The 129,189-nt window shown below is 49.3% G+C and overlaps 10 protein-coding genes, 3 long non-coding RNA genes and 2 other non-coding genes across 21 annotated transcripts; 10 read left to right on the top strand and 5 right to left on the bottom strand.

The window, feature by feature from the left end:
• Positions 1–57,085: 57,085 nt before the first annotated feature.
• On the top strand, positions 57,086–58,635 carry LOC120656758 (dehydrin COR410-like). 2 transcript variants are annotated; one of them, XM_039934942.1, is made up of 3 exons: positions 57,086–57,483; positions 57,615–57,794; positions 57,852–58,635. In XM_039934942.1, the coding sequence occupies exons 1-3, from the start codon at positions 57,208–57,210 to the stop codon at positions 58,233–58,235; spliced, it is 840 nt and encodes a 279-aa protein (XP_039790876.1). In that variant the 5' UTR covers positions 57,086–57,207; the 3' UTR covers positions 58,236–58,635. The 2 variants fall into 2 exon arrangements, with proteins under 2 accessions (XP_039790876.1, XP_039790875.1); XM_039934941.1 differs by having other exon boundaries at positions 57,615–58,635.
• A 3,097-nt stretch (positions 58,636–61,732) lies between these two features.
• Positions 61,733–65,742, top strand: LOC120656757 (GDSL esterase/lipase At5g55050-like). 2 transcript variants are annotated; one of them, XM_039934940.1, is made up of 5 exons: positions 61,733–62,327; positions 63,527–63,657; positions 63,763–63,999; positions 64,093–64,342; positions 65,323–65,742. In XM_039934940.1, the coding sequence occupies exons 1-5, from the start codon at positions 62,057–62,059 to the stop codon at positions 65,406–65,408; spliced, it is 975 nt and encodes a 324-aa protein (XP_039790874.1). In that variant the 5' UTR covers positions 61,733–62,056; the 3' UTR covers positions 65,409–65,742. The 2 variants fall into 2 exon arrangements, with proteins under 2 accessions (XP_039790874.1, XP_039790873.1); XM_039934939.1 differs by lacking the exon at positions 65,323–65,742 and adding an exon at positions 64,736–65,189 and having other exon boundaries at positions 61,752–62,327.
• Positions 65,743–66,240: 498 nt separating this feature from the next.
• LOC120654201 (GDSL esterase/lipase At4g16230-like) lies at positions 66,241–68,046 on the top strand. The gene is made up of 5 exons (XM_039931737.1): positions 66,241–66,529; positions 66,662–66,798; positions 66,912–67,133; positions 67,232–67,499; positions 67,576–68,046. Exons 1-5 carry the CDS (start codon positions 66,274–66,276, stop codon positions 67,794–67,796), a joined length of 1,104 nt encoding a protein of 367 aa, XP_039787671.1. The 5' UTR covers positions 66,241–66,273; the 3' UTR covers positions 67,797–68,046.
• Positions 68,047–69,939: 1,893 nt separating this feature from the next.
• LOC120654200 lies at positions 69,940–71,429 on the bottom strand. The gene is made up of 2 exons (XR_005667018.1): positions 71,250–71,429; positions 69,940–70,025 (listed from the first exon to the last, which is right to left on the bottom strand). It is a non-coding gene; the product is annotated as an uncharacterized LOC120654200 (long non-coding RNA).
• Positions 71,430–71,755: 326 nt separating this feature from the next.
• Positions 71,756–73,134, top strand: LOC120654199. Of its 2 annotated transcripts, XR_005667016.1 has the most exons (3): positions 71,756–71,820; positions 72,917–72,978; positions 73,049–73,134. It is a non-coding gene; the product is annotated as an uncharacterized LOC120654199 (long non-coding RNA). The 2 variants fall into 2 exon arrangements; XR_005667017.1 differs by lacking the exon at positions 72,917–72,978.
• A 3,266-nt stretch (positions 73,135–76,400) lies between these two features.
• LOC120656756 lies at positions 76,401–80,297 on the bottom strand. The gene is made up of 3 exons (XR_005667989.1): positions 79,209–80,297; positions 76,610–77,088; positions 76,401–76,517 (listed from the first exon to the last, which is right to left on the bottom strand). It is a non-coding gene; the product is annotated as an uncharacterized LOC120656756 (long non-coding RNA).
• Positions 80,298–90,699: 10,402 nt separating this feature from the next.
• Positions 90,700–91,959, top strand: LOC120656755 (ganglioside-induced differentiation-associated protein 2-like). The gene is made up of 3 exons (XM_039934938.1): positions 90,700–90,992; positions 91,115–91,388; positions 91,509–91,959. Exons 1-3 carry the CDS (start codon positions 90,854–90,856, stop codon positions 91,735–91,737), a joined length of 642 nt encoding a protein of 213 aa, XP_039790872.1. The 5' UTR covers positions 90,700–90,853; the 3' UTR covers positions 91,738–91,959.
• A 1,257-nt stretch (positions 91,960–93,216) lies between these two features.
• On the bottom strand, positions 93,217–95,660 carry LOC120656754 (tRNA pseudouridine synthase 1-like). Of its 3 annotated transcripts, none has more exons than XM_039934935.1 (3): positions 94,624–95,660; positions 94,119–94,545; positions 93,217–94,028 (listed from the first exon to the last, which is right to left on the bottom strand). In XM_039934935.1, exons 1-3 carry the CDS (start codon positions 95,531–95,533, stop codon positions 93,653–93,655), a joined length of 1,713 nt encoding a protein of 570 aa, XP_039790869.1. In that variant the 5' UTR covers positions 95,534–95,660; the 3' UTR covers positions 93,217–93,652. The 3 variants fall into 3 exon arrangements, with proteins under 3 accessions (XP_039790869.1, XP_039790870.1, XP_039790871.1); XM_039934936.1 differs by having other exon boundaries at positions 94,119–94,539; XM_039934937.1 differs by having other exon boundaries at positions 93,523–94,028; positions 94,119–94,530; positions 94,624–95,640.
• A 3,163-nt stretch (positions 95,661–98,823) lies between these two features.
• On the top strand, positions 98,824–98,970 carry LOC120657821. The gene has a single exon (XR_005668356.1). It is a non-coding gene; the product is annotated as a U4 spliceosomal RNA (small nuclear RNA).
• A 785-nt stretch (positions 98,971–99,755) lies between these two features.
• Positions 99,756–101,630, top strand: LOC120653688 (subtilisin-like protease). Its single transcript, XM_039931376.1, has one exon. It carries the CDS (start codon positions 99,756–99,758, stop codon positions 101,628–101,630), a length of 1,875 nt encoding a protein of 624 aa, XP_039787310.1.
• A 1,528-nt stretch (positions 101,631–103,158) lies between these two features.
• On the top strand, positions 103,159–104,612 carry LOC120656753 (heterodimeric geranylgeranyl pyrophosphate synthase small subunit, chloroplastic-like). The gene has a single exon (XM_039934933.1). It carries the CDS (start codon positions 103,260–103,262, stop codon positions 104,283–104,285), a length of 1,026 nt encoding a protein of 341 aa, XP_039790867.1. The 5' UTR covers positions 103,159–103,259; the 3' UTR covers positions 104,286–104,612.
• Positions 104,613–105,642: 1,030 nt separating this feature from the next.
• LOC120656752 (mechanosensitive ion channel protein 6-like) lies at positions 105,643–109,813 on the bottom strand. Of its 2 annotated transcripts, XR_005667988.1 has the most exons (6): positions 107,634–109,609; positions 107,178–107,301; positions 106,793–107,086; positions 106,508–106,710; positions 105,834–106,242; positions 105,643–105,799 (listed from the first exon to the last, which is right to left on the bottom strand). XR_005667988.1 is itself a non-coding variant. In XM_039934932.1 (5 exons), exons 1-5 carry the CDS (start codon positions 109,607–109,609, stop codon positions 105,960–105,962), a joined length of 2,880 nt encoding a protein of 959 aa, XP_039790866.1. In that variant the 5' UTR covers positions 109,610–109,813; the 3' UTR covers positions 105,690–105,959. The 2 variants fall into 2 exon arrangements, 1 of the variants encoding a protein (XP_039790866.1); XM_039934932.1 differs by having other exon boundaries at positions 105,690–106,242; positions 107,634–109,813.
• Positions 109,814–117,939: 8,126 nt separating this feature from the next.
• Positions 117,940–124,033, top strand: LOC120656750. Its single transcript, XM_039934931.1, has 3 exons — positions 117,940–118,577; positions 119,130–119,315; positions 123,527–124,033. Exons 1-3 carry the CDS (start codon positions 118,029–118,031, stop codon positions 123,830–123,832), a joined length of 1,041 nt encoding a protein of 346 aa, XP_039790865.1. The 5' UTR covers positions 117,940–118,028; the 3' UTR covers positions 123,833–124,033.
• Positions 124,034–124,527: 494 nt separating this feature from the next.
• Positions 124,528–124,663, top strand: LOC120657809. Its single transcript, XR_005668345.1, has one exon. It is a non-coding gene; the product is annotated as a U4 spliceosomal RNA (small nuclear RNA).
• A 321-nt stretch (positions 124,664–124,984) lies between these two features.
• LOC120656749 (hippocampus abundant transcript 1 protein-like) lies at positions 124,985–128,567 on the bottom strand. The gene is made up of 13 exons (XM_039934930.1): positions 128,328–128,567; positions 128,099–128,210; positions 127,865–127,977; positions 127,254–127,615; positions 127,013–127,088; positions 126,670–126,756; positions 126,419–126,499; positions 126,291–126,323; positions 126,039–126,092; positions 125,910–125,951; positions 125,739–125,817; positions 125,574–125,644; positions 124,985–125,492 (listed from the first exon to the last, which is right to left on the bottom strand). The coding sequence occupies exons 1-13, from the start codon at positions 128,490–128,492 to the stop codon at positions 125,406–125,408; spliced, it is 1,362 nt and encodes a 453-aa protein (XP_039790864.1). The 5' UTR covers positions 128,493–128,567; the 3' UTR covers positions 124,985–125,405.
• Positions 128,568–129,189: the final 622 nt, after the last annotated feature.

The following is a 129,189-nucleotide window of genomic DNA, read 5'->3' as shown; positions in this document are numbered from 1 at the left end:
TTTAATTACAGGTCAGACAACACATGCCGTGATTCATGCGCCTAAAGGATTATCGTTAGGCTAATTTTAGTGCACAGTTTCATGACACAGTTATCGGAAACTAGATAACTATGCCAGATGAATTTAATAGTGATGAAACTTTTCTCACCTCCTATGAAACTTTATCCTCTCTCTTTTGACATATCAGTAAAATTAATAATATTTAATGTTATAAAATCCTCCACAAAATCTCCGTTGAGACCGGACTTATCCATATCCAAAATTACGACATGCATATAAATGAATATGGAAGACATGGATAAACATCGATCGAGAGGGAGAGAGACATCCATCCAAAAGATTAAAAGAATATGACAATAATTTCGGGATGATTTTATTCCTACGAATCATGGAGGTCGGAGAGGCGGGGAGCTGTGACGTGAACACAGAAGAAAACCGGAGAGTCCGAATTTAACGTCGAACCATCGCTTTCCTTGCTGTCTACGGGTCGTCGTTCATGTGATCTTGGCAACAAAGAAACCTTTATTTCCGGTGTAAAAGAAGCTTCTTCCAATTTGAAACTGAGGGATTAGATAAATCCTCTTGTTTTACAAGCCCACTGGTCAAATTTGATTATTTTCCCGTCAGCGTGCGTGTCGCGCGCTGCTGCAGCTAGCACGAGATGGTAACTACTATACTCTTATTTAAATCGAAGTCCTCCGGTTGAGGTTTAGGCATGCGAGGGGTGTGCGATGCGTTTTTTTAGACACTTGTACGATGCGATTTTTTTTTGAGACACTTGTGCGATGCGATGCGATCTAACCACCCATCCAGATGCAGATGCAGAATCTTTTTTGATCGCATCAGGGCCCAGTTGTTTTTATCCGACGAGTGGGCCACATGACCAAGCCAAAATGGGCCAGATCATCGTCTGCGCACAGAGTGGCCAAACCAGCCCGATGGAGTGAGCGAGAGAGGAGTTTTTTTATTTTTATATTATTTTTTCGATTTATCAAAAATATATACTCAAATAATTTTTGCAAAATTGTCATCCTGTAGCCAGTTCGTTCGGCGGAAGAGGGCTACCGCCAGATGAATTGGCGGTATGTGGGCTGGGCCACGGCTCATTCAACATATCGCCGGATGAAACGGCGGTAAGTCCTTACCGCCAGATGAAGTGGCGGTAGGAGGTACCGCCGTGCCACACCCGGCTATAGCCGTCCTGTAGAGGGCCCAATATTATTTCGCCAATTGAAACGGCGATAGGAGGTGTCGCCAATTGAATTGGCGATAGCCAGCCTCACCCAGGTCTAACATTTTTTGTAGCGGTTCGGACGTCCGAAAATATTGAAAGAAGGTTTTGATGTCCGAACATCATAATAGGCAGACAATCCGCATTTGGGGAGAGGGCAGTCCGCCAGGTAATGTTCGGTCCGTACTATCTAGCGTAGTGTCGGATCCTATGGTCCGACACTCCGCTGGTGTAACAAATATTTATTCAGAAACTTTATTGATTGTGGTGACCGATTGTGCAAGTAGTTGACCGAAGTTTTTGTATTTTTTCAGAGTACTAGTATGATATTTTTTCAATGCCGGATGATGCACGATTTTATTAGAAAAGAGAACAACCTCACTAACACCACGAGTACACATGAAAAGCACGGAAGAAAAAACAATACATAGAAAGTGAAAAGAGGCTTCCGAAACAAACACGCAACATATTGGTCGGGAACAAACATAACTTATTCTGATAACAGGATTGATCCGAATGAAATGGACCAATATAACATCCATCATTTACGGCCAGTACCCTTATCACGTCCCGCCCATTCTGCTTTCTCGCGCTCGCACTTGCATACATCATCATCCACCTTCTTCAACCACGCCATATATTGCTGATCACGACGAGTGATCCACGTGTCAATCCACTCATGGAAATGACACCAATGAGTGTGCGTCTCATCACCAACGTGCTTTCATAAACAAAAAACGAAACAAAATTATTAGAAAAAACAAAAAAAACACTAGACAAATATAATTAAAAAATATATCTATACCTGTGATATTGCCCCTGCTTTTTGCACTTCCTCTGAAGCGTCCCCTCATAAGAGAAGACTTAAATGTGATACAAGTATCAGTCCCAGGAGGCTGATACACATTTATTACATCAGATGGTACATCACCGTACAATCCTCCGAGGAGGTGGACACTCGAGACAGACAATAACAAGAAGTAAAAAGGCTACGGTGATACACCAAAGCACGACCCACATAGGATCCAGCTCGGGCTCAGAGTATCGCGCCAGCGAAAGCATCCTAAACAGGGCCAACACCACAGGCAGAGTTGGATGTAGAACGGAACCCCTACTCAACGTCCTCGGGAACAAAGTCTGGATCTTCCTCTGTAAAAATTAAGTAAGGGGTGAGTACAAACGTACTCAGCAAGTCCAACCAAACCCACGGAGGGGGTATAAACAGAATATAATGCACAGTGTAAATCAAGGATAAGGCTAGGGTTTAATTTGCGGAAAGCTAATTTTTATACATGAGTTTATTTGAAAGAAAGGGGTTTTCAAAAGCCATTATCTTGCACTGAGTAACACGTAGGGTTGATCCACACAGGATCCCAGTTTTAAGTTGCTACCGGACTCCTCATTCGCCGTAGCACACGGCACAGCTGCCGGACACTTTTCCAAAACAACTCACGCCAACTCATCCATTCCCAGAAGAAACACTAGTTGTGTGACCAAACCGTAACTCGCCCAGTACCGTGGGCACGGCTATTCGAATAGATTTTAACTCTGCAGAGGTGTGCAACTTTACCCACAAGCGGAGTACCACAGCACGATCACCTTAGTGTCGGTGCAAATCCCAACAAAGCCATTATCCACCTTAGCTAGACCTGACTAGCCAACACGGGATCCACCAAGGGATCATTGACCTATCATAGAGGTTTTAACCGGGGCATAAGTCACACAGAGCTTATTCCTTCTCTTTGATCACCCGTTGCTCTCAGCTCTTCTGATGGCTATCAGACTAATTAGTGGGATCTATGCTATGCCGTTGTCACATACAACGGTCGAGTGGTTTGAACGATAGTGGAGTTAGGCAAGATGACACATCAACTTGATCCTTAATTGTGACAAGATGGATATCTCCCAATCTTGCTCAACCACACAGGTATGAGCACACCTTTTGACAATTCACACAGAAGTGCCATCCATCTCGTCTTTCTTTTGGTTTCCAAAAATTCCATATTTTCCCTTCCCACACACTCACACATTTTCCTTTTATAAAACAAGTTGTACTGTGTTTAAAGTCCTAAGCGTTCTAGCAGCGATTAACGTCCAAATAGAACAGATCACATTCAGACATTAATCAAGGTGGTCAAGGAATGGTTATAACAAATCAAGGGGTGGCTATCCAACCATGTTTTCAGCAGGCAAAACATATGCAGTCAGGGACGAAACATGCATCAAAGGGCGAGATTGAACTTGCCGTTCTCAAAGCTTTCCGGGAAGTACTGATCGAGGTACTATCGTTCGGGTTCAGGGTCGCAGTTGTCGGTGTCCTGACCTGGCGGTCCGGGCCCAACTAGTGAAGATGCTGCGTGTTCCTCGTCCCAGATGTTGATGCAAGAGGCAACACAGCCACACATGGGTTTATTCTGGTTCTGGCCGTGGGGCCGTACGTCCAGCAAAGGGGTGTGCGAGAGCACTGTACTTTTGTTGTCGCTCCTTAAGTATCCATTTTATCCCCTGTTTAACTTTGATAATGGCATGAATTTAATATCAGAATCACTAACCATCCTAACCTCGGCCCAATTATTGGTCGTTTTCGCGTTTGCACATATATTTTGGAGGTAATTCGTTTTTGCAGGTTTTTGACCAATTTTGGAGCATGAAATGGCGAGGCCCACGATCACGTGATGACACGAAGAATGACGAAGGCCAAAGCCCGAACAAAGGATCGAAGGCCATGATGATTAGAGGCCCATTCATGCACATCCACCCTCCAATGAAGCCCAAAAGGCAAAGCCCACAAGATAAGATCGAGATACTTCGGGGTTAAGCAAAGCAAAGAGATATTTAAGGAAGGATTTTCCATCCTATCCTTCTCCTCGAAGAAATCTCGAAGATAACGACGTCTAAAGGGGTGCAATCGTGAAAGACATAAACTCTAGAAGATTCCAGGAGACTTGGGGAGAAAGTTGAGCACAAGCCGGCGAAGGAAAGACCCAGGCCGGCCGGCCCAGCCTGTTTTTAGGTCGGTTCGACCTCTCCTTTGACCGAGGGTTCCCTAAGGCTATTTAAAGACCCCTCCCCAAGGTTCACGCAGAGATCAATTCGGGAGACGACGCCAAGGAACAGAGAAGATAGAAGGACACCTCTCGGAGAGCCGAGGGTCGTGCTAGTTGTCTAGGGTTTGCCCTAGCCGACGTGGGAACCTTGCAAGGAAGACCACGTCGGAGTTCTGGAGCTAGGATCATCAAGATCAAGGTAGGGCCCCGGTTGTGATCTTGTGATGTACAATCATTCATGGTGAAGTTATTTGTGCTTCCGAATGTTTAGCGACCATGTTCTCCTCTTTCGATTTCGTTCTTTTCTTTGGGTTCGCTTCATCCTAGATCTATTATCGAGATAGATCACATAGCATGATCTTGTAGTCATGGTGGCTAGAGGTTCATGGCGGAACTACCAAAGGGGGTTCGACTTGCTTCAGGGTATCCCGTTGAAAGGGGTGGCGTCGTGACAGGCCGTTACCACTTAGTAGGTTGGGTATCGAGGGATCGGATTGGAGATTTTGGGGGTTAAAGAGGCTTTTCATTGAGATTCACATCTATCTTACTTCACTTTATCTAGCTGGAACTACAACATATGCATGATCTAGGTGATCTAGATTGGTTATCTCTAACTTTCTCTTGCTACCTTCGGTGTTTGTCGTGTTTTTAGTAGATTAGATTCGTTTTCACCATCTCACACAAAGGAATCTCTATGCTAGTAGATTGTTTCTTGTTTCTTTGGTTCCGTGGATTGATAAACCTTGGGGGAATACTCTAAGGGAAAAGCTACACGAAACCGTGCGCTTGCGGTATATAAATCGGGGGCGCTAAGGAGCGTCAACAAGCTTTTCTGGCGCCGTTGCCAGGGAACCATCGATTTAAGATCCAATCTTACTTGCATTCATAAATATTTCTTGATTTTTCTTTTTGACCTTTTTTTAGATCTCTTATTTTTCTGAGCTAACTAAAAAACGGATCTATTCCACGAAAATCAATCTAATCTAGAGTTTTCTTTATTTTGCTTTATTTTTCTTTTTAGATCTTGTATATTCATCTTTTAGATCTCGTATATATTTTTCTTTTTCACTAACCCCTAACAGGAGATGGACGGGAGCCTCTCCAACAAACCCGAAAATTTTGTGGATGATCCAGAAAAAATTTACGGGCAAAGGAGACGAGAAGCACGATCAAGGAAGCCGGAACTAGTAGATCCAAAAGTTGAAGCCGACGGTTCATCGTCTTCACCTCAAGCAACTCCACCAACAAGTCCAAAGGAGGCGTCACTTCACCAAGGGATGGCGCTACCGGAGCCAGAGCGTACGATCGGAGAGCTATGCACTCCGGACGTTCGGGACTTGCCGATCCAAAATCTCGACAACATCGGAGTTCCGTTCGAGATCAAGACTTCAATCATAAGGATGGTGCAAAGCTCGCCCTTCACTGGAAAAGAAGACGCTAATCTACATCTTCAAGCGTTTCTCCAACTATGCCGCACCTTCGACATGCAAGGGATGACTCAAGATCAAATAAGAGCGAGGCTCTTTCCGTTCTCTCTACTTGGGAGAGCGCTGCAATGGCTTCATTCTCTACCACCGCGCACGGTGCAAAATTGGGAGTCATTGATGAAAGAATTCATGACGGAGTTCTACTCGCCGGGCAAGACCCAGATTCTGCGTAACAAGATTGCAACATTCGCGCAAGCCCCGACGGAGACTATTGCGGAAGCCTATGAGCGCTTCAATGACTACATCCGCGCCGTACCTCATCACAAGTTCTCAAGGGAGGATGTGGTCCAGAAGTTCTATCAAGGCCTCACTACTGCATCAAGGGGGATCATTGACGCATCGGCCGGAGGTTCTATCATTGAGCTCACGCCTACTCAAGTTTTCAAGCTATTCAAGAAGGTGGCGGACAATGACGCATGGGCATCATCGGGGCGCCTACAACCACTCCAAGCCGTGGGCACCGCGAAGAGTGTATTACAAGTGGAATGCGAAGAAGTGCTAGAAGGGAAGATCGACTCGCTCATGAGAAGGTTGGAGAAGATGGAAGTGGAAAAGAGAGAAGCCCAAGCTATTGATTTTAAGGCAGCCGAAGCAAGGTCTACATGTGAAGAATGTGGAGAGTACGGCCATGTACAAAAGAATTGCCCGGAGGAAGCCAAGATGCTCGACTACATGAAGAAGGGAGAATGGATTCCGCCGACCAATTTCCGCTACGGGCAAGGTAGACACCAATTTAATGCAAGCTCTTCCATTCAAAACTTGGTGCCTCTTCGTATACAATTGAAGGAGTTCATGGAGGAGCAAGGCAAGATCAACAAGGACACCGTCACCAAGTTCAAGGCTATGGACAAGATTTTGGAGAACATTGATGGCAAAGTGACGGAGGTCGGGAGCTCTAACCTTCAAGTACTCAACATGATGAAGATGCTAGAAACACAAGTAGCCCAGCTCACCGGACGCTTATCTAGCAATGAAGGAAAATTGCTCGGGCAACCTCAAAGTCCGGATACGGTAAAGGCAATTTAAACTTGCTCGGGAAAGGAGGCCGAAGAACCCGAACATGCAGCGGGAGCAAGGAAGCCTAAGCCAAGAGTTGAAGTGGAGACCATCATCAAGGAGAAGGCACCTACTCCGATGCCAGAGATAGTCATCGAAAAGCTGGAGTTTGAGCTAGATGATATAGACACCAAGATTCTACCGCCAAGGCCACGATACCGCAAAGGTAAACATGAAGATGAGCAATTCAACAAATTTATTGACATGGTACGCAGGTTGAGCATCAATATGCCGCTCTTGGACACTCTACAAGTTCCGACGTATTCTCGCTACTTCAAAGACATCATGGGAAACAAGCGCGAGATACCGCCAAGCACTGTCAAGCTAACCGAGGAATGTAGCGCGGCAATCGCTAATGAAGTTCCTGAAAAGAAGAGGGACCCCGGATGTCCTACCATCCCGTGTTCCATTGGATCTCTTATGTTCGAAAAATGTGAGCATCATGCCAAAAAATGTGTTCGAGAAGTTACGCTTACCGGAGCCGGAGCCCACCGCCATGTGCCTAGAGTTAGTGGACAATTCCATTCGTTATCCTTTGGGAATCGCAGAAGACGTGCCCGTGAAGATTGGAGAACACTTAGTCCCCGTTGACTTTGTGATTCTCGATATGGGAGAAGGGAGCAAGGCGCCTCTCATACTTGGGAGGCCTTTCCTCAAGACCGCAAGGGCGAACATCGACGTTGGCAAGGGGGAGATAAAGTTCGACATCAATGGCACCACAAGCGAATTCAAGTTTCGTCCACGCCTCGAGGTATGCAACATGATCAATGTCAAATATGTTCCGCCTCACCGCCGTGTCACAGAGGAGAAGCCAAAGAAAGAAGAGGAGCCGAATAAGAAGGAAGCGAAGAAGGAGATAGAAATCGTCGCGTCCATCGCGACAAAGAAGATCGTTGCACCTGTTAAGAAGAAAGCTAAAAGCCCGCCTGTGAAGACCAAAAAGAAGACTAACGTAGAAGACAAATCCGCACTAAGAATTGTGCGGAAGCGGGTACCCAAGACTGCAGTGCCATCACCGAGCGTTGGTCCGAAGTGAAGAAGAAGAAAGTCTAGCTATAGACTATAAACGAAGCGCTTTGCGGGAGGCAACCCGTTCGTCAAGTCAAGAATAAAGCTGCCGGGAGTTCAACCCGTTCGTCGAGTCAAGAATAAGCTACCGGGTGGACAACCCCGCGAAAAGTTTTAGGTAAGTGAGTCGAGAATTTTGCTACGCAAGAACATGATATACTTTTGAACAATTGGTCGTTCGGTCAAACAATTCGATTTGGATTTTATTCGCTCGGTCATTCCGATGTTATTTCTTATTTTAAACCAATGACATGAGCCATCCTATGATTTGTTTGCCTCTTCTTGAGAAAGCCACATACAAAATTCCATACCTATTTTTGGCAACCGTCCTGTCCATGACGGCCGGACCAAGTTGACAAAACACACGAGTAGAGCCGTGCTATGTTTATATTACTTAAATTCTTGATGCGTAGGTTCGCACAAACATAGAGAGAATTTTCAGTTTCATTACCATAGGACTAGAATTTTTCTAACCTTAATTATTCTCTTTTTCAAAATTTTCTCTCTCATTTTGGCAAAAATTAGAACCTAAACCCAAGACCCGCGGTTGAATTCGAGATTGTTCGCTATCAATTCATGAAAGTGAACGGTTCCGGTGCAATCAAAATTATTGTAGTCGGCAAATATTTTTCGACTTACAAATGTAAAGATGTTTCAATTCCCCTCTAATTATTCATTTAAACTCATTGCATGCTTTGAGTCAATTCTGAAATTTCGAAGTTAGAGGAGGATTAAACATCTAAGCATGATTTGGAAAGGGTTTATGTGCTTGATTAACACCCATTGATCAAAGTAAGTTCACGGGAAAGAGTTGTGCTCTCTACCTACCACCACATGCAAATAATTCAAAGGAGGGAGCAGCCATGCATGGGAAGGACAAGTCATTTTCAGCAAAGATGGCACCATGTGATGAATGATTAAGCATGGGACAAGGTGAATGACACAAAGTGGAGAAATAATGTTGCAAGTGGACATCAAAGGCAAAGAAGGAGTGGTTCACATGATTTGGGCGGTGCAAAGCATACAAGATGTACTGGACAGAAGCAAATAATTGCACCACGAAGCCGCCAGAGAAAATTGAAGTGGAGAAAAGGGAAAAACACCCTAGGCCGGCCGGCCCCAAGGCCCTAGGCCGACCGGCCTGGCCCCTATTTAAGCCCTCTGGTGCTCCCCTTTGGCAGGTATACTCCTCACTCATTTCCTTGCTTATGTTCTTCAAGTTCTTTGCCTAGAAACATCAGTTAGAGCCCTGAAAAATTCGTCCACCAAAATCTATTCCAAAAATCTCAGAAAATTCACCACAATTCCTAGTTTGTTCCACTCTTCGATATATTGTTCTTTCCGCCGGCAAGAAACCCCCGGTGTGTTTGTTTTTGAGTGTGTGCAGTAAGGAGTCACCATGAGTGGCCTCATGAAATTCATCGCCGGGAGGAGAAGGACGCGTTCATCAACATCCGACGCATCGGCAAGTTCTTCGCGGAGGCACTCGGTCTCCGAGTCTCCGCGGAGCATGGTGGAAGACAACCCCGCACCGAGGAGCGACATGTTGCTCCTTGGTGGGATGAGAGACCCGAGAAGCTCCTCCATGAGATTCACCGAAGGGATGCCACCTCCTCCACGGCGTTCGACAAGGTCATCCGCACCACCACCATACAAGCCCAAGAATTCAGAATATGGGTTTATTATCTTGTCGAAGGAAGAAGAAGAAAGGCTCAAGTTCATGAAGGGAAGACTACTAGCAAATTATGATTTTGATGATGAAGCATTGGTGAAGCTGGAATTTCATCATGACATTTATGAGCTATTGGAGAACATCGGTTGGAAGTTATTTTCCGATGGTGTCACGGTTGATATGCAAGAAGAAGTGGCTCTTGAGATGTTCATGACATTAGAAAAATCAACGGAAGTGGTGGATGATGAAGAAGTTTCATGTCTGAAATTTAGGCTCAAGAATGAAGAGAAAGTAATCACCTATGGAGAAATAGGAAGCTTGCTCGGATTCAAAAATAATGCATATGAAATGGTGCAAGTTGAAGATGGAGAGCTTGATGAATTTTGGACAAAAATAGCAAAAGATGTCAACCACCAAAGAAAGAATATAAGTAATGTTACCCTCCAAATATTCCACTCTTAGTTGAGCAAGAGAATTCTCGGGAGGATGAGAGAATCGAAGGTCACCGACCAAGAATTAAATTGGATTTATGCTGCATTTGTGAAGAAATAAGTAATTGATCCCACCAACATCATGGTTGAAAGGTGGCTTTGTGAAGCATCATCCGGCACAGGAGAAGTTGGTTCGGGATGTTATCTCACAATGATAGCCCGAGCAATGAATACGAGGTTACGAGTGATCCAAAAATTTTATGTCGGAGGTTACGAGAGATATTGGGATTGATCATTTGAGGCAAGGCCATTATATCGGAGGGGATGAAAAGAAGGGATTTACTATTTCTAAGATGGATATTTCCCTCCCCGATCAAAGGCTGAAATTATTTGCAAGAGGGAGGACTGATTGGCGAGTTGAAAATATTGGAAAAAAGATGAAGAAATCAAAAAGAGGAAGGTTAATTGAAGGGACATCGGCATCGGCACAACAAGAAGACTTGGAAGTAAACCTTCCACCGCCAAGTTCTACTTATTGGAGGAATGAATTTCAAGGTGCATCAAGTGGACAGGGATACCCGCAAGGATGGACGAGTCAATGGGAAGGAAGCCAAGAACAAGCATGGGGGCACGCTGCGGCGGCACCCCCACCGTTTAGCAACTACAGCTACCCACCCTCGTCATATCAAGGAGAGATGCCCGACCTGTCATTTGGAGCACAATATTTTGACCTCCCTCAACCAGAACAAGGAATGAGAATTATGGGTGCTTATGCGAGAAGAAACATGGAAGATATAGATGCCATCCGGAGGCATACAACCCAACTAGAAGATGGAACTGCAGGAATTGCATGTCAAATGGGACTTCTAGGCCTGGTGCCACCGGAACAATTTAATGGAGGAGCATTTCAGCAGTATTATGATCAAGGATACAACGCAAGAGCCAATCAAGGAGATTGATCGACGGCAAGACCATGAATAAAATGCTCGCACGTGTGGTTTGGATTTTCTATTTCTTTTCATTTATTTTCAGCATGTGTGCAATTTGTTTTATTTTGTCTTCATCACCATGATAAATAAATACATCACCTATGCTTTAATGTTATGGGTAGTAATGATGATAGAAAGTTTGTTCCATGTTAAAATATGATGATCGTTGCCGCTTTGTCTACTTACTTGTGCTTGGTTTATGCATGATTAAACTAATGCTCTCTCTAACATGATCTGAAAATTAATTAAATGCCGGCTAATTCAATTGTGGAGGTTATGATAAATTAAGACCCATATCTTTACTCTTGCTCTCTTACTTAAGCTTGTCAAGGAAAATTTAATTTGGATTTAATTTTGAGCTAACCTTGTCAATGATACCTTTTGCAATTGCTCTACCTTCTACAAGCCTAAATGATAAAACATAACAAACCATAGAGCAAGAATTATTTTCAAGTGAATTAATTCAGGATTTATCTTCTTTGGTACGAGACTAAGAAACTGACCATTCCGTATTTTTGCGTACCTCTCTTTTGCTAGCCATTCTATCCATGCATTGTGAGTTTCTATACCGGGAACATCGCAAACCTCGCTGGATATCCACCTCTAACCAAAAACATCTTTTTTGTGAAATATCTCCTTGACCACAACCTATATATTGAGTATATATATTTCGACGGCAAAACAGTGGAATCAAGAGCAAAATTCAGTAAAACATAAGCTTGGGAAGCATCAAAGAGTTCGCAGAAGAAAAATCCGAAAAAGTGGAGGCCTACAGGCAGTAGGCCGGCCAGCTCAACACCCCTAGGCCGGCCGGCCTGCCCCTTTTCCTCTTCTGTTGGCTTCAATCTTTCATGAGGAGATGCTCCCTTGAATTCCAAAGTTATGTCCAGAGAATTGATAGAAGTTTTGTGCACTCACTCCAACAAGTTATCATCACTTCATTGCTTGAGGACAAGCAAACGTTCAAGCATGGGGGGAAGGTGGAGTAAGTGCATTGTGTTGCCAGTGGTTCTGAGGAGCAAAAAGAAAGAAAGAAAAAAAGAGGAAGAGAGAAAAGAAAAAAAAATAAATGATGATGAAAAGCTCCTCGGTTCCTTTAGCTTCATTAAACTCCAAGTACTTTGAAGATTATTCTATACTCAATTATTCCAACCATGTGCAATCCGTTAACAAGGACTTCAGTCGTGCCTTGGGATCAACCGTTGCCATTTGCACATGTCCACCATCTAAAGTGTGTGTTCCATTCTCTCCCTCTCCACAAAGAAATTATTTTCCAATGGTCTTTTTGACGAGTCTTGGTAAATCCATAAGAAGTATTTCTTGTTTTGATAATATCTTGATTATAATATCTTTTGTTAGGACTAACCTTTCCAGAGCTCCATATAAAGCCTCACACATACATATGAAAGAAAGAAAGGAGAGAGTTCTAGCAAGATTGAGAGACAAGATGAGCTGAGAGTTTCCATGAGCAAATTGCAATGAGGTTTGAATTATTGATCTTGGTTTAGCATTACTTATGGAACTTACTCTCTTAATTCTGAGACTTGTTTAATTTTGAGAGCATGTGCTTAATAATTGTGGGGAAGCATTTAACTTGTATCTACCTTCCACATTGAAAAAGCTGGTTACAACTTGAACTATTAACTGCAAAATATTTTTGGGAGCATTGTGTTTTCTCGTGTATGATCAAGTGCAGGGATTGGACACTGAAAGGCAGCGCTGATTTTTATCAAAGACTTACTCGAGGACGAGCAAGGTTTAAGCATGGGGGGAATGTTGGCGCTCCTTAAGTATCCATTTTATCCCCTGTTTAACTTTGATAATGGCATGAATTTAATATCAAAATCACTAACCATCCTAACCTCGGCCCAATTATTGGTCGTTTTCGCGTTTGCACATATATTTTGGAGGTACATCGTTTTTGCAGGTTTTTGACCAATTTTGGAGCATGAAATGGCGAGGCCCACGATCACGCGATGACACGAAGAATGACGAAGGCCAAAGCCCTGAACAAAGGATCGAAGGCCATGATGATTAGAGGCCCATTCATGCACATCCACCCTCCAATGAAGCCCAAAAGATAAAGCCCACAAGATAAGATCGAGATACTTCGGGGCTAAGCTAAGCAAAGAGATATTTAAGGAAGGATTTTCCATCCTATCCTTCTCCTCGAAGAAATCTCGAAGATAACGACGTCTAAAGGGGTGCAATCGTGAAAGACATAAACTCTAGAAGATTCCAGGAGACTTAGGAGAAAGTTGAGCACAAGCCGGCGAAGGAAAGACCCAGGCCGGCTGGCCTAGGCTCATTGGGCCGGCCGGCCCAGCCTGTTTTTAGGTCGGTTCGACCTCCCCTTTGACCGAGGGTTCCCTAAGGCTATTTAAAGACCCCTCCCCAAGGTTTACGCAGAGATCAATTCGGGAGACGACGCCAAGGAGCAGAGAAGATAGAAGGGCACCTCTCGGAGAGCCGAGGGTCGTGCTAGTTGTCTAGGGTCTTGCCCTAGCCGATGTGGGAACCTTGCAAGGAAGACCACGTCGGAGTTCTGGAGCTAGGATCATCAAGATCAAGGTAGGGCCCTCGGTTGTGATCTTGTGATGTACAATCATTCATGGTGAAGTTATTTGTGTTTCCGAATGTTTAGCGACCATGTTCTCCTCTTTTGATTTCGTTCTTTTCTTTGGGTTCGCTTCATCCTAGATCTATTATCGAGATAGATCACTTAGCATGATCTTGTAGTCATGGTGGCTAGAGGTTTATGGCGGAACTACCAAAAGGGGTTCGACTTGCTTCAGGGTATCCCGTTGAAAGGGGTGGCGTCGTGACAGGCCGTTGCCACTTAGTAGGTTGGGTATCGAGGGATCGGATTGGAGATTTTTGGGGTTAAAGAGGCTTTTCATTGAGATTCACATCTATCTTACTTCACTTTATCTAGCTGGAACTACAATATATGTATGATCTAGGTGATCTAGATTGGTTATCTCTAACTTTCTCTTGCTACCTTCGGTGTTTGTTCGTGTTTTTAGTAGATTAGATTCGTTTTCACCATCTCACACAATGGAATCTCTATGCTAGTAGATTGTTTCTTGTTTCTTTGGTTCTGTGGATTGATAAACCTTGGGGGAATACTCTAAGGGAAAAGCTACACGAAACTGTGCGCTTGCGGTATATAAATCGGGGGCGCTAAGGAGCGTCAACAACTGTCTTGCACCAGGGGTGCCTGTAGTACGGGGTACAAGCGAGGTGAGAGAGGGAGGGAAGCTCCCAGCTCTCTGCTAGAGGAGGAGTTGATTGAGGCGAGTGCCAATATCGGGGCTCAGAAGAGCGTTTGGGCTTTGTAAGCAGTGCTGAGTATTGTGTTCTACCGGATGGGCCGACCCTCCTAAAGGAAAGCCCGCCTCCTCCTTTTATAGACACAAGGAGGGGCGGTGTACATGCATAGGAAATCGTGGAAGTCGTCGTCTTCTAACCGAATCGCGGGGGTGCAGTGGTCGAGCACCGTGGAAAGTACACTGTGGGGTATGGCGCTTGGCATGGACGTCGTCCTCGGCCTTGCGGAGATCACGCCGGTGTCCCTGTAGCTCTAGCAGGCGGCATGGTCGTCGCTGTAGGGTGTACCGTCCTCCAGGTGTGGCGTGGCGACGTCCCGAGGGTCCTGCGGGCCAAGGTCTCGTCCTGGTCAAGGCCGGAGCCGCTTCCGAGGTTCGTTCCCATGCCGTTCGAGGGATCCGCAGAGGGGAAAGTATGAAGGAGATATGGGGAGTTGGCAGCACAGTAGCTGGAGCAGTGCCGAGCACTTCTTGCACTGTGTCGCAGGTTCCCACAGTGCTGCCATAGCGTCTGGAATGGCGGAGCAGTGACTGGAGTTGGCGGACGGGACTCCGGTCACTGCCACTGTGAGGAATGGCGGCCTGACGCCGTCTGACCCGGGCGCTGTGGAGGAGTGGTTGACATTTAATGCCTCTGTATGGCGGGCGGGTGAGCGGAAGGGCCGTTCGTCCTTTCCGTCGAGGGGTGGCCTCGAGCGAGGCGGAGATGATCCGCTTCCCCGAGGGTAGGCTCGCTACCCTCGAGCGAGGCGGGGCGCGGTCGAGGGTCTCAGCGGGGAGCCCTCGAGCGAGGCGGAGATCGCCCCGCGGGTTCGAGGGGGGTGTGGATGGGCCGCACTTTGTACGTGGGCCACGTATTGGCCTTCTTTGAGTCCTTTCCTTTCTTCCAGATTGGAAGGAGGCTGTAGGCCTTCATGGGCCCGGTTGCCTAACACGTGTTTGTGTTTTTAGGGCGATTTTAGTCCCCTGATTAGGGTGCCCCAAATCGTGGTACCCGACAGTAGCCCCCGAGCGTTTGGTCGAGTCAGGGGATTCGGCCAAAGGATATTTTGGCCATTTCACCCCTTGATGTGATTTATCGGCGTTGCGTTCCCGCAGGGCACGTCCGGGCGCTTGCTTGGTGGACATGACAACTCGTTGGTCGGGGTAGTGCGCCTGCGGAAAAAGTACTCCGAGGCGCGCACCCCTTCTTGTTTTGTTTTGGGTGACGAGACGTGTCAGCGTGCTGAGCAGGCTAGGGTCATGATGGCACCTGCTGCTATGCAGCCGGTGCTATTGCTGCATTGTCCCGCGTTCAGGGTCTCGGCCCTGCTTTCCCTCGTTGCCATGTGACGCGCCATTCGAGGGCAGTCGGCCAGCACCGATGCTGCACTGCTTAGCATCCAGGGGCTCAGCATTGCCCTGTTTGGTCGCATCTCGGCATGGTAACCGAGGGCATCTTTTTGCTCGTGGCGTGCCGCACCGTCACGGGTGGTCCAAGCCTTTCCCCTGCGACAGGCTTAATTCTTGGCGCCCGACGCAGCTATAAATAGGGGGTCGTGAGACTCCTTTTCCTCTCCAACTTCTCTGCTCTTACTTCTAGCTTCGCCTAAGTCTCGTAATGTGTTCATTTGCCTTTCACGGCCATCCCCCGGATGGGGTGGCCTGGCTTCTTTAGGCTTTGATGCTAGAAGAATGCTTGCGAGTGGCGGGGGAAAGCTGGAGAGGGCGTGCTCACCGTCCCTCGGCTTCAGTGGGATTAGCAGAAGAACATTGGGCCTGTGGGCCCCTGCCTCTGCAATGTCCCTCAGCCTGAAGGGGCATTGAGACGCCTGACCATGGCGTCGGCGCCAGGTTTGGTGGTCATTCTTCGCATCGTCCCTCTTGGCGACAATGTCGCCCTCGGGGAGATGGTGTAGAGGGTGCTGTCCGCCAGCTTGCCCCCCCCGCAAGGTCTTCGGTGGAGGAACCGCTAGAAGAAAGCTTGCGAGGAGGGCATCCCGCCGGACCCATGCGGTTTGGGGGCTGCTCCTCGTAATCCCGAGCAGTCTAGCCGTAATGTCAGCCAAGGACTCGGTGCTCTTCATCGGCGCTCGCTCCTCCCCAAGATAGGGAAAATTGCCACGCAGGTGGCAATGCATTTGTACTTTTCAATGGCTTCGAGCCGGTAACCCTTTGTCATCTTTGTTTGCAAAGAGCAATGAAGTCTCCTTCTTCCTCGCGGAGAGGATGACCGAGGGTGTAAGGGTGAGCATCAACCCTGTAGAGGCTTAACCCTTCGAGGGTGTGACTCGGGTACTGACCGCGGTGGCCTTGGTTTGCTCGGCGGGGGCGCAACGGTGCTCCGGGGAGCATTGTTGGAGGAGTCCGATCTAGAGTCGGGGTTTGTCGCTGGAGAAGCATTGATGTGGCCACTCCGAGTTGCTTATCCAGATCATAGTCGCCTCGAGCACCATGGTGCCGCCACTGGGCACGTCGACGTCGTGCTGCTGAGGGCGTTCGAGCAGACCTGCAGAGGATTTTGATCCTCGAATATGTGAAGTATCCTCCGTGGGGGCGCGTCAGCGCACCCACGGGTGTGGCCCCCGAGGCCTTGGAGGAGTGTTTGCACTCATCCAAGGGCTATAAACGTCGCCCTGCTTGGTTGCTTTACTGGGGTGGCCATCCAGCGTCTTTTTCAGCCGGCATCGGCATTCCTTTCAGCCGGCCTTGGTGTTTTTCGTGCTGGCGCAGCGACTCAGGGTCCTGTTGAACCATCTAGCGGGCGTGCGCTAAGAGTGAGGGTTTTGGCTAAACACGTGAAGCTTCACAATCGACGGTTGTCGATTCATTCGAGGGTGCGGCCTGAGCCGCGGTGTGCGATGAGCCCCCGATCCCCGGCCTACATGAAGGCATTCAGGGGACTCTCAACTTTTATTACAACCCTCGTCGCCCTTCCGGAGGGAGGAGGGGTGAAGCGCACCATGCTACCCATGCCCGGGCCGCGAACTATGGCTACTTCAGTGAGCTGTTATCGGGTGGTTCAAGTGGACGTCCGTGCCCCATTTGATAAGGGTCGGCTCATGGTTCGTGGACACGTCACATAAAGCGCTTGCAAAGGTTCGCTAGGCGGGGCTCGGACTCGATGCTCTCCCTCGATGGGATCCCCCTGCTAGGCACCCTCGACCGGCCTTAAACACTACGTAGGATGTCTCGAACTCCGCGTTTGAGGGTAGCTTGTACGGCACATCCCTACAGTCCCTGACTCTGGTGATCTGGGGTGCCTGTCGAACCCTCGACGGGCCAGGCTTCGAACCCCTAATCAGTAAGGCCTCAAGATTGATTTCCTTCGACGGTAAGGAATCCCCGGGGGGAATATTCCGTAACGGTTCGCTAAAATGGTGCGGAGTCGCCGGTTGTGCACGCGAGTCTCCCGCTAGTCGTAGGCAACATGGCCCAGTACGTGCGGTGCAGTTCGGGCGCGCCTTTTCAGGCGGCTGCCTCGGGTAGGCGGAGCGGCATGGGCGGTGGCTGATGGATGGAACAATGCTACATTTGCGCCGTGCCCGACGGTTACCGTGCCGTAATTATTGCCAAGTGCGCCCGTGGGAGACTCTGCGGTCATGGAGCCCAGCCATCAGCGACAGCAAAACCTACCGCATTCAATGTGGTGGATCCGGGCCATAGCGACGAATCCGCCCGTCTTGATGGATAAAAGCGGGGAAGTGGGATTGTTTGGGCTCACCTGGCCACTTTGCCTTCGTCTCCCTTGCCTTCTCCAGCTCCCCTGCATCCTGAGCCCAGAGCCGAGAGCGAGAGGAGGAAGAAGGAGAGAGCGAGAGCGAACCTTAGCCACCGTAGAGCTTGCTTCCCCGCATTCCGCGGCAGTTCGAAGTGACGTCGGACGTCCAGGAGCCATTGTCGTGGGGGAGGTCCACCGCCACCGCGGCGGTTTTGGAGCAGCTGGTCGCCGACAGGCTGCTACCGGTGAACATCAACTCAGAGCGGCCGGCGTGGATTCCCCCGCGGCTGGAGGAGACCGAGTTGAATCCCCCCGAGGGCTACGTCGTGAGCCTCGTGCGGCTCCACGAGAGGGGATTCGACGTCCCCGTCGGCAGATTCATGCGGGCGCTGCGCAAATACTACGGAGTGGAGCTGCACAACTTCGGCGCCAACTCAATCTCCCAGGTGGCGGTCTTCGTCGCTATCTGCGATGGGTATCTGGGGATCGAGGCTCACTGGGATCTATGGATCCATTTGTTCCGCGGCGAGCTCTAAATCGAGAATGAGCGGGGCCTGCCGAAGAGGATCGCCCGCGCCGGTGGTCTGATGCTCCACTTGCGCCCGACCCAGAAGAATTTGTACATCCCCAGCAAGATGACGACGAACAACACCAGGTGGACCCGATGGTGGTTTTACCTACGCAACTTCGGCAACCGGCTCCCGGCGTTCACCAACAAGGTGCTCCGGGAGAGGGCGGAGAAGTGGGACTGGGGGGTATCGCCCCCACCGCATCAGGCCAGGCTCAAGGTGCTCACCAACGCGTTGCGGCATCTGGCGAGGAAGGGGTTGACGGCGGCGGCCATCATCGCGAACTTTCACCGGCAGAGGGTGATTCCTCTCACGGAGAGGAATCTGCCCATTTTCGACCTCACTCCTGAGGCCCCGAGCGCGGGCTCGAGGACATCGTATGTGCTGCTCCCCCACGACGTCGCTGCCCGGAGGGCGAAGAACGCGGTGGCGGGGTTCCCCGACAACTCAAACGATCTCTGGGAGATCAAGATGCGCCTCGAGGTGGGGTACCTTTCTGTGGTAAGTTCCAGTTTCAATTCATTGCCGATTTGTGCTACTCCTCTTCCCACTCCCTAATTCTGACTTGGTTGCGTTTTGCAGGGGGTGAGCCGCAGGGGCTATACCTCAAAGCCCCCGGTCCCGGAGGAACGCGAAGTCAACCGCCTGCACGCAGAGGTGGTGAAGAAGTAGACGGACGCGGCGGATGCGGCCGCCGCCAGGAAGAGGAAGAGGAAGGAAAAGCACGAAAAGGCATGCAAAATCGCACACACGGAGGGAAAGCCGTGGCCCGCCACACCCGAGTCCACCGAGGAGGAAGAGGACTGCTCGGACGCGGCGACAGGCGTGGGTTCCCCGCCGGTCTATCAAGGGGCTGGCGACGAGGATGTGCCAGTGATGCTGGGTGAGGCGAGGCTCACATCGGGGTCGTTGGTGGATCCACCCCACGCAGGGGCCGGGCGGAGGTCGCCCATGCCAGCGGTGGGACAAAGATCACCCACAGTGGCAACGGGCAGGAGATCGTCTACGCCCGTGACAGGGCAGAGGTCGTCCCCATCGGCGATGGGTCCACGACGAGCATGGAGACGTCCGCGCAGGCAGCCTCGAGGCTCCAGGCTGCTCCGAGGACGGCGCCCTCGGGTCAGTCGTCGAGAGGCGTCTGTATGCCGCGGGCCCGAAGGAGTGGTACGGGCAAGCGTAGCATGAGTGCCCGGTCAGGGTAAGTGATCTTGATTTCATCCTTCGCATTCGTTTAATCGACCCCCCCCCAATCCTGCTGACTTCAGCGTTTCTTCCCCGATTACCAGCTCCGGGGCCATCGCCAGGGATGCAGCCTAGCTTGCGCTGACCAAGGCCTTCAAGACCAGGGCGCGCGCAATGCCGCACACGGCGCCGCAGCCCCTGCTCGTAGTGGACATAGTGGTGGAGGCCGCGAAGCTCCAAGAGGCGATGGCTCGAGGGGCCTAGAAGGCCCAACAGGCCCGGGCGCCGGAGAGTGGGGGCGACGCCGGTCAGAGCAGCATTATAACAGCCGCTCAGGCTGACGCCGAGGGGGAAGTTGGCCGGGGCGGCGCGAATGACGCCACCCAGCCGGACGTCAAAATCGAAGCCGGTCGGGACGACGCGGATAGCGCCGCCCAACCGGTCGCAGGAGAAGGAGCTGGTGGGGACGCACCGGAGTGCCCTGCCAGCCAAATAGAGGAGGCGACCCTCGCCCCTAAGCCCCCGAGGGCTGGGGTCGAGGGTATCACGGAGGAGTCGGCGCCAAGGGCGCCGGCAGTGGAGGAAACCTGCTGTGACACCCCGGCCCAGAGCTTAATAGGATTAATAGGATACTCATACCAACAAGTTGCAACTTCTTTTCCGGAAGCCGGTCTCCAAAGAACTCCGAGGTTAAGCGTGCTTGGCCCGGAGAAATTTGGGGATGGGTGACCGACCGGGAAGTTCTTCCCGGGTGCGCACGAGTGAGGACAAAATGTGCAGAAAAGACTGGTGTTGGGACTTTCTATGTCCTAGAAAGCAGCCAGATGTAAGCGGGCCCGGCCTCGGGGAGGCGGGACGTTACACCTGCGTCCCGAAGCCTGCAGGGGCCTGGGACGACGGTGTTGTTGCAGCGGTGACGGCGCAAACGGCGCTGGTGAACGTGGTGCCGGTAGTGCAACTGCCGGAGAGCAGCGACGAGTTTGGGGACTCGAGGGGCATCAACCCTGCTGCTGCTGCCAGCGCCGCCGGCCGGTTCGCCGAGTTCGTGTCCGCCTCCGCGGAGGTACGTTGCGCGGGGATGTCCAAGGGGCCCCGTCATGGGGTGATTATCCAGTCCGAGTTCCCCTGGGAGTTTCTCCACAACGAGCAGGAGGAGGAAGCCATCTGGAAGGCGCAGTTTGAGGCTGACGCTCAGATTCTGGACCACCTCGACCGTGCCTTGGAGCAACATAGAATGACGGATTTCCAGATCAATTAGGTAGGTGGCTCCCTCCCGGGAATCGTTCGTATTTGGCCTTGATTTTGTGCGTTTTACTCACGCTCTTCCACTTGCAGCGGCTGAGGGACATTTCGCGCAAAAAGAGCTCCGAGCTGACCCCGCTGTACTCCCAAATGCGCTGGCTTGGGTAGCACAACGCCGACTTGGTGCTCCGAAACATCAACGCCAACACCAAGATGATATATCTGGGGGCGCGTCAGCAAGCGCTAGAGGCGGAGCTGGTGCGGACCTCCGGCGAGCGCGATGTCCAGAGGGCCGCGACAGAGCAGAAGGCTCAGGAGGCCGAGGCGCAGACTGCCGAGCTGCAACGTGTTAGGACGGCGCTCGAGCAGAAGGAGGCCGAGCTCTAGCGCAAGGAGGCTGAGTTCCAAGGCAAGGAGGCCGAGCTCCAACGCGAGAAGGCGACCGTAGCCACGCTGACCGAGACCCTCAAGGTGAAGAGCAAAGCCCTCGAGGAGAAGGAGGTGGTCGTGTGGAACACGGAGGCCACCCTCAAGGAGAAGGAGGACTCCTTGTCCTCGCTCGAGGAGGCCGCCCGAGTCCAGCAGGAGGAGGCACATAAGAATATCGCGGTTGAGTGCTCGAGATTTCACTGTTGTTTGATTCTAATTTATCGCAGATTATCTTGGTTCCTTTAATCAGAGTTGAGGCAGAGAGTGGCGGACGAGACTGCGGCGAAGGAGGCGGTCAACACCGCGCTCATGGCGGCGCAGGCTGAATACGCTGAACTGGAGCAGGCCGCTGTGTGTGTGTGCCAGGAGCTCGAGGGGGACGGCGCCGTGTCTAGTAGTTCGGTGATCAGCCACCTGCGAGCGCTAGGCGGCCGGATCGCCGAGCACGCCAAGAGCACCTTCCGCCTCGGTGTCCTGCGAGCCCTTGTCGTGGCCTCGACGCACTACATCATGGACCTCCAGAGAGTGTCGTCGGGGTACGTGGTCCCAAATGACGCCAGCCCAGACACCGCGTCGGCCATCATGAACGACGCCGACGCCACCGTCGAGGGGTTCGCCACCGTCCTGGCCGGGAAGCTTGAAGCTGACGTCCCGCCCATAGTCGAATTCGATGCTGTTGAAGACCCGCAAGGGGGGGATGATAACCTGTAGGTAGTCTGGGCCTCGGAGCCCATGTAATAAGTTAGTACTTGCCGTAATAGTACTTGTCGATGTAAGAAATTGGTTATTTGTAAATCGACAGTGTGGCCTATCGAGGCCTTGTGCGTTCGAGCCCTCGTTTTCTTTACTCTATTTCCGTGTTCTCGTATGCGACTTAGGTAAACTTCTGCGAGGAATTTTGCGTTCATAGGCGACTTAGGCATGAGGTGGTGAGGGGGGTGCCGTATCACGGAGGCGTAGGCGGCCCCATGACTCGGCCGGCCCCGTACCGTAGTTGCTTATGCCTCGCGTCCGTTTTTCCAAGTATACGACAGACATAGAAACGGGAATTTTTTGAAAAAACGTTGGCGATTTTTGGGGACGTAAGGGGGTTCCCCCCGTAGTAGCCCCCGAGGGAGGCTCGGCTTTGCCGAGGGTAAAGCCGAGAGTACCTCAGTGTTCGTGCGCATCCGAGCCCCCGAGGGTCCGGAAAGTTCCCAAAAAATAAACAAGTAAAGCATACTCCTTTATTGTTTCGGGAAATCGTTAATACGAGTACACACGATGTACAAATAGCTTGGAACTCTAAGGATAGAAGTGACATAGCTGCTGTATGTTCCAAGCATTAGTGAAGACTTCGCCGTTTTCGTTCGCCAGCTTGTACGTGCGGGCTTGAGCACCTCGGCAATAATGTATGGGCCTTCCCACGGTGGTGAGAGCTTGTGGCGGCCCCTATTGTCCTGTCGAAGCCTCAGCACCAAGTCCCCTTTGTTGAGGTCTCGGCGTCGAACTCTCTGCGCTTGGTATCTTCGCAGAGACTGCTGATAACGCGCAAAGTGTAGGAGCACCACATCTCGAGCCTCATCCACTTGATCCAGCGAGTCCTCGCGGGCTTGCTGGTTCTGCTGTTCTTGATAGGCCTTGAGCCTCGATGACCCGTACTCCAAGTCCGTGGGGAGCATGGCCTCGGCGCCATAGACGAGGAAGAACGGGGTAAAGCCCGTGGCTCTGCTTGGGGTCGTCCTCAGACTCCAGATAACCGATGGTAGCTCTGTGAGCCATCTCCGGCCAAACTTGTTCAGCTTGTTGAAGATCCTTGGCTTCAGTCCTTGAAGGATCATGCCATTGGCAAGCTCCACTTGCCCATTCGTCTGTGGGTGTGCCACAGCCGACCAGTCCATGTGTATGTGGTAGCTGTCGCAGAATGCCAAGAATTTCTTGCCTGTGAACTGGGTGCCGTTGTCCGTGATGATTGAATTCGGGACCCTGAACCTGAAGACAATGTCAGTAAAGATCAAAACAACTTGCTCGGATCTAATCTTGCCGATGGGTCGAGCCTCGATCCACTTGGAGAATTTGTCGATTGCCGCCAACAAGTGGGTGAAGCCCCCGGGCGCCTTCTGCAGCGGGTCAATGAGGTCCAATCCCCACACTGCAAACAGCCACATGATAAGGATGGTCTGCAGAGCGTGGGCTGGGAGGTGCGTCTTTCGAGCGTAGAACTGGCAACCCTCGAAGGTTCGCACGACGTCGGTGGCATCGGCGACCGCGGTGGGCCAGTAAAAGCCTTGTAGAAACGCGTTACCCACGAGGGTGCGCGGCGCGGCGTGGTGACCGCAGATGCCAGCATGGATGTCACGGATCAGCTCCTTTCCCTCGGGGATCGTTATGCAGCATTGCAAGACACCCGAGGGACTGCGTTTGTACAGCTCTCTGTCGATTACGATGAAAGACTTGGCCCGCCTAGCGACGCGTCGCGCCTGTGCGCGGTCCGAGGGTAGCACCCCTCGGTTGATCTAGTCGAGGTACTGGTCACACCAGTCTTGTGAAAGGGGAGCCTCGTCGGTCTCCATTGCTTCGGCCTTGTCCATGGAGGAGGTCTCGAAGTCAGTGCCCATGGGCTCAGCCTCGTCCGCCGAGGGGTTCCCGCCGGGGGGCTCAGCGTTCGAGGGGCCCGGTTCCGTCGGATCCTTGAAATCGATGGAGGGCTTGGCGATGTCGCGAGTAAAGATGTTCGGGGGGACGGTGGTCCGCCCGGATGCGATCTTGGCTAATTCATCGGCATCCTCGTTGTACTTGCGCGGGACGTGGTTGAGCTCTAGGCCGTCGAACTTGTCTTCGAGGCGGCGCACAGCGTTGCAGTACGCCTGCTTCTTCGGGTCATGACAGGTAGACTCCTTCATCACTTGGTCGATGACGAGCTGAGAGTCACTACGTACATCGAGGCGCTTGACGCCAAGCTCGATGGCGATGTTGTTATCGCCGTAAATTAACAGGATTAATTTATGGGCCGAAAGCAAGATGGGCTTGAAGCAGAAGATTAAGAAGGCTTATAAATCGGCTCCTACGTGAGCATCTGGGCCACATGGGCCATGTATCTTAGATTTAGTTTAAGATTAGAGTTAGAGTCCGATCGGGACAAGATTAGTTTAGATTGGTTCCCAAATCTCCGGACTATAAATATGTACCCTATGTTATTCATGAAAGGGGAACGTCATCACGTCTCGCAATCAACAATCTCGGCGCATCGCCACCCCTAATCTTAGGGTTTCATCCAAGTAAGTGCCATGCTGCCCTGATCACCTCTCGCGATCAGTGTAGCGTTGTTCTTGCTTTTACCTTGGTATTACTCGTACTGAAGCGTTTTTTATGGCGAGTAGTACTAGTTATCCTGATGTTCGTAGCATGGCTTTTAGTATATCTGTCGTGCTTTGTTGCTTATTGTCTACGAATATCATGTTATTTTTACGCGATCATGTTATCATCTTATTCTAGCTCTTGTTGCATAGAGTTAGCTGCGTAAAGGCAACACCCTGCTTCTTTTATGTCTGGTAGATCTAATATGTTATGGTTTGCTCTTATTCTTAAGAGTTGGCGTAATATCTACTAGGTTAGGCCTTGCAAACGGGTTGGATGATCCGGTGGCGTGTTAGATGCTCTGCTCTAGTCTTAACAGGGAATTGATCCGGGAATCGGCTCTTGCTAGTTCTTAGGCCTCTGTTTTGGTTATAGTTTAGTTATATTGTTACGTTCATTAGGCCCAGTCATGTGTAGGATGTTCCGATTTAGCAGTGAAGCCTTTACCGTCGTGGATTAAATCAATTAGATTTAATTGAAGCAGCCTTACAGTTATTCGCTTTAATCATCAATATCCGGATGCAACAGATCCCATCTGACACCGGGACTCGATCGGCTCTTTAAAGCCGATGCAAGAGTCGTCTCGGGGAGCCGACCATGGCTCGGACTTATGTTTCCACGTGTTTGTGTATGCAGGCAAACCATTGCAAGCACGTCCGCACCTTCCTGATCGGGTATAGGTCAGGTGGCATGCCCTGCGTCTTCACAAGCCGCGGCGTGTGCTGGAATTGCGGGCCGTCGATGAGGGAGCAGTGCCTGCCAGCGCCCCGGCAACCTCCCGGCTCTTCGTGTTGCCTGTCGCTGCTCGCCGGTGGGTTTCGACCGACAACACATTCTGGCACGCCCGGTGGGACCTTCATTAACAACAACGCCTACCGCAGAGATGGCAGGAGCTCAAGATCAAGAACCCGCTCCCAAGCCCATGACGTACGAAGAGCTGACTCCAGAACACAAGCTAAAGTATGATGAGATCAAAGCTCAGTTCGAAGCCGATCTCATCGGCTCTTTTGAGAGGACCCGCAACCATGGCATCAGGTGGAAGGGGTTCTCACCAGAAGGCGCTCTCGACAACGTCGATCTGTCTGTGCCGTCAGAGGAGCGTACCAGGGCCCTACGCCAGGAGATGAACTACATGGTGGCTCACACGCTCCATCGACACTCAGAAAGCCTGGTGAATGAGCTTGAGCGCGTGGCACATCGCGTTGTCCAGGAGGTAATCAAGAACCAGTACTCCCCATCGGGACCAACTCTGGGGAGTCACAGGGGGGAGGCTGCATTGCAAACCAAGCCGCCAGTGTCCTACTCGCTCGCGGCAGCAATACAGCAGAATTCGCCGATCTACGTCGTCCACAAGATCGGCGGTGATCCTGGAGAAGGCCAGTTCTTGACCGAGCCACCCAAGGAGATCCTGCACGGCTACACGTGCACATACATCCCTGACAGCGTCAATCCAACACGCTCGGTGCAGTTGGCAAACCCAGGGGCTTCTGGAGCAGACGCGGAGAAACAAGCGTGGCTGGCAAAGTACGCTACCGGGCCGAGTGTTGAGCCATCGGTCCCAGGAGTTCTTAGTGTGGAGCAGGTCAGTGCAATACTGAGAGACCAGTTCGGCATCCTGCCCAAAAGAAAAGCGATCGGCTATTCCAAGCCGTATCCGAGTGACTATGACTTGATCCCATTGCCACCCAAGTATCGGCTCCCTGAGTTCACCAAGTTCAACGGGTCGGAAGGAGCCAGCTCCATCGAGCATGTGAGCCGATACTTAACGCAGCTTGGGATGATCTCAGTATCGGATCTGTTGAGGGTCCGGTTCTTCGGCCTATCTCTTACAGGTCCAGCTTTTGGGTGGTACGCGTCATTGGCTCCGGATTCGATTCGAACTTGGAGGCAGCTGTAAGATCAGTTCCATACCCAGTATCACTTAGAGGCTGCTGAAGCTGGGATTGCCGACCTTGCCCAAGTCAGGCAGAAGCGAGGAGAGACTGTCTCAGAATACATACAACGCTTTAGAGAGGTCAAGAATCGATGATACTCATCACGCAGTCGATCTGGTTGTTTTGGGACTCGCTAAGCCGATCAAGGATCTGGCTTTTCAGTTGGAATTCACTTCTCTGGCACACATGGTACAGAAGCTTACGGCATATGAACACTACCATCCTGAGCTGTACCAGGACAAGTTCAAGCGCCATGTGAACATGGCCCAAATTGATGAATCTGATGACTCTGGCGAGAAACAAGAAGTGGCCGTGGCAGAGTGGACTCGGGGGGCAAACCCCGTCCCGTGCAAATGGATCAAGCAGCAGGGGCTTGTGAAGGGCTTCGACTTCGACATAACCAAAGCAGAGCAGATATTTGATCTGCTACTCAAAGAAAAACAGCTGAAGCTCCCAGAGAATCACAAGCTACCAAACGCACAAGAGCTACAGGGGAGGCTATACTATAAATGGCATCTTTCGTTCACTCATGCCACGGGGGAATGCAAGGAGCTCCGTCGTCAGATTCAATCGGCTATCGAGCAAGGCCGATTAATTTTGGCTCAACACACGATGAAGGTTGACACGAAGCCCTTCCCGCAAGCCAACGTGGTGGAGCTGTCAGACTTCACTCCTACGGGCTAGAATTTTTCATTCCAGATCAACATGGTGGGGCCCGTACGCCGTCGTGACGAACAAAGGAGAGAGACCGTTTCTGGCAAACGGCCCCAAGATCAAAATCAGCCAGGGCGACAGCATATGACTGAAGAGCAAGTGCGTCACATCCGTAATCAGCTTCCTGCTTCCGATCGGCTTCTGGAAAAGTATGAATATCAGCACAAGCTGCGTCGCTGATATCAATCGGAAGAGGAGGAGTACGAGTACCGCACTGGGAGGACGTTGGGAATGCGCCAGGCTGTACGCGACCACTGGCATTGCCCGTTCTTCAAGTACTGCTGGAATTCCGGCATGAGCCGATTGCCCACTATAGATGATTGTCTGGAGTGCAGGCTGCAGACACGCCAGTCAGGCGATACTTCGGTGTTCCGGCGCTTGGGTCCCAAAAAGCGTCACGACGATCATGTTGAGCGGCCGACCAAGGGTGATTCCGAGCTAGAAGAAGAAGACAGGTACCATCGCCCACGGTGGTGTCCTGACGGGCTTAATCGCTCACAGAAGCGCAGAGTGCAGCGCTTGCGCAATCTAGAAGAAGCAGAAGCAAAGTACCTTGACGTGCTGAGGAAGGCGCGTCCGGATCTCGCGGAACAAGTCAAACACCCGCGGAGGGTGGAGAGGCGCCCTCCAAGAAAAGAGTGGTGCCCCAAGCAGGCAAAAGCCGATGAGAAGCCATCGGCTGATGTGAACATGGTGTTCGTGCTCCCATCAGAGTTCCGGGCACCCCAACCGGAGGATTTACCTGTTGCACAGTTGGATCTTGGCCCCCAGCCGATCATCTTTGAGAAGCCAAAGGAAAAAAGCTACAAACATCTGAAGGGGCTGTATCTCAAAGGCTTAATCAACGTTAAACCCGTCAACAGGGTGCTGGTTGACACCGGTGCTGCAGTCAACCTGATGCCATATTCGGTGCTGCGCCGGTTGGGGCGTTCTTCTGCCGACTTAATCAAGACTAATGTGATGCTCAATGACTTTAACAGACAACCATCAGAGGCAATGGGGGTTCTTAATGTGGAGCTGACAGTGGGCCGCAAGACGATCCCGACTTCGTTCTTCATCATCAACAGCAAGAGTACATACACGGTATTGCTTGGGAGGGATTGGATTCACGCCAACTGTTGTATCCCTTCCACAATGCATCAGTATCTCATCCAATGGGATGGCGATGAAGTGGAAGTGGTCCCTGCAGACGATTCCAGCGAAGTCTCGCTTGCAGATATGAATGCCTGGGACGCAGAAGGACAAGAGCCAATCTCAGAGATCGCCCTGGAAGATTGTGAACGGATCGAAGCGACAAAAAACGAAGTGAGGCTGGTCTTATCCACTGGCCTCACAGAGTAAACACATCCTGGCATGCTACGGGGTGTAATAGAGATAGATAGGCCGGTCCCAGCGACCGGCCCCGAAAAATAGAAAAATCCTATTTGGGTCGGAATTGTTACATCATGTATATACGATGGCCTGCTCCAGCAGTTGGCCACTCATTGATTATTTGGTTTTGAATGACAATGGAAGTGTAGAAACGGCCAGCCCATGCGGTTGGCTAAACAAATTTTCTTGTCATCTCCCTCTGTTTGTCGCTGATATTGTGGATAACGAGGACTCGCCTGCGTTCGCAGCTGGTTTTTCAGACGATGGCAAGCTGGGATACGGGTTCACGTCAGCTGATGATTTGGAAGAGGTTGACATCGGTCCTGGGGAAAAGCCACGTCCGACATTTATCAGCAAAAAGTTGGATCCGGTCTTGCGTGAGGAGATGATTGCAGTACTGAAAGAGTACCGGGATTGTTTCGCATGGGATTACACTAAGATACCCAGTCTAGATAGAAGCATCGTCGAGCATCGGCTCCCGCTCAAGAAAGGGTTTCGGCCATTTCAGCAACGAGCACGTCAGATGAAGGCCGAAGTCCTAGAAGAAGTCAAGAAGGAAGTGGAGAAGATGTTGGATGCAGGGTTCATCAGGCCGTGCCGGTATGCAGAACGGATCTCCAGTGTGGTACCGGTACAAAAGAAGGATGGCCGATGGCGTGTCTGCGTTGATTTTAGAGATCTCAACAGAGCGACGCCGAAGGACGAATACCCGATGCCTGTTGCAGAGACATTGATCAACGCAGCTGCCGGCCACAAAATGATGAGTTTTATGGACGGTAGTGCCGGCTACAACCAGATCTTCATGGCCCCAGAAGACATGAACAAGACCGCGTTCAGAGTACCTAGCGCGGTCGGCTTGTTCGAGTACTTGGTTATGACCTTTGGACTGAAAAATGCCGATGCAACGTACCAACGTGCCATGAATTACATTTTCCATGATCTCATCGGCAAACTGGTAGAAATTTATATTGATGATGTCGTGGTCAAATCCAAGTCAGCTGGGGGGCTCCTAGAAGATCTGCATCAAGTTAGGCCGAAATCCTAGAGGAGGTTAAGAAAGAGGTGCAAAAGATGTTGCACGCAGGGTTCATCAGGCCATGTCGGGATGCAGAATGGATCTCCAGCGTGGTCCCTGTACAAAAGAAGGATGGCCGATGGCGAGTCTGCGTGGATTTCTGAGACCTCAACAGAGCAACGCCAAAGGATGAGTACCCGATGCCTGTCGCGGAAACATTGATCAACGCAGCTGTCGGTCACAAAATGCTGAGCTTTATGGATGGTAATGCCGACTACAACCAGATCTTCATGGCCCCCAGAGGATATAAGTAAGACCGCGTTCAGAGCACCAGGCGCGGTCGGCTTGTTCGAGTACTTGGTTATGACCTTTGGATTGAAAAATGCCGGTGCAACATATCAACGCGCCATGAATTACATTTTTCATGATCTCATCGGCAAACTGGTAGAAATCTATATTGATGATGTCGTGGTCAAGTCCACATCGGCTGGGGGACATCTGGAAGATTTGCGTCAGGTCTTGGAGCAGACTCGGAGGTTTGGGCTCAGAATGAACCCGAAGAAATGCGCCTTTGGTGTATCGGCCGGTCAGTTCTTAGGATTCCTGGTACATGAGCGAAGGATCGAGGTCGGCTTAAAAAGTCATGAAGCTGTAAGGACGATGAGGCCGCCTACTACGAAGAAGAAGTTGCAGAAGCTCATCGGCAAAATCAACTTTGTCAGACGATTTATCTCCAATCTGTCTAGGAGTATCGAGTCGTTCATGGGTCTGGTGAAGATCAAGTCTGAGGATGAATTTTACTAGGGGGTAGAACAGCAGCAGGCTTTCGACAAAATCAAGGGATACTTGTCGAAACCCCCAGTATTGGCTACTCCTCAGCAAGACAGGCCTTTCTTCGTGTACCTGTATGTGGGAGACACTTCCATCGCATCGGTGCTGGTTCAGAAGCATGACGATCAGGAGAGGGTTGTTTTCTACCTCAGCAGACGTATGTTGGACGTTGAGACCAGTTATCCTGAAATTGAGAAGCTTTGCCTTTGTTTGTTCTTTACATACACAAAGCTTCGTCATATTTTGCTCTCAGCAGAAACAATCATTATCTACAAGTCGGATGTCATAAGGCACATGCTGTCGGCTACTTTTCTAAAAGGCCGACTAGGAAAATGAATGTTTGTGTTGTCGGAGTTCGATATCCGATATCAACCTGCAAAGGCAGTCAAGGGACAGGCACTGGCGGGTCTCATCGCAGACAGGGTCAACACTAACGTAGCCGCACTTTTCATACGTGCTTGGGCCATGTTTTTCGATGGATCGGCGTGTGATGATGGGTGCGGCGTGGGAATTCTTTTGGTATCGCCTCGAGGGGTGACTTATTCCTTTTCCATCAGGGTGACTGCTCCATGCACCAATAATTTAGTAGAGTATGAGGCCGTTCGCAAGGGGATGGAATTACTCCTGGAAGCTGGCGCACAAGCGGTGGAAATATTTGGGGATTCGAAACTGGTGATTTCTCAGCTCACGGAAGAATATAGATGTGAGAGCGAGGCTCTTTTTCTGATATGGATTCAATGCCGTGAGTTGATGTCACAGTTCAGGTATATTAATTTCCACTAGATACGCAGGACTTTAAACAATGAAGCCAATGACTTGGCACAGATGGCTTCCGGATACAAGAAAACAACCGATTGGGTCGATGTAGAGGTTCAGTTTCTAGAACCTGGAGATTAGAGAGCCGATATCTTCAATTATTTGAAGGATTCGGCTCGGGGGACACCCAGAAGGATAAGACTCAAAGCCATGAAGTATGTTCTGATAGGGGACGATATGTTCTACAGGACTTTGGAAGGACTGCTGCTTAAATGTCTGGGGCCTTCGGAGTTGAATCGGCTTTTGCGTGAGGTTCATGAGGGAGCCTGCGGTACTCATCAATCGGCCCATAAGATGAAGTGGCTGATTAGGCGATCGGGATATTACTGGCCTACCATGCTTGAGGACTGCTTTAAATATTACAACGGATGTCAGGCATGTCAGAGATTCGGCAAGATTCAGATGGTGCCGGCATCAGTAATGAATCCTATCATTAAGCCATGGCCGTTCAGGGGTTGGGCCATGGATATGATTGGCCAGATCAACCCACCATCCAGGAAGGGTCACCAATGGGTGTTGGCTGTCACGGATTATTTCACGAAATGGGTGGAGGCGGTACCCATGAGGTCGGTGGCATCAAAAGATGTGATCAGTTTCATTAAAGAGCACATCATTCATAGGTTCGGGATTCCCCAGACCATTACGACCGATGGAGGATCGGTCTTTATATCGGAGGAATTTAGGAAGCTCGCCGATGACACGGGGTTCAAGCTAATCAGATCATCCCCATATTATGCCCATGCTAATGGACAGGCTGAAGCATCCAACCAGAGCCTTATCAAGCTGATCAGAAGGAAGATCGATGAATATCCTAGGCGCTGGCATGAGGTGTTGTCAGAGGCTTTGTGGGCACATCATATTTCGTGTCACGGATCCATCAAGACGTCACCATACCATCTGGTCTACGGTCAAGACGCTGTGTTGCCATGGGAAATCACGGCCGAATTGAGACGTGTTGAGTTCCAGAATGATCTGTCGGCTAAGGAGTATGCAGCCTTGATGAGCGACAATGTGGAGGATCTCACAGAGCTAAGACTTTGGTCACTTGAGAAGATCAAGGAAAACAAGGCCAAAGTCGCTCGTGCATACAACAAAAAGGTCAAGCCAAAAGATTTCCAGGTTGGAGACTTGGTTTGGGAGGCAGTGCTACCATTGGGAACTAAAGATAGGAAGTATGGTAAATGGTCTCCAACTTGGCATGGGCCGTACAAGGTTGATCAGGTCCTGCCTGGAAATGCATACATGCTTGAAGAATTGGACGGTGTCAAGTTTCCTATAGCCATCAATGGCCAACACCTCAAGAAATATTTCCCGAGCATGTGGGAAGGCGAATAACAAGAGCCGATGAAATCCATCTGGCTGTATTATAAAAGGCCAACACGTTGAGTTAGCCAGTAAAAATAATAATAAAAAGTGAGAGAGGCCAACACGTTGAGTTGGCCCGTAAAAAAATATATATAGATGAGAAGCAAGGCAGCCGATGTGTAACCATCGACTTAAGATGTTATTAATAGGTACGAGTTTCAGATTTAACAGGCAACATTAAATGTTCTTTGAATTGTTCTACTAGTTTAGGAACCCTTCTATGGCATGGATGGCTTCTGCGCGTATGGCATCGGCTCTTGCTATGATCGCTTCGTCGTCTTTGTCATCGCCTGTTACTATCTGTTGACTCAAGGTGCTTATCTCTGCGAACTCTACCTGTATCTGCTCAGTCATTTCTTGGGCTTCTTGCTTGGAGTTTGCAATCGAGCCTTTCTCCTCTTGGATCAGTCTCTGGGTCGTGCGGACCTTTTCTTCGAGCTCCACCAGTTCTTTCTCCAAGAGATTGAGTCGCCTTGTACTCATAGAGATATCGGCTTTGGCATCCAGATTTGCTTTCTTCTGCTTGAGCATCTTGCACCTTTGAGCGATGTCGGCTTTCAGAGGAATTTGAGAATGACGTATTTCTATTCTCTGTTGTGCAGCTTTCACCTCTACCCGAAAGAAGGGAAGATGGCCGGCTGGCCAGAGCTTGACCTGAAGTGACTCTGGGAGTTGGGATTCTATCTGCTCGAGGATTTTCTTTATTTCGCTGGAATCGTCAAATAGGGTATTGATTGGAGTAGATAGGAGACCTTTGATATGTTGTAGCTGATCCACGATGTCAATCGGCTGCCGTGATGATGGTACTTTCGCTCCAGGAGCGATCAGTCCCATTGATGCTGGGTCAAAGGAGAGCAAAGCTGAAATATTGAAGCCCTGTGGAGATAGTGGAGTTAGTTTTGGGAACAAGGTGCATCAATGGAATTATCAGCTGATTTAGAATCGGCTCATGTAGTGTTACCTGTTCTGAGGAAGAAGCGATGGTCGGTCCGGGTGTGATCGGCTCAGTTGGGTTTGAGGCAACAACAGGGGCATCGGATATGTCAGCCTGTTCGTCACGCACCTCCATCGGAGCATCAGGAATTCCGGGTTGGGCTTCCATCAGTACATCAGCTGTTGCAGTTCCTTCGCTGCGAATTTCTGCTGAGACGATGGTTGATCCTTGCTGTTCTTGGACTTCAGTTGTTCCAGTGTCGGCTTCATGAACGGTGGTTCCCTGTCGTGATGGGCTTCCAGTACTGAGGGTGTCTCCAGCAGCGTCCTGAAAATAGGATTACAGTCAACCAGAATATATATGCGTAAGAAAGAAGATTCTGATAGATTCGGGGAAGGTTGTACTGTTTTCTTGATGACTCGTCTTGCGATGATCTTCCTTTTCTTAGTCGGGACTCGGGGGGCAGCACTTCCAGAGGTTTGTCTCCACTTAGAAGCCGACTGGGGTGAGTCTGGCTGAGCAGTCATTATTACTTTCTTCATTGGTGGTGACTCCTTGCAAAAAAGAACATCAGGGGTGGTCGGAAGGAAGTAGAATGGCTCCCCATTACTGGTCATGGGTTCTGGATCATCTTGTTGCTGTAGGCAAGGTGAGTAGGGTTAGCCAAGTAAAGTGGTGGAGGACTTAGAAAAAATAGGTTCACGGATTCAGTACCTCTTCCTCGGGGATTGCATATTCAGGATCAATTTGCTACTGTAGAGGGCCTAAAGCTCTTCTGAATACATGAGTTTTCCACATTCCCCACCATGTGTTAAAGTCGATTGATGAGGGAGTAAAGGACAGATCGGCTGGTATTGGAATGTCGAGGTTGTCAAACATGCTGTAGCATCTTGAGCTGGTAAGACCATCGGGCAAATCGGCTCTACTCTACACAAAGTGGTGAATATGGAAGTGGGGAGGGACTTGTCCTAAGCCAAATTGCCGAGCTACTATGACTAGTTGATAGGTTTCATAACCTGGTTTGATGATTCTGTTGAAAGTACTTATGCCAACAGGGAGGAAGCCAGGTCGGATCATCAGGGAATATAGATGCCGAGTGCTGTCATCATCGGCAAAGCTATCCAGCCTGAAGGTAGTTGGGTTCTCAAAGGCTTCAGATTCAGTGAATGGAAAGTAGAGGGGATTGTCTAGACCTTTGTAGAAAACTCTAAACCAGTTTGCTGCATCTGTCGAGTTCAGTTTACTGCCAGGGAGGCTGAATAGGGCTTGGCCATAGCTAGTGCATCTAATTGACTTGCCATTCTCGTCGGGGAAGGAATTCTTGGCTAGGCTTTGAAAATTTGGGATCTGATGTTAGAAGTAGAGTTGTGCCCATAACTGAATAAACCACCAAGGGTCTCCAGTTCTTAGTTTCCTTTGGCTGAGCAGATTGGTTGTCATCAGATGGAGACATCTGTATGTTTCTCCGAGGAAAAGTTTGCCTAGGCTGGTGCGGTTGCCATGGGCCATATGGTAAGCCAAAGGAAGGTAATTCTTGGTTGGAGCTAAGGAAGGACCACAGAAAATAAAATGTTCTAACCAAAGATTTAAAAAGGTTGTGTGTTCTTTTTAGTGACTGGACCTTTTGTCTTCATGTGCTGGTTCATGTAAGTAATCCAGTTTGTGCAGTCTGCCTTGGATGAAAATTTGAAGGGGGCTTCTACCATTCTGTAGGCTGCAGGATCAGGGGAAATAATGTCCAGGCCAGTAATCATGGTAACATCTAGCAGAGTATGGGTCATGGGTCCATGACCAAAGAGGAAGCAGTTCAGAGCGTCGGACCAGAAATAGCCGATGGTTTTCAGAAGGTTTTCATCTTTATCAAGGGGAGATAATGATAAACTGAGTGCGTCAACTATGTTCAATTCTTTCCACAAGTTAATATAGGTTTTTGCTACTCTACTATACCATGCAATCCAGCTCTCAGGTGGATTAGGCCAGGCTCATAAGCAGTCGGCCCAGGAATTTAAATTAATGTCTTGACTTACGAAGGGGATTCTATTTGCTTCACAGGAGATTAAATCTGTGGGATTTTCATAAGCTCGTGGGCCAATACAAAAAGATTTAGGATTGGAAGGATGCGGCAAAAGGATGTCTGACACATGGAGTTCAGAAATTCAAAAATTTATGGTGTCATATTTCAGAGTTTAATTCATTCGGAGGATTAATGAGCTGAGGAAAGTTGAAAGGACAGGCTGAATATTACCTTCAGGCCGAGGATTGCGTATCTACGATTGGAGATCTCGCTGTTTGAGCTTCAGAGTCCGCCATGGTTCAGATCTGCTAACTTAGGGTTTGGTTGATTTGCGGGCTCTGGTTTAAGTTTTGAATACAGTGAGTTTTCGCTCGAACTTATGGAGCGGGATTCTCGAATTGTGCTCGGATTTGGAATATCTATTTCGAGTCGGATTCAGAGTGGGGGTGATGTTTTGTTCTTATGCGGGTTACTTCCAGTTTTGAATTTCGTCGGCTCTTGGATATTGGTAAAGAATGATGCAGTGCCATCGGCTTTTGGAGGGTTGTCCGAGCAAGCAATTAAGTGATAAGGAACTTTATTCATTAAAGATAAAGTTTTTACAAGAGGAAGAGCCGATTTGACAAAGGGGTGAATCCTTCGGCTCAATCTACGCTACAGTACTACTCCTACAGTACTACCTACATCTACCACCTGTAGGTACCTAGGTGCCAACTGCGCTTGGGGTTTCCGCCGTCGCTGGCCTCGTCGTCGCTGCTCCAACCGCCGCCGCTCTTGTCGGCGCTGCTGCCGTCGCTGGCCTCGTCGTCGCTGCTCCAGCCGCCGCCGCCGTTGCTTTCCTCCTTGCTGTCCTCCTCGGAGGAGCCGAGGAATCGGAAGGCGCTTCCGGCCATCGGGTCGTCTTCGTCAGAGGAGGAGTCAATTTCCTCTTCCGAGGAGGAATCGACTCTATCCCAGGAGAAGTGGTCGTTGCTACTCTCCTCCAGCTCTTCCTGGAACAGGAGCCGGAGGTCCTCGCCGTTGGTCTTGGGTTCGTCGTCTTCAGAGACGACCCTGAAGTCGAACTCCTCTGCATCCCAATGCAGAGGAGCAAGCACCTCGTGCGCCGCCGTCGGGTTGTATTCCGGCGTCGGCTCTCGGCTCTCGGCTCTCGGAAATGGGGTCGAGGGAGGAGACGGTGGAACTCGAGGAAGAGGGGGAAAGAGGGGAGCCGATGGAATTGGAGCCAGAGGAGGAGGAGAACGCCATGGCTACAGGAGGTTTGGGTGCTCTACGCTGTTTGGCTGAGGGAGGAAGACGAGTTTATGGTGAAATGAGTCGATTCAGGGTGAGATTAAGTAGAAAAAAAATGGAATATGAATCGGCACTTCCACATTCTGCGAGGAACCGGCTGCAGAGACGTTGCGTCTTCCGTGGTGGTTGTAGTGCGTTTTAATGAGAATCAACAGGAAGATGAAGCAACGAGATGGTTTTGGAATTATCATTGCCAAAACCAGGGGGCATGTGTTATCGCCATAAATTAACAGGGTTAATTAATGGGCCGCAAGTGAGTTGGGCTTAATGCAGAAATTAAAGGAGGCTTACGAATCGCCTTTAGGTTTAAGTTCAGATTGAGTTAGAGATAGAGTCCAATATGGACACATTAGTTTAGATTGTTTTCCAAGTCTCCGGACTATAAATATGTACCCTATGACATTCGTAAAGGGGGAACGTCATCATGTCTCGCAACAACAATTCTCGGCGCACCGCCACCCCTAATCCTAGGGTTTCATCCAAGTAAGCGCCATACTGTCCTGATCACTTCTTGTGATCAGGGCAGCATTGTTCTTGCTTTTACCTTGGTATTACTCGTACTGAAGTGTTTTTGATGGCGAGTAATGCTAGTTATCCCGATGTTCGTAGCATGACCTTTAGTAGATCTATCATGCTCTTGTTGTTTATCATCTACGAATATCATGTTATCTCTGCGTGATCATGTATTAATCTTACGCTATTTCTCGTTGCATAGGAATTAGTCGCGTAGAGATAACACCCTGCTTCTTTTTTATCTAGTAGATCTAATTTGTTATGGTTCGTTCTTATACTTAAGAATCGGCTTAATATCTGCTAGGTTAGGCCTTGCAAACGGATTGGATGATCTGGCGACATATTTTTGCTCTGATCTTAATAGGGATTGATCCGGGAATCGGCTTTCGCTCATTCTTAGGCCTCTTTTCTGGTTAAAGTTTGGTTATCTATTACGCTTGTTAGGCCTAATTACGTGTGGGATGTTCCGATCTAGCAGTGAAGCTTTTACTGTTGTGGATTGGATTAACTAGATCTAATTGAAGCAGTTTTTGCAGTTATTTGCTTTATCTATTAACATCCAGATATGCAGATCTGATCTGACACCGGGACTCGATCGGCTCTTTAAAGCCGATGCAAGAGTCATCCCGGGGAGCCGACCACGGCTCGGACTAATGTTTACATGTGTTTGTGCTTGCAGGCAAACCATCGAAAGCACGTTTGCACCTTCCTGATCAGGTATAGGTCAGGTGGCACACCCTGCATCTCCTGAAGCATCGGCGTGTGACAGGATCTGGGCCGTTGACCGAGGGACCGGTGCCAGCCAGCCTCCCGGCTCTTCGTGTTGCCTGTCGCTACTCGCCGGTGGGTTTTGACCGACAACACATCCATCTCGTCTTTCTTTGGATTCCAAAAATTCCACATTTTCCCTTCCCACACACTCACACATTTTGTTTTTATAAAACAAGTTATACTGTGTTTAAAGTCCTAAGCGTTCTAGCAGCGATTAATGTCCAAATAGAACAGATCACATTCAGACATTAATATAGGTGGTCAAGGAATGGTTATAACAAATCAAGGGGTGGCTATCCAGCCATGTTTTTAGCAGGCAAAACATATGCAGTTTTGTAAAATAGGCCAATATGTTGCGTTTATAAAACTGGGACGAAACATGCATCAAAGGGTGAGATTGAACTTGCCATTCTCAAAGCCTTCCGGGAAGTCCTGATCGAGGTACTGTCCTTCGGGTTCAGGGTCACGGTACTGGTCCTCACACGCTTGCTCGCGGTACTGCTCGTCGATGGGTTCTCCCTTGTTCACACCGTGATCTATGATGCACACAACAAGCACACGATAAATAAAAAGAAATAAAAGTTTTATCGTTGAGCTCGAATCGGAAACAATTAAGATATGGAGATAGGAGTAATATTTTTGGGCAGTTTTCTAATGGCACGGCCGAGATTATGTTAGAAATGGCGTGGTAAAGTTTCAAGTCAATCGGGGAATGTTTGACGCATGAAATGACGAATTAAAGAGGGGTTTAGGGGTTAAATAAGGATTCAGGGACCTGTTTGTAATTATTTTGGGAGAGAAAGGACTTGGTTGCAATTTCTAGAAATACGTGGGTTATTCTGAAAAACGGGTAGGGCATATTCAGAATTATTTATATGTGGTGGAGGGTTTATTTGCGAATAGAAAAATAGGAAGGGTCTCTTTTGTAAAAGAACTAGAGAGGTGGGATGGCTCTTAATTAAAACAGGGAAAGGGTAGGGGGTATGGGCAAAATGCCCTTGTTCTACCTCCCCCTGCAGAGAAATAGGGGAGGGGGGGGGCGCCGGCGGCGGCCTGGGGCCGGCGGCCTGGGAGCTTGACGGCGCTCGGGAAGTGGGGGAAAAGGGAGAGGAGAGTGAGAGGGTCCAATTCCCTACCGCAGCTCGGGCGGAAGTGGTCCGAGATAGCTTGGCCACGACGGCCGGCGGGCGGCGGCGGCCGTGGTGGCGCCTCTGCGGGGTTCGGCGGCGGCCCGGAGCTGGGGAAAAAGGGGGAGGGAGGCGAGGAGATTCTATCCATGCCCTCACCTTGGGCGGAGACAGCGCGAGGAGGCGGCGCAACTGTGGTGGGTGGCGGTGGGCTCTGGAGCTCGGCGCGGTGGTGCTGTAGACCGGGAAGGGGGCTAGAGGTGGTGGCGGGGGTGGTGGAGCTCGGGAGCGGCGCGGAGGCCTATTTATAGGCGGGATAAGGCGGTGGAGGAGGGGGTCCGCGGTGGTGGCCGGACGGCAGCTCGGCGAGGCGATTTTAATGGCGCTCGGCCGCTTGTGAGCGTCGAGGAGCGGCGCGGGCGTTGAGGGCGCCGATGACCAGGGGTGGGCGGCGCACGTGGAGGAGGGCCCGGCTGCTGTGCTCAGCGTCGGGTTGTGCGGGCTCGAGCGGCGAGGCGGGTCGCTGTGCTCTGCAGTGCGTCTCAGCGGCGCGGGCGGCGAGGCGGCCAGGCGATGGGATGAGTCAGGCAGCGGCGAGCGGCGCGGCCGCGTGGTGCGCGTTGGCGCACAAGCACGGGCGTGCAGCGCGTGGGGGAACAGGGCAAGGAGGTATGGCGCGGCGCGACGCTGCTCGGCGTCGAGCTCTGCCGTGGCTCGTCGGGCCGGCGCGAGCGGCTACGTGGCAAGGGGCATAGCGGCTCAGCGAGGCGGGGTGGCAAGGGGGGCGCACTGGTGAGGAAGGGGGGCCGACGTCGAGCTGCTCTGTAGCGCGGGAGGGTGCGGCAGAGAGGAGAGGGAGGAAGAGAAGAGAAGGAGGGAAAAAGGAAAAAAGAAAAGGGAAAAGGAAGACATAGACAAAAAGAGATCGCGCCGGCGGAATTCGCGGCGGCGACCGCGGCCAGATGTGCACACGCGCCAATCAGCGACACACAGCACGTTGCATGGAACGAGGGAAAGAAAGGGATGGGACGGCGAAAATTTTCGGGAAGGAATTCGAAGGATTAGGGCTCGGTCGGAAAAGGGGTTCAGGAATGATTTGAGCTCCACGATGAAAAGAAATTCTGAGAATTATTTTTAGCGCATGATTTATTTTGGTAAATTTTCAGGCTGTTACATCCTCGATATTCTTACAAGACCAATACCTCTGGCCAAAAGTCTCGTAATCACGAGATACGTTGGGAACACAACGCATTTGGCAATAGCAATAGAGCGGCTCTTCATCTTTCGACCTTACCTTGCAATTTGTAATACATCTATTTAGATCGTTAGGACGGCCTCCTAGATTGGCCTCCATTTCCCGACGCAAAGCTGCCCTAGATGATGAGCTCATATCTGTTTATTCGGGCTACCCTGAAAATATGTTGAAGGTAAATTGCACGTACTCTCATGTAGTAAAGACCATGATATGTTCGGATCATTAATACTAGACGACCTGTTTGTATTGCACCGAAACTCTTACCACTAGATGACCCCCCTGACATTACTACTTAAGCGAGACACTGCTACCGAAGCGAGGAGCAATACATCTTCTACTGGGGATATATATAGGCGGTCATGACACCGCGGTCTCGGAACAACGGGTACCGGTCATAGTGCTAGTGCACCCAGCCTAGTCGTGCTACTATCAGTGCACTGTCGTATCCCATCGATCATAGTCTCGCACGGGCCTAATAGTAGTACTGCCACTGCATCGTCCTACTCGTGATAATGGCACTGCACCGACACATCCCATCGCCAAGACCACTACACTGCCCTAGTCGTGGTACTGGCACGTCACGGACACATCCCATCGCCGAAAGCACTGCACCGGCCTACTCGTCATAATGGCACGTCACTGACACATCCCATCGTCACAATACAAACAGGTCACGGGACATGAGGGTAGCACGCATATCATATTATACCGTACGTAGCGCCTCCTTCATCAAATAGTAAAGCTCATTTCTCTTTGGGCTCACGCTCAATCCACTCCGAGAATGTCTTAATTGCCCTTCTCCTTTTGCGCCTGACATTCGGAGCGTCCAAGCCCACGTCTTCAAGTGAGACCTGGCAGTCCTCACCATGTCTGCATTTTGGTATACAATGGGCTTTGGTGTTTGAGTGCTGCTGGGAGTTCACAAACTTCGGAGTATTTATAGGCGCACAAAGGTCTGATACCCGGAGTGTGGAGTGTAAATGCACCTGAAAAGCCTACATGACAACACAGTGAAGAGGCTAGCTGACCTAACACTGAAAAGGCTAGATTCAATTCTCGAACTGACTACTCGATGCATCTCTGTGCATGTAGAGCATCTAAGTGCATGCAAACTCACAGCACTACATTGCTGTCGCTCGGTCGATCGCGCCTAGATGCCGCCTTCCCCACTACACGCCATAGACCTTCGTTGTAGAATGACAGGTCCGTCGTCCTCGCCAGAGAGACTGCTTTGAAGGTGAGCTGCTTCTTCCACGCGGTCAACCAGGGCAAAACAGGCCTCCAGGTCATCCTTCAACGATGCCGCCACCACACGCGGACCTACAGCCTCCCCGACGATAGGGAGGCAGAGGAGGTAGGCCACGTCCTGCAGCGTAGGAGCCATCTCCCCACACAGAAGGTGGAACGTGTGTGTCTCCGGCCTCCATCTGTCAACGAACGCCGTCAGGAGGGATCGGTCGAGCTGAATAGGCCCACCCTCGACAAGACGGCCCAGAGTTAGTAGACCGGACTCACGTGACCTGCAATAAACAAAATTTTCGAAACAAAGGAATACCGACGAATACATAAATAATAAACAATAATATTTCATTACATACCTGTCAACTCAATCGTGGTGTATAGAGATCGTCTCCTCGGGTGGACGAGGACGTAGCACCTCTAGGGCTCGGTGCTCAACTGCTGCAAAGTAAAACCTATGGCTCGAGTCGATAACTGGGTCTAGCAAGGAGTCCATCTCCATACCTGCATTCAAATATACATGAGAACACATAGGTACATATATGTTCCATACAAACTGGACGCGTAATATTTATACATTATAGATAGGTTCGATACAAACTCCACGCACGATTACTACATATTACAGATAGGTTCGACACAAACTCCACGCACGATATTTATACATTACAGATATGTTCCATACAAACTAGACGCACAATTACTATATATTACAGATATGTTTGATACAAACTCCACGCACGATTAGTATATAGGTACAAACTGCACACTGGTGGATCATGACACCGAGTGCCTTCCACGAGCAATTCTCGCCGATGGTCGTCTGAACGTAGGAGGTGCTCCATCTCTGGGATTTCCTGAAGGACCGACATCAGCAGCATCGTGAAGTGCATTCTGAGGACACTTCTTGTAGTTGTGACCCAATGCTCAACATTGGCTGCAACGCTTTTGTGCCTTGCTTGCTTCGGACTCGTCCATACCATTCCGAATACGACGTGTCTGACGGCGGCCTTTGCCTTTCTTAGTGGCTGGATCAGGAATGAACATCTTATTCTCATTATCCTGAATGAAAGGTCCCACTATTCCAATCCCGTATACCTCATATCCCCAGGTGGATACAACTGCTTCCCTGCTGAAGTAAGGTGAAACAAATACTCCTGGCTGCAACCCAGACTCTGCACATGCCGCAATGAGATGCGAGCATGGCAAATGCAATAACTTAGGCTTCATGCACGAGCAGAAGGCTTTGCAATCTACTGTAATCAAACTCTCATGTACCACCCTACCTCTACGGATACCACGACCAGTTCTATCCTTGCATAGAACCTCAAATCTATGCTCCATTGTACCTGTCGATATGACGCGGTGCAGTTTGGCCTTTTCAATTTTCTGTTGCATATATTGTGTCACTCTTGTGCAAAACTGAATTTGGGGGTTGCTGATGTTTATGCTTGCAGCCGTGTAACGCTCTCTGAAATACTTCATGCACCCATACATGATGAACTCAACAATTCCCACAAGAGAAAATGCACGACAAGAACGCATAACCATATTGAAACACTCTGCATGGTTCGTTGTCTGAATACCATACCGTATTCCGTTGGTATCACAAAGGAATGACCATTTCTCCTTAGGTGCACCTTGATTCCAGTGTGAAAATGGCTTCTCAATTGAATCCCTAGCCTCTGCAGCCTGACTCGTGCTTACACCTGATGTCCTTACCTTCACTAGCTCTGCAATCAACTGATCAAGCATCTGCCATAATGCATTGAATTTTCTCTATTGATTTTGGGTGCACAACCTCTTAAACATGTTCTTAAGATCCTTGTTCTTGAAGTGGTCATAGAAGTTTGACCCATATGCCTAATGCACCACCTGTTTTGGACATCGGGTCACAATGGAGGCGTTGTCGCAGTTCCACGTTGCAATTTCAGTATTGATTGCAGCAGACCTGCATGCCTATCACTAATAAGGCACACATCTGGACGTGCAGCAACAACATGAACCTTCACTCGTTCAAGGAACCAATACCAACTGTCTAAGTTCTCATTCTCAACAAATGCAAAATATGAGCGGAACTATTTGGTTGTTGCAATCTACCCCCAGTGCGGTGAGTATCTGACCTTTATACCTTCTAGTCAGAAATGTGCCATTAATGCAGATCACCGGAAGACAACACTGAAATGCCCTAACACAGGCACCTAGGTAAAAGAAGGCTCGTTGCAGAATGCTTTGCCCCCTAGTCACGGCTGGTACGAGGTATGTGTCATAAAAGCTTCCAGGATTTCTAGCAGCAACCTGGGATAACATACGAGGTAGGTTATCATATGATGCCTCGTATGTGCCGAACCGCATCTCGAACACCCTTTGTTTAGCCCGCCATGCCTTCAAATAACTAATGGTGTACTGGTAAGTCTGCTCAATGTGTTGAACAATCATTTTTGGCTCATAATTTAGGTTGTCCATAACCAACCCATATATTTGCTTTACAACGAAGTAGCATGATATATTGCGATGCGAGCATGGTTGGAAATAGCCCGCTATAGCTTCGCTATAGCCCGCTAATAGCTTTTTAGGAGATCTACCGCTACACTATACAATATTTGTTCGCTATATCTGCTAAAGGAGGTTTTATGAGATTTAGCCATGCTAAATGTCCGCTAAATAGGTTTTTGTGAGACTTAGCAGTGCTAAATGTCAATTGGGTACTGTTGGGTAGTTAAGAGACGTGTTAGACTCAAATTTTATGTGTTAGACCAACGATACTTATAATTTGTATGCGATTATTTATTATTTTATCATTCCGCTAAATAATTTAGCTTTTGCTATAGCCCGCTATAGCTTCGCTATAGCTATTCTATAGCTTTTAGAGAAGGTTACCGCTAAACTTCATAGCCCGCTATTTCCAACCTTGGATGCGAGGGAAGAACTTCTGACAGCAAACAAGTGTGCTCTGTCACAATGGAATATTTCCAGTTCGACTTCCATTTTCCCTTGAATGCATGTACTCGCCATGGACATCCATCATTCACACACTTCACCTCATATTTTTTACTGCCAGACTTTACGACTCTAAAATCTCGTTTCAATGATATTGCCCATAGTCTCACAGTATCTTTTACGGCTTCAATGTTTGGATATGTTGCACCTTGAACTACCTCATTCCCTATGTACTCCCACTCCTGATTTCGTACGTCTTCTGCGACATGATTGCGAAAACCATGCTCCTTCCACTCTGTTGGCAATGAGTACTGCTCGTCATCAGATGAGCCCTCATATTCTTCCATCTCTATTGCGGTTTGGTCTTCTGCCTCCATCTCGTCCACAATGCTATGTATCCTCTCTCTCCCTCATCAGCAAGGCTCTGTGGTCCGATATTTTGGTTCTCTATCTCTTCTGACTCATCTTGCTCAACATAGTTGGTCTCTCTTCGAATACTCGGAGTTGCTTGATCTGCACCATGTTGGATTTCATTTTGTGTCTTCTCCCGGATTTGAACAAGAATGGCCAGAGGCCACCCACGCTCTAGAGCTGCTTGCATGTACTTCTGCCAGTCATCAGCGCTGTGTATCATCATCAATTCCCATAAATCACTTTCTACCTCCCAATTAACAATAGACTGGACGGTCATCACATGTGTCAATGGATCAACACGGAACCCACGCTGCAGCCACTTACATATGGAACCAAAACTCCTTTCTAGAGGTTTATCTATGGCGCTAGATGTGCACTTAAAGGCAGAAATGTCTAATCCATTTGGCCCGTACAAAATATTGTAGTTACTATAAAATACTTGAAACTGCATCTTGCTCGACATATCTGTATATCACAGAATACTTATCGAGTTATACTCTTTACTTCACTACCTTATTCAATAATTCGTAAAAACTAAGTATGCATTTCAACTACAACATATAAGTATTCATAACTACGTGATGACACTCAAATTCTATACTGCATATGCGAAATTCTATTCTAAATCGTAATTAATTTATAAACACATCTCTAATAGTACTGCAATTGTAATAATAAACGCATAGTACTAATTTTCTAAACTAATTTACTACTACGTAACTAAAGTATCATTAAACTCCTACTTAAATGATTCTACTATAGCACTAATTAAATTAAATTACTCTACAATATCAATGGAAAAATACATAAGCTAAATGTACTAACATGCAGATCACAAGTGCGCAATCCGGCAGGGCTTCGCCGCTTCCCTTCTCCTCACCCCTCTCTTTTTTTCTGGATTTTTGGTGAATTTTTTGGATTCAAATGAGGAAGAAATGGGGGTAGAATGCTTATATAGGGGGGTAAGACCCGGTCGCCCGCGGGGGGAGGGGGCGACAGGCCCCCCTGTCGCGCCTGTGGATGGCCCCCGGTCGCCTGAGGGGGGTGACAGGCCGCCCAGCCCCCCTTCACCCGCGCGCCCCCGGCCAGGGACCTTGTTGCAAATTTGAAGAAAAAATTACATTTAGGGCCTGCCGCCTCCCATAGGGCGACCGGGGTATATTTTTGAAATTTTTTAAAAACGAACATATATTTTTGAAATTTTAATTATTTTTTTAATATAAAAAAGAAAAAATCGCTGAGAACTGACAACTCTTTTTTCTATGCGCGGACGGGCCAATGGCCCAGTGGCAAGCTCCCGGAGGAGGCAGCCAGCGGGGGTTCGACCCCCCGCACCGCATCTGGCCGGGATTTTTCTGGATTTGACTATAATGGGATGACGTACCTAGGTTGAGGCATTAAAAAAAACTCTTTTTTCTATGTCCTGTTCCGCTCGACGGCTCTAGTCTGCATGAGATATGTGCATTGTTTTTAAAGTCCAAAACAAAGAGTATCCATGCCATTATGAATTGTTTCGTTTGAAACAAATTATGGAAGTGTACATCATGTTGATATTTTACGGAATCTAGACCGTGCCATTGTGTACATCTTTAACCCATTTTCAGACTATGGTAGCTATCTCCAGTTCCAGTATAGAGACATCTATTATTTTATTATTTGGCCAACAAACGAAGCCTCCACGTTCGCTTTCAAGGCCTAAAAATTCACACGTTAATCGGGAAAAAATAAAAAAATTACACACCACTGTCATTATTATAAAAATTAGCCTAAAATACCCCTGTGCCTAATTATAAATCACCCACCAATGCCATTATATAAAATTTAATATAAGATATCATTTAACTATGTATCAGTTACAAAAATATACTATTAATAAAAATCAAAGCTAACAATAATCAATCAAAATAAAATAAAAATAAGAATAATTATATGCGTAATATTATTAAAGCTCAACAAATCAAATTGTTATTATAAGTATATCATATTTGAATTTTTGGGTCATGTATGGGAAAAAATAGTATAATTTTTAAGTAAAGATACAACGCATGTAAATTTTTGAATTTTCAACGCCTAATTACCAGTATGCTTGTCTAGCACTGTGCATGCCCTGAGCGCGACATCGCGACGCCTGCTCCGAGCACGCACCTCGGTTCCCATGCTCCGATCGATCGGCATGATTTCGGCAGCATGGGGCAGCCTTGGAGCTCTGGCCTTGCCGACGACGGGGCACTCATCCCCGGCGGTCCGCCCTGCCGCGATCAGCGCGGAGGGGATCTCACGACTTCACGAGTGTTTGTCGCGCTGGTGCCCGCCGAGATCGTGGCGCGCTTGCCGGCTGCTCCTCCTCCCGGAGCTCCCTCGGTGGCCGAACTGACCTGGCGCGCCGTGCTCGAACATGAACTTGCATTGGTTCTGAAGGAAGCACCAGCACGCCAAACATGGAGAATCAGAGCAGTGGTGCTAAACGTTACAGTTACCAGTATAGTACTAGTACTTTTTTTTGCGAGAATAGTATAGTACTACCTCCCGCACCAGAAAAAGAAGTTCAGAATTACTACTACGCAGTAGTACCTGGAATGCTGATGCACCATGCACGGCTGCGTGCAATCTCTGCGTAGGGAAACGGGTAGGCTACGCTAGCATCACTACCGCATATACCCAAGATACTTGCGAGTAGAAGATCATAGATCGTTACCACTAGACGCGCAGCGCAGCGGAAGAAGTCGCGCGTCGATGTAGAGGAAGTAGTCGATCACGTCCCACAAACCGAGCTCCTCGTACTTGATCCCAGCAGCCGATCAGCGCAGCAGTCGCAGCAGCGCCTCCACGGAGTCCACACGTACGGGGATGAAATGCCGGGCGTCGGTGTGCTAGCACCGCACGCACGGCATGGGCGGCGGCCGAGAGAGAGGGAGGGGCGGCGGCTAGGAGGTGGCGCGGCTCACCGGGGGTATCGCCCCCCTAGCCCCTCCCTCGTATATATAGAGCGTACTAATGGGCTTCTATCTCATAGGCCCATTAGTAACCCTAATTCCTCTTGGATCAATATCCTCTTGGGCATTTAAACCGTATTGTGATGATGGGCTCTTGGGCATATCACCAACAATCTCCCACTTGCACTAGAGACAATCATACAGGCAAGTTTTTCAACATTCCAAACCCCTTAAGTGTGTGACCCGTTAGGTTCATGTGTAGGTGGTCGTGATCGGAAATCATTTCCGAATCACAAGTCAATAGCGGCACCTAGCAGGGCATAGTGACTCACAAATACACATAAAGATCATATCGGACGAACCTTAGATATACTCATACACCGATCCCTTTGCCACACGATACCAGTCAAGCTCAAAGCGAGATGCGTGCCACCTTTGTGATAGCTCGACCATTCTCTCGATCTAATAGTGGATTCTATTCATAACTAACCTTTAGTCATCATGATTAACTCTTTAATCACTTTGGCATGGCCATGCACTTTCAAATCCAACTATCTCGAGGGGCCCAGAGATATCTCTCCCGTTATCTAGGAGGGGCAAATTCCATCTTGATCCGCTCACATCCCATTCCATGTTTCATGACACACCTGTAAGCTACTTTTGTAACTACCCAGTCACGGAGTAGCGTTTAGTAGCCCCAAGATGCACCACTACATACAGTGAGAAACAATGGCGATCTCAGGTCTAAGGATCCAGTAGGTATAACACTCAAGAACAACTGATGGCACATACAAAATAACAATCCCAACATTGTCTTGGAGTGGGTCAATCCAACACCATGTTCACCAACATGTGTCCACATCATTAATCCGATATCTACATATCCATGATCCGTGAAACATGATCATCAATTAATGCATGTGCTAGTCTCAACGTCGTTGTTGTCCCACACAACGACATAAACTAGGGATAATTTAGAATCATATCATTGTCAACAAAGAGTTTCACGAACAAGTCACATACTTGATAATCAATGTAAAAAATAATCATCCATGGAACAAATAACAATTATTTATCATTACATAAACATACTCATGACACATAATCTCCCACGCACATTAGAATCACTGATGTAAGTATCTAATACAAATAGATCTCATGTGCGCCTCATGCTTTGGTTGTGGGAGAGGCTTTGTCAACGGATCAGCAACGTTTGAATCCGTGTGCACCTTGCAAACCTTCACATCACCTCTCTCAACAAAGTTACGGATGAGGTGATACTTCCGCAGTATATGTCTGGACTTCTTAGTTGTTCTAGGCTCCTTTACTAATGCAACGGCACCACTATTATCACAATAGAGGTCCATTGGACTGGACGCACTAGGAACAACACCCAAGTCAGAAACAAACTTTCTGATCCAAACAGCTTCTTTTGCAACTTCGGAAGCTGAAATATACTCGGCCTCTGTCGTCGAATCAGCCACCGTATCTTGCTTGGGACTCTTCCAGCTCACTGCCCCACCATTGAGGCAGAAAACAAAACCGGATTGCGATTTGGAGTCATCTTTGTCTGTTTGAAAACTAGCATCGGTGTAACCCTTTACAAGGAGCTCATCTTCGCCTCCAAATATTAGAAATATATCCTTAGTTCTTCTTAAGTACTTCAGGATACTCTTTACAATTGTCTAGTGAGCTTCACCAAAATCTGACTGATACCTGCTCGTAACACTTAGAGCAAAGGAAACATCTGGGCGCGTACAAAGCATAGCATACATGATCGACCCTATGGCTGAAGCATAAGGAATCGTACTCATCCTCTTTTGCTCATCAGGTGTCGTAGCACACTGACTCTTGCTTAGAGCAATGCCATGTGACATTGGTAAGAAACCTTTCTAGGAATCTTGAATATTGAACCGATTCAATATCTTGTCAATGTACGTGTCTTGACTTAATCCAATTAGCCTTTTTGATCTATCTCTATAGATCCTAATACCCAGAATATAAGCCGCCTCTCCTAAATCCTTCATCGAAAAACTCTTTTTCAATGAGGTTTTAACGGCTTCAAGCATTGGAATATCATTTCCGATCAGTAATATGTCAACCACATATAGGACCAGAAACACAAGTGCGCTCCCACTAGCATTTTTGTAAACACAAGGCTCATCTTCATTCTTGATGAAGCCAAACCCTTTGACTACTTCATCAAAACGAATATTCCAACTCCGAGATGCTTGCTTCAATCCATAGATGGACCTCTGAAGCTTACATATTTTCCCAGCATTTTTAGGATCGACAAAACCTTCAGGCTGTGTCATATACACATCCTCACTTAGATGTCCATTAAGGAAAGCGGTTTTGACATCCATTTGCCATATCTCATAGTCATAATATGCGGCAATTGTTAGGAGAATCCGAACAGACTTTAGCATTGCGACGGGTGAAAAGGTTTCCTCATAGTCAACACCTTGAATTTGTCGGAAACCTTTCGCCACCAATCGTGCCTTATAGATGTGAACATTTCCATCCATGTCTAATTTTTTCTTAAAAATCCACTTACAGTCGACAGGTCTCACACTGTCAATTTGATCGACCAAATTCCAAACTTGATTATCATGCATGGATTTTAACTCGGATTCCATGGCTTCAAGCCATTTGTCGGAGTCGGGTCCCATCATTGCTTCTTTGTAGGTCAAGGGCTCATCATTTTCCATCAATAATACGTGACGCTCCTCCGTAATAAGGAGGTTGAGCTTGTCAGTAGCGCGACGTGCCCTTATAGACTTTCGTGGGGCTGGTGCCTCAACTACGGGTTGTGCAACATCTTGCACATCCCGTGGATCTTCAGTGGGTGCTGAAACAGTTTTTGGTGTTTCCTGAATTTCTTCAAGTTGCACTTTGCTCCCACTAAATCCTTTTGAGAGAAACTCCTTTTCTAAGAAAACACCATTGCGAACGACAAACACTTTGCCTTCCGCCTTATTGTAAAAATAATATCCTTTGGTTTCCCTAGGATACCCCACAAAGAAGCATTTGTCTGACTTTGGAGTGAGCTTATCTGACATCAAACGTTTGACATAAGCGTCACATCCCCAAACTTTGAGAAAAGACAATCCGGGACGCTTCCCAGTCCATATCTCATATGGTGTCTTCTCAACAGACTTACTTGTAACCCTATTCAGTGTGAACGCAGCAGTTTCAACAGCGTAACCCCAAAATGACAATAGAAGATCAGCTTGGCTCATCATAGACCTAACCATGTCCAACAAGGTTCGGTTCCTCCGTTCGGATACCCCATTCCATTGAGGTGTTCCGGGCGGAGTTAGCTGCGGAATAATTCCACATTGCTTCAAATGATCACCAAATTCAAGGCTCAAATATTCTCCTCCACGATCAGATCGCAGAAATTTAATTGTCTTGACTAATTGATTTTGTACTTCATTCTGAAATTCTTTGAACTTTTCAAACGATTCAGACCTGTGCCTCATTAAGTAGATATAGCCATATCTACTAAAGTCATCAGTGAAAGTAATGAAGTACTGAAAACCACCTCTAGCTATTGAGCTCATTGGTCCACATACATCGGTATGTACAAGTCCCAATAAGTCACTCGCCCTCTCACTATGACCAGTGAAAGGCGCTTTGGTCATCTTTCCAAGCAAACAAGACTCACATGTGTCAAATGATTTAAAATCAAATGAGCTTAACAATCCATCTTTATGGAGTTGTTCAATGCGCTTCTCATTTATATGACCTAAGCGACAATGCCAAATAAAAGTAGGATTCAAATCATTTGGTCTAAGCCTCTTAGTATTAATGTTACAGACAGATTTATCCTCAAGATCAAGAACGTATAATCCATTCACCAATGGACAATGAGCATAAAAAATACCATTGCAAAAAATAGAACAACGTTTGTTCTCTATTACAATCTTAAAATCATCAACTTCTTCCAAACATGAAGAAGAAATAATGTTCTTGCTCAAAGCAGGAATGCAATAACAATTATTTAATTCCAAAACTAATCCAGAGGGTAGAGACAAGTGGTATGTGCCGACCGCCAACACCGCAACTTTTGCGCCATTGCCGACACGAACGTCCAACTCGCCTCTTGCAAATCTTCTAGTCTCACTTAGACCCTGCAACGATTTGCAAGTGTGAATCATCGATCCAGTATCAAATACCCATGATTCACTAGAAGATAATGCAATATTTATTTCTATAACATTTATACCCGAAGTGGAAGTCTCACTTCCCTTCTTCTTCTTCTTTTCTTCCAAGTACTTCTTGCAGTTCCTAGACCAATGTCCCATTTCATGACAGTAGAAGCATTCATCTTCAGAAGTAGGGCCAGATTTGGCCTTAGGTGCTGGCTTTAGCTTAGAGCCCGAGCACTCACCACCGGAACTCTTTTCCTTGCCTTTACCTTTGGGATTAGGAGGCGTCCAACGCTTCCTCTTTTTGTTCCCCTTCTGAATCATCATCACATGATTGGGATTCTTCTTAATGCTCTCCTCTGCTGTCTTTAGCATCCCATGCAACTCACTCAATATTTTATCCAAGCCATTCATCTGAAAGTTCATGATAAAAGGCTCATAGCTCGCCGGGAGCGACTGGAGAATAACATCAGTAGCCAAGTCTTGGTGAAGTTCAGAACCAAGTCTCTCCAAAGTCTCAATGTAACCAATCATTTTGATCACATGAGGACTGACTGGGCTACCTTCTTGCAGCTTGCACGCAAACAAGGACTTTGAGATATTGAACCTCTCAGTCCTGGCTTGGTTCTGAAACATCCCACGCAGCCCCTCGATCATGGTATGAGCATCTGCATGCTCATACTGCTTCTGCAGATTAGGAGACATGGTGGCGAGCATCAGATAGCTAACATCAAGTGAGTCATTGCAGTGCTTCTCATAAGCTCTACGATCAGCAGCAGTTGCATTGTCAGGGAGATCATCAGGATATGGCTGCTCAAGAACATACTCCTTTTTCTCTTGCCTGAGAACAATTCTCAGGTTGCGGTACCAATCAATAAAGTTTGTTCCATTCAACTTTTCTTTCTCAAGAACAGAATGCAAATTGAAAGCGGAATTGTTACTGGCAGACATGATCTACAACATTAAAGTAAAGCAAGATTTCAGCACTAAGTTTATGTAAAAGACTTTCATTAACTGATTTAACAAAAGACAACCTACTATATCAAAGTCATCTTCCCTCTAATGACATATAGTGGTTCAAGATCCATAATCACTAAAATCCTAGTAAGCTTTAGCATCACGGCTAGAAAAGTAGTGATACATGTAAGCAACAAATTACTAATCACATCTCTATGCGACTCTTGTTTGTTGGGTGGCATCCAATGCCCCGGCCCCAACCCTATGCCTTAAAGCCCAAAACTGTTTTGATAGCTTTGTTGAGTAAACCAATACTATGCTTGTGGATGTCCGACATCCACCCTATACAAAAGTGATAGCTGAGGGTACTCTACTTTGGTAAACCTACCACACAACGATCAAAATTTATAGGTGCAGCTATTGGTAAAAGGCATCAAAAACTCAACTTTTTCTGAGGGAAGCTATTCTATCATGATTAAAGCATCCACCATATGTAAAAGCATGAAAGATTAGTATGACAGGAAAATAAACATCACAGGCATATAATCATATTATATTGTGAATAGTATGGCCTCTTGCATCACAATGGACTCCATCGCCATGGCTCCAAGGTGACCTCCATTGCCATCCGTCATGTCTTGTGGTGATCATCATCGCCATCACGATTGAAGCCTTCATGAAAAGATACTAAGCTACTATATCTAATAGCTAGTGAAATAATTACATGAGGATTCAAACATCACAAGTCGACACGCAGGTCGTTATACAATAATGGTGCTAACCTCAACCCGGTTGTGTTAACTTGCGACACGCAGGCCGCACAAATCATCACATACATCATCACATGACATTGAGGCCATACCATTCACATCACACCCTGCAAAAACAAGTTATGCGTACGACGTGTTCTACCAAAGTAGCGCTTAGGAAGCCGCTACAGCGAGAAAGCAACGGCGGTCCACCTCACGGAATTACACAGATCGCATCTATGGAATCCCTATGAAAATCTCATCAGAGTGATCGCATCACCTCAAATCCGAGCCATTCATAATGCCTCAATTTTCACTAGGTCAATCACATTGACCGTGCAAACTTTGCACTTGAGAAGACTGCATCTACACATGACCTCGATCTGTTTGTCCAATCTGCTGACTTATGCACACAGTTAGTCCCGATGGTGATTCCAGCCGGTAGGGACATGTCGTATGCATAACAGAGAAAGAACACAAACTAATCTTTTGTCACATGCCGCGCAATCAACTCGCTCCAGTTTTAACCCCTTATGACCAATTGATCTAATCAAACCGTGCAAAAGTAATAGATCCAATCTACTACAACAACATATCACCTATATGCAAATGATCCAGACCAAAAACTACGCAAGATGGCTCTGGTACCACTGTAGGTAAACGGGTAGGCTACGCTAGCATCACTACCGCATATACCCAAGATACTTGCGAGTAGAAGATCATAGATCGTTACCACTAGACGCGCAGCGCAGCGGAAGAAGTCGCGCGTCGATGTAGAGGAAGTAGTCGATCACGTCCCACGAACCGAGCTCCTCGTACTTGATCCCAGCAGCCGATCAGCGCAGCAGTCGCAGCAGCGCCTCCACGGAGTCCACACGTACGGGGATGAAACGCCGGGCGTCGGTGTGCTAGCACCGCACGCACGGCATGGGCGGCGGCCGAGAGAGAGGGAGGGGCGGCGGCTAGGAGGTGGCGCGGCTCACCGGGGGTATCGCCCCCTAGCCCCTCCCTCGTATATATAGAGCGTACTAATGAGCTTCTATCTCATAGACCCATTAGTAACCCTAATCCCTCTTGGATCAATATCTTCTTGGATCTTTAAATCATATTGTGATGATGGGCCCTTGAGCATATCACCAACACTCTGTTCATCTAGGACTCTGCATGAGCGGATCCGCTGCACCACCAATAATCGACGGCTCTGAAGCCACGTGATTATGTGATGCCGACGAGCTTGCTGCCTGACTCGCGCTTGTTTTTTTCCTCCTCCCTGAATCAAGTCTGCGTGTACCTAACAACGCAGCGAATCCGCGATCAGGACGTCGGCAAGCAGGACGCCACCGTTCCCGTGCGCGCGTCCGTGCCGCCGGGAAGCGAGCCGAAAAATATCCTGGCGCCAAGGGGGCGCCGCCCGAACTAGAGAAGTACAGGCACCGGCATGTGGCGGTGGGAATCAATCGAGTGAGGCGAGGCGCGGCCTCGGCGTGGCGCTGCGCTGAATCGATTCCTGGAGCCCGTGTCTGCTCGGCGGTACGACGCCGGCGCAAAAGCCGGGGGCCTTGCCTCCCAAGGCGGGGATCCAATGCCTTGAGCCCTTGACTAGTTTATCCGGCGCGGCCTCTCTCGGCTCCAATCAAATGATTAAGATTAATCCCCCGGTGAAACGATCCTAGGTTCACCGAATCACCGATGCATCACAGCTGTCAAGCACGGTAAACATTTGAAAAGTGCTCGACCAAGACCAGGAACCGCCGAACCAGAGCGTCGGCCCGGTCCTGTTCGCGTCCTGTTCCCGCGGCGCCAAACTTTCTTTCCCGTCTGCGACGATCGGACGGTTTCGGCATCTACGTTAGCATCGAAAGTCAGTCATCGATGCGAGCTGGAAGCGTACACCGGCGTGGCCCATGCGTGCCCAAAGAGATCCGCAGGGGTGGGGTGGAGGGCGGCGGAAAGAGATCAAAAGGCCGACACGCCACCGACATTTTCCGCCCACGAAAGCTCGCTCATCAAAGCGAAAGGGAGGAGCCAGGAAAATGGAGGGTCCCGGGCGGCGTCCGGGCGTTTGCAAGTCCAGGATAGCTTACGCCGGCCGGGCTAAATCCACTCACGACTTGGCGAGCCCCCACCGGCCACCGGCTACTGTTGGCTGGGTTCTTCTGCCGACGGATCGTTGGAGCTCCACGCGTCCGGCCCCGCATGTCAACGTCGAAGCCTCCGGAGTCCTCTCGTCGTCCGAGTCACGCACCCCCCGTGCAATCACACTCGTGGCCGTGGCCGACTGGCCGTGGCCGTGGCCGCGCCGCCCAATGGCAACTTGCCGCGCGCTCGCGAACTTCAATCGGACAACGCAAAGCTGGAACTGCGAACACGACTTCAGGGTTCTGGTCTGAAACTGATGGTCTGATGCTAACGTCTGGGTGGCCCCGATTGAAGCCTGACGAATCCAAAGCCAACAAAAACGCTCAGTTTTTTATACTGAACTTTAAATGAAAATTAAGAAACCGATCGGCGGACGACAAGCGTCGCGTGGGCAGCGGAGCAGGTGGATAACGCCAGGGCGGGGCGTGGAAGTGGAGCAGGGCAGCAGCAGCGCGCCACGCCGACCGACCCGCACGGCGCGAGCCGCCCACGGTTCCTCCGACGACAACCCCGCGCGCGTCACCAGGCCCGCCCACATGGCGCCGGCCTCTCCCGACGCGCCGCCCACCGCGCCCCGAGGAGCCGCCACGTCGGAGCCGGGACACGCATCGCGCCGCCACTGGCCTCCCGGGCCCCGCCCGCGCCACGATGCCGCCGTCCGTCGGGCGTCGGCTCGCCGGCCTCCGCTCCGATCCGTCTGCCTCGCGTCGCGTAGCCACCGCGTACGCACCGTACCTTCTCGGTCGTCGTCGCATCGGCGCAGCTGGAACGTTACCATTGCGCGACACCTTTCGGCCGCCTAGCTCGGCTCGGGAGCCCCTCTATATAAGGACGCCCCCGGCCTCGCCGCTCTCTCCATCCGAAAGCCAAAGCGAGTCTCACCAGTCAAAGAGCGAGTTCTAGTAGCTTTGCTGATCTGTTCTGCTGTTTTTAGTTTGGAAAGCCTTTAGTTCCGGCGATCATGGAGGACGAGAGGAACACCCAGCACCACCAGGTCGGCGAGGCCCAGGAGAAGGCCGCCGATCAGGTGGAGGTGAAGGACAGGGGCCTCCTGGACACTCTTCTCGGCAGGAAGAAGCCCGAGGAACACCAGGAGGAGGAGCTGGTGACCGGCATGGAGAAGGTCACGGTGGCCGAGCCTCAGAAGCACGGCGAGCACAAGGAGGAGCACGAGACCGGGGAGAAGAAGGAGAGCCTCCTCGCCAAGTTGCACCGCACCAGCTCCAGCTCCAGCTCGGTGAGTTCATAGACACATGATCCCCCCATCGCTCCTTACTAATGATTTCGGATCAGTGCTTAGCTTTTTATAGTATCGACACGATTGCTTTTGTGTGTACTGATTCTTACTGCGATCGTGTGCCCGTGCAGTCGAGCGACGAGGAAGAGGAGGTGATCGACGAGAACGGAGAGATTGTCAAGAGGAAGAAGAAGGGCCTCAAGGAGAAGATCAAGGAGAAGCTACCCGGCCACAAGGACCACGCCGAGGGCGACCACCACACGGCCGTGCCGGCCCCGGCGCCCGCGCCCGTGGGAACGCACGCTTACAAGGAGGAGGAGCACAAGCCGTACGGGGGCCCGGCGCCCGTGGGGACGCACGCTTACAAGGAGGACGAGCACAAGCCGTACGTGCCGGCCCCGGCTCCCCCGCCCGCGGTGGAGACGCACGTCCACCACCACGACCACGCCGTCGTCGTCCAGAAGGTCGAGGACGACTCCCCACCGGCGCCGGAGGAGGAGAAGAAGGGCCTCCTTGACAAGATCAAGGAGAAGCTCCCCGGCGGCCACAAGAAGCCGGAGGACGCCGCCGCCGCCGCGCCCGCTGTCCACGCGCCAGCGCCGGCGCCGCACGCAGAGGACGTGAGCAGCCCGGACGGCAAGGAGAAGAAGGGCCTGCTGGGCAAGATCATGGACAAGATACCCGGCTACAAGGGCTCCGGCGAGGAGGACCACAAGGCCGCCGCCGGCGAGCACAAGACCAGCTCTTCTTAAGATGGCCCGCGCGTCGTGACCTTGATCGGAAGCGTTTGTTTGCCGTGCGTTTGGTTCTGCTTTGCTTTATTAAGTTTGTTTCAAGATGGGATTGCGCGGTCAAGGTCCGGTGTGTTGAGGCCCGGCCAGTACTGGTAGCGAGAGTATTGCTGGCTTGCTGCTTGTGTTCGCTCTAGTTCGGGCTTTAGTTTGGTTCCGAGTCGGGGACTGGAAGTTGTTGGGTTTGTTGAATTATTATCAGCAGTTGCGTCGGTATTGTAATTGTAATTCGGCTGGGCTACCTGGGGATTATGCCTTAACATTTATATCTTTGGTTTCTGCCTAGCATATATATTGTTGTCCCATTGTGATCTTTATGTATTATATCTAGAAACATGATGCCTAGTTACCCCATTATCTTATTTCAGTCTAGCTCATGCGTTGGCATGCTCACTATAATTGCAGCAGTGCAACCTTTTACCCCATTATCTTATTTCACTTGAAACTGTGCTATGGGCTTATTTATGGGCCCTATTTTGTTATGGGCCTTGCAACGGGCTATACATACCCTGTGTTGATGTACACCTGGGAGCAAAGCCCACACAGACGAAGCTAAAGCAACGCTGCGGGCCTGTTGGTCAAGAAGGTCACACCGCTCCTTGGCCTGTCGCACGCGCGCATCGAACCAGCAAGGTTGGTCCGGGCGTGCAAGACGCAAGTGGTTGGCTCGTTGCACGCCGACGCGCACGGTACAGCAAACCGTACATGTGCTCAGCACGCGCTCCCGCGTGCACGGGAAAAAACCAAGCGACGAATGGCGGGTCTGGCGGCCCATTCCTGATGCCAGATCACACGGCGCCGAGCCCCTTCCCGGCGTGCCCATCGTCGCCGCCGGAACGGGTTCAGCCTAGCCTTTGCTAGGCCGCGCCCACAACTCGGCGGTGCTCCGCCCAACTCACCGTAGCCAATCCGCGCCGTTGCTTCACCGGAATGGGCACGATCTGGCAGGCTAGCTTGCGATGCATCCTCAGCAGGTGAGGGGGCATTGGCGGCAAACTTTTTTTTTTCATTTTTACGCGTGCGAGTGTGTGTGAGACGCTGACACTCACCCAGTCAGAAAAGCCAGGAAGTGATGATGAGCTAAGATGGAATCTCCATCGATCGACCTGTACCGGAATGATTACAGCTGGAACGTGCGCTGGTGTTCAGTTCTTGCGGTGCGTGTTCGACGGCCGGATCGCCTTGGACGGTACACGTGGAAAAAGGGGTGGTAGGGGAAAGATGGCCCCGTAGGCTAATGCACACTTGCGGTAGGATACAATCATGCGTCCCGGTGAGTGGAGAAAAAAAAAGGGGTGATAGAATAAGGTAGAACGAAAAGGCCTTGCTGGTTTTCTCGACGCTCGTGGTGCCAGCTGAGCTTCAACGTCCATCGAGAATAATAGAGGTATAAATTGGTGATTTTCAGGTGAACCTTCAAACCTCTTCATTTGCGTATAAGGGCCACCAATTTGCACCCTTAGAAAATAAACCGAGTTTCAACATCAACACCCCACGCACAACGCGGCATATCTCGATGGCTTCCCTTTTTTTAGGCCCCTTTTGAAACAAAGGAAAATTATAGAAATTTTTATTCCAATCCTATACGAAATTTGCCTATATGACACTTTGTAAAAAAAAGGATTATATCCTAGCAAATTACTTAAAATTACAAATGAATTCATAGAAATTTAAGGGAAAACTAACATGAGGTTGGATCTTATGGAAACTTTCCTTTATGTCTATCTCTCTCATTGAATTACTGTATTTTCCCTGTGTTGTATCCAAAGGATAATTCAGAAATTTACCTGCATTTTGAATTCTTGTAGGATTTATCCTGTGTTTCTCCCATTCCCACGTTTTGAGAATCTTGTATTTTAAAGGGGACCTTAGTGTGAATGCACTCTACAACAATTATTTGACATGTGGTGAAAATTTGACGGCGCAAGTTTGCTCGAGTCTATTACTAGATGCTAGGTTGTCAATATGTTAATTCATAAGTACTACCGTGTGTGCGTGTATTATTTGCGAAAATACGCTTTATGACTTTAAGCCCAATCTCAATGGGAGTGTTATTGAAGTATCATGGGCATTAAATTTGCTGACATAATCGAAGAGAGATAAGAGGGAGTGTCATAGGATGTGAGAGGAGTTTCATCACCATGATACTTCTTAGGCTTGGTTACCTAGTTTATAGTTTTGTTAACTATACGATGACACTCCCCACTGAGACTGGTCGCAAACATAAATAATCCCACCAAAGACACGTATTTGGTGAATTTTTACTACGGAAACCGTTGCATGGTTGGATCACGCGCTCTTTCAAACGGCAGGTAGGTAAAAATTCGGGCTGCTGCGAGCTGAACAACGAAACGCGCTGTAAAAACGGGTGAAAGTCGTTGAGCGCAGAGGCACCAGATCGTCTAAAAGCGAAGCACAGAAATCAGCCTCTGGCCTCATCGACCACAAAAAGGAAAACGCTTGGCCCTGCCCATTGCTGTCGTTTTATTTTTGTTGCTTTGCAAAGCGGCGAAAAAGGCCACACGTATACATATGCATCAATGCATGCATGGGATCTTCTTTCCTGTCCGCCAAGCAAAAAGCTGCGACTGACACGCTCGCAATGCGATTCAAGCTTCAGATGGAAGGAATGGTAACAAGAATATGAAACGAACCAGGCGTAAAGACTGAATTATAGGATGCTTTGCGAAAGGGAAAGCCGGTGAATTAAGCGTACAAGAATAGTCTAGAGAGAGAAATATTGTGCCCCCAGTCTCAGTTATAGGATGCTAACAGGTGCGCTCACGCACACATCAGAGGCGATTAACCGCGGTGATCGAATGCCTGCGGATTGGATTCTACATGGCCTTCTCAATCCTTCAAGATTTGTAAACGTGTTGCGGCTTTATGCTGGGCGTGTACAGATCCGCTAATAATGGTATTGGCTGGTAGAATATATTCTTATATTAACAATTTGATTGTTCGAAGTAACCGATTCAGTTAAGCCAAGGCACTCCGGCACTCCCGGCCAGGTGTTGGTTAGCAGAACATATTCTTGCTGACAACGTGGTCATTCCAAGTAACCAATTCAGTTAAGCTAAGGTACTTCCGGCTGGCCAGGTCTTGGGATTCTTGGAGAGCTAGCTTCACTGTTTCCTTTAAGACACGTAAGAGGCTCACTAACAAGAGAAAATGGAAAAGAAACTCATTCCACCATGATGTGAATGTATCCCATAACAGGACCACAGCACTTGATGAAGGCAGAGATTCCATCAAGTTCAGCTGCAAAATAAAGCACAAACCGAGAGACTGCCTTTCCACAAAGTAACAGCGTGCATCCCCCAGGTTTTCCCTTCTCCAACTCCAAGTAGCAGTACGAAACAGGAGGGATTCACAAAGTACATGTAGGAGATCCGAGATCCTACCCAGTGCCCCCCCATCTCCCATTTCTACTTTCTAGTCGCCGCACTCGTCTACGGCGGCGTGGACACGTCCGTCCCGCCGGCCGGACCGGCACCGGCCGGAGGCAACTTGCCGGAGGAGCCCGGCAAGGCGCCCTCTTTACCAAAGCCACCTCTGTACACTACTCGTGGTCGTGGTGCCGTGCCACTGGCCACTGCCACGGCCCCCGGTCGTTCGTAAAGCCAGCCACTACGGGCTGCCGCCTCCCTTTAAAGCGCCGAGCCGTGGCGGTCTCGGCCGGCCCTTTCCCAAAGCCGATCGAGCACACCGCCCACCCGGCCGCCCCCACCCGGTAATCACTAGCTGCCGGGCCAGCTGCCCCCCAGCACCACGGTCCGGCCATGGCCACCGTGCCGGAAGCGCGAGAGCTGCTGCTGCGCGTCCTCCTCGCTGCCGCCGCGTTCGCCTGCGCGGCGGCGGCGGCGGCGGGGAGTGGCAGCAAGGTGCCGGCGATCTACGTGTTCGGCGACTCGACGGCGGACGTGGGCAACAACAACTACCTGCCGGGCAGCGCCGTGCCGCGGGCCAACTTCCCGCACAACGGCGTCGACTTCCCGACGTCGCGGCCCACCGGCAGGTTCAGCAATGGCTACAACGGCGTCGACTTCTTGGGTAAGCACTCAGTTACTGCAACGCGCCCAGCTCATTTGTGCTCCCAAACTTGGCCAGAAGCTTTTGAGCTGTGTGGAGATGAATTTGGTGAGAACTGAGCTGCATGCGTCCTACACGCTGCCGAGCTCGTTTTCACTGCCATGTGCCATGTTTACCCCCCATCATCTACTGATGCCTCCGGCGCTGAAGTTGTTGGATGGCGCTAGAGTTTGCAGGCTTGCAGCGAAGACTAGGACTAGGAGTTTCAGTGTTGACAACTGATAGCACAAAAAAGCATGCCGTCTAGTATTTTTCCCGGGAGCCGTTGATTTCAGTTAAAGAGACCCAGGGCCAGGTAGGTTATCTCTGCATTCTCGTTGAAGAGGGGAAGAAGTAAAATACGAGTTTGGAAAGGAATCGGTTTGTTTGGGCTACTAGACATTGAACATATACAGGATATATGAGCATAATTCAGTAGCCAAAGTAGCAGAATGAGTGTAACAAATATGGGGCTTGCTATTTACTTATTTAGTGGTCGATAAAAGAACCGAGCTGCTGGGTAGCGCCAACTGAAAACTGCACTTGCAGTGATTCAGAGAAGCCGCCATGGACGCTTGCGTAATCAATTGCAGCAGCAGCCTGCAGCTCGCGCGTCCCGCACACGCGGCGCAGTCGTGCAGACGTTGCAAAGCGTGGCAGTGTACTGACGTGGTAAAAGGGCTCGATCACTCACTGTGCTACTCTTACGCAGTTGGCGCTTGCCGCTCTGCTAACGCACAGTGTATGTAGTTCAGCGTTTGTCCGAGCACACTTGTACTCGCTTTGTGCTTGGCGCTGGCGCTTGGAGGAGAGGAGGGCGCTGACACGGTGGAGTAGTGGACACCACGCGCCCACTGCAGACTGCACCTATGCGTCCGCTTCCAAAAATCTTCATGCCACATGAGAAACAGTGGAACGCAGCGTCCATGATCTGATCCACCCCGTGGTCACCCACTCGCCCCCACATTTTTTTACGATTCCAGGACCGCCCCTGATTGCTCCTCTGAGACAGTAAATTGGCGGTCAAGTGCCCTCAACAATTACAAGTAGGAACTGTGGAACTGTTCCAAAATATGATGGATTGTTCAGGTTCTGAAATCAACTAGGGCAGCAAGCAGTTCCATTGCGTTGTAAACGCTGTTCATCTGGTTCTAAAAATGTTTCGTTTTCATCTTTGTCAGCTATGAACATGGGCTTCAAGCGCAGCCCCCCGCCGTTCCTCGCCGTGGCCAACAGAAGCAACAACCAGGTCTTCAGAGGTCTCCTGGGAGTGAACTTCGCCTCTGCGGGATCGGGCGTTCTTGACACGACAGTAAGCCATTCGAGACCAAAAAGTCACTGCAAGCTACTGGTAAAAAACTTGGTAAGATAAGAGTACTGACACGAGCACACGCGCGCGGATCACTCGTTCGTGCAGGGGAGCTCCATCATCCCGCTGAGCCAGCAGGTGGAGCAGTTCGCCACCGTGCAGCGCAACATCTCGGCGCGCATCAGCCAGGGCGCGGCCGGCGCCGTGCTGTCGCGGTCGCTGTTCCTCGTCAGCACCGGCGGCAACGACCTCTTCGCCTTCTTCGCGCGGAACAGCACGCCGTCGGACGCCGACAAGCGGCGGTTCATCGGCAACCTCGTCTCGCTCTACCAGAACCACGTCAAGGTAGGTCGATCGCCGCCTTCGCAACATGATCCGCCGGAAAAGATCTACTCCTGCTGAAACGAAAATGTGTGCCCGCGGCGCGGCGGGTTTCAGGCCCTGTATGTGCTCGGCGCGCGCAAGTTCGCGGTGATCGACGTGCCCCCGATCGGGTGCTGCCCGTACCCGAGGAGCCTGCACCCGCTCGGCGCCTGCATCGACGTCCTCAACGAGCTGGCGCGCGGGTTCAACAAGGGCCTCAGGGACGCCATGCGCGCCGTCAGCTCGAGCTTCCAGGGGCTCAAGTACTCCGTCGGGAGCTCCCACGCCGTCGTGCAGAGCATCATGAAGCACCCGCAGAGGCTCGGTACGTGCCTGGACATTTACTTTGGCCTTATTTGGTTTTGTAGAATGCTAGAAAATTAACACTTTGACCGCTAATTACGGTGTAAAACTAAGTTATTTTACAAAACTAACTTCAAAACCCATGTGCTAGGAACCCTGAAGAATCTAATGAGGTATTTGGCCACGTAATTAGAGGATGGTTACTGTAGCATTACTGTAGCCCATCATCAATTAATTATCGTCATTAGATTCGTCGCGAAAAGTTACACTCATCCCTGAAAAGATTTTTGCAAATAAACTTCATTCTGGACTCCATGCATGCGAGATTTTTTTCTCGGCTTGCGTGCGCTAAGGATTCTGGATTGAAACCAGGCCCTTGATCGATTCCGTTCAGGTTTTTCAGAGGATCGCGCAGGGTTCAAGGACACCACGAACGCGTGCTGCGGGTCGGGGCGGTTCAACGGCAAGTCCGGGTGCACGCCCAACGCGACGCTGTGCGGCAACCGGTACGAGTACCTGTTCTGGGACCTGCTGCACCCGACGCACGCCGCCTCCAAGGTCGCCGCCGCGGCCATCTACAACGGCTCGCTCCACTTCGCCGCGCCGGTGAACTTCAGGCAGCTGGTGGAGCACCAGTGCTAGGCTACTAGACAGGCGGCGGGGGCACCAGGCCCCCGTGTGGCCCTGTAACTTGTACCAGTGTGTGCTGTAGAATTACCCGTGTTGGTGAGATTGGTGTGTAGGATACGCGTGGCTTGTGTTCACTCTGTTTCTCGTGGTTTATTAGATGGCGATGGCGCTTGTGTGGTCTGGACTCTAAGATAGCACGTCACCTCTCGTGTGTCAAAAAAAAAAAGCATTTCACCTCTCGTGCTCTCTGCGATAATCCGAACGAATTGAGTCCAGCGCGTGATTCTGATTTGGATCCTCTAACCGATTCTGATTAGTGACCGGAGATATACTTCTTACTCTTTTTACTCGTCCTCCGGTGAAATCTTTCAGGGAATTCAGAGATACCTCGAAGCCGGAAGAGCCAACAGCATCACGCCCTTCTATGCGGCCAGATCCGAACGCAGCGCAAGCTCTAAACATGCCGGTACATTCCTGCAGGCCGTGCCGTTCCTGGCCCCAGCTGATATGTCCTAAGCCGCACCAGTTGTGTGCCTGTCGTGACGTCGCGGTTGCCTCCGAGGAGCTACCGGCCTAGGCCATATGGACTTCTTCAAACTCATTTTCATCTCTTTCCCTTTTTTTCCCTCCCTCGAATCCAACACATTTTCATGCTTAGGCTTTGTTTAATTGCTTCGTGTAAAATTTTTGAAAGTAAATTTTTTCACATTTGAAGTATTAAACATAGACTAATTACAAAACTCATTTGTAAACTACAAAATTAATTTATCAAGTTAATCCATCATTAGCACATATTTACTGTATTTTTATTGTGGCAATTTAGTGTCTAATTATGGCCTAATTAGATTTATTAGATTCGTCTCGTAATTTATAAACAAACTATGCAATTAGTTTTTTATTTTGTTTAGATTTAATACTCCATGCATGTACCGCACACATTCGATATGATAGTTTTGGAATTTTGAATTTTGCGTCTAGTGTGTTTAGATCACTTTGCATTTTGCATTTTTGCGTTTTTGGAAGGGAATCTTTAATATTTGAAGTATTAAATGTAGACTAATCACAAAACAAATTACAGATCTCGTCTGTAAAATACGAGACGAATCTAATTAGCCTAACTAATCCATCATTAGAGCATGTTTATTGTAGCATTACTGTATCAATTTCGTATCTAATCACGTCATAATTAGGCTCATTAGATTCGTCTCGCGATTTACAGTCTAATTGTATAATGCGATTTATTTTGTGACTATATTTAGTATACCTCGACTCACCACCGGAGCACAGAGAACAGGGCACGAGAGGGAGCAGCAGAGCCCCCCGATGGCCGACCGGACCACGCTCGCAGCGCTGTGCCTGCTCGTGCTCGCGGCGGCGACGGGCGCGGAGGCGGCGAGGCACCCACGGCTCGTCCCCGCTGTGTTCGTGTTCGGCGACTCCACGGTGGACGTCGGCAACAACAACCACCTCAACATCACCGCCGCGGCCAGGGCCAACTACCCCCACTACGGCGTGGACCTCCCCGGGTCGCCGCCGACCGGCCGGTTCAGCAACGGCCTCAACACGGCGGACCTGCTAGGTAGGCTACCCTGGCTGCTGCGCCCTGCAGCCAACGCCTGCAGAGTTTGAGTGAGCAAACGCGATCCGTGTGTGGGATGACTGATCGATGACTGACCCGTGCACCCTGCCTGATTCCACGGGGAACAAACAGCTCGGGGCCTTGGGTTCAGGTGGAGCCCACCGGCTTACCTCTCGCTGACGGAGAAGACCATCAGGTCCCAGATGTACAAAGGCGTCAACTTCGCGTCAGGAGGGTCCGGGCTTGCAGACAGCACCGGCCGTTTCCTGGTACATTCAGAACTACTTCTACTTGTTGCCCAATGCCGTTCCAGCTTAACACGCAGAAATACGACACGTGTGGAGATGACATACGACGACTGATCTGAACTCTTTTCGGGCAGTTCGGCGAGGTGATCCCGATGTCCCGGCAGCTGGAGTACTTCTCAGGTGTTGTCGAGCACATGACCAAGCTGTCAGGCAGGAAGAAGACGGCCAGCCTCCTCTGCAAGTCCATCTTCCTCATCAGCGCCGGCAGCAACGACATGTTCGAGTACTCCGCGTCCCCTGGCGACGACCTCGAGTTCTTGGGCGGCCTCGTTGACGCCTACAAAAGCTACATCACAGTACGGGTCCTGAGCTCCTGATCGCCCGCTCGAGACTTGAAGAAGAAAAGCTGCCGAAATCCGCTTCCAAAGTTGACCACTGATGGTGTGCCCCGCAGGCCCTGTACAAGATGGGCGCTCGGAAGTTCAGCGTCATCAGCATCCCGCCGCTGGGGTGCCTGCCGTCGCAGCGGCTGCGGCGGCTGAAGCAGCTGGGCACCCAGGGCTGCTTCGACCCGCTCAACGACCTCACGCTGCGCTCCTACCCGATGCTCGCCGCGATGCTGCGCGACCTGTCCCGCGAGCTGCCCGGCATGGCCTACTCCCTCGCCGACGCCTTCGCCATGGTCTCCTTCGTCTTCGAGAACCCGAGGACCAACGCCTGGAGTAAGCTAACCATCGTCGTCCATCGACTCCTCCTCCCCTGGGAACGTGCCGGCTGATCTGATCCATCTGGTTGCAGGCTTCACGGAGCTGGAGGCGGCGTGCTGCGGCGGGGGGCCCTTCGGGGCGGCGCAACCGTGCGACGAGACGGCGCCGGTTTGCGCCGACCGCGACGGCTACCTGTTCTGGGACGCGAACCATCCCACGCAGGCCGTGTCGGTCATCTCCGCGCAGACCATTTTCGCCGGCAACCGGAGCTTCGTCAAACCCGTCAACGTCAGGGAGCTGGCCCTGCTGTGATCGATCGGTTCTGCACAATTTTTCTTCACCCTGTTCGGCTGGTGGAGGATGCTTTGCTCCTAGTACGAATAAGAGGACGGACGCGGTCAGCAAGAAGCAGCCAAGTCCGTCGTAGGGATGCGCACGGGCAGCCCGGCCGGGTGCTTCAAGCAGAAAATTTGTTCGTTCTTGCCGATTTGACTTGAATTGCGTTTTTTTGTTTTCCCTAGAGTCGAAATACTTTTGTTTTCTTTTGATGAAAGAATAGAGTCGAAATATTTTCTTCCGCAACATCATACAGTGCTTACCATACGCATTCGCTGTGTGCGAACTGCCGACTACTCGCTGCTGTGTGTGAATAATCATCTCGTGTCATTTGGGCCATGGGCCGTTACGGAGAGACATCCCGGCATCTGATCCACAGAGATCTAAGGGGCCTAATTTGGACTTCCGAATCCGAAAGGACAGATTTCAGTTTAGCTACGGAGTTGGGCTTTTCTAAAGCCCGTATACTATTATCAATTAACATACTTCACCTTTTGCTAATGGTCCGTTTGGATGTAGATATTGGAACGTGGAATTCGGAATTGGCATTCGAGACCACAATTGCAGCTGTTTGGATGAGTCTGAAAATTCGCATTGGAATCACAGTACAACACCAAGCAGTATTGGAGCAACTACCGCACCCTCTCTCATAATTCGGACCCATCCCCCTCGGTATTCATCCGCATTCGCTTCCCCCTCACCGGCCTCCACCACAGAAGTGCCCCTCCGACGACGAGTACGGCGCCGTTGCGCCGCTCCCCTTCGCCCCGAGTACTGCTTCGCCACGTCGCTCCCCTCCGCCTCGAGTCCGGTGCTGCCACGCCGGTCCCCTCCGCCCCGGAGTCTGGCACCGCCGCGTCGTCCCCTCCGCCTCGGAGTCGCCCTACGCCGGTGAGCTCCTCCTCCCTCCTACGCCGGCGAGCTGCCACGTTCCCCTCCCTCCCTCCCTCCATCGGTGGGCCAATCTACCTGAGAGCTCCATGGGCGGCGGATCTGGACGGTGACGAGGCAGGAGAGGGATGGACAGTAGAGAGAGATGAGCAAATTCCAATTTTTATCTTTTTTCACATCCAAACGTGAATTGAATTTGACTGCATCTTGTGATTCCAAAAGGGAATGCAATTGCCATCCAAACAATATAATTGGAATTGTGGCCATTTCAATACCATGACTGCATTGGTATTGGATCCAATTCAATTTCAAAGTCTCCGATATCTACATCCAAACACACCCTAAAAGAATTTGAAAATGGACACAAGGGTCACTACCACTAGTCCACTACACAAATAGTAGTACTTTTACCTGTCATATGAAGAAGTTTTATATATTCTTAAATTTTTAAAGGGTTGAACTAATGCCTTCGTATTTACTCTCTTTTGAAAGATAGTACCACCACGTCCCCAAATGGAGTACCTTGGCATTCTAATTAATTTTTTCATGATTAATGCATATTGATGTAGTAACACCTAACACGCAAATATGCACGCTTCCCATCAGGGGCGGAGCGCCTGTTATGGCGCGGTATGGCGAGCGCCATACCTAAGCGGAAGGCCCAAATTTTTTTTCCTCCCCCGCGCTGCATTCCGCCCGCCGCCGCCGCCTCCTCGTACCTCCTACACGGCGCCGCTCCCACCCCACCCCCAGATCCGGCCACCTCGTCCCGCCGCGCGCTGCCTCCTGGCCAGCGCGCCGCTCCGGCCACCTCGACCCGCCACGCGCTGCTCCAGCCTCCACCTTCGGCCGCGCGCTGCTTCATCCCCAACTCCAGTGCCGCCCCCCAACTGAGTGCCGCTCCGCAGAGATCCCCAACTCCAGCGCTGTCCCCAACTAAGTGCCGAGCCCCCAATTCCAGCGCCGCTCCGTCCCTGTCCTCGCCGTACGCCAACCCTTAACTGAGCGCGAGGACCTCGGCAAGGCGCTCAGGGACTGAGACCTGTGGGGGCAGTGGCGGAGGACGACCGAAAATTTAGGTATGGCGGTACATTTATAGACTATAGTCATATATTATACGGAAATAAAAGTTCACAACAAGAACATCGTTCATTCAGAAGTACCTTAAATAAAGAAAAACATGTAGAGTACTAATCAAATCAACAATTGGAACATCATTCAGAAGTACCTTAAATAAGGATATCTGTTGCTGTCGGAGTCCACAATATCCATTCTGCACACACCAGATTATAGCCAACAACTAGATCTTAACACCTGAAAATAGATTAAACATTTTAAAAAGAGTGGGATTGCTTAACTTGATAGAACCACAGGTTATGGCTACCTTCCCCCTTGATCCAAGCTGCAGTAAGCTGTCTCTTCTTAGTTTTTTGAAAAAATTTATCTCTGTGAAGATAACCTCTATTTTAGTAAACTGAAATTACATACTTGTTTTCGAGAAAAAATCGATATGCAATTTCTCTATGTGCAAACAACTTGACAAATATGAATAGGGCTGGAATGGATTGATCAAGTTTAGAGTTGTTTTTCCTCCATTTCAGGCGACCTGAATTTGAAAATGAAGTTCAGATTACCTCGAAACTTCAGCATGCAAACATACATAAACTTCTGGGATGTTGCATTGAAGGAGACAACAAGATTTTGGTCTATGAATATATGCTAAGAGGAAGTTTACACTTTATAATTCATGGTATACTCAACTTAATACTTTGCTTTTCTTGTAGTATTTTTTTCCTTAATTTGCCTTTCAAATGTCTTTCTGTTGGTGCAGAGCTAAGAGCAGGCATCTCACTCGCCTGGCCTAAACGGTTTCAAATAATTGAAGGTAAGGGTGTTGTTTATCTACATCAGCACCGACCACGCATAGTCCATGGGGATATGAAACCCAGCAATATTCTCTTGGATTCGGATATGACTCCTAGAATTATTGATTTTGGCTTGGCGCAAGTCTTAAGTTATGAAGATGAGAAAGACACTGGCTTGGCGGCAGGGACTTTGTAAGAATACACCTAATGATCTAATGCACTTGTACCTTCTCCACTGAGGGGCAATCCTTGGTTGTTCATGTAAGTAAACATTTCTGGAAATCATTATATCAGCAATCTATTTGTGCTCCTAAATCATATCTGAACATCCTCTGTAAGCAGCCAAGCACATATGTTTGTTCGTCATTTGCCTGGAGCTAATCTTGCAATGACTTCTTCAGGGGAACCATATGTTGGCTTCCCTAAAACCATATGACATTACACATGAACTCCATAATCGATTAACCCCCAGGTCAACAAAAACCTTGCAAATGGTAGACTCCAAAGTTCACCTCTAAGCAAACTTCGCGTGTGGCATCTAGTTTAACAAGCTAGCTTCTGATAGATATGGGGAATGTATAATCTATGGTGTAAATAGGTATAACATGAGATCATGACGACCAGATCCATGTGGACGAGAACACCAGATCTGGCTAAGGGAGTAGGCGTGTACCTTAACGGAGGCCGACCTGGAGACGGTGAGACCGAGGAAGATGATGAAGAAGAAGGGCCCCCACAGGTCTCAGTCCCTGAGCGCCTTGCCGAGGTCCTCGCGCTCAGTTAAGGGTTGGCGTACGGCGAGGATAGGGACGGAGCGGCGCTGGAATTGGGGGCTCGGCACTTAGTTGGGGACAGTGCTGGAGTTGGGGATCTCTGCGGAGCGGCACTCAGTTGGGGGGCGGCACTGGAGTTGGGGATGAAGCAGCGCGCGGCCGAAGGTGGAGGCTGGAGCAGCGCGTGGCGGGTCGAGGTGGCCGGAGCGGCGCGCTGGCCAGGAGGCAGCGCGCGGCGGGACGAGGTGGCCGGATCTGGGGGTGGGGTGGGAGCGGCGCCGTGTAGGAGGTACGAGGAGGCGGCGGCGGCGGGCGGAATGCAGCGCGGGGGAGGAAAAAAAAATTTGGGCCTTCCGCTTAGGTATGGCGCTCGCCATACCGCGCCATAACAGGCGCTCCGCCCCTGTGTGGGGGCCCTTCTTCTTCATCATCTTCCTCGGTCTCACCGTCTCCAGGTCGGCCTCCGTTAAGGTACACGCCTACTCCCTTAGCCAGATCTGGTGTTCTCGTCCACATGGATCTGGTCGTCATGATCTCATGTTATACCTATTTACACCATAGATTATACATTCCCCATATCTATCAGAAGCTAGCTTGTTAAACTAGATGCCACACGCGAAGTTTGCTTAGAGGTGAACTTTGGAGTCTACCATTTGCAAGGTTTTTGTTGACCTGGGGGTTAATCGATTATGGTGTTCATGTGTAATGTCATATGGTTTTAGGGAAGCCAACATATGGTTCCCCTGAAGAAGTCATTGCAAGATTAGCTCCAGGCAAATGACGAACAAACATATGTGCTTGGCTGCTTACAGAAGATGTTCAGATATGATTTAGGAGCACAAATAGATTGCTGATATAATGAGTTCCAGAAATGTTTACTTACATGAACAACCAAGGATTGCCCCTCAGTGGAGAAGGTACAAGTGCATTAGATCATTAGGTGTATTCTTACAAAGTCCCTGCCGCCAAGCCAGTGTCTTTCTCATCTTCATAACTTAAGACTTGCGCCAAGCCAAAATCAATAATTCTAGGAGTCATATCCGAATCCAAGAGAATATTGCTGGGTTTCATATCCCCATGGACTATGCGTGGTCGGGAGTGCTGATGTAGATAAACAACACCCTTACCTTCAATTATTTGAAACCGTTTAGGCCAGGCGAGTGAGATGCCTGCTCTTAGCTCTGCACCAACAGAAAGACATTTGAAAGGCAAATTAAGGAAAAAAAATACTACAAGAAAAGCAAAGTATTAAGTTGAGTATACCATGAATTATAAAGTGTAAACTTCCTCTTAGCATATATTCATAGACCAAAATCCTGTTGTCTCCTTCAATGCAACATCCCAGAAGTTTATGTATGTTTGCATGCTGAAGTTTCGAGGTAATCTGAACTTCATTTTCAAATTCAGGTCGCCTGAAATGGAGGAAAAACAACTCTAAACTTGATCAATCCATACCAGCCCTATTCATATTTGTCAAGTTGTTTGCACATAGAGAAATTGCATATCGATTTTTTCTCGAAAACAAGTATGTAATTTCAGTTTACTAAAATAGAGGTTATCTTCACAGAGATAATTTTTTTCAAAAAACTAAGAAGAGACAGCTTACTGCAGCTTGGATCAAGGGGGAAGGTAGCCATAACCTGTGGTTCTATCAAGTTAAGCAATCCCACTCTTTTTAAAATGTTTAATCTATTTTCAGGTGTTAAGATCTAGTTGTTGGCTATAATCTGGTGTGTGCAGAATGGATATTGTGGACTCCGACAGCAACAGATATCCTTATTTAAGGTACTTCTGAATGATGTTCCAATTGTTGATTTGATTAGTACTCTACATGTTTTTCTTTATTTAAGGTACTTCTGAATGAACGATGTTCTTGTTGTGAACTTTTATTTCCGTATAATATATGACTATAGTCTATAAATGTACCACCATACCTAAATTTTCGGTCGTCCTCCGCCACTGCTTCCCATTCTTCTTACAGGAATACAAATGCTTCCTTGTCAACGCGGAATCAAAAGGGACGTGGTTCCCTTTCGTGGTCAGAGCAAAGATAGCCATATCTATCCCCGCCTGACCTGGCATCCGAAAAGTTTATTGCGCCACAGGCCCAGAGACCCGGACGAAACGTGCTCCTCCTCCGCTGCCATTGCATGTCAACTTGCCAGGATGGACTCGCGCCAAGAACGTCCCAAAAGTCCGCACGACCCTTTCAGGCTTTCAGTTTTTCCATCGAGAAAAGCTCCAATCCGGCAGCAGCATCAGCACACACCTCACGGTGTGTTTAGATCACTTTATATTTTGCATTTTTGGATTTTTTAAAAAAAATCTTCAATATTTGAAGTATTAAATGTAGAGTAATCACAAAACTAATTACAGATCTCGTATGTAAACTACAAGACGAATCTAATGAGCCTAATTAATCTATTATTAGAGTATGTTTACTGTAGTATCACTGTAGCAATTTAGTACCTAATCGCATCATAGTTAGGCTCATTAGATTCATCTCGCGATTTACAGTCCATTTGTGTAATGCGATTTATTTTTTTACTACATTTAATATATTATGTAAATGATTTACAAAAATTTTGCATTTTGGAATCAAAAAACCTCAACCGCAATGCCACCGTAGTTCACTGCACTGCACGGCACTACTGCGGCGGCTGCTGTGCTGCTGCTGCTGCAGACGAGGAGATGCAAGCGGCAGGCGAGGCAAACGGCATGATGGCGCATGCAGCGCGGTGGGGGCGAGGCTCCGGCACCGCACCCCGCGGACGGCATTGATCACGGCCGGCCGGCCGCTCGGTGCCGCCACAGGACGCTCCACCCTCTCGTGCTCCGGCCGGTCGCCTTGTTCGGTCATGGAGGGATCCCCCGGCCATCATCAGGGAAATCTTTTGGCGTGATATGAGGCTGACTCGACCTGGTGCCGTCGTTGTGCGGTCGCGCGAGCGTTTCAGCTCGCGGCAGGCCCAGGTCGTCTCAGGGTTCACCTTACCGACGGTAAAGCGATTTTCGTCAACTAGCGGTATCGGTAAACCGGCGATAAATCGCCGAAAACCGCTAGAAACCGCTCGAAATGACAATTCAAATTCAAAAAACCGGTAACCGTTGTTTACCGACCGGTAATCGATGTTTACCGACCGGTAACTGTCGTTTTTAACCGGTAAACACCGTATGACTTTGGAAAATTAAAAATTTTGGCAGCATTTCACCGTAATTTTGTAAATATCATTACTGATGGTATATATCAAACAATTATATAACATTTACACATACATAGAATAGAAGTTCATATCCATAAAAATAGAAATTCACATCCATAGTCTATATAGATCATCACAACAATAGTCCATGCAAATCATCACAATCATAGTCCTCACAAACCATCATCGTCAATATATATAATACATAGTAGTGGTTTCCGGTCCAAATGAACAAATGAACAAATGAAAATATATGTACATATTTGAAATATGAACACACATATATAAATATAGCTAAAATGAACAAATTAACATCCAACTACCATGAACAAATGGATCCATATAGCTAATATGAACACATGTTTTTGAATATAGCTACACAACAAACATCTAAAAATCAATGTAAAATCAAGAAATACTCACAATGCAGTGGTTTCCGGTCCAAACGCGCCGATTTCCGCTCGGAAAACGCCGAATACCGCTCGGGATTAGAGGATACCGCTCGGGATTACCGGTCCGAAAGTTTTTTTATTTTTTTGAGTGCCCAAACAGTCAAATATTTGAACATGTTCTATATTAGAATGATGTATGTCATCTCTACTTTCTTACCATATTTTTTCCTTTTTTATTTCAAATATTTTTGAAAATTTTAAATTCAGGTGAAATTTTTCGAAATTTACCGCCGGTATGGGTTGCCACCTAGTAGCGGTATCGGTAAAAATCGGCGGTAACCGGCGGTTACCTATGGGTAAGGAAAACACTGGGTCGTCTCCGATCCATGGTCGCTTGGTGACGAAGGCTGCCGGTTCCTTTTCCTTTTCAGACAGCTCGCTGTTTGGCACACCCTTGATGGCTACGGGCGCCCAAATCTTTTGCTCCCCAAATTCCGAGCAGGCATATGCGTGATGGATAGGGACCGCCTGCTGCCGAGTAGTGATGGACAAGTTACGTGGCCCAGAGAGAGAGAGCTCCTTGTAGTGGCGGAGTATACACATGCTGAGTTTAATTGCGAAAAAATGCGAAAAATGTTTGTGAAAAGTATTGTAACATTTTTTTATGTGATAAATATTATTTTATTATAGACTAACTAGGCTCAAAAAATTCGTCTCGCAACATACATCAAAACTATGCAATTATTTTTTTATTTAACTACATTTAGTACTTTATACATGGGTTATTTGCTATATTTAATGTTTCGATGTGATGGAAAATTTGGAGGAATTGGGAGAACTAAAACACAGCCACGGCAAAGATGGTGTCAGTCATTCATTGTTAGTTGTGCAGCTGTTCAATCTTGGCCGTGTCCATAATGATTTGATTCCCATGGCGCCCGGATCATCACCCTACTCGATCTCTATGCATGCTTGACATGAAAGATCATCCGAAGATATCGTACACCAGCACATCTGCATGCCTCATCACTTTGCATTTGAGAAAACCTGACTATAGGTCATAGCATTAATACTATAGGTCATAGCATTAATATATTCCCTATAGGCTAGCTGAAACATTATAAAAGTGATTCATATAGCAGCCCATAGCAAAAGATATCTATAGTGCTATGGATTACCCATAAGAAATAAACAAATATTACTCTCTCTTCCATCTTCTTTCTCACTTCAAATTCCATCATGACACATCTATATATATTGTGGCAACAACAATAATTATAGACTACTGACACAAAAGCTATCTATATGGACCAGGTACATTGTGGTTGCTCAATCGAATGACCGGACTAGGGAAGTGTTGGCGAGATGAATGTTTGGTCTTGTGTTAAGTCCAGCTATCGCAAGTTTGAAATACAAGCCATGAAGCCAAGACTACCGTACGTAGTTTTTTTTTTCTAGCAAGCCAGAGATCCTGTCAATACCAATCTTCTATACACATTTAGGATCTGTTTGGCAGAGCTCCGACTCCTCCAAAAACAACACTGCCTCCGGATCTTTTGGTGGAGCGGCTTATCTAGTAGAGCTAAAATCTTTTTAGAAAACATTTGGTAAAACGACTTCACCAGGTTGTTTAAAATACGTAAAAATAATAATTATCCAACATACCTCTCTTTTTTCTTCCTATTTCCTCATTTGTTTCTTCTCTTCCCTTCTCTTTCCTTCTTATCCCTTCATTCCCGCCGCGCCCACCTCCACCGCTCAGCTCCGCTCCCCGCCTCCACCGTGCCCCAACTCTGCGCCGCCTCAACCTCGAGCATCGCTGGCCGCCATGTGCTCCGTCGCCTCCGCGCCCGCCTCCGCAGCGCTTCGCTCCATCCACCCTCCTCCTTTTGCTCCTGCCACAGCGCCGTCATCCTCCGCCTAGGGTCCCACAGTGGCCCGCCGTCGGCAGCCTCCATTCACGCCACTCTTGGGGCAAAGGTGGCAGGCGACCTGGAGGAGCTCCACGGAGCCGGGCGGAGCCACATTTCATGGCTCCACCTCCCAAGTGGAAGCCAGAAGGAGCTCCATGGACGTTTCCTTGCCTGGAACTGCTCTAAAATGGACCGTTTGGTAGGACTCCAACCGGAGCCGGTTTTAGAGCCCTGTCAAACAGACCCTCAGAATCTACAGATCAACCCGATTGTGCAAACTATAGTAAACTTTCCATAAATGTGACTCATACTACTGTAAATTGTGGGGTATAAAAAATTCGGAAGGATGGTGAAAACTTATGCTATGCCATGATATTATCAGAAGAGAATTAGCCCAGTTCATAAATGAAACAACCGGACCTAAAAACCGTTCCCATATAATTACAACGGGACCCTAAAACCATACAGGTAGAAGGTACAACTTAGATGTTGGATCTGTTGACCGTACAACTAGATCAGATTAAGAATAAAAACATGTAAAATATTTTTACTCTTTGGTTTCATAAACTCGATCGTGCAATGAATATATGGACATGACATTCAGAAGCAAAATTGAGATGTAGCATAAGGCAACCAACGTTTACAGCCCAATACATTAACTAGAAAACACACTTTAATACAAGAATATAACTACAAGAATATAACGTGTCCTTAAATTAAATAATCAGCATACTAGAAACTTCAATCACTCTGTTCGCTGGTCTGGAGCTGGTGGCTGAAGTGGTGTGAGAGAAAAATATTGTTGGCTAACTGATGGCTAGAAGCTGGTGCTGGAGCGGTGTGAGAGGAAAACACTGTTGGCCTGGAGGCTGCTGGAGCTGCCGAACAGAATGAATGATACCCCATTTCCAACAAAGGACATAGAATAATAATGATGATTCAAAAATCAACATCATATGAACATAGGGTTCAGGACATAAACCTGATGTAGACAAAAGAAAACTATCCATCAAAGGTTCAAAACACACAATAATGTAAAATCAGAGTCACATAGAGTTGTCACTTGATTGACAGTATATAGTGCTTTTTAATAAAAAAAGATGCATCACATATATGCTCAGGTGGGGTGGGGGGTGTCAATTTAGTGTGCTAGTTTCAAGCCTCTGATGACCCGGCCACTTCTTTCTTACCTCATATTCTGCTAAAATAACTAATTCGTAGACAACCAAGTATGAGCGAGTAAAATAGATTTATCACACAGTCCGTCTTGACATCCTGTTTAAGACCGGAATTAAACATGAATGATAACACAAATGTAAATCTCATCCCCAAAAACAGATGAGCTGTTATGTACCACACAAACCAGGAAATGTTGTGGCTAACCAGAAAGAAATATAGAGCTTTTCTACTGTTTTTGGAGAGGTAGACATATTAATGCGAAATTTTCTTTTAAATACTAGTAGGTATTGACTGTTGAGTAAGTTAGGATGTAGTCAAATGGCCACACTAGAACATTAGCCCAAATATCATATATGTTTCAGATCATGATCGATTGCTACTTTTAAGTGCATGCTCATCTCTCCACCATTTCTCCATAGAACGATGATCAGATCTGTCTTTTTGAAACTGGTAGTAGTACTATCTTTCTTTCCGTTTACTTGAAATAAGATGACGTATTCCTTTCATGCATTTAATCATCACTGATGCAAAAAAAAAAGTAAAACAACGTACAGTTTCCAGATACAAATTCCTAATTAATAACAAGTCAAGCTCCACTGTCTACTGTATTTTCCATGCTTGTTAGATTAGACTGCGGCATTGGGTGAAGCAGAAGCTCCAAGACGAGATAGCAGGAGAAAGCAGGCCTTTCACTGCCATACTACTAGCACTTCTTTGCCAATCTGAGATCATGTTTTTACTTCGCGAAAATTTGGCCCGAGTCAAAAGACCAGTAGAAACAAAATTCACTCGGTCACAGACTGTACAGCTAGGTGTGTCTCAGGGTCAGGGGAGGTCTGCGGGTGAAATCATGAAGCGCATGAAAGTTCTGTATACCTGCAACTTGGGCTCAGGTATTCAGGCCAAAGTTTATTGGAACAAGCAAAAAATAAGGAGCAGATGCACAGGCTGGGGAAATGATAAGCCAAGGAAAAGAATGGCACATCTCATCATGACCATCACCAGTCACGGGCACAAAACCCTAGCTAAGCTAGAATGGTCAGAGAGAGAATTTATGTGAAACATAAGCAGTATTCACAAGCTATTACTGTTGTATCAGGGACTTTGAGATCTTGACTAATACATCCAACGAGTACTAGCTACAATCATGGCAAGTGGTTGTGCACACTTACATGAGCTTCTCATTGCCTGGCCCCATAGTCAGATGTTGCAGAGATGACCTCCATCAAAGATCGAAGAACAGACCTGCATGCAAAACCAGCAAGGAAGCAGCCATGAACTACGGTGTTAGCCTTCAGAAGAAATTGGACGCAAAAGGAACGATTAGCGGCGAAAACGACGGATCCGAAAGAATGGCATGAGGGGGGAAAGCCATCTTCACTTCCCCAACACCAACACCATGGCCGGCCGGCTTCAAGGAACCAGACTAAATTAGGTCGGCAACAGAGCAGATCAGACTACCATATGTAGATAGCTCGCTCCAAAACTTTCCCCAAAAGCACATCATGGACCATGATGAACCATAACCCCAGCCAAGAAAACAAGAGGGCATCAAAAGGCCCAACAAATGAACACGCAAGAAAAGGTAGCAAAGCAAGCTTAATGAAGGCGTTTCTGACACAAGTGATGATCGAATCTAGGGAGGAAGCTCTGATGGGAGTCATGTGGGCTTTACAAAGGGAGGCCTACACAGCTCCATTGGCAGTATGCCCACCTCCAAAAACACAACAGATTTGAGAGGCTCTCTGCATGATCAGCAAGGAGGTGGACAGAATGCCAAGGAACTCCCAGTAAGCCGCCCTTTGATAAGCACACAAGACTAGACCACGGCTCTCTTGCTCTGCGAGCTGGGCATCGATCGATCTTCGATCCACAGCTGCCGCCCTCGTTCCCTGTAATAAGGAAGAGCTCCTTTACGGGCGCGCTATTTATAGACTAGAGGGGAGCTAGGGTTGCGGCTTGTGAGGGGGGATTCCGGGGAGGGGAAGTGAGGGGGGATGGGCATGCAGATCAGATGGACGGGATTGTGCTTTTCTTGGTCTCTGTGTGTGAGTTGCAGTGGGAGATCTGAGGGATTTGATACGAGACGACGGCTCCAAGCAGGCCTAGGGGTTGTAGTAAAATCCCAGATCTCTCCCCCTCCATCTCCCCGCGGCTCCATGCGGGTACAGATTAAACTACAACGTAGCCGCAGATTTTGGGGCTACACTGGGCGCCTTTCTTCTCCACCTTGATTCTCTAGCAAAAAGGAGGTAAAAATCATGGCTCTTTTGGCAGCTGGCCCATAAACTCTGTAAATGTAAAAAAAACGTCACATCGAATGTTTCGACACATGTATGTGTACTAAATAAAGGCTGTGTTTAGTTGCCTCCTGTAAAATTTTTAAAAAATCATCTTTCTATATTTGAAGTACTAAACATAGACTAATCACAAAAATAATTACAGAACTCGTCTGTAAATCACGAGACGAATCTAATGAGCCTAATTAATCTGTCATTAGAGGTTATTTACTGTAGTATTACTGTAGCAATTTAGCATCTAATTACAGCCTAATTAGGTTCATTAGATTCGTCTCGCCATTTACAGACAGCAGTCGCAATGCGTTTTTTATTTCGTCTAGATTTAAATCTCCATGCAGGTACCGGAAAAAAATTAAATACGGCCGAAGTCTATTTATAAAACTTTTTGTATAGATGGTCTTTAATAAAATAGAATACTGTAGTACACTAGAGGAGTAGTATGTGTTGTCGTGTGAGCGAGACTGCAGGCCGGGGTAGGCGTTGGCGTTGGTGGGTGGTGGCTGGTTTGATACTTTGGCAGGATCCAGGTTGAGACTTGAGACGAGGGATTGAAGCGGGGAGCGGGTGCAGGAGTGCCCTTTTTAGGGTTGTAGGGAGTTTGGTGGGTCGAACGTGATCTCCGTGGATTAAAGGGAGGACAATTGTTAATACTAGTGCCACGTATGATTGCAACTTTCTTTTATTTGTTTGAAAAACTTTGTGATCTACTTTGTGATCAAGCATAAATCAATTACACGTTTTTTTTTCATCATATAGTGTATACAAGTACTCCCTTAGATCTCTAATATACGTCAATTTATGCTCTAATTTTTTTAGGTACACTTTATTGAAATAACTAATTTGCTCAAGTATTGTTTAGGAGTCGTTTGACGGTTTGAGAGGACTTCTACCAAAAAGATCGGTGAAATTAAAAAATAATAATTTTAAGCGGCTTACATTTCATTTTAACTTGAACTAAAGAATTAGCTACACACTACAGTTCATTTTAAAGGCCATAATAAGTCCACCCAAACCTCTCAATTGCATTTTTCATGAGTATCCACTTCAAACGTAAATAGCTTTATTTTACCCTCCTATCTCATGCAAGTCGATATGAACTGATATGAACTGTGTTCGCTTGGTTTGTCAGTCAACCAGCCAGCAGTACTGTTCTCTCAGACTAAATCAGCATCAGCCACCAGCTCAGCATTACTGTTCTCTCATAACAAATCAGCACCAGCCACCAACCACAACCAAGCGAACACAGCGATCTCAAATTAGTGCAATTGTTCAACTTTGTTATATATTAATCCTGAAATATTCGACAATATTATTTTTATGCTACTGATGTGGCCGCCGATAGCAAGATGTATACGGTAGTTTGGTCCAGTGGTGGAGCATCGTGGTGGCCATAGAGGGCCATAGCCCCCTCTACCATGAAAAATTTCCATTAGTTAAACAATAATTTCAATACTGTTCATTGCTGCTGCAGGTCAATTAGCAAAGGGTGGCCCTCACCCTCATTCTTTGGTCACGCTCCGCCAGTGGTTTGGTCAATCTCAAGATATATGAGCATGGAGAGTGCGTGCATGCTGGTATGCGTATTCGTGAGTTTCTACTTTTGTTCTACTAGTCTATCAACTCGGGCTCCCGCACGGGCTAATTAAAATTAATATAAAAAATAAAGCTTATAGCTAATAATTATAATTATTTATCACACGCCCTCTTTCATCTATTAAATATTCTAACACATGCTCTAAAATATATATTTATCATTATCTAGTTGTAATAGATTTCATTTTGCATCACACCTCCATGTTATAAGAATGAGGTCAATAATTATAATTATGTAACTCACGCTCTTTTTCATCAATTAAATATTCTAACACATACTCTAAAATATATATTTATTATTGTTTAGTTACAATAGATTTCATCTTGCATCTCACCTCCACACATATTCGATATATATATATTTAGTTGAACTATTTGTTTGTGGATTGATAATCTTATCTCTTCCATCATACAAAAATACATGGTGACACATCGTGGGTAGTATTTTTATATAAACAATAATATTTTGTAATGATAGAAATTGTAATTTAGATTTTTATATTGATACTTTAATATTTTATTATAATTATATAATTTAAATTCAGATTTAGGAGTAATTTAACTTCTAATAATGATATAATTGGATAATTTATATGCAAATTTAGGGGGCTATTTATATTATAATGGCATAGGTGGGTAATTTACACGAAGATTATGAGGTTACTTTAGATTTTTTTTATAATGGCATAGGTGGGTAATTTAGATTTATTTTAAGGGGGGTTACTTTAGTCTATCTTCATAATGGCAGAGGTGGATAATTTATAATGAAAGATAACAGATCCGATGGCTATTATAATTAGAGTTGTTAGATTGACGGCTAGATGTTTCTGATTTTTGTGAGAATTTATAAGATTTTTCTATTTTTTAGTGTCCACATAGGATCCTAGGTGGCTTCATATGGAGACTTCAAAGGTGCCTCCAATTAGTAATAGTAAGATATTAGAAAAAAAAAGAAAGAAGTTCAAATTACATCCTTGAACTATCACAGAAGTTTGATTTTCAACCTTCAACTATAAAACCAGATAACATAGACCATCCAATAGTCGAAACCGGACATATTTGGTCTTTGGGAGGTTTCGAAGGTAGTTTTGTATTATATTTTAAAAAATAAAAATCTAATCAGCTTTAAAAAATCAAAACTAATTCGTTTTGAATCAAAAAATTATGAAACTAGTATCAATTTTTTTTCTAAAATGTAACCTATTTATTATTACTCTATTTGAATTTTAATTATTAAAAAATATATTACAAGCAACTAAATATTATGAAAATAAAATAATTGGATCTGAATAACTAAAAAGTATCGTACCAATAGATAGGTTATATTTTTAGAAAATCTTTTATACTCATTTTGTAATTTTTTTGATTTAAAATGAATTACTTATGAATTTTTTAGTTTAAATTTTAAATATTTTTAATTATCACAAAATAAAAAACCACCTTCAAAACTATCTATTTTCCAGCGGGGGATTACTCTTGAGTCTTGACCAGACCCACTTAAACCCTTTTAGCTTTCACCGTACCAGTTGGCAGCCGCAGTTAATAGAGGACTGATTTTTTTTTTGAAAACACTCAAGAGCACTGGGGAATCATGTAAAAACTCAATTGGACACCCACGTTGACCGTGCGCTCAACGTAGATGGGCTGCCGGGAAGTCCAAAAACGCACCTGCCGGGACATACACACACCACACACCTGTACACACGCACCCCGGTACCCCTATGGGGATAAACCCCGTGCGACACGCGGAAATTCGGCCTGACAGGGCTCGAACCCGGGCGGGCAGCTCGGACACTGCCGGAGCTAGGCACCGGACCTTTGGTCCGTTCGCTAGAGGACTAATTCATGCTGCCATGTTCTTGCTGCAAGAAACAATGGCGAGCAATGGTCAAGCGATCAAGAAGCGACCAAGCGCGCGTCCGCCGCGACAGTAGAGTTGCATCATGGCCGCGTCTTAGGATACCCCGACGCAACAGTGGGTGCACTACTCGCCGCCTCCGATGACGAGCGAGGGCCGTGACGGAGCGCACCAGTGCTGGCTGCTCCTGGTGCGCGGCGGGGGCCGAGACGAAGCACCATGCCAGAGATGTGGGCCGCCGCCGTGGGCGCACCCGCCGCGGCAGCCGGCTGCTCCAAATTCTCGCCTTTTGTCCCCCGATGCACCGCCATTGATGATGCGCGCCCCAGCCCCACCTCCAAATCGATGGATCACCATAAATTCCATGCGCTCTCCCTCTCGGACCCTCACTAGCTGCCGGCCTGTCTCCTGTCCGCGGCTGCTACTACCTGTGGTGGCAGGCGGCAGTAGCCACCATCCATCGGATCCGGCTGCTGAAATCTGAACCCAATCCTGCAGCCACAGTGCCACACTACGCAAGGCAAAGGACGCAGCGGTCCGTCGTGCATGCCTGCTGAAATCAGCATTGAATCGCTCCAGATCTACCGCACCAACCTATCTGATTCATGAAACTCCCCACCCCCACTACTTGATGCCAGACGACGACGAGGAGCGTCCAGCGTCGGGGCACGGTAGTAGTATTTCAAGCTATCTTCGCCACCGACACATTACGCCGAGTAAATGACTGTCAGCCTGCAAGTACAGGTCTGAAGTTTGAAAGTGCTGGGCTGGAACTGGTGACTGGAGTGGTATAAGAGAAAAATACTGTTGGCTGGCTGGAGCTGGACCTGGTGGCTGGAGTGGTGTGAGAGGAAAACACTGTTTGGCTGGAGCTGGAGCTGGCTGCCGAACGGAGTGTAAAGATGCGTGGCAAGTTTTTTCAAAAAAAAAAAGAAAGAAAAATGCGTGGCAGCAGGCCAATGAGCTTTCGTTCCAATTGCGCCCTGAATACTTCTCATTAGCAGGAGTGGTAGTTCTCTGAAGGAAATAAAGTTGTCAAAACTACGGAGAGATCTGCGCTGGCTTTACAGCACCACATACAGGTCTCGCGGAAGAGGCCAAAAAGTTCATCTGCATCTTTCCTGCCGCAGGGCGCTGTATGTTCGTGGACCGTGGTAGATTTGCTCGATTACTCCAGCTAGCAAACCCTTCAATCATACTACACGCATGGTCCTTACTCGATCGTCTCCTCGACATCATGCATGCATATATGCTCCCTTTTTGTTGGCACACAACGCAGAGTTCAGAGTAGGCGAAGTAGAAGAAGAAAATTTATTAGCACGCCAACCACTCGCCCAGCCAGGGAGGAAATCAGCACGGGATAAGCAGCAGTTCCAAAATGGCAGTAGCCGGGGTTATCTTCATGAAAAAAAAAACAAAAGGAATGATTAAAGTTTGCTCTTCTTCATTTCTTCCTTTTTAAGTTTGTTGTCATTGCAAAATTTAGGTATGCTTCTCGACTCGTTTATTGGTCTAAAAATGTTAGATTCATAACATGGAAAAAAAACTTTCTGGATATAATTGGTTGTAGTTCTATATATTGTACAATTAGTCAATTTGCACTATTCGATGCTATAATAAATTATACAGTCTAATGTTTTTTTAGTAGACACAGGCCAAAAATGAAGATTTAGATTGAAAAAAAATCTTTTACCTATTGAGACAATCCACGGTCCTGGCGCGGCAGCAGGACAGGAGAGCCGGTCCGCTACTAAAAAAAAATCCACGGTCCGGGCGCGGCAGGATCATTGCGGCTCGCGAGCAGGCATGCTACCCCCTGTTTGTCTCGACCCCGGGCCTTGTTCAAAAGCGTCGTGCGTGGTGACGATCGGTACGCTGATGGCCTAGTCGGTGGTCCCGTTACGCTACGCCTTGTAGTAGTAGGATCATGAAGCCCAGCTTTCCCGTGCCTCCCTCGTATGTTTGCTTCCACGTAAGCAAAGTAAAAGGGTAGCGCGCTAGTTTTTCTTTTCTTTTCTTTTTAAAAATAGAGGCTCAAATGGGCTACCCTTAGATACACCTCTAACCTTCTTTAATTCAAAATTTTGTACTAGTTTTCCAAATTGAGATATGTTTTTGGAGAATTAGTACAAAATTTTAAACTAGATAGGGTTGGAGGGCCACCTAATGGTTACCAATTGGCACAAAAAAAATACGATGGCAGCAACAATTGGTAAGTGGAGCGAATGAGCGATGATGCCAGAATTCCGGTCATCTCAGACGACGCCCATCTCTGATGAGACCCGCTCGACCCGGGGATGTAATGATTCGAAGCATGCCACCTGAGGCTCTCCGCACTGGGTGCTCTAAATGATCCGCAACGCCGTGCTGCAGGATCGATTTAGAGTAAAAACTCATGCAGTGGGGTACGGTATCCCATCCGCCATTCTGAGCACAATAGAGGAGCTCCGCTACAGGCACACGTGGTGTGGGCCCCACGCACAAGCGCCATCCCCAACCACCTCGCGCCGCCCGCCGTGAACCTGCTCCTCCGCGCCGCTGCCGCCGCCACGGGTCTCCGCCTCCGCCCGAGCTCTAGGCCGCTGGATCTGGCCGGCCCCGCTCCTCTCCCAGGCTCGGCGGAGCTCGAGCTCGCCACAGCCCCGCCACGCGGGAGCAGGGAGAGAGACCGAGAGGTGGTCGCCGTCGTCGCGCCTCCTCTGCCCACAGAGCTCGATGGCGGAGTGAGCAGGGGGACCTCCATGGCGCTCGAGCTCGAGCCGCCCTCCTTCTCCGTCCCGCCGCCGTCTCGCGCGCACACCGCCGCAGTCCGGTCGTCGTGCCGCGCGCGCCATCGTCCCACAGTCCCGGGGCGCACGCGCACTTGCCCGCCGTGGAGGGAGAAGGGAGGGAGCTCCGGTCCTCCACCGCAGATGGAGCAGGGGAGGCGGCGCATGGCCTCAGCGGCCCGCAGCTGCTGCCCGCCGCCGAAGCGGCCGAATCAGCCTGTCATGGCACGGCGCGGCTGCGTGATTCGCCGATCCGCGCCGTCATTTTCGGCCCTGGCTTGGCTGGCCGCCGCCTTTCGCCTGCCCGCCGCGGACCGACCCCTAGCGGCCACGACAGGGCCGGTCGCCGCAGCTCCGCCGCGCCCCTCGCTGCTCCTCCACGGCCGAGCGAGCCCACGCCAGCAGCAGGGGAGGGCCGCGCCCGCTCGGCCTGCTGGCCCACGTCGGCGCAGGATGTAGGGGAGGGGGGCCCGGCGTGGTGCACCTAGCGGGCTCAGGCTGGCTCCCTGCCCCGCCGCGATGGAGTGAGCAGTGGAAGCCGGCGGTGAGAAGGTAGTGGGCGGCGACGTCCTCCAGGGGCGCCCGCGAGGAGAAGGAGCAGAACGCCCGCTGGTCTGCTCTTCAACCGGGAGGCAAGATGGAGGCGATAGGGATTGGGAGGGCCGCGACAGCCGAACTCGCGCCGGACCAACGGACCGCCGCCGCCGCACGGGAGGGAGGGAGGAGGGGAGCTGGCGACGGAGAAAGCAGAGGAGAAGGGGGAGAGAGAGAGGGGGGGAGAGAATGAGGAAGGAGCCAAGGAGGATGGCGTCAGATGAAATAAAAAGAGAGAGAGAAACTGATGTGTGGATCCCGCGGTGGTAGTTGGTATAGAGGATGAATGGGTGCGGGAGAACTGGATATAGAGAAGAGAATATTGCTGATCAAGACAGAATATTCCTTTTAGAGGATGTATTTAGAGTATGACAAGTGCAGACAGTCTGACTCATCTCAGGCTCTGCGTCTGACCACGGCTCAGGGTTCCTGTGATTTCAGATTCCTGATTGATGAAGCAATGAACCCTCCGGTCCTCACCGCCTCGCTACTCGCTAGTACTCCCTCCGTTCCAAAATAAATGCAATTCTAGGACTGAACACGCAAACCAATATTAGATACAAATTACCAAATTGCTCTTTGTCTTTTATAAAAAAATCTAGACTTTGGCTTATCTTTTGTACAAGAAGTTTCCGGAGACTCTTGTCTTTTGTGATTGCTTGGTCAAAGTTGCATTTTTTGTGGGATAAAATTTGAACCATACAATTGCATTTATTTTGGGACAAAGGAAGTACTACGAAGACTCGGAATTGTGGATCTCATACCCAATTGACCAGTTCGCTCTCGCTCAACCCAGACATTGAATTATGACCCATTCACACTGTTTGGGCCTGGCAGAAACACTTTCTATCTATGTAACACGGATACGTCACTGCAACAGTGTATCGCATATTCGATACGTATCGGATACGGATATTTATCCGATACACCTCGGATACGTACCCTTAGAGTATCTGATTTTTTTTATTATTTTCACGAATATTAGATACGCGGGCTGATACGTATCGCATCGCGTATCTGCCGCCGCGAGGGAGGAGCAGGGGAGGGGAGGCAGAGCCGGATCCGCGACACTCCGCCCTCCCCACCCGCGGCCGCGCGCACCGGTTCGAGGAGGCGGCGGATGGGAGGCGTCGGCCATGGCAGGCGTGGAGGTGGAGTTGGCTGCCGCCGTGCCTGAGCCCCGCTTGTAGGGGGAGGGAGGGAGAGCGCCCTCCGCGCCTGGCCGCCGCCGGCGTCCGATCCACTCGAGCCCGACCGGTTCCGCGCCTGGCCGCCGCCGGCGTCCGATCTGCTCGAGCCCGGCCGGCTCCGACGCGCCTGGCCGCCGCCGGCGCCTGATCCGTTTGAGCTCGGCCGGCTCCGGCGCGCGGGCCAGCGCCGCAGAGATAGGCGAGCGCGGCGAGGGAGGCGCGTGAGCTGAGGGGCGAGGAGGAGCAAAGGGCGGCGAGGGAGGAGCAGAGGGATGCGTCGGGGAAGGAACAAAGGAAGCGGTGCGCTCGAGGTGGGGAAATCGGATAAGCCTATGGGAGAGAAGGGAAATGAACGTGAATAGATAAGGATGGGTATTTAGGTCATTTGTCTCTCACATGTGAGCTGCGGAGACCATTTTATTACTTTTTGAGAATTCATTTAGCACACTAGATTGTTTTATGTGTTTGTTGTATTATATATGTGAATTGGAAGGCTTCATTAAAAGAGTGTTATGTTTCTAATTTTAAGTAATATATATAGTATTTATTTTGTTAAATAATTAAAAACGTATCCATGTATCGGGTTTCTGGCAAAAACGAACGTATCCACATATCCGTATTGGCCCGATACCGATACGCGTATCCGTATCCGTGCTGTGTAGCTTTCTATGCCCCGATATTATTGGGCTGGATCCATTTATCGGGCGAGGCTTCCTTAATTTTTGCCTTCCACGGGGCGTGTGCGCAGGGCCGGATCGCCGGGCAGCCGCGCACTCACCCTCGCCGCTCCCGCCCCGCGTCAAGGATTCAAATCTCGAAGCAATCGACCGAGCCTCCAACGGAAGCGATAGTCGATAAGGTCAGGCTGCCCATTCCATCCATCCAGAGAGACGACGGGCCGGGCCGCAGTCCGGCACGCAGCCGCCGCGCCCGCAGGAACGAGCCCAACTGCCAGTTTCCCTTGTGATTCCCGGCGACCACTAGCCGTGTGTTTGGTTGAATGGTAGGGTCCAACCCGGATGGGTTGAACCCCTTTTTCTGATGTTTGGATGGAGGTTGGAGGGGGTTGGGTCCGACCCGGAGGGAATATTCGGCTCAGATCCGGGTCGGACTCGTCCGCCAAAATCGAGCGGACGAGTCCAACCCCGTTTCCTCCGTCTGGGTTCCGTGACGGGCGGACGACTGGGCGACGGCCACGGCGACGGCGAAGGCGACGGGCGGAGGAGGCCGGGGCGACGTCGACGGGCGGCGGAGGCCGGGGCCACGGCGCGCGGGGCGGGCCGCGGCGGCGGCGGGCGGAGGAGGCCGGGCCGGCCACCCGGCGCCCTCCCGGAGCGAGCCAAGGCCAAGGCGGAGCTCTCCCGCGGAGGCTCGCGCCCGCCGCGGAGCTCGACCGGAGGCTCGCGCCCGCGGCCAGGGAGGGGAGGGATAAGGGGGGAGGAGCAGGGGCCGTGGAGGAAGGAGGGCCGCGGCCGTGGAGGAAGGAGGCCGCGGCGGCGGAGCTCGCCCGCGGAGCTCGCCCGCAAGGCTCGCGCCTGCGGCGGAGCTCGACCGGAGGCTCGCGCCCGCGGCCAGGGAGGGGAGGAAGGAGGGCCGCGGCCGTGGAGGAAGGAGGGCCGCGAGCGCCGCGTCCGCCCGACCGGAGGTCGCGCGCGGCGGCCATGGCGACCTCGAGCGCGGCAGCGGCGACCTCAAGCGCGGTGGCAGGGAGGTCCGGCGGGGGCGGGGAGGTCTGGTGGGGCGGGGAAGTGGCGGCGCCGGTGCGCGGGCCCGCGTTGGGGGCGGCGGGGGCGGGGAGATTCGGCGCGTCGCCCTCGGCCTCGGCGGGAGGAGGTTCGGCGGCCGGGGCGCGCGTCACCCTCGGCGGCGGCGGGGGCGAGGAGGTCGGGCAGCCGGGGGCGCAGGGCGGTGGTGTCGGGAGCGGAGCGGGTAGGAAGAAGAAAGGAGATGGAGAGAGAGGAGACCGACATGTGGGGCCCACTAACGGCCCACTAACAGAGTGAATGTTGCCATCCAACTCGTAGTCCCAATTCACTCAACCAAATAATGGATGGGTTGGCTCCGTCCCCAAAATCAGAGCTACAACCAAATAATAGATGGGTTGGCTCCGTCCCAAAAATGAGGGTTGGATCCAACCCAATCCACTCATCCCGCAACCAAACACACGGTAGGAGGGCGGGCGGGCGTGGCCCGCCTTCCCCGCGCCGAGCCAATCCGCCCCACTCCCCCAACCGAAATATCCCCAGCATATTCCCCGGGATCCCCGCATCCACCGCCCCGCGCCCAGAGCCGCCCATCACCGGAGCGACGGCCCAGTGGCCAGCCCCCGCCGCGCCGCGCCAACCTCCATTCACTACTCCCCCGCCCGCGCACCGGATCGGCCGTATTTAATCGCGCACCCGTGCGACCCCTCTCAAGACACGCGAATCGTGTACCGCTACCAACGGCGAGCACGCACGGCACGAGCGAAATATTTTACACACACACACACACACAGAAACGAGGACGGAAGCCATGGTGATCACCGTCGAGAAGGACGCGGCGGCGGGCGGCGAGGCGGCGCTGCTGCTGGAGCGCAGCCGGGCGATCACGGTCCAGGGCCGCGACAGGAAGGGCCGCGACGTCGTCAGGGTCGTCGGCAGCTACTTCCCAGGTACTGTAACGCCTAGCCGCGAACCGGATCCTCCTCCCTCTCTCCCCCAAATCACAAAGGCCTTTCTGCCTGCCCATCGGCGGCGACACTGACGCCCGGTCTACACCTCGACGTGCGTGCAGCGCGCGCGCTGGGCGGGCGGGCGGAGGAGGCGCTCCGGGCTTACCTGCGGGAGCGCGTGCTCCCGGCGATCGGGGACCGCGAGTTCGTGGTGGTGTACATGCACTCCCGCGTCGACCGCGGCGGCAACTTCCCCGGCGTCGGCGCGATCCGCGGCGCCTACGAGTCGCTGCCGGCCGCCGCCAAGGACAGGCTGCGCGCCGTCTACTTCGTGCACCCGGCGCTCCAGTCCAGGCTCTTTCTCGCCACCTTCGGCCGCTTCCTCTTCAGCTCCGGGTACGGTCATGGCCGTCGCCGAATTATTCATACCTCGGTCCGATCAGCTTCTGTGGCTTTTTCGTCGACGATCCTCGCGGGGCTGAAATTTTCATCTGGGATTTGGGTCTTTGCTCGCAGGCTGTACGAGAAGCTGAGGTACATGAGCAGGCTCGAGTACATGTGGGTGCACATGGACAAGGGGCAGCTGGAGGTCCCGGACTGCGTGCTCGAGCACGACGAGGAGCTGGAGCGCCGCCCGCTCATGGACTACGGCATCGAGGCCACGGAGAGCCGCTGCGTGTACGAGTACGACGCCGCGTCCATGGACACCTCGGCGTCCCTGCACTCGCTCCGCTGCGTCTCCTAGCCGCTTCTGAACAATATGGCTCTCTTGCTTCAATGTTCTTGTAGGCCGTAGTACCGTAGTATTAAGCTTACCTTTCAGTACCCTAGTTTAGATGTGCAAGTAAATTAGCGAAAAAGATAAAAGAGATCCAAATGTTTTTTGGGCTCAAGAGATGGCTTGACTGCAAGTGTGCAAGAGCCAAGGGTAACAAGGCAAAGCAGATCAAAGATCACCATCATCAAACCATTCGCAGCCATCGTTCCATTCCGGAACACCGTGATCGTGCCTACACAGTATTAGAACAATAATAAATTTGAGGAAAGCGAAAGAAATTCCTACTCAACCCTACATGGGAAAGCAGAGCAAGAAAGAATGCATAAATCCTCCCGACTTTACGACATGAACTACAAACATGAACTTATGGAGGCAGGCTAGAAATTTCTTATTGGATAAGGCTGATGTAGTGGTCCACTTTCAGGCATGATTGCTTCAAATGATAAAATGCTACACCATCACCCAATACATAGCAGTACAACTATATCTATCTGCAAGTGGTACAATCATGTATCCAGTACTCTAAAATAATCAGTGGATAAAAGATTCTTTCATTTGCATCGTTGACAATTCTGTTTCACCTACAAAGACGATTCTTTGGAGATCGTAAGATAGACGTTAATTTGTTTATGTAATAAGCATAAACAGGTGGAATGATATTCCAAGTAACCATGACTAATCTAGCTACATTAGAGAGTACGATTCCAGCCTAGGGTAGTAGGATTTTCAAGGCATAAGAACGCTGGGTCTATGTATCTGTTACATGCAAAAGAGGTGAAAGCATAGGAACAATTGATTCATCAACTGAAACAAGGATGTGCTGCTAGAAACATAAATAGATATGCTGCAAGTAATATGAATATGAGGCACTTTCAAACTCTCTACAGTTAATAGACACTTGATAACGTGAATAGACATGAAGTATATGCCATCAAATATGGGAGAACCTACTGGATCTTGTAATAATTTCAGAAAACAAAACATTACTTGTGCACTTTCAGGTGACATCGTTTGTGATATAGCTGTCTGGAGCAAATAACAAGGCACAAATAGACGAATAATCAATCCAGAGATTCTTATCTGGGAAGACTACCCTAGGGGTCATGACATACTAGCCTAAGCACTGTGAACATATAACCACACCTTACCATTCTGGATCCAATGTTCCACTGCGATGAGATACACTATTCATTCTCTATTCCATAAGATGTGTATAGTGATGAGTACTAGTATAAAGGATTAAGAGATCGAAATGTGTTATGGACTCAGGAGACGACATCCCTGCACCTGTGCAAGAGACCAAGAGTAACATGGCACGGCAGGTCAAAGAATGGGACCATCAAACTATTTGCAACCATCATTCCATTCCAGAACGTCATAATTGTGCCAATGCAGTACTAGAATAGCAGAATTAATAGAAGAAATCATAATAACATTTGACGCACATCAAGCAAATTGTGTGAATGCATACAGATACTTGCTAAAGGAAAAAAAAAGCAAGAAAAATATATCTATTTGCTATAAGAAGAAATATAGTGAATCCATAACAATTTCAGCAAACAAAAACATTGCTGAAGCATTTTCAGGCAAGATCATTTGCCATAGAACTGTCTGGAAGCAACTGATTAAGTTCAGATATAAGATTAATAATCCTATAAATTCTTTTTAGGTAACTAGTGATCATGATGTATAGCCTAAAGAAAACACTGTTGCATAAAGCCATGCCCCTTAGACTTTCGATGTTCATATTTCTTTGGAGAGCACATACCATCTTTGTTCTTTATTTCATCCCATAAGCAGTGTCTCATCTCATGTCCCTCTTCCAGTGCATACAACAACCAGATATACTATTTGGCTTTGTATGCCCCATGGCAGAATTGATTTACTCACTTACATTATCACCTGGCATTTGTACTTCTTCAATACTATCAACTTCAGCCCCAACCTTGGCCTCGTCGTCAGCAGCAACTTCAGCACCAACCTTGGCCTCAGCACAAGCAGTTTCCATGTAGCGGAAATCTGGATAATTCCTGTTATTCAATGAGTGCAACCACAGAGCTACGGCTCCCTCTTTGTGTTCCATCGCCGCAATATGAGGGAAAATATATTTGATCTTGAACTCTTCAGCCTCCTCATAATAAGGTTCCATGGAAACTGCCTCATGTGAATCCTTCCATTTCTTATTGTATGAGGTGAACATGCATTCATCTAGGTACAGCCCAACCTCAGGTGCAGTAGGCACGTTAAGGTTGACATCCCTGCAACACAGATGTGGCATAAGTAAACATTTCTTGTGTAAATATATGCAAATGGGCTGTTAAACACACATCAGCTAATAAGAATAATACTTGCGAAAGGCGACATCATAAATTGATTCAGGTGCACAGTTCCTCATCACAGCTACAGCAAGGCCAATCATCTTCCGGATCTGATGCAGCATGAAACTCTGGCCAACAACTTCACACCTGATAAAATCTATTCCATCCAGGCTAACAACACGATCGGCAGCAAAGGAAATGATAAACCTTTTGGCTGCAGGATCCTCTGCCTTAGTTCTTGTGGTGAAGTTATGGAAATTATGGGTTCCAACATAGTATTTGAGAATCCTGTTGAATCTCTCCTTCACTTCATTAGTGTAAGAAAAGGGACTCTTGGTTGGTGGCTTCCCTTCTCCATTGCTCTTCTCGAAATCCATACATTGCACTTTCTCTTCAGTATCAGTGGCTTCAACTTTAATCTCCTCATTGCCAATTGAAGCATCTGCATCAGCTGAACCTGTATTCAGATTGGAAAAAAGAAAACTCTAATCAACACTAGACTACAGCATTGCAAGACTTGAATTCCATATAATACCTGAATGAACAGCATCAGGAACACCGTTTGATCCCAGCTCAGCATTTCCAGCTTCGGTTCCATCTCCAGAGGCTGGTAAATCAAGCTTCTCGTTGCTGCTCAATCCAAGTTCACCATGGGCACTGGTGTTTCCACCATCTGAAATTGTTGGATCGCATTTCACATCCCCAATAGATCCAGATTCGTCATGACTGTCCACAGTTCCCTCCACGGGAGCATCAGCGCCATTCTCCCCGGGGCTAGGCAGCTTCCCCTCCCGGCCCATGGCACCAGGCACCTTCCTCCCCCTCTCAGAGCACTCGAGGCACTTCGTAAGCTCGCCTCCACTCCCCATGCTCGCCATGACGGCCTCGCGGTCCGGGTGCGCGCTGGGGTCAAGCGCGAACACGGGGAGCAGGTAAAGGTACCTCCGTCGGTCGCAGAATTTCTTCGCGCTGAACGAGTTGGTGACGCGCACGTAGCCGTAGGCGCGGATCTGCGGCGCGAGCTGGGCGTTGAGGCGGTCGATGAAGCCCGGCGGGTCGACGTAGAAGCGTCCAGACACCACCTGCGCCGCGGCGCTGACGCCTTTGTCGGTGCGCGCGGCGCGCGCCCAGTCGTACCGGCGCGGCGCGGCGCGGTCGGCCTCGGGCACGGCGCCCGCCTGGTAGAGCGCCTCCTCGAGGTCGCCCTCGATGGTGCGCGCGCCGGGGTTCTTCTGCATGCCCTGGTACCCGGCGCCGCAGTAGCCGAGGAGGATGGCGACCTTGCGGCGCTTGTACCTGGGGCGGCGGGGCTGCCCGGGGTCGGCGCCCGCGCCGGCGGCGGCGGAGGGCGAGGTGGGCTCGGCGTCGGCCTCCGGGTCGGACGAGGAGGACATCTTGGGGCGCTTGGCGGAGGGTGGGGAGGGCGGCGGCGAGGCGGCGGCCATCGGAGACGGGCCCGGGGTTTTAGATGGTTAGGGTTTGGGGGCGGATCGGGGTAAAGGAGGGGACAAGGAATCGGATCGGCGGTGAAAGAAATGGGGAGAAGAAAAGGAAGAACAGCAAAATATGGCTGGCTGACTGAAAGACGGGCCCTTCTTTAAAAAAATTTATGACAGGGGGTCCTATGTGTATGCGATACTACTACTCACTGCTACATGCTACATGTGGAGTAAATAAAAAGCTGTCGAATCATCCGCTGATCCTACGGCGCTGTGGGAGTCTTGATGCTAATTCTAATTTCGTCATGCGCACGCGATTGATCAACGTGGTCTGTAAAAAATTGGACCAGCTCGATTCTGAAAGCCAGGAAATTTCAGGAAGCAGTGTCAGCGATACAGCCACACATGAATGGAACCAACGGTTGAAAACTTGTTGAGTTCGGGTCGGCCTTGCTCTGAAATTTAGTTGCAGCTACTCCGTACGCGTCAGGAACCGGATTGTATTAGCAACGCCAGATTCCCGCGCCCCGTGCGAGTGTAGGCCGTAGCACGCGTTGCCGTGGCACGTCCGAGCTCAGCCAATCCGGTTTACGATGGGCGTCGACGGCCAGGGCAGGCGTCGGCGACATTGCTGAGGGTGTGTTTAGATTATTTTATATTTTTGCATTTTTGGAAATGAATTTTTAATATTTGAAGTATTAAATGTAGATTAATCACAAAACTAATTACAGATCTCGTCTGTAAACTACGAGACGAATCTATTGAGCCAAATTAATCTATTATTAGAGCATATTTACTGCAGCATTACTGTAGCAATTTAGTGTCTGATCACATCATAATTAGACTCATTAGATCCGTCTCGCGATTTACAGTCGTGTAATGTGATTTATTTGGTAACTATATATTTAGTACACCATGCAAGTGATTTAAAAAAAATTATTTTACATTTTGAAATCTAAACAAGTCTGATTTATCACAAATGCTTGTCGCCTTCTCCGAATCATCGGAGCCCAGCTACACCTACTGAATTTACCACTAGGCGGGCCCGTGATTACCAGGGCGTGAGGCAGCCAGGGCCGGCCCTGACATTTTTGTGGCCCGGTGCGGAACAAGAAAATGGAGGCCCCCATTCATCATAAAAATACAAGATAATATTGAAAAATTTAGTGTCATTAACCAATTTCACACTAACAAGTTTAAAATACAAAAGAGAAATGTCTCTAGATCATTTAAAACAATTTCTTCTAACAGTTCTAGATGTAAAATCAGTGATGATAGTGTCAATATCAATCTCATCCAGCAGCCCCTTCTCAATGCACAAAGTAGCCAAACTGTTTAATCTTTCCTGAGATATCACTGACCTCAAATAGTTCCTCAATAACTTAAACTTTGAAAAGCTTCTTTTAGCCGATGCGACAGTCACCGGCATAGTAAACAAGATTCGATAAGCAATAGACATGTGATTTGATTGGGTGACCCTACAAGCTGAAAAGAAAACTATCATTGATACAAAAATCAAACTTAGTTTGAGTATATCTAACCTTAGTGTTAGGAAAAAAATAGATAAGGGAATATAACTGAGGAAGATTTTAAACCTTGATCGGTAATGACAAATTGGCAATCGGGCACAAGCTAGCAGCGGCGGTGATCTGTAGATTGCGCGGCGGCCGGCCGGCGACCCAGCGTCTCGCGAGTCGCGACGCAAAGAAGTCGAGGAGGGCAGGAGGCGCAACGAGGCGGGCAGCCGGACGGACGGCGGAGTCGTCGAGTCGATCGATTGGTCTTCTTTTTAACAGGCCTGCTATCTATGACTTGTGACTAACTGAGCTTTGTTGATATTTGTGAAGCCTATTAGCACACTAATTTTTGGAGGCCCCCTAATTCCGGAGGCCCAGTGCGGTCGCACCGCTGGCACTGGCCCAGGGCCGGCCCTGGAGGCAGCGGAGAAAAGGCCCAGCTCCAGTCTTAGTTTTTTTTTTGAGATTACATGGTACAATTCAGATATTCACAACGCACGCACACTCACACATTTATGAACACATGTACGTAAACTCTTCCCCTATGAGCATCTTCGAAGATCGAGCCGGCAAATCTTCGAGATTGACGAAGTCACCACAGGTGCTTCATTGTCGACGGGAACGTCGTCTACCACTTAATACACAATGCCGTTAAATCTCAGAATATTCGCTTCCAAGAAGAGTCGAACCTAGGATCTCAGATGCTACCGGGGCTCTTATAAGCACTGGGTTACAAACCCTTCGCAGCTCCACTCTTAGATGACGGTGGCGGGGGTGGCAGGTCGCGTCGTGCGTGCAAATCAGAGTAGGTCGCCCCGGGTGTTAGTTTAGTCCCACATTGCCCGGATTAGCAATCAGACGCCCTCAACGCAGGAATAAAACGAGGCTGTGGGCGAGCGTTGGAACTCAGGATGCAGGTTTCGTTGGGTCCACCCAATAGCCTAATACCCAAAGTTTAAAATGAGGTGAAAATACCCAATAAATTAACCCACTAAATTTTGGTTTCAAATGGTGTAGAACCTAGCGGGTTGCTGGGTAACCCAATGGCTGGATTCCATAGTGTTAGACCTTCTTGAGCTCAACACTCTATCGACTACCGCTACTGCTCAAACCACACGGATCGCAGGATGATCCACCGCAGCCATGTGCTATTTTCATAAGCTTCCGACCCCGGCAGCAGGACGCCGACATGGCGAGGCGTGGGGTGGCGGCTCGCTCTCTGCGGTCAGCATGCATGTACTCGACGAGCTTGTCGAGGGATTCCGGCCGGCTGCGGTCCGCGTCATCCACAGGAGGTGCTCGAAGAGGACCACCTCGCAGCCGACAACAGGGCAGCCCGCCTCAGCGCCGCCGCCGGTGCGGTGAACGAGGGACGGGAATAGCAGCTAGCCTACGAGCTCCTCGGCGATGAGGTACCGACGCAACTCGTCGACGTACACCGGGTGCAGGCCCTTCGGCATCTTGTCGCCGCCGACGCCGTTGTAGCCGTCCTCGCCGGGCGATACGGCTGGGCAAAGGCCACGACGGCAGCGAGGAATCAATAGGAGGCTGGAGCACGGCAGCGGCGGCATAATAGAAGAGCAGAGACCCAGAGAACGAGGAGCAGGTTGGCTTCCTAGCGATACACAGCCTACTGGTTTTTTTGGGTCGACCCAAAACACCAAAACCAAATCCAGCTCTAGATTGGGTCAATCCAAAACCCAATAATATTTTATTGGATACGATGGGTTAGTGTTTGGGTCAGCTAGTGCCAACCCATTTTCATCCTGAGTTGGAACCATCTTTGCGCTTGGGGCAATGACGCAGCTAGTGAGGTAATACCGAGGCGCATCAATTACTGGTTGAAAACTATTTCCAAACCCCCTCTGCGGCCCTCCAAGGCCACAGAGAATTTCTGGAAGGGCTCCCTCTAAACAGGGAAAAGCCTTACAATCCTAATTCTAAAATCTTTATTGCGTGCCTAGCGGTTTGTATGCATTTGTGTTTCTGAGTCACCCGATGCTGTTCTTGTAGCATGATGTTGACCCAGTTTCCTACGTATGCCTGTTTTGTATGCAGTGTCGAACTGATTCAGGTCGACCTGAGAACTTGTTTTTTTTCAAAGGTCTGAAATCCGGATTTTCTTTCTGCGGCCTGACACAGTGACACTGGTAAAAATATCGATCAGCAAGTAGTGCACTATTCAGTGATAAGGATAGAGAATTCCTTAGGCCTGACACTCGAATTCAGGTAAATGGGACAAACATATAAAAATAAAATAGTGATCAACAAGTAATGAAAAAAGGGATAGAAAATTCGTTAAGAGAACCAGTCAAACATACAGGTAGAGGAAATATATCAGCATCGTTAAGTCATTAGCAGCCATATATACCAGTATAGCACATCGTACGCAGAACTCAGAACACGGACTGCATAGTAAACTGGACATAGCAACTTAACCGCAGGAACAAATACATTGCTATTTGTGAACAAATTTTCATTTTGTAACCATTTTCAGATTTCAGGGATCTAATGCCCGGGAACAACAGATAATACTACAACTGCAATAATGGAGCTGTTATAACTTATAAGCATATAAGACGAACACGGAATGCTACCAGTACCTTCGCTAATTTTAGCCCCTCATGCACTTCCCTGACGAAGGCATACAAAACCACCCATCTCTGCTCTTTTTTAGCTTCACCACAAAGGGTCCCGCGCTCGCAACCGCCATGACAACCCGACTTCACCTCGCCCTCCTCGCCCTCCTAAGCTCGTCAGGCCTCGTTTCATCCATCCGTCGAGCCGCCGACAATAACAGCCCGCTCGCCGCCTACCTCGTCACCGTCCGGCGCCCGGATGGCCTGCTCAGCGCCGACGACCCGGATGCGTCCGAGATGTGGCACACGTACCTCCTCGGGCAGGTGTGCAACACCAGCGACCCGGCGACGGCGGAGCGGTTCCCGACGGCGGAGTCGCGGCTCATCTACTCGTACAGCCACGTGGTGAGCGGCTTCTCGGCGTGGCTCACGCCGCAGGAGGTCCATGACATGGCCTGGTTCCCCTGGTTCGTCGAGGCCGTCCCGGACAGGAGCTACAAGCTCATGTCCGTCGGCGCGCCGACGCCGGAGCTCTCCTGGCTCGACGGCGTTCGGGACGCCGTGGGGAACAAGGGCAACATGGGCGAGGGGATCACCATAGGCGTCCTTGACGCTGGCATCGCCGCGGGTAACCTCCCGGTCAGCCCCGACGCCCAAGGGATGCCGTCGCCCCCGGCTAAATGGAAGGGCAGCTGCGACAATAGCGGAGCGTGCAACAACAAGCTGATCGGGCTGAGGACCTTCGTGGACACGAACCGCGCTCTGGGCGCCGCCATGTTCATCGGCGAGGTCGGGGACATGGCGCAGCCGACGAGCGACGAGGTTGGCAGCTTCATGCAGCGCGCGTCGGTTCTTGGGATCGAGTACGACAGGGCGTTCGAGGTCGCGCCCAAGGCGCACCTCGCCATCTACCGCGTGTGCAACGAGGGGTGCCACCCGGCAGCCGTGAACACGGGGATGGTCGCCGCGGTGGACGACGGCGTGGACGTCGTGTCGATGTGCGCCGGCGCCAAGGACAACGCGGTGTTCCACGACGTTGACGTCACGGCACCGTCGTACAAGGCCTTCGCCCGGGGCGTGCTGGTTTGCGCCCCCGCCGGGAGCAGCGGGCCGGACATGCTCAAGGTCGAGAGTGGCGCGCCGTGGCTGCTCACGGTAGCGGCCAGCGACATCGACCACCGCATCGTCACCAACGTCGAGCTCGGCAACGGGATCCTGAAACCCGACGTCAGCGCGCCCGGCGCGGACACACTCGCGGAGTCCCCACACGGTGACAAGTACACCGACGCGCAGATCAAGGCGGCCACCTCCATGGCAGCGGCGCACGTAAGTGGCGTCGCGGCGCTGATCAAGAAGGCGCACCACGAGTGGTCGCCGGCCGCGATCAAGTCGGCGCTCGTTACAACGGCCGACCCGGTCGGCCCTGGGGACGCGCTGGCCGGCGAGGGCGCGAGCTACTTCGTGACGGGCGCCGGCGAGGTGAACCCCGTGAAGGCCTTGGACCCGGGCCTCGTGTACGACCTCACCACCGGTGACTTCATCCCGTACCTGTGCGGCAGGAGCCTCGGTGAGGACCAGACGCGCCAGATCGTCGAGGCGGCGGGCGCCTCGTGCGCGGAGACCGCGGAGGTCGCGGCGAAGGACCTGAACTACCCTTCCATCATGATCGTCATGGGCGACGGCGTGCAGCAGGTGGAGGCGAAGCGGACGGCGACGAACGTCGGGGAGCCTGCGGAGACTTACCGCGCGGAGGTCACCGCGCATGGCGTCGACGTGGCGGTGAACCCTTCGACGGTGGTGTTCAGTGACATTGGCCAGAAGAGGGATTTCGTCGTCACGGTCAGAAGGCAGGCGACCACGCCGGCGAAGGCGGTGATCGAGGGCGAACTGAAGTGGGTGTCGGAGAAGCATGTGGTGCGGAGCCCCATGGTCGTTGTCGTAGGAGAAACTGTTGCGCCTTCTGCCGGTCACTCTTATGGTGTTGGCGTTGCAAGTATCGAGAGTTAGAATGACAATCTGCCAAAATGGATGGGGATTTCACGACAGGTAATGTGTGATTCGTCTGAAGACGAGTAAATATTGCAAAACACGAGCAAAGAAAGACTTGGTCTCACGTCACCTGTATTGCCAACTAAAACTCTGTACAGTTTGAAACGTGACAGGTGAAGACAATTCACACTTCATATCTTTAATTTGAGGTGAGAATACTCTATATGCGAGGGACAAATTTTCAAAAAAAAAAAAACAGCTTAATTCACATGTGATCAGGGGCGAAGCCACATGCATCTTCCCTGATGCACGTGCGCCAGGGTTCAAATAGAAAATCTAAAGCTACTTACTGAAGCAATAATTATAGGATTACTATAGACATGACTTTGGGGTGCATTGTTCTTATATGTGTGGCTCACAAATTTGGTGTAATCCTCACATACAGCCAAAATGGTGTATTTTTATTTTTCAAAGTGGTTAAGTGATGTAGATGGAGTTCCACTTAGGGCATGTTTATTTGAGCTGCAGCTTTTGGAGTTTTTCTAAATGCTGTTGTTAGTTTGTTATTCTAAAACAGGCATACTAACTTTTTGATGATGCTTTTAACTTTCTAGACTTAAAATTAAAAGCTACAAAAAGCTTAGGAAACCAAGCTTTTCAGCTTACATGTAACTCTAGCTTTTCTAAGCTTTTGGCTTTCCGGAAACTACGCGATAAGTTCGTTGTTTGTTTGAGCTTCAAACTTTTCACACTGAAAAACTGCTCAGAAGCTCAAACAAACAGGGCCTTAAAAGTGGATCACTTTGCCAATTTTTACAAGAGAATATTGTTGAAACATGTTAGGGTTGATAATTTTTTTACCCACTTAATTTACATAATTTCCACATACCAGCTTAAAGTGGTGTAATTAAAACAAGAAGAGTTAGTTGAGGTTGTACAACCGCCTATCAACATCTTTCTTCTATTTTTGTTGTCACAATTGATAGTTATGATGTGGCAAGTGTTTTTGTTGATGTAGTTATAGCCCTTATTAGAGATTTTGATATGCAGTTATATTGACAATGGGTGGATTAATGAAAAGTTGGAGGCTTGTCTTTTAGCTCCTTTGGTTTCTATAATTCTTCTAGACGCATCGACGCTTGGGGGTGCTTTCTCCATCTTCTCGTGCATTTTGTATATTATATTAAACTTATGCATCGAGGTCACTACCATATCTCACCTATAATATCCAAGTATCTGTCACCATGGAAGTATTTTAACTGTCAGTTCATATATCGTGTACTCTTGTTTGCAGTAAAAATTGCCGTGTACTATTTTTTGCAGTAACCGTGTTGTGAAATGTTTTGTACAGTAATTTGTGAAATGTACTCTTTTAATTTGTACTGTAATTTTTGCAGTAAAAATTGCCGTGTACTCTTCTTCAGGATTCGTAGCACGAGGATTCTGAAATTGATTTTGTAAACTATTTTTATTTGATATTATAATTAGCGGTCTAAATAACACTATTTGTGACGCCGAAGGAAACCACACAACGCCACCATTGGTAGTGGCGACGAGCTCCTGACATTGGCATTGGCATCACCACGCACCCAAGTTCCGGAAACCACATCCGAACCCCAATCCTCCTCCCGAATTCTCTCCATCGCCATGGCTCTCTCCATCTTCCTCCCCCTCCCCCTGCCCAAGCTACTCTCCTCCTCCAGATCCCACCGCTTGCTCCCCGTCCGGGCGTCCTCCGACGCGCCCGCCGCCTCCGCTTCCTTCGATCTGCGCCGCTACTGGACCACCCTGATCGCCGACGTCGAGTCCGAGCTCGACGCCGCGATGCCCATGCGCCCCCCGGAGAGCATCCACGCCGCCATGCGCTACGCGGTCCTCCCGGGCGCCGGCAAGGAGGGGCCCGCCAAGCGGGCGCCCCCCGTGCTGTGCGTGGCCGCCTGCGAGCTCCTCGGCGCGCCGCGCTCGGCCGCGCTCCCGGCCGCGGCGGCCCTCGAGATGCTCCACGCGGCGTCGCTCGTGCACGACGACCTGCCCTGCTTCGACGCCGCGCCCACGCGACGCGGGCGCCCCTCCACGCACGCCGCCTTCGGCACCGACATGGCCGTCCTCGCGGGCGACGCGCTCTTCCCGCTCGCCTACACCCACATCATCGCGCACACCCCGTCGCCGGACCCGGTGCCCCACGCCGTCCTCCTCCGCGTCATGGCGGAGCTTGCGCGCGCCGTCGGATCCACCGGCATGGCGGCGGGCCAGTTCCTCGATCTGGCCGGCGCCACCGCACTCGGCGAGGCCGAGGTCATGCAGGTCCTGACGAAGAAGTTCGGCGAGATGGCCGAGTGCTCCGCGGCCTGCGGCGCCATGCTCGGCGGGGCCGGGCCCGACGAGGAGGCCGCGCTGCGGCGCTACGGCCGCACCATCGGCGTCCTGTACGAGCTCGTCGACGACCTCCGGAGCGCTTCAGGGAACGGCAAGATGAGGAGCAACGCCAGCGTCCTGCGCGCGCTGGGCATGGACCGCGCGCTCGGCATCGTGGAGGAGCTCAAGGCGCAGGCCAAGACGGAGGCCGACAGGTTCGCGGACAAGTACGGCGACCGGGTGCTGCCCCTGTACAGCTTCGTGGACTACGCGGTGGAGAGAGGGTTTGAGCTCCAGGATGCAGCGGCAGCGCCATAAAAGAGAGCGCGATCTCAGTTGGTACTGAAAATTGGAGCAAGTGACCTGTGCATGGTTCTTGAGAATGGGTGAGAAGCTCCATTTGCCAAAATTATAGTCCCTATGCTATAGATGCTTAGACGCTTGAATTCGTAATTTGGCTAGATAATCATCCGTAGAGTTCTCACCCCTGATACAGGTGTTCAGAACTTCGAACTTGGGGTTGATGTCTCGGTTGAAGTTTTGTAGTACGTTGGTAAAAGAAAAAAACAGTGTCCATTGCCCCCTTTTTCCCTGGGAAAATAAGATGCTACTGATTACTGAATGCAAGACCTCTAGATTAATTTATCATCCAGCTGTTTAGGCTAGTACGTTCAGTTCTTTCTGGATTTGGCTGTGCTGTTGTAGTTTACCATCCAGCTGTTCAGGCAAGTCCTCAGTAGTCAGTAGTACGTTCTTTCCGGATTTGGTTGTTCTGTTGTAGTAGTTTAGGGTGTGTTTAGTTGGTGAAAAAGTTTAGGTTTTGGCACTGTAGCATATTTCATTGTTACTTGACAAATAATGTCCAATCATAAATTGATTAAGCTTAAAAGATTCATCTCGTGCTAATCAGTTAGTTAGACTGTGTAATTAGTTATTTTTTCAACTGCATTTAATACTTCATGTATGTATCCGAAGATTCGATGTGATGGTACTGTGCAAATTTTTTTGGAAACATATACCCTTTGGGTAAGTTCACCACGATGTCGGCCTTGTTTAGTTGCAGGGTGTAAAATTTTTGAAAGAGAATCTTTCTACATTTGAAGTACTAAACATAGACTAATCACAAAATTAATTACAGAACTCTTCTGTAAATCGCGAGACGAATCTAATAAGCCTAATTATTCCATCATTAGAGGTTGTTTACTGTAGCAATTTAGCGCCTAATTACGGTCTAATTAGGTTCATTAGATTCGTCTCGCGATTTACAGACAAACTGTGCAATGTGTTTTTTTATTTCGTCTAGATTTAAATCTCCATGCAGGTGCCGGGAAAAAAAATTGAAATTTTGAATTATGCAACTAAACAAGGGCGTAGAAAGGTTGATTAGTTCTGACATGGACTTGCAAACATATTCCCTTTGGGTAAGAGATTGTTCAGAGCTTCACTGCATCCTCATCTCTCCACCATCCTCCTAGCGCGACGCACCCACCCCACAACACGCATCTTCATTGCCAATACCACTTTCGCATCTAGCATCCTCAATTCCTCATACCCGTTCTCTGCTTTAGCAACTGGCCGGTGCTAGCATCTTCACGACGGCGACGGCAGCTGGGAATAGCTGCGCTGGAATAAGTAGTCACAAATTCGCATACACATTAGTAGTACCATCCATACGTGCCATCTTAAATTGTCACTCTCTCAGCCACCTTTTTTTGCATCCGATGTACAATATCGAAAGGTATGACCACGCAACAGAGTACAGTAATTACAGGGTGCACAAGCACAAGTGACGGCTGCAGGAGGCACCACTATCAGCTCTCTACCAAGCTAATCTGCTGTTCTCTAGCTCTAGTCGCTACCAGGCACCTGCAGTTTAGACCACTCGAGCTGCCACCAAGATCTTGCAGCTGAAAACCACCAGATCCATGGAGGAACGTAGTAAGTCGCTCATCTGCAATCTCACGGACGGAAAGGTCCGGCCTTGACATTGCCTCACGAATAACTCCATGTTGTGGGCATCCTTGTGGATTGGATCGGGGGCGCAGTCCGCACGTTAACATCGAGCGGCAGCATCCGGTACTCTATCTCGAGATCCTTCAAGACTCTGATCATCTCCTGGAGCACGAGCTCGCGCCTCACCCACCTCATGCCCATGTCCTGGAAGTTGAGCGTGTGCCGAAGCCAAATCGATACCTTCAACTTGTTGGTGTCATCAACGTCCCGGAGGGCAACCATAGCACCTGGGTACCAGTGCTCCTTCTTGTTGTCAATGTAACTGCAATTTACATGTGAAGAAGTTAGCTAGCTCAACTGCTCAATGCAGTAAAATGTGCAGCAAATGAAATGCATGATGCGATCGCTGCTAATTAGCTATGAACCTCTAACCCTGCTTCCGAATTATTTGCTGCCTTCACACTACATTTTTTCAAACATGTTCATTTTGAAAGTTATTTTTTGTTGTTGGAGTCTTGTTTCAAATAATGTGTGCTCTCTTGTCAAGTCTGGTTTGAGCAAAACAACTGATAAAGACTGATGCATACCATAGTATACGTTCCTTCATAAGTGCCAGTTTCTCCACGGGTGTTGCAACATGAATGGAAAAATCAATTCCTTCTCCCATGTCAGGACTTCTGTAAAAATTCATAATTGGTTTGGTTGCAAGCACACTGTTTGGATAGTAGATCTTCAGGTTATCATATCGGAGAAACACTGTTGTCATGATATTCATTTCCTCAACAACCATCTGAAATCAAGGTTAGTCAAAACTTCAGCAAATGAGTGCGATGAAAAAGTCGATAGGTGAAGAGCAAGAAGATTTCATCTACCTGAACATCTTCAATCTCACAACGATCACCAACGTCAAAAGGATGCATCACGAACAAGAAGACAATTGCCTCAAAAACTGTCTTCACTGTGTTCCCAAACACAAAAACTGCCAGGAGAATCTGTGAACTGAGGAAGACAAAGAAATGTGTTGTCGCTATACCCAGAATAAGAAGCCAGAGCGCAAACACAATGATCCCCACAATGACATTAGCCATCTGCTTCAACTTGTTCACTGCAGTTTTTGTATCATTAAGTGTAAGGGCAAGAGCTTTGCGCTCTCTAAAGGCATTCACCTACATAAGAATCCATAGAACAGTGTTAAGTTAGTCATCTTCAGAGCTCATGTTAACTCCATATTGCTACGTTTAGTGACAAGATTATTACCACCCAATTCTTGAGAGACCTCTTGCTGACCCTATTGTGCTCCTGTGCTCCTTCGAAAAGATTCATCGCTTTGATGGCCTCTTCCCGCCTCATGAATCTCATCAAGTCTGACAAGTATATGTACCTGCATGTTTCACACAATCAAGACCAATATTTTGAATATGTGTTACACTATGAACTTCAACATTTGGGATATAAAGCAAGAGTATTTTGGCCAATAGTTCTTCTGAAATTCTGCAGTTCCTATTTGCACTAAACGTTAAATAACTTCAGTGCACTATCACAGCAACACGAATAGTACTACCACTAAGAAATATCACACCATCACTTCATATCATAACCTGAATTTTCTATTTCAGATAAGTTGTTTATACGACAATGACAGAAAATTGCCAAAATGAACCCAGCAAGTTAAGAGATATGAACATCTTACTAAGATAATAAAGAAAGACTTACTTGGAGCCAGGAGTTGCTACATTGTTAAATATCCTCTTGGCAGCTATCTTTGCCTCATATTCACTGCGTATCTGTGTTGCTGATTCATCCCCCTCACCTGTTGCCTGCTGTATCTGCTCATCCATAGTTGTCAGTGTCCCAAACCGAACAATCCTCATCAGCCTCTTCATGTTCCAAGCTGAGACGTTTTTCTGGTTGAGCTTATGAAGCATATCAATTGAAATCCCCTCCCCTTTCTCCTTTGACAACTGCTTGCTACCTTCTCCCTTAGGCATGACCCCTGATAACTGAATGTTCCTTTGCCCAGACACATTCTTGGTTGGCACTGCATCTCGAAGCTCCTTTGGTATTGTTGCGCCTGCACGCTGGAGCTCATGAACCTCCTGAAGCACATGGTTCTCATCCACTAGTGGTGGCCCAGAGAGTGTTTCAATGACATACTGGTTGAACAATGCTTCCTGAATCCGATCAAAATATGTGGAGACATGGAAGAACGAAGCCAGCACCTTGAGCAGCAATGTCTTGACGAGGCGGATGAGCGTGGCAACGAGGAAGCAGAATAGTATCTTCGTCACGTAGGGCAGCACTGGAGAGTTCGTCTCCTGCTGCACGTTCTTGTCGAACATGAAGTGCCAGGAGGCGAGCACCAGGCCGAGCCAGAGCGCGTTCTGCACGGCGCTGCGCACGCCATACACAAAGTAGAGCACTCGCTTCCGCAGCAAGAAGTTGCGCTCGACGCCGAACACAGCAATCCTGATGACCCATCCGGAGACGAGACGGCCGCAGATGAGCACGAACACGAGGAGCTCCCACTTCCAGAGGTGCAAACCCAGCACCTTCTTCTCGGACAAGATCCTTATGGTGACGCTGCACACCAATGCCGCGATGACGAGGAACAAGCCGAGCCACTGCAAGACAGTGAGAGCATCCAGCTTCCCGCGCTTGAAGTCATCGGGGATGTCCTCGTCCGCGAATGGGTCCTCCTCCTCCTCGTCCATGGGACCTGACTTGCCGCCCATGGGCCCGGATTTTTTAGACATGAGCCCCGAGAAGAGCTGGCCGGACTTTGTAGGAGTCCGCGGGATTGAAGCCTTCCGCTCGTCGTCGATGACAGGAGCCGCGGCGGGTGCCGGCTGCGACTGCGGCGGCGGGTCCATGAGCCGGGAGCGCGTCTTGGCTCGCAGCAACGGGCCCGCTCCCGCGGCAGTGGAAGACGACGTGCATCGAACGACCTCGCCGTCGTCGTCGCCGCCGCCGCGCTTCCGGCCGTCGTCGGTGTCGGAATCGGATGAACACGGCGACGTGGAGCGCCGCTTCTGGGGCTCCCGGATGGAGACGCGCGCGTCCCGCTCGAGCGAGCTGGAGAAGGACGACTGCTCGCGCAGCTGCGCCGCCCTCCCGAGCTCCTCCATGTCCAGGTCGAGGTCGAGCGACACCTCGCCGCCGGACGCCGCCTGCTTCCGGAGGAAGTTGCCGATGAGCCGCGTGGGCGGGTCCACGCCGCCTCCCTCCGGCACGGCGCCCGCCGGCGCCGGCTGCTGCGTCGACAGCGAAGGGGACGGCGCCTGCGAGGGCGCCTGCGGCTGACGGTTCTTGAAGCTGAACGCCTCGGTGGCGGCGGGGCGCCCGTCAGCGCCGTTGCCGCCGCCGCCATCGTTGTTCCAGAACTCGTAGCTCCCCTCCCGCCACACCTTGGCCGGGGACCGCGGCGAGCTGGTCTCGATGGACCCCGGCCCGCTCGCCGTCCGCGGCGTGGTCGCCGTGGAGTTGGTGCTGGGGGTCGCATTCCCCGCCCTTCCCCCGCCGCCGCCGTCCGCGCCGTGGAATGAGAACGGGGCGTGCCCGTTCCCGTTCCCGTCGACCCTCACGACGACCTCCTCCGCCGGCCGCGGGTCCAGCGCCCCGGACCCCTGCCGCGACGAGGACTTGCCGGACCCCTGCGGCCGCAGGCTGCTCTTGCGCCGCGCCTGGTCCATCGCCGCGCCGCCGCCGGCCAAACCACACACTCTTGACTCTCCCAAGATCGATGGACGCCACACCAGAGCTACTCCCCGCTCGCCTCCCTCACTCCCCGTGTGGCTCTCGTTCCGCGCTCGCTAAACTTGGCTAGAAGTGAAGTGATGCCCTGGGGGCTAGTTGGATTAATAGCGCGTCCGCCCCCGCCGGTCGAGCGCTGGCGGCGGCGGTGCTCGCGAGGGCGCGACGGCGGGACGGAAAGGGTTCGCGCTGCAATTGTAGCGCACTCAAAGTGTGTGTATATATATATAGTAATAACTAATTACAGTGTCAAATAAAATCAATTTACAAAATCAACTTTAGAACCCCGCACTAGTGACTCTGAAGAATATAATGAGATCTTTGACTGCGCGATTAGAGAATAATTACTGTAGTATTACTATAATTAATTATTGATTAATTATTATCACTAGATTCGTCGCGAAAAAATACATCCATCCTAAAAAAAATTTACAAATAAATTTCATTTAGTACTTCATTTTCTTCTCACAAAACAAAACGTGCGCTAGCTTTGTTGAAAAACCAAACAAAGGCCCTGTTTAGATCTTTACAGTTTTTTTCAAAAAAAACCGTAAACGCATTAAAGTGAAACAGATTCTTACTAATTTGAAGTACTAAATGAAGTCTATTTACAAAACTTTTTATATGGATGGGCTGTAAATCGCGAGACGATTCTAATGAGCCTACTTAATCCATGATTTGCAACAGTGATGCTACAGTAACCATCCGCTAATTATTGATTAAACATGGATTAATTAGCATCATTAGATTCGTCTCGCGATTTACAACCCATCTATGCAAAAAGTTTTACAAATAGACTTCATTTAGTACTTCAAATGCCCTCTTTACATTTTTACACAATTTTGCAAAATGAAAACACACCCAAAGTCAAAGTTCCGGAACAACGTGGAGCACCCGCGTGCCGCCAACGCCCGGCTGCCTCTATGCCTGCGCCTGCGCGCATCGGGCCGGGCGCGTCTCGTGTGGGCAGTCAGCGTGTGTCGTGGGAGACCGCGCGAGCTCGCACCCGACCGCCGCGCCGGCCACAAGCTGGAGGAGAGGCCGCGCCGCGTACGTGGCATGGCGTGGCTGGGGTCCGGTGCGAGGGCGCGATTAGAGAGAGAATCGGGGTTAGTGGGGGGATCAAAGATTTGGGCGCGTGATTTCCGTCGCGAGCGTGCCGCCGTGCGCGGGACTGGCGGCGCTGATCATGTAGTAAGCGTCGTTAACTAGGAAGGTTTGCGTCCTTGTACCCAAAAAAATTGACGGCCGAGACAGATGTGTGGCTGTGGCTGGCCGGGCATTCCGGCGGTGAGGGGCCGCCGTGACTACGCCGTGGTGGCGATCGTTCTCACGGCCGCGGTTAATGCTGGTCGGCTACTCTACTTGAAGGACGGTCCGGGTAAAAAAAGGATAGTAAAGAAGCTGGTACACGCTAGAAAGCGGAAACCCCACGCGCGGCATGTGATCCTCGGTCCTCCGCTTTCGGTTCCGTGTCGAGCCCCGGCTCGTGCTCAGCTCGTCCCCTACGCTGCGCCAGTGGGCACGTCCGTTTCCCGGCGAGGCGGCTGCTGCCACGGTCTCGTGACGTCGCACTCGTCATGGACATGAGGATTCATACTCCACTTCATTCAGCAGCGGTATGAGTTGGTTTTGGACTGGACTTGATGAAGTGCACGGCTGGCCCTCGCTCTTTTCGGCAGGAAAGGAACGAGCCCGGCAGGTCGGACGACACCCGGGCGGCGCACAGCGGCCGGTCGATCAGTGTTAGCGTGTCCGGACTCCGGACCCGATCAGACGTGAGCGAGACCCAGCTAAGCACAGGCAGGGTGGTGGTCCCATAGCATGGCACCCAGGAGGAGACGATGATGGGGACCGTCGCTGGTCGCCGGCTTTGCGCGACGTGGCGAAACTGAATTGCTGGAGCTTGCATCAGAGATGTTTGTTAATAACGATCGTGGGGACAGCGAGATCAGGATTAGGTGGGTAATAGCGTACTAACGTCCTACATGCAGGACAGGCGTCGTCAACCTCGCTCGCACCATGTGCCTTCCTCTCTGACGACTCGCACTCACCTGACTAGAAGCTGAAAAGGCACAGCTCCACTCCACCCAGAAGGATAAGGTTTTCCGTTCCGAACCTTGCCATGGTCCACGACGCCGGACGGTAAAGAAATGCCCTGGCCTCCCGTTCGGCGGAAAGGAGCGGCGCGACGTGTACGGGCGAGAGGCCTCGCGGCAGCGACGGTGCGCTTACGCAAGAGCTTAGCCTAGTGCTCCTGCCGTGCCAGGAGACGCGCCCGGCGTGCGCTCGCGCGTAGCAAGTCGCCGCGGCTTTTGCAGACGATGCCAGACACGCTACGCCAGGGGCTCAGGGCAGGGCAAGGGCCCTGCGGGTGTGGGCAGCGGGATGGCAGCTGGGCACTCGACACACGGTGCCGAGCGCCCTGGCTGGCTGGCTGGCTGGCGGCTCGCGCTCGTCTCGGTTCACACCGGCCGCCGGACGCGGCGGCCGGCTGGTCTGTCGGACTGCTGGCCACGGCTCCTTCCGCCGATATCGACTCCGCCAGCGGGCGGGCGGAACAGTTGGATGGACGGGAGAGAACGAACGCGCGGCCGTCGCTTGTCTCGCCGGATATCCTTGATGTTTTTTTCCCCTCTTTTCATTGATTTATTATGCTTCTTCTTCTGTGGACTCTTCCTTGACGGCGACGTGCCCATGCATCACGCGTCCCTCCTCTGCCGCTTTCTGCCGGAAGGGCGTCGTGCCGGGGCTTTTCGGTCGCCGCCGTGGCGTCGTCTTGATGCGACGTACGCGCATGATGAGTGGTTGAGAGTAGTTGGCGTCAGGGGGATTTTGCTTTTGTGCTGCTGAAAGAGAGATGAACAGGGGTTAACGAGGTGGGTATGACCGACCGTTTTAGATGTATCTGCCCCGCTCCTTCCATTTTAAATAATAAATTATTTTGATGTTCTAGATATACAAGTTTTACTATACAGATATGCACTAGGCAATTATGCCAGTGCGTTGCTACGAACAGAGTTGGTACATATATCGGATATGTATAGTTGTTCATTCGTTAATTTGTACGGATCTACGTGATCGAGTTGTGGATGAATGTATAGAATTGATATTGATATAAGTATGGAGTTGTAGGCTATTATTATGCCCGTGCGTTGCTACGGACAAAATTGGTACAAGTATCAAATATGTATAATTTCTTATGCGTTAATTTGTAGAGATCTACGAGATCGGGTCGTGGATGGAGGACTTGTCCGACTCGCATACGGAAGGGATTGAAGCCCACATGTCAGATACAAGTTGGCCTAAACCAAAAATTTTGATGGATAGATATAGATACATTTTTGGATACATATGTAAAACCTATGCACCTAAAAATGCCAAAACAGCCTACAATTTTAAACGGATGGAGACAAGGATTACGTCCATTCCGTAAGTCCGGATAATGAGAAGCCTGGGAAATGAAGTTTACAATTTTTTTTTCAAAACTGAGAACATTCTTGTTCTTATTATTATGTCAGTTGTATTTAATTATCTAATGCGCACAAGTCTTCAAGAAAACGTGCATTTTGTATTATCTACATAATAAATGGGTATATATGAACAAATATATATAAACGCTACCTAAAAGAGAGATTAGTTCTTCTTTTGAGAGAAGAAGAGATCAAGTGGTACGAGAGAGCTAAGGTTAAAACTCTTCTGGAGGGAGACGATAATACTAGGTTCTTCCATCTGGTTGCTAATGGTAAGCACCGAAAATAACATATTTATAAACTTGAAAATGATCAAGGAGTTGTTATCGGTGATGATCAGCTTAAAAAACATATCACTCAGTTTTATAAAAACCTCTTTGGGCCTCCAGAGGTGTCAGAGATTACACTTATGGAAAATCAAATCTTGGATATTCCACAGGTTTCCCAAGAGGAAAATGATGCGCTCATTAGCGAGTTCACAGAAACTGAAGTGAGGGATGCCGTGTTCCAAATGGAACATAATAAGGCGCCGGGTCCTGATGGTTTTCCAGTGGAATTTTATCAAGTCTTCTGGAATTTAATTAAGGACGATCTTATGGCTCTTTTTACGGATTTCCACAAAGAGGATTTAAACCTCTATAGCTTGAATTTTGGGATCATCACGCTAATACGAAAAATTCATGAAGCTACTAAAATACAGCAATATAGGCCAATCTGTGTCCTCAATGTCAGCTTTAAATTTTTTACCAAAGTTGGCACGAATAGGCTGAATAAAGTAGCTCAGTCTGTAGTGAGTCCTACGCAGACTGCCTTTATGCCAGGCAGGAATATCATGGAAGGAGTCGTTATTCTACATGAGACTATCCATGAGCTGCATACCAAAAAGAGTGATGGGTCATCTTCAAAATTGATTTTGAAAATGTCTATGATAAGGTTAAGTGGCCTTTCCTTCAACAAACTCTACGCATGAAAGGTTTCTCTCCTAAATGGTGTAGATGGGTAGAAGGAATGGTGACTGGCGGGAGTGTGGGTATCAAAGTTAATGATGATATTGGTCCTTACTTCCAGACGAAGAGAGGACTCCGTCAGGGAGACCCGATGTCACCTATCTTATTTAACATCGTGGCTGATATGTTGGCTCTCCTGATTAAAAGAGCAAAGGCTGGCGGTCAAATAAGAGGTGTCATCCTTCATCTTGTAGATGATGGCTTGTCAATTTTGCAATATGCTGACGACACTATCATATTTTTAGATCATGACCTGGAGCAAGCAAAGAATCTCAAACTATTGCTATGCACCTTCGAACTATTATCTGGTTTAAAGATCAATTTCCACAAGAGCGAAATCTTCTACTATGGTGCAGCAAAATAAATGGGGGATATTTATACCGACCTCTTTGGATGTAATGCAGGAGAATACCCCTTCAGATATTTAGGGATTCCAATGCACCATAGACAACTCCTTAATTCGGAATGGAGTAAAGTTGAAGAACGTTTTGAGAAAAAGCTATCTTGTTGGAAGGCTAAGTACCTATCTTATGGAGGCCGTCTGGTTTTACTAAACTCGGTACTTAGTAGCCTACCCATATTTATGATGTCCTTTTTTGAGATCCCCAAAGGGGTGCCCAAGAATCTTGACCACTTTAGATCAAGATTTTTTTGGCAAGGATCTTCCGATAAGCATAAATATCACCTTGCCAAATGGGACATATTGTGCCGTCCCAAAGACCAAGGGGGACTTGGGATCTTAAATTTACAGTTGCAGAATAAATGTTTACTGGCAAAATTGTTAGTAAATTTGCTAAACACCAATAGTTTGTGGCAATATTTACTAACAAATAAGTATCTAAGATCTAAGTCCCTCTCTCAGGTCAAGGCCAAACCTTATGACTCTCATTTTTGGAGAGGTCTTATGAAAATAAAAGACGAGGTCTTGGCTAAAGGCTCCTTTGAAATTAAAGATTGGAGCAAGGCTAGGTTCTGGGAGGATACTTGGGTAGGTGAGGTGCCATTCAAAGTTAAATATCCATCACTCTTTAATGTGGTGTGTGATCCTCATGCAATGGTGGCCAAAGTATTGGCCTCGAGACCCCTCAATTTATCTTTTAGGAGGGCGTTGGTGGATAACAAACTTGTGGAATGACATAACCTGGTAGCACAGATAACTCATGTTGATCTGGTGGATGGTTTAGATAATTTTAGATGGAACTTGACCAAATCTGGGTTATTTACGATTCGATCTTTCTATCTGTACCTTATTGATACACATCCGCCATTTAGACATAAGTTGATTTGGAAGTTGAAGATTCCTCTAAAAATTAAGATTTTTTTTTGGTTTTTACAAAGGGGAGTGTTTTTAACTAACGACAATCTCGCTAAGAAAAACTGGACAGAAAGCCAACTATGTTGTGGGTGTAATAGTAATGAGACTATCAAACACCTTTTTCTGGATTGCCCCTATGCGAGAATGGTTTGGAGGATTATCTTTTATGCTACAGGTTTGACGCCATCTAGATCAATTGGCCATATGTTTGACTCATGGCTTTCTAATCAATCTAAAAAGGGTTAGTTGGATCCATGCCACTACAATTTCTTGAAATTGGATTTCATGTTGAAATCCATGCCATTGAGTGGCATGATTTTCAACATGAAACCCAAATTCACGGAGTTGTAGTAGCATGAATCGAATTTTCCCATCTAAAAATATTAGGAACTTGATTTGGATCGGAGTTGCTGCTGTATGTTGAGCCATTTGGAGACGCCGAAACAATATTATTTTTAACAATATCAAAGTTGGTTCGATTTTGCGGATTATCTTCAGGGGAACGTACTGGCTACGGTTCTGGCTACGGTTATCTTTTATGCTGGGCCATTTGGAGATTATTGCTATGGAGCTAGTAAAAGGAGGGTGGAAGCAAAACTATTGTTTGCAGTAGTTCTTTGTCTAAGTTGGAGACTAGTTGTGCTCTTCTTTCTTTATAAACCTTGTAATAATTGGCTGTGTATATCCACGGATGTATAGGCCGGATTCGTAATTCTTTTTTTTAAAAAAGTATATATTGTGAAGCCGAAGAGTACCGATCTACTGTATCACTAATATAAGAAATAATTAAAAAGAAAATAAAATATGAACAAATTAATCGGAATTCTAATTAGAACCTGGACAAACTAATAATCAAATCATAATAAGAATCCGAATAACTAATGCCTCCCACGATCATGGCATGGCTTGAACATGAAATGAAAGAGCATAAAATTAGCAGTTTCATAGAGATCTATTATATTACTCGTAACAACATATGGCACTGTACTAATGGATCTAGTATATTGTTGTTTTAGGGTAATCGCAAAAGCCGAAAAAGTTTGTGTCCCTTACTCCCTTTATGGGCCAACTCCCAATTAGCTGCCCAGTTTGTAAAGTTTGGCCTCACCGCTCGTTGGGCTTCAGGAATCACGCACGGATTGGGAGTTGACCTTGGCCATGGGCTCGAAGACAAATAGTGGTCCATGGGCTCTTTTCAGTGGGCCTCTTTTCCCGAGTGGCCATGGGCTCGAAGACAAATAGGGGGCCTAAACATAACGAATTGCACAACAAGCCACAAAATCAACAACGGCTGGTTTTGCACGGAATTAGCCGATGATGGGATGGCGCAAGCGTGCTGCTCCATGTCTGCATCCGTCCACATACGTCGGTGTCGCCATGACTCCTCTCCACGAAATCGCTACGACTCCCTTCCAAGCAGACGAACAGCGCTCACCTCTGATCCTTGCCAACAAGTTGACTCGTAGTCTCCAAGCAGGACATCAAAGAGTTTCAGATGCTGGGGCAAAACTAAATTAGACCAATCTAGTTTACCTTGCCACCGGCTCAATACCAACTACTGCTTCCTCCTTCGGCCAGCACACCTCCGGCTGCTCCGATCTCCAGCTCCGGCCATCTAAACGCCATGGAGGGATGATGAGGTGCAGGATCTCTGCTCCATCAATAGCTGGGGCAGCTGCCCCCACCGTGCCGGGAGCTCCGCCAATGCCGCCTACTACACCCGGGCCCCGGCGCCCCGTTGCCCCTCTGCCTGCATGCCTCCACACCACAACATCCCTTGGGCCGTGTTTAGTTCATGGTGTAAACGTAAAAATTTTTTGCGAAGGAATCTTGCCAATTTGAAGTACTAAATGGAGTATATTTACAAAACTTTTTACACAGGTGGGTTGTAAATCACGAGACGAATCTAATGATGCTAATTAATCCATGATTAAGCAATAATTAGCGGATGGTTACTGAAGCATCACTGTTGCAAATCATGGATTAATTAGGTTCATTAGATTCGTCTCGTGATTTACAGCCCATCCATGTAAAAAGTTTTGTAAATAGACTTCATTTCATTTAGTACTTCAAATTAGCAAAATTCTTTTGCAAAATTTTGCGTTTTTGCGTTTTTACATTTACGGGTGGGAACTACCCTTAAATACCATTCGCCATGAGAGGATTCCCATCCCGAAACCCCTAGCCCTAATTAACCTCAGCAGCTGCAAACCAATAAACAGAGGGGAGCGTTGTCCATCGACCAAGAAAACTCACAAATCCCAGCTGGCTTGCCTGGTACGATCATTCCGAAACCTGAAATTCGCTGCTTGGTCTTACCCGGCGGTGATCAGCTGCCCTTGTTGCTTCTTGCTTGCATCCACAGCGCAGGCTTCTCATATCTCGCTGGCGCAGAGGCGGCCAGTGGAACCCGCCGTCTCAAAAGCACAAACACCCCTCGCGTGTGCCCACTCCTTCAAACCTTCATCAAACACCAGCGCCCCCTCCCTCCCTCCCTCCCGCAGCCCCCCACGCGCACGGCGCACCGCGCTGCGCGGCTCCCGAGCCGAGAGAGGAGGGAGACATGGCCCGGCACGCCAAGACGGACTCCGACGTGACGAGCCTGGCGGCGTCCACGCCGCCGCGCTCCCCGCGCGGCCGCCCGGCGTACTACGTGCTCAGCCCCGCCGCCTCGCACCCGGACGTCCACCTTGGCGCCTCCGGCCGCGCCGCCGAGAAGATGTCGCTCGCGGGGTCCACCCCGGCCGAGTCGCCGCTCCACTACCACTTCCACCACCACCGCCACAACCACTCGGGCGCCGGCGCCGCGGGCGGCGGCGGCGGCGGCGTGCACCACTCCCGGGAGTCCTCCACGGGGCGGCTCCTCTTCTCGGACCAGCTCCGCTCCGGCGGCGACGTCGCCGCCGTGGTGAGCGCCCCCTGGCACCGGCTCGCGCAGTCCAGCGGCGCGGGCAGTGTCGACGACGAGGACGCGTCCCTGCGCGGCGGCTTCGCGCCGTCGCAGTGGCGGTGCTACGCGCTCGGCGCGCTCGCGTTTGTCGGCGTGTTCGCCTTCTTCCTGCTCGTGCTGTGGGGCGCCAGCAGGTCCTACAAGCCGCACGTCGTCGTCAAGGTCCGTCCGTCCATGTTCTCTCCCCGTAGTACCCATGCCCGTTCATCGAGAAACAAAAAACTATCTGTTTGGCGAGTACAGTGCAGTTTCTAGCTAGTACGTTCATCAAGTTTGTTCTTGGCCTTGGCATCCTCTTCATTTTCAAAAAGAAAAACTTTAAGATCAGAACGATTCACTTCCTATTAGCAGCAGTACTATCTTCAGTTCCTCACTACAATCTGCTCTTCCGTTACATCTGAAAGAAATCGGTACCGCTTCCAGTTCCATGTGTCCTTTCTCGATTCCAATCACGAGAATGGCGCTCCAAATTTCCAGGAAATGCCTGCATTTACTGACGAGCGCGTCTGGCCAAGAAAACAGCTGGCCGTAGCCGTTCCTTCCATTTAACAGCTGGCCAAGAAAACAGCTGGCCAGCGTCTGACGAGCGCGTCTGGCCAAGAAAGCGCGCACAGATCGCGGCCGGTTTGCGCGTCGTCGTCGTCGCCGCCGCCGCCGCCGCCTTGCTCAGCGAGCGCTCACGTCTCATGTCCGTTTGCGCCTGTGCCTGCGCAGAGCGTGGTGTTCGAGTCTTACCACATCCAGGAAGGGACGGACCGGACGGGCGTGCCGACGAAGATGATGTCGGTGAACGCGACGGTGCGGCTGCGCTTCCGCAACCGCGGCACCTTCTTCAGCCTGCACGTCACCGCCACGCCGTTCCTCCTCTTCTACGGCGAGCTCACCGTCGCCTCCGGACAGGTACGCGCCCCCCGCAACCCCCCTCTCCTTTTTCCCGCATCCGTCTGGCTCTGGCTGGCTGCATCACCTCGGCCGCCTGGATCGGAAGGTGATGTGGACGGCCGCGCCGATTAGGCAATGAATCCCCGGCGGTTCATTGCTCGTAACGGCAATGCCCCAGCAATTGGGCAGCTTGAATTATTAGATGGCGCGCGCGCATGTGAGGCGCCAGAGCCGGGAGCTACACGGATCGGGTGCAGGCCTCTTATGTGCAGTGCGGACGAGACGAGCAGGTCGAATCAAAAAGGGGGCTTTGCGTCTGGGGCAATGAAGCGGAGAGATAAATGGAGAGGATGGCGAGGAGAGGAAGGTCACAAACGAACGGTTTCGTTGTGGTCGATCACGACCGGACCTGTATGGCTTTTGTGTGGGAGCAACCAAATGCCCAAATCGCTTCTCATTAGAGAAGGTATTATGATGGGCTATATGTGGGCTAAATGTTAAGGTGGAGAAAAGAGAATAAGTGGGCTATTAGGTTATAGCCAGTTTCGATACAAAAATCAAGAAATTTTGTGAGATAGACAAATGAGTCATGTATTAATGGTCGAGGATTAAATCACTATATAAATAGACTGAGAGATGAGACAGCAGACTAAATCATTAGCTTTGTTGTTATCCCGAACGACGTTAACTTTCAAATAAAAATTTATCCTGAACGTAATCCCACAGGCCGTGGAATTTTTGCCGGCTTTTCAGCATTCACATGAGGCCGGGGCAGCGCCGTAGTGGCCTAGGGCTGGTATATCCTATGACCTAGGTAACAGAGAAAGCAAACCCAGCAGCACGGTTCCCTTCTTTCTTGTCCCTGGCTCCCTGTTCTCGATTGCTAGTAGTATTTTTAGGCAATGTTTATTTCTAAAAATTTTACTACACTACTCATCACATCGAATCTTCGAATACATTAAATATAATTAAAAAATAATTAATTATACAGTTTAATTGTAAATGACGAGACGAATTTTTTAAATTTAATTAATTCGTAATTAGATATTAATTACCAAATAACAACAAAAATACTACAATACCAAAATCCAAAGATTTTCGCGAACTAATCAAGATCTTATTTTTATGGTTCCAGTGCTGTTTCACGTATCAGTACGTACAACATGTTTGAAAAACAGGCGCCCAATCTCTTGTCATGTTAGCTCAAAGTAGTGGCGGTGTCCATTGTCAACTGCGCTGGTTCCTCGATCAAGAGACCAGCGGCCAGGCCGTCAGACGATTTCTGACTAATCATTGACTAAACATTGACTAATCATTGACTAAACATTGACCAAGCGGCCAGGGCCCGTTTGGTTGCAGGCTGTAAAAATTTTGAAAACGCATTTTTCTATATTTGAAGTACTAAACATTGACTAATCACAAAAATAATTACAGAACTCGTCTGTAAATCGCGAGACGAATCTAATGAGCCTAATTAATCTGTCATTAGAGATTATTTACTGTAGCATTACTGTAGCACTTTAGCATCTAATTACATCCTAATTAGGTTCATTAGATTCGTCTCGCCATTTACAGACAGCAGTCACAATGTGTTTTTTATTTCGTCTAAATTTAAGTCTCCATGCAGGATCCGGAAAAAAAATTTGGAATTTTGAATTTTGAATCCAAACACGGGCTTGGGCGTAGACATGGGTTGGCTGGTGACTGGTCCATCCCGATGTGAGGTTCCGCTGGATTCTAGCTGAGGCTTTCTACAACCATTTCCCCATTCAACTCCCCCAAACGTACTATTTACTATATTTTACTATCTCCCTCCAAAAAATTCCTCCCCCTATAACTCCTTCTCTCCAACCATTCCCTCCATATCTATTCCCCCTATATACTATCACTCATTAACTAACTATTTAATTAACGTTTTTGAATTTTAAAAAAATCATACAATATTTGTACTGTCATAATACACATTATCATCGTGTTACGGGGCTCAAACGGGATTAATATCGCGAAGAAATGGTGTGATTAGAAATATAGGGGGAGTTAAAACTCCCCCATGGGGGAGATTCATCTCTCCCCCTGCGTAGGGGGAGCCGTTGGAGCGCTCGCTCCCCCAAGCCCCCCTACGTAGGGTGGGGGGCGGCTTACGGTGAGCCGTTGGAGCTCGCCTGAACACATAGCTGCATCCACGTAGGACAAGAAGCTCTACTCACTACTAGTAGTCACTAGCCCCTTCTTCGCACATCGCACACGAAATGCCTAGAGCCCCTGGAGGGAGACCTCGTGATTCAGATGGAACAAAAGTACAAAACTGCATGTCAGTTCCTCTCGCCACAAAACAAAAAACTAAGTGTGGAACTAGACATCCGAATTCTCAGAACAAATTTTATATTTTAGAACAGATATACTTGAAATTTTATTCTAATCTTTTTTTATATTATCAAGCATATTATTACACATAAGAATAAAATTTTGTATAGATTTTTTTATGCATTATTTGCTCCCTACAATTAAAAAAGTGAAAAAATATTTGAATCCGTATCCGATCCGTATTCGAATTTTTATATCTATTATTTGAGAATATATATGATAAATTTGAGGTTTAGTTTTTATGAATCTTTACAAGGTCAATGTTAAATACGGCTATGAATTTACATTGTAAATTCTATATCTTATTTGCCATAATAAAAAAAATGACCAAAAAATCTAACATTCGAATAAATATCCGTTTCCACCCTGACAAAAGACCATCCTTCAATCCATAGCCTGGCGGCTTTCCGAGTAGGGAGAATAGCCACTTATGCTTATGCGTGTATCGTGTCATTTGTATTATCTGGTACTCCTACATTCCTACGAGCTGGGTTCTTATGCATATGCGTCTTGTGATCTTGCCCCTGGTGGCCATGGCATTCACGTGACTTGAGCCAGAGGCCGCCATTAACGACCTGTGTGGGCTCTGGGGCTCTGGGCTGTGGCCTGTGGCCCTGTGGGGAAAGAAGGACCGGCCGGTAGCCACCACTGTGGCGATCAGTACAGAGTGAAGCGAGGGGGACGGGGTGACCAGCCAATAGACTTTTGCTGCAGGCTGCAGCCCACTGCCGCAGCATTGGTTTGGGTCTTGGCCAATGACGCGGTGGGAGCAAGGTTTTTTTATCCGACCGATTCCACCGAACCGCCGGCCACCGGTTCCGGTTAACCGGACTGGTTGGACCGGTTACCGGTAAAAACCGATTAAACTCAAATTTGAATTCAAAACCCGCAGTTATACCGGTTTCGAACGGCTAACCGGCCGGTTAGACCGGTTTACCGGTCCGGTTTGACCGGTTACCGGTCGGTTTGAGTGGTAACCGGTCGGTTTGAACGGTAACTGACCAAATTCAAATTTTTTTCTTTTTTAGTTTAAATTCAAATGCCCGCAAAGTATACTAAATGAATGTTTGTATAGTATGTTTTAGTCTAAATGAACCCTCCAACCCTCTTTTGTACTACTTTTACATTGTATTTGTATACTTTTGTATGCATGTTTTTTTGTTTAACTTCAAATGCTCGCAAAGTATACTAAATGAACGAATATTTGAAATTTTTTGACACCATTAGATTCGTCGCAACTTGAAGTATTTTTAAGAATTTTTTGGGATTTTTCCATGTTTTGAAATTCAAATTTAAAATTTGAATATGGGCCGGTTTGAAACCGGCTGGAACCGGAACCGGTCCGGGCCGGTTAGACCGGTAATCGCGGTTACCGGACCGGTTCCTGCCGGTTTTTTTTAACCCTGGGTGGGAGACGTCGATGTGCAGGCGGAGGGCTGCGCCGGTGCTGTTTTTCTGGGTTTCAGACATCACTGCTTTCACCGGTACTAGCTTTTGCGACTTTGGGGCTCCGCTGGCCTGTGCGAGGCTGCGACTTGTTTACTCCTGCTGCTGCTCCTTGAGAGAAGAGCAAGAGAATCCTACGGCGGACCGGATGATGGCCCCCGGTGTGCAGCGACGCACGCAGCACCATCATGGCTTTTTACCCCTTTTACCTTTGTTCTAGTACTGTTCATCAGTTCATGGGCCCAGGTCATCTTACTCCTGTTTTTGCTCACACGGTCAAAAGCGTCCAGGTCGTAGCGACTAGGAACTTTGTACTTCTAGTTCAATATCTTTTTCATTCATGGAGGACTGACCTGAACTGACGTGCTGTGCTGAACGTTTGTTTTTTTGATCTTGTGCTGTGCTGAACGTTGGCGCAGATGGCGGAGTTCTACCAGCCGCGGAAGAGCGGGCGCACGGTGACGGTGTCCGTGGTGGGGAAGCATGTGCCGCTCTACGGCGCGGGGGTGAGCCTGCACAGCAAGCCCAACAACGGCCGCCTCGGCCCCGCGGTGGTGCCCGTCCGCCTCGCCTTGGTGCTCCGCGCGCGCGCCCACATCCTCGGCCTCCTCGTCAAATCCAAGTTCTACCGCCGCGTGCGCTGCGGCCTCGACATCCGCGAGGCGCGCCTCGGCAGGCCCGCGCGCGGCGTCGCCAACGCCTGCGACTACCGCGACGGGAGCTGACGAGCTCTCGTCGTGCTGGCCTGTTTATAAGAAGTTGTTTGCGCAGGGTCTGAACTGGTGATGATGATGGTGTTGACTGCTTTGCAGCTGTAGCCTTGTACGCAGCGTTGGTAACTGGAAATCGAACCATTCTGATATAACGGGAACATTGACGGATTGTGGAGGCAGCTTGGCAAGAACTGTGATGGCTGGCTGTTGCTATGGGTTTCGTCTGACGGAGCTATAAATTTGCAGCGAAGAATACTAGCAATCAAGCAGATTTAACGCGGGCGAACGTGCCGGAGGCGGCAATGTACGCACGGTCGCCGTTAAGATCGGCGGCATCGCGGCCATGCGAGCTACTTCGGCGGTGCCGATGACCGGGGCTTGCTGGGAGAGTCGAGGGCGGGGCAAGGCAAGGGCACGGCGTCGGGTAGGAGCAAGACGACTGCCTCATGCACCTCGAGCCAGATGATGGATCGAGAATTTGTTGCCTACGCGATTGATGGCCGATCAGCAGACACGGACCACGCCTCTTTTATATAAATCTTGAAACCCATGGTCATCAGGGCGTGAACGTAGGGGAGAAAAGGCCCAATATGGGAACTCTGTATCGTGTGACATATCGGTTGTTTGTTTAGTCCCACATCGTCTGGATTAGCAGAAGCGCGTCCCGAGCAACCTATTAAACGAGGCTGCGGGCGAGCGTTGGAACCATCTTTGCGCTTGGGGCAATGACGCAGCTAGTGAGGTAATACCGAGGCGCGTCAATTGCTGGTTGAAAACTATTTCCAAACCCCCTCTGCGGCCCTCCAGGGCCACAGAGAATTTCTGGGAGGGCTCCCTTTAACCAGGGTAAAGCCCTACAATCCTAATTCAAGAATCTTTATTGCGTCCCAAGCTGTTTGTATGCATATCACCTGAGGCGATTCTTTAAGCTTGGTTCAATTTCCTACGGATAGCATTCAGTATTATGGAAACAATAGCCATGATTTATGTAAGACACTAATTTCCAACGGTTGTCATCATATTTTTTTTATCTCGCACTGATTCAGGCTGACCTAAGCAATTCGTGGGTGTTTTTCCCTGACGCCCGAATTCTGATTAGACGGATTAGGCAACAAAATGGGCCAAACAGAACAACAAATACTAAAAGGCCAAACCTTAGGAAACTAGCCAATCAAAAATATACATATAAAAAGCAGGAACCGTCTGGAACAACTTTACTGCTTTCTGATTCAAATTCTTCTCGAACTGCTTCTATGAGTATGGAAACGCTAGTTCGTGGACACTCTGAAGCAGTGAAACAACAGACAAAAGATGCAGTGGTCTAGTTTCGTGCTACTAGCAGCAAATTTACAGCACTACTGAACTTACTCGAGGGCGTGGCAGTTTAGCTTGCAATATGCAACGTTTAAATGCCTGATTGCATTGGATAATTCATTCTCCTGAAACCATGTTTTCCCAGCAGTTTCTGTCATTATACGGTTATACCTTGTCTTTTTGCTTCAAGTTACGCTTCTTTCATCCTGTCCTTTTGTGTCTATGTACATGGACAGAATAATAAAAACCTAGTAGACAACACTATACTATGTCATGCTTGTTCATGCTGAACGGTGCTCTTTTTGCATGCACTGGATTGAGCCCCACGTATCCTCATACTGACAATAAATGCAATGAGCTGCAGTAGTATCAAGCAATTAGTACTAAATGTCAATTTTGTACAGAGCAAAAATCCAAAATATTTCCGTTGAAGACTTACGGTGCAAAAGCCAGCACACAAAATACTGAAACCTTTGAAGTTGAAGGGCTCTGTTTCAGAAAGGAACCATGCTGGCACAAGAACGCGAGATCAGACTTCTGTGCCAGCTTAAGTTGCTAAATCAATACTCGTTATACTTGCTTTGATTATATAGTGGATGCTTACCAGTTAAGGGAGTGAAAATGAGGGGACCTAATATGCTGCCAAAAGAACTAATCCCAGATATACATCCTTGAGCAATTCCCTAGAAGGTACGGTATGCCAAAACAAAAGTGTCAATTGTCAGGTAATATAAGAAGAACATCTGATATTTACTGCAATCAGAAATAAAATTACCTGCTCATTTGATGCGACATTTTTTGATACATTGGTTCTTATCTATAAAAGTTGAAATGATCATCAGGATTGTTTGAAATCTCACATAAGGTAAAGGAATGAAAATGTATTCAGCTAACAGTGGCTTACAGATGGGTGAACAAAGGCACTCAAAATTACAAATGCTGCAGAAAAATAGGGCACCTGAAAGATGATTCAGAGTAGTTCAGGAACAGTGAACTGAGATGCTCAACAGATGATTGACATTAATAATATTAGCACTTGGAACACTTTGCTGAATTACAAAGCCAGCATGGTTTTTCATATGGGTCATGTCAATGGGACAGGAATATCAACTAAAATCAGACCATATGAAGAAATTGACAAGTGCAAAGAAAGTACCCAGTATGACCATGCGATGCCATACAAGAAAACCTGCAATATTTATTAAAATATTTAGTCAATAATTACAGAAATAAGCTGATTAAGGATCAGAGTATCAGATAAATGTCTTGGTGAAAAGCTATTACATGAGTGCATCCTCCTAGCAGCCCGACGATAAGCAGTATCTCTTCACCCAGAATTGGGGCCAGGATAGGCATTACAATTAGCTGCAAAGATCATCCAAATCTCAGAAAAGCCAAATGTACCTCAAGAAATGAAAGAATAATATTGGAGTCTTGGAAACGACTGGAAAGATCTTAAGCATAACTAAATTCAGGGCTGCAATTCTACAATCACATAACACTTCTTTTATTAATTTTTGTTATGGTTTTGGTACCTGTGATAGCATTCCAGCAGCACCAACAATTAGAAGAAGATTGGCAAACTCATCTTTGCTGTAACCAAACTGTGCCTTCAGGTAGTACTGCACATGATTCGACTATGGTTAAGTACATAGCCTATGGAAACATATTAAGTGATGGCCTCATAGCCAGTTTGTGCAATTGATCAATAGAAATACAATTCAAAAGTGGTCATAAACTCCTGCAAACGCAGGCCAGAAACTCGATTCTACATATATCTGTTGAATGCTAGAACTTCTCCAAGGTTTAAAAACTATAAATGAGTCGCAAATGTTAACTCAAATCCATATCATATTATCATATGGTAAAAAAAAATACCATCAATGCAGTTTGAAGGCCATGTTCACCTAGACTGTAGAAGAAAGTGATGGTTGCTGCCCCTGACAAGGCCAAACTACATGGAGCAATAAACCACCCATCAGTAACTTATTCACAGATTCCAAATTAATTTGGAAACAAATTTCTCAGTTGGAACGATTCTAGAAAGGGCACTACCACAAATGAGCTGTCGTACACTACTGACTACTCTAGAAAACAAAAGCTTTTGCACAGATTTCACCTGCTAGTTAGAAGCGCAAACATGTCGGATGGAGACGGCAAACCGCCCTTCTGTGGCGGAAGCCTTGGCGAGAGGTGTTCATCGGAGTCGGAGGATGAAGCGGAAGACGAGGTGGAGGAGGTGCAGGATGAAGCCTGGAGGAGCGGATCGCAGGCTTCGTCACTGCAGGAGACGCCGCCGGAGTCGGGTAGGAAAACCCTGAGGTAAAGCGCGGCCACCATAGCGACGGCGGCGGCGACCTGGAAGGTGGAAGAGGTGGCGAGGAAGCGCGCGGTCAGGGTACCCGAGACGAACCCGGCTGCCGATACGCCGGAGAGGAGACCGAACGCCGCCGCGCGACGCCGGGGCCCCACGTGGTCCGCCTGCATCCACACACCTGACCTGGTCAAGGACAAGCTGCTGGGTCCATACTTCTGTTTGACTGACGCGTGGGCCTATAGCAACAATTTCTGTTCCTCGTTTGTTTTCAGAGAGTTATTTTTTTTAACCGAAGAACCTCTTTTTTCCCTTTTGCTAGTTGACTGTTTACCTTTAGTTCTTTTTACAGTGCTTTACGGCAGTAAACGAGGTGGTTTCTGCTTTTGCAGTTCGTAATTTTTAGTTTTTTTTACCACGTAGGCATGGCATAGGCAATGCATGTTGGCGCCGCAGAAGATCCCGGCCACGATGTTTGCCACGTAATACACGTAGAAGTACAAGTCGGAGCGGTTGCACGCCAAGATTACTGCGAAAAAGAAACCCAAAACAGAGGTGACGCGGCGTCCCCCAAATCTGAGCAAACGCGCCGCATGATTTTACTCTAAAAAAACAAACAAGGCGAGATCAGGTTGCGAGCTTCCGCTTACACAGCGGCAAGATGGCCACGGTCACCGGCAGCGTCAGCAGCGCCTTCCTCCCGTACCTGTCCGACAGGTTGCCGACGACGGGGGTCACCACGAGCGCCCCCAGCCCGGTGACCTGCAAGCATGACAGCATGAGCAGTTCATCAGAGCGAAGATGCCATGAATCCTCTCATTAATTCATTATTAGCTGACGGAACTGACTGACTGAAGCAAATGCTCAGCTGTTGCTCACAGCGTTCTGGAAGCCGCTGAGGTAGATGGCGGCGGAGCACTCGTCGCGGCCGGGGCAGACGGCCTCCATGGTGACGTCGGTGATCGCCGGGATCACCATGAAGGAGGAGAAGTAGAAGAGGAAGGACACCACGAACAGGTGCCCCAGCCCCGCGAAGTCCTTCATGGCGCTGGCGCGGCGCTGCTGGACTTCTCCGCGAACTGAGGAGATAAACGAAAAACCGCATGCGTTTCTGTGACTCTGCTCCGGTCGGTCTCTTATACCCCCACCCCCACCACGGGCGCCACGCTGCCACAAAAGATCAAGCGAAAGGCAACGCTTCCAAGCAAGGCCAGGAGCTCACATCAACACTTGACCCTTGCTTAGGGTGTTGGCCTCCTGTCCTGATCCCATCATCATCATTCCCATCAGTAAAAAAGAAATGGTGGCGACCGCTCGGGTTGCCGGGGTCGCGTCGCGCGCGCGCCGTGCCCGGACACGACAGGCCAGACCATCGCCGCGGCCCAGTGTTGTTACAGTACAGAGATTGTCGCCGGAGCTACTGAGATAGCCTGGCGCCGTTCGTGTGCCGCAGCGATGGAGACCGCGCCGAGAGACGACGAGCGGGCGGAGCTCCGGCTCCGGGGTTTCGGTGCCTTGTACGCATGGGGCATCGACAGAGGGTAGTGCGCTCTGGAGTGCACTCCACCCCACACCCCGGCGCCCGGCGGGCGAGCTGATTGGGTACCCGGTTCCGGTGGTGCCTTGCTGCCCCCGGATTCCTGACGGGAATGGAAGGATGCGACGGCGCGGTCGGATCTGGTTCACCGGCCGCATCGCCCGTTTTCCCTTGCTTCCGGGAAAGGATGACGACGAGCAGCAC

This window comes from Panicum virgatum, chromosome 1N, assembly GCF_016808335.1.
Source record: "Panicum virgatum strain AP13 chromosome 1N, P.virgatum_v5, whole genome shotgun sequence".
NCBI classification, from domain to species: domain Eukaryota; kingdom Viridiplantae; phylum Streptophyta; class Magnoliopsida; order Poales; family Poaceae; genus Panicum; species Panicum virgatum.
Note: the sequence above shows the minus strand (reverse complement) of the source record. Positions and strands in the feature narration are given on the sequence as shown.

Bases quoted from the DNA above. Each gene is read 5' to 3' on its own strand.
- LOC120656753 (XM_039934933.1), top strand. From the start codon at position 103,260: ATGGCTCTCTCCATCTTCCTCCCCCTCCCCCTGCCCAAGCTACTCTCC.
- LOC120654201 (XM_039931737.1), top strand. From the start codon at position 66,274: ATGGCCGACCGGACCACGCTCGCAGCGCTGTGCCTGCTCGTGCTCGCG. The intron at 66,799-66,911 runs GTACATTCAGAA...CTTTTCGGGCAG, and splicing joins ACAGCACCGGCCGTTTCCTG to TTCGGCGAGGTGATCCCGAT. The intron at 67,134-67,231 runs GTACGGGTCCTG...TGTGCCCCGCAG, and splicing joins CCTACAAAAGCTACATCACA to GCCCTGTACAAGATGGGCGC.
- LOC120656758 (XM_039934941.1), top strand. From the start codon at position 57,208: ATGGAGGACGAGAGGAACACCCAGCACCACCAGGTCGGCGAGGCCCAG. The intron at 57,484-57,614 runs GTGAGTTCATAG...GTGCCCGTGCAG, and splicing joins CCAGCTCCAGCTCCAGCTCG to TCGAGCGACGAGGAAGAGGA.
- LOC120656754 (XM_039934935.1), bottom strand. From the start codon at position 95,533: ATGGCCGCCGCCTCGCCGCCGCCCTCCCCACCCTCCGCCAAGCGCCCC. The intron at 94,546-94,623 runs GTATTATATGGA...ATCTGAATACAG, and splicing joins TCCTGATGCTGTTCATTCAG to GTTCAGCTGATGCAGATGCT. The intron at 94,029-94,118 runs GTATTATTCTTA...TCTGTGTTGCAG, and splicing joins TATGATGTCGCCTTTCGCAA to GGATGTCAACCTTAACGTGC.
- LOC120656757 (XM_039934939.1), top strand. From the start codon at position 62,057: ATGGCCACCGTGCCGGAAGCGCGAGAGCTGCTGCTGCGCGTCCTCCTC. The intron at 64,000-64,092 runs GTAGGTCGATCG...GGCGGGTTTCAG, and splicing joins TCTACCAGAACCACGTCAAG to GCCCTGTATGTGCTCGGCGC. The intron at 64,343-64,735 runs GTACGTGCCTGG...AGGATCGCGCAG, and splicing joins GAAGCACCCGCAGAGGCTCG to GGTTCAAGGACACCACGAAC.
- LOC120656750 (XM_039934931.1), top strand. From the start codon at position 118,029: ATGGCCCGGCACGCCAAGACGGACTCCGACGTGACGAGCCTGGCGGCG. The intron at 118,578-119,129 runs GTCCGTCCGTCC...GTGCCTGCGCAG, and splicing joins AGCCGCACGTCGTCGTCAAG to AGCGTGGTGTTCGAGTCTTA. The intron at 119,316-123,526 runs GTACGCGCCCCC...ACGTTGGCGCAG, and splicing joins TCACCGTCGCCTCCGGACAG to ATGGCGGAGTTCTACCAGCC.
- LOC120656755 (XM_039934938.1), top strand. From the start codon at position 90,854: ATGGTGATCACCGTCGAGAAGGACGCGGCGGCGGGCGGCGAGGCGGCG. The intron at 90,993-91,114 runs GTACTGTAACGC...ACGTGCGTGCAG, and splicing joins CGTCGGCAGCTACTTCCCAG to CGCGCGCGCTGGGCGGGCGG. The intron at 91,389-91,508 runs GTACGGTCATGG...CTTTGCTCGCAG, and splicing joins CGCTTCCTCTTCAGCTCCGG to GCTGTACGAGAAGCTGAGGT.
- LOC120653688 (XM_039931376.1), top strand. From the start codon at position 99,756: ATGACAACCCGACTTCACCTCGCCCTCCTCGCCCTCCTAAGCTCGTCA.
- LOC120656749 (XM_039934930.1), bottom strand. From the start codon at position 128,492: ATGAAGGACTTCGCGGGGCTGGGGCACCTGTTCGTGGTGTCCTTCCTC. The intron at 126,093-126,290 runs GTACTTTCTTTG...ATCATCTTTCAG, and splicing joins GCATCGCATGGTCATACTGG to GTGCCCTATTTTTCTGCAGC. The intron at 125,818-125,909 runs GTAATTTTATTT...CGTACCTTCTAG, and splicing joins ATGTCGCATCAAATGAGCAG to GGAATTGCTCAAGGATGTAT.
- LOC120656752 (XM_039934932.1), bottom strand. From the start codon at position 109,609: ATGGACCAGGCGCGGCGCAAGAGCAGCCTGCGGCCGCAGGGGTCCGGC. The intron at 107,087-107,177 runs GTAATAATCTTG...ATTCTTATGTAG, and splicing joins GGTCTCTCAAGAATTGGGTG to GTGAATGCCTTTAGAGAGCG. The intron at 106,243-106,507 runs GTATGCATCAGT...TGTAAATTGCAG, and splicing joins ATGAAGGAACGTATACTATG to TTACATTGACAACAAGAAGG.